This window comes from Camponotus vicinus, unplaced genomic scaffold, assembly GCF_025532165.1.
Source record: "Camponotus vicinus isolate PSW18456_S1 unplaced genomic scaffold, iyCamVici1.0 SCAF_1, whole genome shotgun sequence".
NCBI classification, from domain to species: Eukaryota; Metazoa; Arthropoda; class Insecta; order Hymenoptera; family Formicidae; genus Camponotus; species Camponotus vicinus.
In genome coordinates this window covers 28157105-28285933 of record NW_028141945.1, presented here as the reverse complement: position 1 = coordinate 28285933, position 128829 = coordinate 28157105, and the positions used below count along the sequence as shown (strand labels likewise).

At 34.9% G+C, this 128829-nt stretch overlaps 7 protein-coding genes, 1 long non-coding RNA gene and 3 pseudogenes across 9 annotated transcripts; 7 read left to right on the top strand and 4 right to left on the bottom strand.

Moving 5' to 3' along the window:
* The first annotated feature begins 997 nt into the window (after nucleotides 1-997).
* On the top strand, nucleotides 998-5683 carry LOC145974025 (uncharacterized). Its single transcript, XM_083103765.1, has 7 exons — nucleotides 998-1238; nucleotides 2118-2252; nucleotides 3231-3380; nucleotides 3499-3667; nucleotides 4203-4398; nucleotides 4606-4801; nucleotides 5546-5683. Exons 3-6 carry the CDS (start codon nucleotides 3277-3279, stop codon nucleotides 4773-4775), a joined length of 639 nt encoding a protein of 212 aa, XP_082959891.1. The 5' UTR covers nucleotides 998-1238; nucleotides 2118-2252; nucleotides 3231-3276; the 3' UTR covers nucleotides 4776-4801; nucleotides 5546-5683.
* Nucleotides 5684-34049: 28366 nt separating this feature from the next.
* Nucleotides 34050-37542, top strand: LOC145970698 (uncharacterized). The gene is made up of 3 exons (XR_014438576.1): nucleotides 34050-34237; nucleotides 36490-36608; nucleotides 36720-37542. It is a non-coding gene; the product is annotated as an uncharacterized LOC145970698 (long non-coding RNA).
* Nucleotides 37543-38359: 817 nt separating this feature from the next.
* On the bottom strand, nucleotides 38360-40687 carry LOC145970475 (uncharacterized). Its single transcript, XM_083097321.1, has 3 exons — nucleotides 40555-40687; nucleotides 39461-40137; nucleotides 38360-39016 (listed from the first exon to the last, which is right to left on the bottom strand). The coding sequence occupies exons 1-3, from the start codon at nucleotides 40583-40585 to the stop codon at nucleotides 38777-38779; spliced, it is 948 nt and encodes a 315-aa protein (XP_082953447.1). The 5' UTR covers nucleotides 40586-40687; the 3' UTR covers nucleotides 38360-38776.
* Nucleotides 40688-59835: 19148 nt separating this feature from the next.
* On the top strand, nucleotides 59836-61217 carry LOC145970548 (uncharacterized; annotated as a pseudogene).
* Nucleotides 61218-61339: 122 nt separating this feature from the next.
* On the top strand, nucleotides 61340-64464 carry LOC145967478 (uncharacterized). Its single transcript, XM_083092453.1, has 2 exons — nucleotides 61340-61343; nucleotides 62263-64464. Exons 1-2 carry the CDS (start codon nucleotides 61340-61342, stop codon nucleotides 62925-62927), a joined length of 669 nt encoding a protein of 222 aa, XP_082948579.1. The 3' UTR covers nucleotides 62928-64464.
* A 252-nt stretch (nucleotides 64465-64716) lies between these two features.
* LOC145970621 (uncharacterized) lies at nucleotides 64717-72569 on the top strand (annotated as a pseudogene). The gene is made up of 6 exons (XR_014438558.1): nucleotides 64717-65164; nucleotides 65819-66438; nucleotides 66540-66581; nucleotides 66656-66809; nucleotides 66879-67039; nucleotides 71875-72569. The product of XR_014438558.1 is annotated as an uncharacterized LOC145970621 (transcript).
* Nucleotides 72570-75768: 3199 nt separating this feature from the next.
* On the bottom strand, nucleotides 75769-77639 carry LOC145974005 (uncharacterized; annotated as a pseudogene).
* Nucleotides 77640-92049: 14410 nt separating this feature from the next.
* LOC145973998 (uncharacterized) lies at nucleotides 92050-99833 on the top strand. Its single transcript, XM_083103717.1, has 8 exons — nucleotides 92050-92274; nucleotides 92455-92592; nucleotides 92974-93032; nucleotides 93677-93742; nucleotides 93894-93947; nucleotides 94014-94253; nucleotides 98151-98242; nucleotides 99244-99833. Exons 1-5 carry the CDS (start codon nucleotides 92067-92069, stop codon nucleotides 93924-93926), a joined length of 504 nt encoding a protein of 167 aa, XP_082959843.1. The 5' UTR covers nucleotides 92050-92066; the 3' UTR covers nucleotides 93927-93947; nucleotides 94014-94253; nucleotides 98151-98242; nucleotides 99244-99833.
* Nucleotides 99834-107768: 7935 nt separating this feature from the next.
* On the bottom strand, nucleotides 107769-108218 carry LOC145959384 (uncharacterized). The gene is made up of 2 exons (XM_083078190.1): nucleotides 108126-108218; nucleotides 107769-108049 (listed from the first exon to the last, which is right to left on the bottom strand). The coding sequence occupies exons 1-2, from the start codon at nucleotides 108216-108218 to the stop codon at nucleotides 107813-107815; spliced, it is 330 nt and encodes a 109-aa protein (XP_082934316.1). The 3' UTR covers nucleotides 107769-107812.
* Nucleotides 108219-123144: 14926 nt separating this feature from the next.
* Nucleotides 123145-123594, top strand: LOC145959353 (uncharacterized). Its single transcript, XM_083078127.1, has 2 exons — nucleotides 123145-123237; nucleotides 123314-123594. Exons 1-2 carry the CDS (start codon nucleotides 123145-123147, stop codon nucleotides 123548-123550), a joined length of 330 nt encoding a protein of 109 aa, XP_082934253.1. The 3' UTR covers nucleotides 123551-123594.
* A 1880-nt stretch (nucleotides 123595-125474) lies between these two features.
* Nucleotides 125475-128292, bottom strand: LOC145967422 (uncharacterized). Its single transcript, XM_083092322.1, has 4 exons — nucleotides 126377-128292; nucleotides 126136-126292; nucleotides 126035-126104; nucleotides 125475-125863 (listed from the first exon to the last, which is right to left on the bottom strand). The coding sequence occupies exons 1-4, from the start codon at nucleotides 126474-126476 to the stop codon at nucleotides 125651-125653; spliced, it is 540 nt and encodes a 179-aa protein (XP_082948448.1). The 5' UTR covers nucleotides 126477-128292; the 3' UTR covers nucleotides 125475-125650.
* Between the last annotated feature and the right edge of the window lie 537 nt (nucleotides 128293-128829).

Sequence of the window (128829 nt, the reverse complement as noted above, 5' to 3'; positions counted from 1 at the left end):
ACTTATCTTATAATATAAAAATTATCTATATAACAGAACAAAGAGATATATATTTTTGTATAATAATATGGGTAATTAAGACAATAGAAGTTGTAGAGTTGTTTTATAAAGGGGTATAATGAATGTGTGATACAAACAAATTAGCTATTTGGTGGGCAATTGCTACCATTTCATTTTCAGTCCTGTGATGTGATCACTAGCGGATCCTGACGTCGATAATGGGGGGGGGGGGTTTGCAAAATTATTTGATTTAATATTTTTGGTTTCATGCTTAGCTTTTTTTTATTCCAAGATCAACGACGAAGACGTGATGAAACTTCTGATCCCATTTTTATTTAAAAAAATTTTTATTGTTTATTTTTTAATTTTTTTCTGTTTCTTTTAATTTGCAAAGGGGCGGAGTTTACCCCCCCCCCCCCCCCCACCAGGATCCGCCAATGGATGTGACCAAATTCCAAGTATTCTAACTTCTACATTAACGGCACACGTATGTATGTACATACATACATAAATATAATGAAAAGTATTTTGCTCACTGTATACAGGATATACCAAAACTCATAATCAATCTTTCAAAGACAGATTCCTGGGATCATTTGGAGACGATTTTTCCTCAGCGAAAATGTCGATGAAGGCCATCATTTTTGCATGTTCCTGATTTTTATCATCATATATCTTTGCAATTAAGCCTTAAATTAAAACTCAACTAAAGTAAACTCTATTTAAAATTAATCGAAGAATGTGGTTTTGTTAATATTTTATTTCTACAAAGCTTAGTTTACGAAAACCCCCTTATTTCCAATCACTTATAATTCGAAAATTATTAGTGCCTCGACATTTTCGTTGAGGAAAAATCGTCTTCAGATGATCCCAAGAATCTGTCTCTGAAAGATTATGAGTTTTGAGACACCCTGTATATATAACTTTTCATTTTTTCACATTTCTTTTATTTTTACACAGTCATTTTATCTTTATATATGAATTGAATTCAAATTCATTGCGTACATACGTGCAGTTACTAGAAGTAAAGAAAATTAAGACAAATTAAAGAAATAAAGAAATTAAGGAAGAAAGGAAGGAAGGAAAGGAAGAAGGAAAACTAGAAAGAAAGAATTTGTAGAAAGAAGAAAGAAAAGAAAAGAAGAAAGATAGAAAAAAGGAATACAGGAAAGGAAGGAAGAATAAGAAAGAAAGAATTTACACAAACACAAAGATTTGTTCGCAGTTATTAATTTCAGGTAAATTATATAATATAAAAAATATATAAATATATTTATTATTATATTATTTTACAAAAATGATTTTTCTTATTTGAAATATGTGAATATTCTTCAAATTACATTTGTTTTGATATAATTAATATAAAATGATATTTGATATCATATATTTCTTACAAATATTTCTTCTCTTCAATTAGAAAAAAAACATTAATATCAAAAAACATTAATATTAAAGGTTCAAAAAATATGCAATGTTACTTTTACCTTCTTTCTATGATTAAATTTTGTGAAAATTTATTTTATTAGCTAATTAGTTAATAACTTAATTATAACAATAATAACATATGTTCCTTTATATATGTATATTTATGATGTATTCATTTTGTCATTAAGCTTAATATTTATGGACATTGTATATTTAATGCAAAAATTTATAATTATTTATCGAGGTTTTTATAACTATTACTTTACTCGGATATGAAGAATTATTTAACTGCATTATTAATTAAAGATTCTTTGATTTTATATGTATAAATACATTTCTTTTATTATATTCTATAAAAATGATTTTACTTAAATGAGTTGTTTGATATAATTAACATGGTTTAAATGATATTATTTGATATAATTTTTTATAAATATTCTTCTTTTTAATTAAAAAAATATGTTAACATCAAAGATTCAAAAAATGAAACTTATCCAATATTACACTTATCTTTTTTCTGCGATTAAATTTTAAAAGTTTATTTTGTTAGATTTATTAGTTAACAATTTCCATTTCTAAAAAAGATAAAATGTGTGTGTGTGTGTGTGTGTGTGTGTGTGTGTGTGTGTGTGTATATATATATATACATATAATGTCATCTTTGCCATTAACTTTAATATTGAAATATAAAGAAAAAAAAGAAGAAAGAAGGAAAACTAAGAAAGAGTTTATAGAGAGAAGAAAGATAGAAAGAAGGAATAGAGGAAAGGAAGGAAGAATAAGAAAGAGAAAATTTAAACGAACACAGATTCTGTTTGCTTATTAAGGTATATAATTTTAAAAATATATTTTTTTATTATTGTATTAATCTATAAAAATTATTTTTCTTATTTGACATATGCGCATATTCTTCAAAATATATTTATTTTGATACAATTAAATTTTTGATACAATTTTTTACATATTATCCTTCTCTTCAGTTAGAAAAAGTATGTTAACAACAAAAGTCCAAAATATATCCGATATTCTTATCTTCTTTCCAAAATCAAATTTTATAAAGTTTAATTTTATTAAATTATTAGTTGACTTAATTAAAATAATAATTACTATGTTCCTTTGTGATATATTTATGTCATTAATTTTATATATACATTCCGCGTAATTAAAATGTTTCAATATTGCTACATTATGCGCTACATATTTAGTCTCATTACTTTTGTGACAAACCATGTATATATTTTAAAAGAATATTAATTTGAAACCCGATTTCATGTAATAATATTTGTTTTGATATAATTAAAATTAACACGTTTAAAGAAAATTAATTTAATTAATTAATTAAAGCACTATTAATATTTGATTTTTATTATATTATTAAATTTTATCGTTGTCATTATCTAAATTTGAACACAAAATTTTTAAACAATTGAATAATTTATTTGATAATATAATTCTATTCTATATTTTCTTCTCCCATAATACTTTTTTTATTTAAATTCCTCTTATTTTATTTTCTATTTGTTTAAATGTTTTTTATTCTGCAAACATAAAAAATTTCTTCTTGTATTTAAAACATGTATTAAAAAGTTAAGTAAATATCTTTTATGTAAGTATATATTTATTATTTAATATAACACTATTTCCAAAAATAATTTTAATTTTCCTAATCTTATTAAATATGATTTTTATAGTAAATACTTATAGATAATAAATATTAAAAATAGGAATAAATAGTAATAATGATATTATTATAATTAATATTTATAAAAATCATTGTTAAAAGAAAATAACTTTGTATTGAAAAGAAATTTATTTTTGTAAGAAGAGAAATTTTGAAAAAATTAAATAAAAATGTTTACCGATGAACAAATACACGAAATTAAAGATGTAAATCCGAATGAATTGTTTACCAAAAATGAAGAAATTGACGCAATTCGATTATATGATTCGACAGTGTGAGTAGTAAAAATAAAATAAAAATATTACAGTTATAATTATTTTATAAAAAATATTTGTTTCAAATATATGATATGTTTTAAATATATTTTAATAAGCATGTTATACTTCACATAGAGAAATTATTGGCTTCGTGGATGGCATTGAAGCTCCACGATTAATAGGAAATAATAAACAGTATAATTTTTTTAAATTTTATCTTAACAATGGTAATGGAAAACGAATACAAATAGTAGCATGGAATAAAAATGTAGATATTGTGGAAAAGTACATACAATCAAATTATGTAAGTTAGCTTATATCTTTTATAATTTTATATTTTATATTTTAATTTATGTTTTTATTTTAATTTATATTATAATATTATAATTCATACAGAATAGATTATTTTAGTACAAATTTTATTTTATTTTTATTTATTTTTTTATTTTTATAATCTTTTTTATTTCATTTTTTTTTATTTTTTAGTATAAAAATATTGTAATATTATACCGCGTAATACAAAATTAAAAAATAATGTTTAATATTTATTTTTATATATTTACCTCCATTATTCCTTATTTCAATAGACAAGCTAACTCTGTGGATTTTATTTTTACAAGAGATTATATTATAATATAGTATAGTAATATATAGTTGTAATAATGTATGTGTTTATTCTTTTAATAAACTAAAAAAAATCTTTAATTCTATTATAATTATGTATTCAATTATAAATACTGATTCTGAAATATTTTTATTACTATATATTACTTCGAAGTAGTTTACAGCAATTAATAAATGCGTATGGAATAAAATAATTGTAAATTGTATGTCGATAGATTATATACTTAGATGGTTTACAAGCAAGACCACCAAAATTTTCACATTACAATAACGGTAGTGTACCTTTTGAATTACAAGTTCAAAGCAGTACAGTTGTTTCCACTTTGGGAAAATATGAATCTGTATCATCTTTAGATACAAAACCCGATGAAGTAAAATTGAGCGAAGTGTTTACTACATCGAATCGCATTAGTAAGTTTTATGCATTTTTCTTATATTTTTCTATATTATATTTTATATTATATACTATATTATATATTTCTTATATTTTTAATTTTTTATATTTTTAGTACAAATTTTATTAAAAAATTTTATGTTTAGTATTATAATCTTATTTATACATTTTTAAATATAATAAATAAATAATAATATATATAATAAATGATAATAAATTTGCAGTATTACAAGGATATATAAAAACGAATTTTAGTAGCGTTTATAATAATAAATTAAACAAAAAAATTGGTTGTGGATCAATCACAGATGGTACATTAAAATTGGAGATTTACATTATAAATTTTGTAGATGACAATTATTTTGAAAATGATACGGAAAGGAGACAAAATTGAAGTTATAGGAATAATGAACAATGCAGGTACATATAAATGTTTAATTATCGCTTTAATAAAGGGTGTCCCAGAATTCGCGGATACAGAATGCATAGCGTGATTTTCCGTGCTAAAAGAAAACTTTTTCTTCTGACAAAATTGCGTCTGAACACTATTTTTTAATTCATGCATAATCTGGAGCGCTCATTCGTTTCCTTTAAATTGTTCTCATTTAGAAAATAATGCTCAGACGCAATTTTGTTAGAGGAAAATATTGTTTCTTTTGGCACGGTCAATTACTCTGTGCATTCCGTATTCACGAATTCTAGGACACCCTGTATAAAATTATGTTCTATGGTTAAAATTAAACAACGTTAGATGTATAGTTACTATTACGATAAGTATTGAAAAGTTAAATATACATGCACAAGTACAAATATTATAAACATCTGTGTATATACGTGCGTGTGCATGCATGCGTGAGTGCGTGCGTGCGTGCGTGCGTGCGTGCGTGGGTGCGTGCGTGCGTGAGCGTGTGCGCGTGTGCGTGCGTGCGTGCGTGCATGCGTGTGTGTGTGTGTGTGTGTGTGTGTGTGTGTGTGTGTGCGTGCGTGCGTGCGTGCGTGCGTGCGTGCGTGCGTGCGTGCGTGCGTGCGTGCGTGCATGCATGCGTGCATTGTATACATATACTAATAAATATAAAATAAGTCTTTATATATATATTAACACAAATGTTTGTAATGTAATGGAAACAAACTCATAATTTTATATATTTTTTTACTTCATTATAGAACCTCCATATTTAATAGTCAATTCAATAAAAGATATACGTAAGCTTGATGGGCATATGTCGATGCTACAATTATTGAAAGGAGTACATACTCCAAAAAAAAAGAAAAATTAATGAAGATGAATCAATAAATAAAATTTCACAAGTAAATAAAATTTATATTTGTTTTCTATTTTATAATTCAACTATAATAAAAATTTAAATAAAATAAAAATATTATATATAATACATATATTAATATTATATAATAGATATTTACGAAATACATATTTTAAATATAAAAAAAAATATATATCTTTGTGTTTGCAGAATAAAAAACATATGTAATAATGGAACAACTAAATGAACAAAAAAAGACAGAAGTTATTATTATTTTAATCAAATTGTTTATTGTTGCATATTATTAAAAAAAGTTAATTAATGTTATTAGATTTGTTGTTTATTGTTTAATTTGAAATAATATTAAATATATATTTTATTTAATTTAAATGTAGAATTTTAATAATCTAATAAATTTGACATAATTACAAGTTACTATAATTATTCTTTGTATACGTATATATGTATATGTTGTATATTACTGTTAGGGTCATTCCACAATAGGTTGCAAGTGCCCCGGCTGTCAGTTGACAGTTGCGGATTGACCAAAAGCAAAGCAACTTGTCAGCTGATTGGACCTATTGTGGAATGGCCTTTATGTTGTGTGTATGTGTGTGTATCTTTCAAAATAACATTTAAGAAATTAGTTAATTATATTAATATTGTGTATTGATGCATATATATTTATTTAAATTATTGATAGAAAGCTAAATGGCGCGCGCATAGCGCGCGCCTGTGTTGTTCTAGTCAAGGTTAAATTACACACGCTATTCCGGGGAATTTTTTAAGATGAAATCATTCTAGAATGTTCGATGATATGCACGAGACAGTATATAAATCATGATAAAGAGGTACACCCCGCTAGTAGCTAAAGTGCATCAGAACAGTCATTGGGAAGCGCATTTCGCAAGTCTGATACAATATGGAGGAACAAAATTTGCGAGAGCAATCCACATTGATTGATTCGCTGGAAGACTACATTGTGTGGGAGCAACGATGTGATACGTATATCGAGTCGTTGGAAGAGCAAAGTCGCATCAAGCGACCGCGATTATCGATCGAAAATCGACAATCGCTGATTGCTCGGATGGCGCGCCTCGAAGGGTTGAAAAATTCGGTACGTGGACGTTTCGTACACGCGGGTGCCGGATGTAGCGCGCGTCAAAATGGACTTGTGTGGCGCGAGATTGATACAGCGTTCGAGAGTCGCATATCGACTGGTGCGGTGATAAACTATAATCACATTGAACCTCGCCAATTTCTCGATGATGCCAAAGACATTGTGATAGAACATGTGCAGGACGTTATGAAAAAACATTATAATGTGAAAGTGAACACAATATTTAATGGTGAATTTGTGGCTAGAGATAAACGTGCCAACAAAAGTATCAATACGAGAAACTATGAACTCTTTCGCACGTCTGATTTACGCGAGTGGTACGAACGGCGCGTCATCGAACCCACCCTAGCATCGCTGGAAGAGTTTCAGGAACGCGATAGCGGGTGGGCACTGTCGCGAATACTAAATTTAACTGTAAATATAAATAAATATAATCCTATGCGCGCGGGATGTCATATCAAATTGCCGCGGGAGATTATGATGAAAAGAGCGGTGATTAACGTGCAATCTAAAGACAATGAATGTTTCGCGTGGGCAGTGGTCGCCGCTCTATACCCCGCCGAAAGAAAGGTGGAACGGGAATCCTCGTATCCGCATTACACGACAGTGCTGAATCTCCGGAACATTGAGTTTCCAGTGACTGTGAACCAAATAAAAAATTTTGAACTTGCCAATGACATTTCTATAAATGTGTACAGCATCGAAGACAAGAACAACATTGTCCCGATACGTCTTTCGCAGCAGAAGCGGGACAAGCATATCAACTTGCTGTACATTGAAGACGACAACAGCGTCAGACATTTCGCTTGGATTAAGAATTTATCCCGGCTAGTGAGCTTGCAACTGAGCAAAAAGGATCACAAGAAATATATCTGCGACCGGTAAGTTTAATTTATATTATTTGAATAATTATAGATTATACACTTTGTTATATAAATCTTAATTAAAATTTTTCTTTTACAGATGCCTGCATTATTTTAATTCGGACGCCAAGTTACAGTCGCATACGGTCGACTGCGGAAAGATGAACGATTGCGCTGTCCGATTGCCGAGCGATAAGGACAAGTGGCTCGAGTTCAACAACTTTAATCGGAAGGAGCGGCTTCTATTTGTGGTCTACGCCGACCTGGAAAGCGTTCTGGCCAAGATGGATGAAGAACAGCGAAATTTGCGTCAACATCACCAAGTATTTAGTATAGCTTATTATGTACATTGTTCGTACGACGAATCTTTATCGGTGTACCATTCGCGTCGTAGCACCGATTGTATAACATGGTTCGCCGCAGACCTAAAAAATTTAGCGTTACGTGTAAAAAATATTTTAAAAACAAATGTCCCCATGGTAAATTTGACGTCCGAAGAGTGGAAGAAATTCCATAGCGTCACTCAATGTCATATATGCGAAAAACCGTTCGTGCAAGACGATACACGCGTTCGTGATCATTGCCATCTGACTGGGCGGTACAGAGGTCCAGCACACTCAAATTGCAATTTAAATTATAAAGAATCTTTTTGTATTCCCATAGTTTTTCGCAATTTATCCGGTTATGATTCGCACTTTATTATCGAGGAAATAGCTACAGCGTTCGAAGGGAAAATCGATTTATTACCAATAACTAAAGAGAAATATATTTCGTATATTTATATTTACCAAAAATGTTTGTATGGATGAAGAATCAAAAACTCATGTAAAATTACGTTTCATCGATTCATACAAATTTCTCGCATCGAATCTCGATAAATTGGCATTTTTGGACAAAGACAAACTCAAAATTTTAAAATCAGAATTTCAAAATTTATCAACAGAAAATTTCAATTTGTTAAAGCGAAAAGGTGTATTTCCGTATGAATACATCGACTCTGTAGATAGGTTGCAAGATACGTGTTTACCACCGCGCGAATCGTTTTACAGTTCCTTGATCGGCGAAACTGTATCCGAGAGCGATTACGTGCACGCCGAGAACATCTGGACGCGATTCTCCATTTGGACGCTAGGCGAATATAGCGATTTATATCTTAAAATTGATGTCTTGTTATTAGCCGATATTTTCGAAAACTTTCGAGATAAATGTATCGAAAGTTACGGACTCGACCCCGCGTATTACTATATTCTCCCCGGATGCCATGTTGAAGCATACGAAAATTACGTTCGAGCTGCTTACCGACATCGACATGGTTATGTTCATTGAACGTGGTATACGCGGCGGTCTGAGTCAATGTTCGGGTAGATACGCTCGCGCTAATAACAAGTACATGGAGTCGTACGATCCATCGAAACCATCATCGTACCTGATGTACTTTGATGTAAATAATTTGTACGAATGGGCAATGTGTCAACCGTTGTCTTACGCCGATTTTCGATAGGTTGACGATGTGTCGAATTTTAACTTATCATCCATCGCGCTAGATTCGCCTACAGGCTATATTCTCGAAGTGGACCTCGAGTACCCACAACATTTTTACGATGCGCACACTGACCTACCGTTTTGCCCGACACGCGACAAACCACCTGGCAAGCGAGAATTCAAACTGCTTGCAACGCTATACGATAAGAAGCGTTACGTGATACACTATCGCAATCTGCAGCAGTGTACGCGTCACGGTCTTTGCGTTACAAAAATACATCGAATTTTACAGTTTTCTCAATCTCCCTGGCTTCGAAATTACATATAACTAAATACACATTTTAGAACATTGGCTAAAAATGATTTCGAAAAAAATTTATATAAATTAATGAACAATGCGGTGTTTGGTAAAACGATGGAAAATGTGCGGAATCGTGTCGATGTTAAATTATTAACAAAGTGGGATGGTCGGTACGGCGCAGAGGCAATGATCGCGAAACCAAATTTCCACAGCAGAAGCATTTTTTCAGAAAATTTAATCGCTGTGGAATTGCACAAACTCGAGGTGAAATTCTACAAACCAATTTACGTGGGTATGTGCATACTCGACATATCCAAGACATGTTTGTACGAATTTCATCACGAGTATATGACGCCAATGTATCGCGACAAATGCCGGGTAATGTACACCGATACGGATAGTATCATATATCACATTGAGTGCGCGGATGTGTATGAGAATATGAAGTGTGATATCGTCAGATTCGACACGAGCGATTATGCGGTGGATAATGCGTACGGTATACCGCTTGTAAATAAAAAGGTACCGGGTCTAATGAAGGACGAAAACAACGGTGCCATAATGACCGAATTCGTCGGGCTCAGAGCAAAGATGTACGCGTTACGAGTGAATGGAAAAAAGGACACGAAGAAAGTTAAAGGTATCAAGAGTAACATTGTCGCGAGAACGATAACGTTTGAGGATTACACGCGGTGTTTAAACGAAGAAATTGAAATGACGCGTCAGCAGTCGTGTATACGATCGAAATTATACCAAGTATACACGATCTGCGAGACGAAAATTGCTCTGAGTCCGTACGACGATAAGCGGTATATCGTACCCGAAACCACCGATACGTTACCGTGGGGACATTATAGGATACCTTTGTAAATAAATGTATATTTTATTTATTAATTGTATATTTTGCACATAACCATGTATATATTTTATATATTTTATATTTTTATATTTTAATAAATTTTATATTTTTTTTATACACATATTTTATATATTTTAATAAATATTTATAATACATTATTTTTATGTATCCAAGAGTTGTATGATTTATCCATTCCCAACCATTTTACGTATACGTCATCACCCTTTTCCCGCAAAATTTTTTCCACGAGATATACGTCGGGATTAGCGACGCGTTGTAGTTCGTATTCGTAGAATCCTCCAGCGACGGGATTTCCACGTGAATCTTCGAGTATGAATGTCGCGGGATTAGTTTTCTGCACCTCGACAATCTTAAAAACTTCGGTCGTCCAATTAGAAGTGAAACCTTTTTCAAAGATGGTCTTGTATTTACTCACGCGTACCGAATCGCCTACTTTAAATTTTGTTGGAGCCGCAATTTTTACGTTGCTATACACCGTATTTAAAAGTTTTTCGGCGATCGCTGGAGTGACGTCGGCAGGTCTCATACCGATGGTGCGATGTTTTCGCGTATTGTACTCTGCAACGAGTCGAGATAGCTCGTCAATCCATTTGTAATTTCCGTTGAGCGTAAACATTTTCAACATATTGTTTTTCAAAGTACGGTTGAATCGTTCTACGACTGAGGATTTCATAACGGAATATGTCGAGTAATGATTAATGTTGTGTTTCTTCATGAGTTTCTGCACACTCGCGTTGTAAAATTCTTTTCCTCTGTCGGTTTGAAAATTTTTCGGACACCTTTTATCGTCTCCAATAATTTTTGCGATCGTTTCGGACATTTCGTTTCCGCTCTTACTCTTGAGCGGTACGGCCCACGCATACTTGCTCAACACATCGATAACTGTGAGTATGTATTTATGACCCTTGTTGAGTCGAGAGTACGAACGCATGTTGACCACGTCCGCCTGCCACAGATCGTCGTATCCGCGTACAATGACACGTCTTCGTGGAAAATTTCTTCTCGCCGGAGCATGTAATTCCTCGACTAGTTGTCGCTTTTCGGAGGTGTTTTTCTTCTTTCGCACGTTTGATCGAGGCATAATTACTATTGCGATATTAGTATGTCTCGTTTACTGTGTCGAGTCAGATGTTGCATATCTCAGCACATTCTTTATCTCGTCTATCATTATTCGTAGCGCCTGCACGTTTGTTTCGAGCGCGATAATTTTTTGCTCAATTTCTCCCTGTCGATCTCTCAAAAGTTTATCCACGTATCGTTTGTTGACGGTGTCAGTATCAGCTTCTGGTTGCGCTACACGTTGAATCTTGCGCGACCTTGCGTCAAAGCCGGTAGTAGTCTGGCAGAGAGCGTTATCGCGAACGTAATTTCTCAATAATCCATTCCACTGATAGTACAAATTATTCGACGTTCCGAGCGATAATCCAAATTTATTAATCGACATTTCGGTACCGAGAACATTGACCGAATGACACGTATCGTCGACGCATAGTTTAATTTATAATAATGCCGGCCTCGCGAAGTTCTTCGATAATTGACAAGATTTCATTGTCGTGAGCATTGTTGCCGGCTCGACGCGAGGCGTCCAGCAATCGCAAACAATCTACCAATTCGTTGGGATCGTTCCAATGCACGTAATCGATCATGTTGTCGCTTAGCGTCATGGTGCGCGGCGCGTCTATACCTCTTCCCACCTTTCTATCGGGGAATAATGGCGCGATTATACAGGGTGACCCATTTTAACTTAGGCAGCCAAATAACTCGAAAAATAAGCACACTACGAAAAAATGTTTAGAATCAAAATTTTGTCATTTCGAGGGGGACGTACAATGACGTTAAAATGAGCCCCCCCACCCCTCCCCCTGGGCGGTGAGGGGGGGCAAGTTTGAAATCTTAAATGGGAACCCCTATTTTTTATTGCATATTCGGAATCTTTGGCTAAAAACACATACAATTTGTCTGAAACATTTTTCTCGATTCATGATAGATGGCGCTGTAATCGACGAAATTCAATTTCTTCGATTTCTCTTACTGAGAACCCATGCTTACGATTCTGCAATAAATTAACAATAAAAATACCACGTTTTCATTGTTAATACTCGAAATTAGTCTTAAAACAAACTTCTCATTATTTTTTATTACTCATTAATTACTTCTCAAGAAACTGCTTTTAGCGTAACCTGCCCTTTAGGCAACTTGAATGGTCCAAAGTACCGAGACATTTTGGACTTTCCATCTGATGGAGTTCCTCTAAGTATCCCTCCAAAATTTTGTCCATTTAGTGCCAAAGTCACAAGTGTTTATGTATTTTTTTAACATTTGTACTCTGATAAAATTCTGGTAAAATGGCAAATTATACGCCTACAGAAGTAGTCGATATTCTTATAACCTTTGGCGAATGTGGTAGAAATTACAGACTTACTGCCCGTACTTATGCGGAGCGATTCCCAAATCGCCGCCATCCTACTGATCAACAAATTATAAACATTGAAAGGAGATCTCGTAATAATCCACTTCATCGCGAAAGGCGAAGGAATAGACTTCATAATAATAATGACCCTAGATTGCTCGCAGTTTTGGCTATGGTTCATCAAAATCCCCATATTAGTACCCGTCAAATAGAACGAGAACTGGGAATCCCTCAAACTACGGCACATAGATTGTTACGATCAGTCAATTACCATCCGTATCATATTACTCTGGTACAGGAATTAAGTGAGGCCGACTACGTACTCAGAGTACAATTTTGTAGATGGGCTCTTGAGATGTTAGATCAGAATCCAGATTTTTTTAGTAATGTTTGTTTCAGTGATGAAGCAACATTCATCAGCAATGGTAGTCTCAATAGGCATAATTGCCACTATTGGTCACCAGAAAATCCACATTGGTATCGTGAGGTGCTTAATCAACATCGTTGGAGTTTATATGTATGGGTAGGCATTTGCAATGGCCAAGTCATTGGACCTCATTTTTTTGAACGTCCAATTAATAGTCCAATGTATTTAGAATTCCTCGAAAATGATTTGCCAGCATACCTAGAGAATGTTCCCCTTGCAGTTAGACTAAATTTATGGTATCAACAAGATGGTGCTCCTGCTCATTATGCTCGTATTGTACAGATGTTTTTGAATCAAAGGTTCCCAAATCGGTGGATAGGGCGGGGTGGACCAGTTCTGTGGCCTCCGAGATCACCGGATTTGAACCCCCTTGATTTCTTTTTATGGGGATACGTTAAAGATGCAGTGTATAGTAAAGCTCCAACGACAAGATTGAATATGATGGAAAGAATAAGAAGAGCTTGTGAAGCTATAACTCCTTTAATGCTAGAAAATGTACAAATGTAACCTAACTTTCGCTGTCGATTACTGTTATCCTTAGAAAATAATGGTGCACACTTTGAGCATCTCCTCCATGCGGAGAGAGCTGATAACAATGCAATCTTGCCTTAACTGGTTGGGTCACCACACGACCTTGCCTTCACTGGCTGGGTCACTACTTGACCTTGCCTTAACTGGTTGGGTCACCACACGACCTTGCCTTCACTGGCTGGGTCACTACTTGACCTTGCCTTAACTGGTTGGGTCACCACACGACCTTGCCTTCACTGGCTGGGTCACTACTTGACCTTGCCTTAACTGGTTGGGTCACCACACGACCTTGCCTTCACTGGCTGGGTCACTACTTGACCTTGCCTTAACTGGTTGGGTCACCACACGACCTTGCCTTCACTGGCTGGGTCACCACACGACCTTGCCTTCACTGGCTGGGTTACCACACGTTCAAGCACCCCGAATTGTGAGAGGCGAGGGGACTCACGTTAATCAAGCACCCCGAAGGGAACAGAAAACTGCTACGTCCACGACGTTGTTCCTGGGTTACGCTAAAAGCAGTTTCTTGAGAAGTAATTAATGAGTAATAAAAAATAATGAGAAGTTTGTTTTAAGACTAATTTCGAGTATTAACAATGAAAACGTGGTATTTTTATTGTTAATTTATTGCAGAATCGTAAGCATGGGTTCTCAGTAAGAGAAATCGAAGAAATTGAATTTCGTCGATTACAGCGCCATCTATCATGAATCGAGAAAAATGTTTCAGACAAATTGTATGTGTTTTTAGCCAAAGATTCCGAATATGCAATAAAAAATAGGGGTTCCCATTTAAGATTTCAAACTTGCCCCCCCTCACCGCCCAGGGGGAGGGGTGGGGGGGCTCATTTTAACGTCATTGTACGTCCCCCTCGAAATGACAAAATTTTGATTCTAAACATTTTTTCGTAGTGTGCTTATTTTTCGAGTTATTTGGCTGCCTAAGTTAAAATGGGTCACCCTGTATATTTGTACTTGTATCCTTTATTACTTTTAATAGGATTATTAACTTTGTTGTCACGTTTATGCGCATTTGTTGCTTTTAATATACTTTGATATTTATACAAATCTTGAGTGTATTTTTTATGATTGGGAATATTTCTAAAAATCAAATCGTAGATACCTTCGGTTCCCGTATATTTTATTCCATCGATAATTATATTATCTTCCATGTCCACATCGAAACGTTTATCACCGAGCATCATTCCTTCGCTGGTAAATTTAACACCGTAATCCATACTCTTATTTTTATCAACACTCATGATAGCTCCTATACAGGGTGTATCAGACCACCCGTGCCAGCCAAATATCTCGAAAACCAAGAACGACAGACAAAAATATTTCAGACAAAAGTTATAGGGTTTCAAATAACGTATTATATAGTAATATTGGTACGACCTTGAATAGTGTTGTCAAGGTCACGTGAAGGTCATCTTAAATTTCTTAAACGGAACCCCCTATTTTTCATTACATATTCTTGTAGCTTATCTCGAAGGCTTTTCAAAACACTATAATAAAGTATTTTTTCATCGAGTACTTTTCGAGTTATGAGGCTTGAAATAATATCTTAATTTTACATAAACCGTAAAATATCTTGTAAAATATTCATTTTTCGATTATCTTACTTAAATACTTTTATGTACAAAATAATGAGAGGAATCAATTGGTGTAAAGAAAACACAAAATTGTTTCGAAAAAAAAATGTAATTGTTAATTGCAAATTACATTTTTTTTTTCGAAACAATTTTGTGTTTTCTTTACACCAATTGATTCCTCTCATTATTTTGTACATAAAAGTATTAAGGTAAGATAATCGAAAAATGAATATTTTACAAGATATTTTGTGGTTTATGTAAAATTAAGATATTATTTCAAGCCTCATAACTCGAAAAGTACTCAATGAAAAAATACTTTATTATAGTGTTTTGAAAAGCCCTCGAGATAAGCTACAAGAATATGTAATGAAAAATAGGGGGTTCCATTTAAGAAATTTAAGATGACCTTCACGTGACCTTGATAACACTATTCAAGGTCGTACCAATATTACTATATAATACGTTACTTGAAACCCTACAACTTTTGTCTGAAATATTTTTGTCTGTCGTTCTTGGTTTTCGAGATATTTGGCTGGCACGAGTGGTCTGATACACCCTGTATATTTTTGCGCTAGTGGACCAAAATGATCTCGGAACGTTTTCTGACCTTCGGACGTTTCTAATTCGTGTCGGACCGATGTTACAAACGAATCGGGCGTGGTCTCGTAAATTTCTTCGACGGACGGGGATAACATTGTTTGTCGCGGTTGTACTTTTATCGGAGTAGAAACAGTAGCCATATTAGAAAATTGTTTCCTTCGTTTTGATCGATTCGGTGTCGAATATATCGGCGAATCGTTTATCGGCATATTTATCCGTGCTCGCTTTATTCCTTGCTTTGACTCTTTTATTTTTTCCTCGTGCTTCTCTCCGAACGTCAAACTCAATGGCTCGATTTTCGGCGCATCAGATTCCACAGTATTTTCGACAAGCTGTTTTAAAGGTTCGGTAATTGGCTTAAATTGTCTTTTCAATGCAACGTCTTTCTCCATTTTACCAGTTTTCAAAGCGCGATATTTTTTGCGAATTGATTCGCTCGTTTTTGCAATCTCTCTCGCAATCTTTTTACGATCGCCGTTCATGATGATCGATCGATGTGTCGATGACGACTGATCGCTTTACGGCATCGCGAAATCATTAAATCCTCTTCTATATCGTCCATTGATCAACGTGCTGTCTTTATCAATGACTACGAAGCCATATTTGCGTTGCCAACATTTCTGACACAATGCGCGGAAATCGTCGTAAGACATGTCGGTATTTACATGATCGTTGTACACATGTTTCAAGTTTGTGCTGTCTTGTTTAAATAAAATCAAAAGATTCGCATTGTCGCGTATAAGATGCTTAGGTATCTTGGCGTACATTTGACAAAGATAGAAACAGTCGACGCTCGAGTGTCGACCCATTGCAAAGTACTCTCTTATCGTATCTTGCTTATCGCATGCCACGTCATTAAAGATAAAGATGGAATTCGGAAGCGCCTCGCTCGGTGGAATGACATCGCTGTTATTAGAGAATGTAAAATAACCAATTTCGTCTATAGATGCTAGTAAATTTTCCAAGTATCTATATTTCGGTTGTTGAAGCGATTTCGAGTATATGTACACGTTCTCGAAACGTACACCGTACGGACTTTCTATCAACATGTCAACTAATCAACACGTTTGTCTTACCGCAGTTTGAAGGGCCGCAAACGATACCGCGTGTAGTAGTCGGTAGCATGTTTCCATGCTTGCGTACTTTTTTCTCCGATATTAGTCTATCGTCGAAATTTGATACTTTGATTATCCGCGCTTGTCGCACGAACCGCATGTTTTATCTTTCGAATCAATTTTGCGAATGATCACGAGAGGAGGGGAGACCTATTTATAGAGGTGTCTCAACTCGAAACCGCTCAGTATCAAAAATGTTTCTCCTTCTGTCGGATAAAAGAGACATTCTCTGGCTTACCGCCGAACAACTGCAGTATATCCCAAAGATTGTTTTACTGCAAAATTTTGGTGATTACGTGGAACGATTGTGGGACAAGCTTCCAGAATATATAAAGGCTGATTCGGAGGTTCAACAATATCGTTCGTGCATGCGACATTACAATCAGCCGTGGCAGGGAACGCACATCGATGGTCCACCACCGTTAATAAAAGATTGCTACGAATGTCAGCGAGAATCGTAAGAGGTAGCGGTCTCTTAAATCGTGCGATAAACGCGCTTCCCATCGAATTACATATTCCCGGTTATCAGTTTTGCTACCCGGGAACTCGATTAGAGAAACGATTGGCTAGAGGCGATCTAGGCATCAATCCATTGGACGCCGCTTGTCGCGAGCACGACATTGCTTACTCGCGAAGCAACGACCTCGGTCAACGACACATCACGAATCGCATACTAGCTGCAAGAACGCATTACCGCAAGGGATTCGACTCTTGGCGAAAGAGCAGCCGCTACGACTGTTTGGGCGGCAATGAAGGCAAAGACAAAACTCGGCATGGGGATGAAAAAGCCGTCGACGACAAAGAGGAGGAAAAAACGAATACTTCCAGTAGCGAAACGAGGTGGTATTTTACCACTTTTACTGTTGTTGGGAGTTGTCGATTCTTTGGCCGGCGGTGCGGCGGGAATCGCAAAGGCGGTAAACGATAGCAAGGCGGCGCAACGTCAGTTGGAAGAGTTGCAGCGTCACAATCGCGCTATGGAAGGTCGCGGACTTTATCTCGCTCCGTACAAGCGTGGACAGGGATTCTCAACAAAGTCTAAGAGAAAAAAAAAACGTCGAAAAAACATTAAAAATGCCTACGGATGCGACAACTAACGTGCAATTGAAACAATTGGCGAAACGTATGCGCATACCTTTCTTTAGAGGTGTTTTCATGCGCAATAATTTACCGATAAGCGGTGTACGACGAAACGAGAGCAGTATCGTCAATTTGGATGACGTTGATGATTCCGATACTCATTGGGTAGCGTACGCAAAGAGGGGAGATCGTGTCGTATATTTCGACAGTTTTGGAAATCTTCGACCACCCAAGGAACTTGCGCGATATTTCGGACGAGTGAAAATTGAATACAATTACACATCTTATCACAGTTACAATCAGAGCATCTGTGGACAGTTGTGTTTAAAATTTCTTCAAACAGTCGACGATCAATTTAAAGCCTGACAATCCATCGTCACGACTCAGTACTCGTTCGACATGTCACTGACGTTGACTGGCAGAAGCAGCGTTCTCGCTGTAAGCTATTTTCCCGCTATAGATTTGACCGATGCCGATTACGAGCTCGGATTAACGGATTTTGAAACTTATCATACGATTCCGAACGTAAATTTTTCGAATAATAAATTTTACTTTGGCAACGACGACAAAGAAATTACGATTTCCGAAGGATCGTACGAATTGCACGCTATAAATGACTATCTCAAACGCGCAATTTTGCGAGATGAACACCTTTCCAGAGATGTTGAAAACGATTATGATGAGGAATATCCAATAGCGCTCCGCGCCAATCATAGCACATTAAAGAGCGAAATCAAATGCGCCTACAGAATAAACTTTACCAAACCCGACAATGTAGGATCCTTGCTTGGATTCTCGTCGAATCGTATATTGCAGCCTCGCAAGTGGTACGAATCGGACGAACCGGTTAATATTATAAACGTAAATATTATTCGTATAGAATGTAACGTGACTACTGGTGCGTACAGCAATGGCATGCGCGTACACACGATACATGAGTTTTCACCTAGCGTAGCGCTAGGATATAAGATATCGGAAACGCCAGCACAGATCATTTATCTGCCGATCATCGTACGGAGCATTACGGATTTAACGATACGTATTGTGGATCAAAGAGGTCGATTGCTCGATTTTCGAGGAGAGGAAATTACCGTAAGATTGCATATACGGCGGCGACAAACATAGTATGCTCGTGCTGAACGAAACGAAGCACGCGAGAGACAATACTTTTACGAGGAACAATACTATTGCAGTAAGGCGAGCGGTATCGGGTGACAATAATAAGATAGCTGTTAAGGGGATCCTAAAATGACGACCGAACTCCGACGGGATAGCGCCCTCATCTAAGCGTAATTAAAATTGTCGATAATACCGACAATTTTAATTTCGCCATTACCGACAATAGTATATATACATAAACCATATATAATACAAAGAATAATTTTTAATTGTGTTTAACATGTTAAAATCAGACAACATCTTTCTGCTTCTTTATCGCACGCATATCGAAGTAGATAACAGAAAAATATAGATGTGTCTAGCATGTCATATGTATAATTTAAACACAATTTCATGATTATTCATGATTATACATATATTATATTGATTATGTATCTTTTCATGTATCTTACAAGAGCAATAACACATTTGACCATTTGTGTACATATGTACATAAATATATACATTTCTATATGTTATATTCTATATATTCTATATTTCTATATATTTTTTACAATATGAAATATAAAAATTTATTATTCTGTTACGAGTAAGACCATGTATTGTAAATGTTTGTAAATTTCTATTACAATTATATAAATAATTATACATATATATAATAAAAGAAACATTTACATGAAAAAAAATTTAATTTCATAAAATGTATTTTTGTTAATTCCATTATACTGATTATGTGTTAAAAAAAACAATCTGTACTGCATACTAGATTGTAACTTATATAAAGTTACATTATATATATATGTATATACATATATATATATATATATATATTTGTGTGTGTGTGTGTGTGTGTGTGTGTGTATATATATATAGTAGGTATTATCACACATATAACTTTTTATAAAATACAATCTATGCAGCACAGCTTGTTTCTTTCACATATAATCGAATTAGAAAAAAATATTATATGAAGTCACATATTTTAATCATGTGTACATATTTGGTTTGTTACATGTGTGTACAAATGTTTATATTTATAATAAAAATTTACAAATATTTACAACATATTATCTCGATTGAAACAGAAATACATTTGTAAAAAATATGGAAATATAGAATATATAAAATATAATAAAAATGCAAAAATATAGAAAAATATAGAATGGGCACCTCCATCGCCCATTCCCGTGAGAACGCTACCAAAATATTTTATGTATTTAATTCGTCTCTCCGACAGTAATTTATAAGCGAAATTGAGGCGCGTTTTTTATTTGTCTCACTCTTACGAGTCAGAATATAGATCTTTTTGTTAAATTATAACATTTCATTTTGAAAAAGGCAGCAGTTTATTGCTTTTTATAATTTTATAAAAATGTTTATATTTTTTTAATAACCAGCACACGAATAGATTGCCTTTGGATTACATTTTTTTAATAACCAGCACACGAATAGATCGCCTCTGGATTACATTTCTTTAATAACCAGCACATGAATAGATCGCCTCTGGATTACATTTTTCTAAAATAACCAGCATACAAGTAGTTCGCCTCTGGATATTTTGTTTAATAACCAGCACACGAATAGATCGTCTCTGGATATTTTTTTTAATAACCAGCACATGAATAAATCGTCTCTGGATATTTTTTTTAATAATCAGCACACGAATAGATCGTCTCTGGATATTTTTTTTTTAATAACCAGCTCACGAATAGATCGCCTCTGAATTACATTTTTTTAATAACCAGCACACGAATAGATCGCCTCTGGATTACATTTCTTTAATAACCAGCACACGAATAAAGCGCCTTTGGATTACATTTTTCTAAAATAACCAGCACACAAGTAGTTCGCCTCTGGATATTTTGTTTAATAACCAGCACACGAATAGATCGCCTCTGGATATTTTTTTTTAATAACCAGCTCACGAATAGATCGCCTCTGGGATAAACTATTTTTTTTCATAATCAGAGCGCACATGCAAACCGCTTCTGACAAGAAATATTTTCTGAAACAACCAACTCACGAATAGATCGCCTCTGGGATAAACTATTTTTTTCATAATCAGAGCGCACATGCAAACCGCTTCTGACAAGAAATATTTTCTGAAACAACCAGCTCACGAATAGATCGCCTCTGGGATAAACTATTTTTTTCATAATCAGAGCGCACATGCAAACCGCTTCTGACAAGAAATATTTTCTGAAACAATCAGCTCACGAATAGATCGCCTCTGGGATAAATTATTTTTTTCATAATCAGAGCGTGTTGTTTTTATAATCTGTGCATATTGTACATAACCCTAATTATGACAACAAAGTTCTACCTTTTAAACCATCCTCTTTTTGTTGTAGAAAGTCGGCGAGCATACAAAGGTAAACATTTAGCGCTATACGTCACTACCATTGTATAAAAATAAATAAATATACAAAAAATAATAAATATATGTAACTTTCGTAACTTTCGATTGAAAACGTCACTAGTCACGATCGACTCTTTTTCCGCGCTGCCTTGTTCTTACGCGTAAGTACGGCGCGACAACGAGTCAAGTACTGTCGGCGAAGTAAATATATCACAGCATGATTCCGAGTTATACTATAGAAAATACAAATTTTTTATTTTTTATTTTTTCAATTTGAAAATAATTGCAATAGATTAATGAGATTTTTTCAATTAAAATGACACCAAACACGACATAAATCGGATCATTTTTAATTAAATATATAATTAAAATTTAATAATTAATTTGATTAAAAATAATCCGATTTATGCCGTGTTTGGTATCATTTTAATTGTAAAAATCTCATTAATCCATTGCAATTATTTTCAAATCGAAAAAATGTTAAATAAAAATTTTAATTTATACGATATTTAAATCCATAACAGTTGTTATAGATAAAGAAAGGTCTCCGATTTGAAGCGAGAGCGAGAACGAGTAAAGAGCAAACGAGATAACGAGTCATAAAAGAGTTCCGAAGTCCCGCTCGCCAGGCTCGCTGTTTCTTATCTTCATAGGTATACATGTCATCTTATTCTGGAAAATGAAATTTTTATATTTCGCATTTTTTCGATTTGAAAATAATTTCAATGGATTAATGAGATTTTTGCGATTAAAATACACCAAACACGACATAAATCGGATTATTTTTAATTAATTAAATAATTAAAATTTAATAATTACTTTAAAATATCTTGTAAAATATTCATTTTTCCATTATCTTACCTTAATACTTTTATGTACAAAATAATGAGAGGAATCAATTGGTGTAAAGAAAACACATAGTTGTTTTGAAGAAAAAATATGTAATTTGCAATTAACAATTCCATATTTTCTCTTAAAAACAACTATGTTTTTTCTTTACACCAATTGATTCCTCTCATTATTTTGTACATAAAAGTATTAAGGTAAGATATTCGAAAAATGAATATTTTATTAGATATTTTACGGTTTATGTAAAATTAAGAAATTATTTCAAGCCTCATAACTTAAAAAGTACTTAACGAAAAGGTACTTAATTATAGTGTTTTGAAAAGCTCTCGAAATAAGCTACAAGAATGTGCAAAAATATATAGGGTGTTCCGTTAAAAAAAATTGAAGTGACCTTCACGTGACCTTCAAATGACTCTTCAAGGTCAAACCAATGGTACCATCTTATGGCCCCCTCGAAACCAAACAACTTTTGTCTGAAACATTTTTCTCTCCCGGGCTTGGTTTTCGAGATATTCGACTGGATGTATTAAAATAGGCCACCCTGTATATGCATTTTTATTTTATAATACTAACGAAATATAAAATATTAAATTTGTCTCTCTTTTTTTCTGTTTTGTTATAATAAATACACCTATGTAATACAATTAATGTATTTTTTACATTTCCTGTAAGAAAAACGTTTAGGACAATTGATCATAATTTGCAGCTATTTACGAACAATAAAGTTGAATGTATATAGAACCAATTTACACAAAATAAAATTTGATAGATTTTATCAATTCATATTATTAAACATGTATAAGCGTATTCAATTTTATTTTAATTATTTAATTCATACAATACAATAATAATAATCACATGATTTTTATAGCTGATAAGTATGTATTTATAATTTATAAGAACTATATATTCTATATTTGTCAACAAAACAAAATTTTCTTAAAATAAAACTTGTAAATTTCATTATTATATCATATGTTGAGGTAATTCGTAGTAGTGATTTTATTAATATATATATTTGTGATGCAAATTGATTCTACTAAACTTTATTCTTGGTAAATAGTTGTGAATTGTTATCAATTATCATAAAGATTATTCTTACTGCAAATGTAAAAAGTATATATAAATTGTATTACATAGGTGTATTTATTATAACAAAACAGAGAGAAAGAGAGACAAATTTAATATTTTATATTTTGTTAATATTATAAAATAAAAATGCATACATATAAAAAGCTTTTTTTGATATAGAGAATAAGGACCAAAAAACAGTAAAAATAACATGAACAAATGTAAGAATATAATACCGAGCAAAAAAATAGAGAGAGAGAGAGAGAGAGAGAGAGAGTGAGCAAGCGATAGAGAAAGAGCGAACGAGCGAGCGAGCGCGAGAGGGAGAACGAGCGAGACAGAGAGAGAGAGAGAGAGATAGAGAGAAACGCAACATGTAATGTGAAGCATGAAGCTGAGCTATATATAGTGAGTGAGAGATTAAAAAGAGAGAGAATGAGCATATGATCGAGAAAACGAAAGAAAAAATACGAGGGAGTGCAATAATAATAATGCGTATATGTATAAACTATTATCACAGGCATGAAAGAGGGAAAGAGAAAAAACGATTTTGTCTGTCCTTGTCGATAAAAGTTTAGATGGCAGTGCCCTCTATTATGCTATCTATTAACTAATTTTGTTTGGTTTTACTCTTTTGATATCGATACTGTACACGCACGCACGTACACTAAACAGTTCGATCATATATCTTTTTATACAAGCTTCTAAGATCATTTCTTTTACTTCTGTATTATTCTTTCATGTTATCCCAAGTGAGGACGCTGTGTCTTTTACATAGACAAACTGCAAAACATATATTAAAGCAATATTGTTACGACGTAATGCAAAAAGTCGGTAACACGACTGTAATTAACACAATTATAAGTAACTTTTCTTGGTTTTTTGCATGAAGTTATAGCGTCCTCACTTCGTTATTCTTAGTACTTTAATTGTGGAAAAGGATTTATCGATCTGTGTAGCCAATAAAAAGATATATGATCGAACTGATTCTTCGCATTTTGTCGGTAAAAAAGTCGACTTTAGGATCCCCTTAAGAAGAAGCTGAGCGCGTTGAATCGTGAATTTTTAAAATCATTGGGATTCATGAAAAGAATGATTGATATTTTGAATATCGGAGGTGAGCCAGTCTTTGACGATCGCATCGTCAAGATTGAGACTCATACGTACAATCCGTATGCCAATACGACGCTTGGATACAGCGACGAAATACGAATACCTATACAACATCAGGATTTGTACACGTTACCGTGCGAAAGCTTTCTTTACATCGAGGGAAGGTTTAATGTGCGTAAAGCGAATGACGAAATGAAGGTTGTATTGGGAAACAATTGCGCCGCATTCATGTTTGATGAGCTTCGATACGAACTCGACGGAGTAGAGATTGATCGCAACAGAAATGTTGGAATAACTTCGACGCTCAAAAATTATGTTTCTCTAACGCACCAGAAAAGTATAAACTTGAAGAACGCTGCGTGGGATTTGACGTACAACGGTGACAAAAATTATTTCAACTATTGCGTACCGCTCAACATGTTGCTGGGATTTTGTGAAGATTATAAACGCGTTGTGATTAACGCTCGTCACGAATTGATTCTGATACGTTCGCGCAACGATAATAATTGTCTATTCGGACACCCATCGTCGGAAGCTGAGATTTAATTACTCAAGATACAGTGGCGTATGCCTCATGTAATATCGAATGAGATTAATAAATTGTCGATGTTGCGAATGTTGGAAAGCGGACGATACTTGAACATGAGTTTCCGATCTTGGGATCTATACGAATTTCCTCTGCTACATAGCACGACTAAGCATTCGTAGACCGTGAAAGCTGCCTCCCAGCTAGAGAAACCACGATACGTGATCTTTGCACTGCAAACTGGTAAAAAGAATTCAGTGCCACAAGATGTTACATTGTTCGACGACTGCAAATTGACCAATGTTAAACTCTATTTAAACTCGGAATTTTATCCCTACGATGATTTAAATTTAGATTTTGAAAAAAATAGATTCGCCGTCCTATTCGACATGTACTCTCGTTTCCGCAAATCTTATTACGGATGCGATGATGACGCAACGCTATTAACCATTTCAAAGTTTCTACATTGCGGTCCTCTCGCGGTCATTGATTGCTCGCGACAAAACGAGTCTATCAAAACTGCTACCGTGGACGTGAGAATAGAGTTTGAATGCAGGGAAAATATACCGGCGAATACTATCGCCTATTGTCTCATCTTGCATGATCGGGTTGTCGAATATAATCCATTGACCAATGTAGTCCGCAAAATTACATAAGTCAACAAATATCCCCTTCATTGCATATGAAAAAATATAAAAGATTGAGATGTTTGACGATCGACATCAGTCTGCGATCAGATCTTGTCATCATGGCTCCGCCAACGTTTGTGGATCTACAAGGATTTATCGTTGGGAAAAATTTTGTCGTGAAGGAAGCTGCGGTTCTGAGAAAAGGATCCGTACTTTCTCATTACATTTTTACATGTCCCGAACCATGGCACATGCTCACAAAATCTGAGAGATGCCAGGCTGATGAAAAATCACCATGGATTATCGTGGAATGATGGACACGTTTCATATTGGAAGTCGAAACGTTTAATTACGACGGCGGTGATGGGTGCAACGGAGGAGGATGATGCGTCACCTCTCGTGTACGTTAAAGGACACGAAAAACGGCAATGGTTAGCCGATATACTGGACATTGATGCGAGAAACGATGTGATTATCGAAACTTTGGATGCAGACTATGAGGATGTAGCTTCTTTAAATAAGTTAGATGTTAAGAATACTATGCGTTGTGAAAATCATGTAAAAAATTGCGCTTTAAAAAATGTATTAAGATTTATAATTCGTGGTTGAAACATCATGATAATGATTCATCGAATCCATATTTATAACAAATTGATGATGCAATATATATTTTTATCGTCTTTCTTATTCTCTCCATTCTTTCCTTTTCCATATCTATGTACGTGCGCAGTATCATGTTTCCGTACATCACACAGCTGCCACAGATATTGTATTTCGATACTACATTGTGGTACATGATAAAACATTTAAATATTTATTTAATAACTGAATATAGTTTTACGTTTGATAGACGTTGATTTCCGTTCGACGGGCGTTCGACAGTCGTTCGATGACCGTTCGTTTCCGTTCGACGGGCGTTCGACAGTCGTTCGATGACCGTTCATTTCCGTTCGACGAGCGTTTGATAGCCGTTCGACGGGCGTTCGATGACCGTTCATTTCCGTTCAACGGGCGTTTGTTTCCGTTCGATAGCCGTTCAATTGCCGTTCGATGACCGTTCGTTTCCGTTCGACGAGCGTTCGTTTCCGTTCGATGGCCGTTCAATTTCCGTTTGACAGCCGTTCGACGGACGTTCATTTCCGTTCGACGGGCGTTTGATAGTCGTTCGATGACCGTTCGACGGTCGTTCATTTCCGTTCGACGGGTGTTCATTTCCGTTCGATGACCGTTCGACGGGCGTTCATTTCCGTTCGTTTCCTTTCGATGACCGTTCAATTGCCGTTCGACGGGCGTTCAATTACCGTTCGATGGCCGTTAATTTCCGTTCGACGGGTGTTCATTTCCGTTCGACGGGCGTTTGATAGCCGTTCGATGACCGTTCAACGGTCGTTCATTTCCGTTCGATGACCGTTCGACGGTCGTTCATTTCCGTTCGATGAGCGTTCGTTTCCGTTCGATGGCCGTTCAATTTCCGTTCGACAGCCATTCGACGGTTGTTCATTTCCGTTCGATGACCGTTCGACGGTCATTCATTTCCGTTCGACGAGCGTTCGTTTCCGTTCGATGACCGTTCGACGGGCGTTCATTTCCGTTCGATGACCGTTCAATTGCCGTTCAATTGCCGTTCGACGGGCGTTCAATTACCGTTCGATGGCCGTTCATTTCCGTTCGATGACCGTTCATTTCCGTTCGACGGGTGTTCATTTCCGTTCGATGATCGTTCATTTCCATTCGACGGGCGTTTGATCAGGGTTGACGCATTATAACGTTATATCATGCTAAGTTGCATGAGACCGCGCATACTTTTGTCTTACGACGCGTTTTTGGTAAAGCGATAATGATACGTCCCTATTCTAAAGTTTCGTACCGAGACCTCGTTGTCTCCTCACAAAGTTATAATATGATAATATTAATATTATATACCACGCTGAGTTGCATGGGAACGTGCATACTTTTGTCTTACGACACGTTTTTAACATGGTGATAATGCTACATCTCTACTATAAAACCCCGTACCGAGACCTCGTTGCCTCGTCATAAGTTCTGAACCGTGTACGAGAAGAGCCGAAAAAAAATAAATAAAAATGGATATGGATCAAACGAACATCTATCCGGATTGGAAGAAAAAATTATTTGACATTCTGTGCATCGTGTTTCTGAAGCTGACCTTCCTGTGGAATGTAAGTATCGTTTTATGATTATTTTATAAAAATTGTGAAAAAAAATTGTGTTTATAATAATTTTTTGATTTTCTAGTTCCAGGACGAAGTGGTGATTCCGGGCTTCATAAATATTCAACGTCGTCAATGGGTGCGGGCGGTGCGCCGGGAAGCACGGGAATATTTTGTAGACGTGTGGGGCGACACCCTGGAGGGCCTAGATGGAGATATTTTTGATCTGCGGCGGCTCTTTGGGGAAGAGCCCTACATAGTTATAGAAGAGGAACAATGGATCCCGCAAAATTGGAACATTGAAGAAGAGGGAGAGGAGCAGGAGGAGGAACAGGAGTGGAGGAACAGAAATGGGTTCATAGACGTAAGTACTATTTTTATAATAAATAAATAAATTATTGTAATATTTTCATTAACACATCATTTTTTTTCTGTTGCAGGAGCGGCCTCCCCCTTAGCCCCTCCCATTAAATTTTAATTTTATATTATTATTATATTATTATTCTTAATTTTAAACACACACACACACACACACAAAATTGTATTACACACTATAATAAATTTTATATATTTTAATTAAAAAAGAAAAAAAATCTAATTATTTACGCGCCTTTCCCTTGCGCTCCCATCCCTTGCGCTATCTCTCTCGCGCTAGTTATAAGAATTTATCGTTGTCTCTCGCACGCATTGTTCTCGCGATATCGTTCTCTCTTTCGTACGCGTTGTTCTCGCGATATTATCGTTCTTTCTCGCACGCGTTGTTCTCGCGCTATTATCGTTCTCTCTCGCACGCGTTATTCTCGCGATATTATAGTTCTCTCTCTCGCACGCGTTATTCTCGCGATATTATAGTTCTCTCTCTCGAACGCGTTATTCTCGTTCTCTCTCGCACGCGTTGTTTTCGCGATATTATCGTTCTCTCTCTTTCATATGCTCGTCGCTCACTTATCTTTGCATCGTCCTTCTCCCACCTATGCAGCATCTTACAATGCGTCGTCCTTGTCACACGTTGATGTTATCCTTGTCGCATTGTCCTCTTCACACACTTAGCGCTATCCTTTTCCCACACGTAGCGCTATCCTTTTCACACCTTCGCATCGTCTTCTTTCCGCGGATCCCCCTTCCCCGCGCGGACCCCCTCGTCCATCGCTCGAGCCGCGGATCCCCCCTACTCGCGCGGACCCCCTCGTCCATCGTTCGCGCCGCGGATCCCCCTTCCCCGCGCGTGACGTCACTCTCCGAGCGCTGCAGTTCCTCCTTCCCCGCGCGTGACGTCACTCAGCCCCGCGCCGCGGTTCCCCTCGCGCCTCACCCCCCTTGAGAGGACCTGGGTTAGAACCGGCCCTGTCTTACTACTAGCGACTTAAAAATTCCTCAAGTTTAAATAAACACAATTGAAAATTATTGGTAGATATAAATGAAGGAGAGTAAGGCTAACCGAACACTTGTGCTAGATATAAACAGATAGATCACCCGAGCACTTGTGCTAGATGTAAACAGATAGATCACCCGAGCGTTTCAGCCCGCGATATCAATAGAATATACAGGGGTTCTATTTTAACTTTGCCATCGAAATATCTCGTAAAGTCTAAAAGATACGAAAAAATGTTTCAAACAAAAGTTGTAGGAATTCGAGGGGGACATTTGATGGTGACTTTGACTTTGACCTAGAGGTCGAAAGAAAACATATAGTTGTTTCGAAGAAAAAATATGTAATTTACAATTAACAATTACATATTTTTTCTTAAAAATAATTGTGTTTTCTTTACACCAATTGATTCCTCTCATTATTTTATACGTAAAAGTATTAAGGTAAGATAATCGAAAAATGAATATTTTACAAGATATTTTACGGTTTATGTAAAATTCAGAAATAATTTCAAGCCTTATAACTTGGAAAGTACTTAATGAAAACAAACTTAATTATAATGTTTTGGAAAGCTCCCGAGATGAGCTACAAGAATATGTAATAAAAATAGGGGGTTCCATTTAAAAAAATTAAGTTGACCTTCAAATGACCACTAAATTCGACCTCTAGGTCAAAGTCAAAGTCACCATCAGAAATGTCCCCCTCGAAATCTACAACTTTTGTTTAAAACATTTTTTCGTATCTTTTAGACTTTACGAGATATTTCGATGGCAACATTAAAATGGAACACCCTGTATATATGTATCGTTGCGAGAACGTGGAAACGTGCGTTAGACGAGCATACGCGAGAACGCGCATTTCAAGGACTTTCTTTCTTTCTTTGTTCCTATATTAATTTTGTAATCTGATTAATAAATTTCTCAGTCAATTTGAATCACTCTTTGCCTTAAAAGTTTTCTACAACTCCCCATTTTTATACATCCTTATAACAAAATATCCTACATAAATATATGTTGTTCGCGACTTTTCTGCAATAAATCCTATATTTAATTACGAATATTTTATTAACACAGTTAACACAACAATTTGTGGTAAATATTACATTAATTTATAAATCATAAATTACTGTTTTGTATATTATGTTTATATATTACAAGATACAATCATAATCTGTGTATAAATGTATATATAATATTTTATATTTAACATATGGCATTTGTACAGAGTGAAAAAAGTTATTAATTAAAAACACAAAAATAAAATAAATTACATATAGGAATTGTAATATAAATAATCTTGTAAATAATTATAAGATACATAAATATATAAAGAATTAATATACGCTCATATTCCGTTGCAATTACACACACACACACACACACACACACACACACACACACACACACACACACACACACACACACACACACACACACACACACACACACACACACACACACACACACACACACACACACACACACACACACACACACACACACACATATATATACAGGGTCTTCAAAAAGTTCCGGAACGCTAAAATATCTCGAAAACGATTAACTATAATGAAACATATGTAAGGTAAAGTTGTAGGACTAAATAAAATGTACTTAATGATGATAAGAATTTGACCTTGGATGAAGTATTCAAGGTCATATGAAGGTCAAGTTGATTTTTTAAAATGGAACTCCCCATTTTTTATTGCATATTCTTATAGCTTATTTCAAGAGCTTTCCAAAATACTATAATTAAGTACTTTTTCGTTAAGTACTTTTTAAGTTATGTACTATTAAGTTATGGAATTGTTAATTGCAAATTACATATTTTTTCTTCAAAACAACTATGTGTTTTCTTTAGACCAATTGATTCCTCTCATTATTTTGTACGTAAAAGTATTAAGGTAAGATAATCGAAAAATGAATATTTTACAAGATATTTTACGGTTTATGTAAAATTAAGAAATTATTTCAAGCCTCATAACTCAAGAAGTACTTAACGAAAAGGTACTTAATTATAGTGTTTTGGAAAGCTCTCGAGATAAGCTACAAGAGTGTGCAAAAATATATAGGGTGTTCCATTTAAAAAAATTGAAGTGACCTTCACGTGACCTTCAAATGACTCTTCAGTGTCAAACCAATGATACCATCTTATGGCCCCCTCGAAACCATAAAACTTTTGTCTGAAACATTTTTCTCTAAAATGCTTTGTTTCCGAAATAATTGCGTGCGTTAATTAAAATGGCTCACCCTGTATATATATATATATATATATACACATATATACATATATATATAATAGTGTTTTACGTAAGTTGTCTCACCGAAAATATAAAAATAGTTTATATTTTCGGTGAGACAACTTATGTGAAACACTATTATATATACAGGGTGTCCGATTCCTGAGTGACCAAACGAAAAGTAGTGGTAGATTGGATCAAATTGAGAAGAAAATTTCTCTACTATTTTGCAAAATTCGCAATAATTATTAAGAAATAAGCAAAAATGTTTCGGCGCATGTGAGAAGCGGTAGATCGCTCGCAGTGTCCGATTAATGAGTGATCAAACGAAAAGTGGTGGTAAATTGCAAAATTCGCAATAATTATTAAGTTATAGGCAAAAATGTCTCAGCGCATGAGAAGCGATCTGTCTACCGCTTCTTATACTCTGAGACATTTTTGCCTATAACTTAATAATTATTGCGAATTTTGCAATATGGTAGAGGAATTTTCTTTTCAGTTTGACCCAATCTATCACCACTTTTCGTTTGATCACTTAATAATCACATACTACAGCGGTTTACCGCTTCTCATGTACCGAGACATTTTTGTTTATTTTTTAATAATTATTGCGAATTTTGCAAAATGGTAGAGCACTTTTCTTCTCAGTTTGACCCAATCTACTACTACTTTTCGTTTGGTCACTCAGGAATCGGACACCCTGTATATGTTACGGGCGAAGTCCGCAAGGTGTGCAGAGCCGACATTGCCCGGGCGATATCAATATTGCATACCGTTCTTAGAGAAAGCCCGTTGGAATGGTTTATTAACTGACATGGCCCGGTTTGATGTAGGCAAAGTCGACACTGCCTACTCAGCGATAGCAATGTCAATAACTACTATTATATTGCGAACTATAATATTAAAAAAACATAATATTATATTGCGAATTATAATATTATATTGCGAACTTCGCCCGATTCCAAGTGGGCAAAGTCGACATTGCTAATTCTTCTTCATGGGCGAAGCTGCGTTAGTCCGTATTGTGTAGTCCTGGTTTCTCAATTGTTAAGTGATGATTTAATAGATTAACTAGGTACAAATCTCAAAATATTTATTTAAATATAAATGAGAAAGCACAAATATTCCTAATTATTACAATGACCTTAATTCTTAATCAGTCGCAGACCGGGCTATGTCAGTTAATAAATTATTTCAGCGGGCTTTGCCTAAGAACGTTATGCAATACTGACATCGCCCGAGCAATGTCGGCTCTATACACCTTGCGGACTTCGCCCGTAACATATATATATATATATATATATATATATATATATATATATATATAATTGCAATGGAATATGAGCGTATATTAATTCTAAAATATAAAATAGAAAATATAAAATATTTTTATATTTTTATAACGAGATCTATATCTTGTTAAACATAACTAGAAAGTCCTATACTTTGCAAACGAGGATGTAAAATTTCGAGATATTAATTTTAAAAAATCGATCAATGATCAGTGTGGTCCGCGTGGCTATACATAAGATGTACTCTAGGCGTGCCAGCACTGTCAGCGGCGAACGTCATATGGCAATATGACGAAAAGTTGGGTTGTACCTGCTCTGACTCTTGTCTTTTTATTGCAATATATTATATACAGGGTGTTTTTTAATAAATGCGAACAATTTTAGGAAATGATTCTTTGTCGAAAATTAAGAGGGGTTTCTCATATAAACATATACTCCTACATCCCTTCCTGTGGAGTTACATTCCTCCAAAAATGGGGTAAAAATTAGGTTTTTATTTTTTTCTCAAATTTGGAACAAGTTAAAGAAATGAAATTAGGTGGATATTTTCTACTAGTAAAAAGGTTATTTATTAATATTTTTTCAGCCTCCTGTATTGTTATAAGGGGATGAAGCTAGCGCTCCCTATTCAATTTTTTATTAAAACTTTATTTTAATGTTTATATGAAAAACCCTCCTTAATTTTCAACAATCATCTCTTAAAATTTTTCGCATTTATTAAGAAACACTATATATACAGGGTGTACAAAATGTGTCGAAATCTCTTAATATTTCAGGAAATACACATTTTTGTAAAAAATGTTCCATACAAAAGTTATAAGCTTTCAAATGCATTACATAATAATATTAATATGAGTTTTAATAGCGTAGTCAAAATCGCGTAAAATGTAATCACCTAAAAAGTTGTAAATAAAAACCATCATTTTTACTCCCGACTGCTGCCAACCTACGGTTGGCAAAAAGACGGAGGGAGTATGCGTTTCACCGAGCTCGGATCGGTTTTGATCGCTATTCTCGATAACAATAATATAATTCGGTCTCATCTTTTGCACATCAGTTTTTTTATTAACCAAGGATGGTTTAGAACATATAATTATCATTCTTTATTCTATTAATAAAAATCGGAAAAACAATATTATTTCGTCTATACGTTCTCTCATTGGCTGCGAGCGGAACTAAGAAGCAAAAATGATTCACCAATAAGATTCGTTCTAAGCATGTGTATAGGGAAATATAGTAACTTGAGTTGGAGACATGTCGAAGTAGCAGGAATAATAATTGACATAACCCTATATGTCAAATTATTATTATTGTTGACAATTATCAATAAATTGTTGTCAATAATAATAATAATAATAATTGTGTTATAATTGTGAAGTGTTATAATTGTGAAGTAGTGATTTGACAGAAAAACATGGATAATATGGATATATCGGAAGAAAATATTCCTAAACAGGTAAGCTTTTCTCTCTTTCTATCATTAATAATAATTATTTTTATATTTGCAGCATAGTCATAATAATAAATAATATAACATAATATGAGAGAAAATCTTTTGCGTAGCCATATAATTATGATTATATGATATTTCTACAATCATTCTTGGCTACACAGCAAATATATAAACTTCTATGATTGCAGAAATACTATATAATCATAATTATGTGGCTACGCAGAAGATTCTTTCTCTCATTATGTTATATTATTGTTTTATTTATTATTATGACTATGCTGCAAATAAATAAATTTTTTTTTACATAAATAATATAACATAATGTGAGAGTAAATAATCTTTTGCGTAGCCGCATAATTATGATTATATAGTATTTCTGCAATCATAGAAGTTTATATATTTGCTGCGTAGCCAAGAATGATTGTAATAAAAATATCATATAGCCATATAATTATGATTATATGATATTTCTACAATCATTCTTGGCTACGCAGCAAATATGTAAACTTCTATGATTGCAGAAATACTATATAATCATAATTATGTGGCTACGCAGAAGATTCTTTCTCTCATTATGTTATATTATTGTTGTGTTATTTATTATTATGACTACGCTGCAAATAAATAAATTTTTTTACATAAATAATATAACATAATGTGAGAGTAAATAATCTTCCATGTAATCACATAATTATGATTATATGATATTTCTACAATCATTCTTGGCTATGCAACAAATATATAAACTTCTATGATTGCAGAATATTATTGTTGTATTATTTATTATTATGACTACACATATATATAAATTACAAATATATACTACTATTTAAATAATATACTTATATAAGATATTTGTATACAATTGATATGTATTATATTTATAAATATGGATAATTTTCTACATAACTATATTTATTACACATACATTTATATATTTGTCTATATAATTATAATTATACACTGAGAAAAAAATTTTGTAAAAACATTGAAAATTTTGTTGAATAAACTAAATCCGGCGGTCACGGGCTGCCAACAGCATATACAGGCCGAATAATAAGATTACATAATTGTTTGAAATAATGAAAAGTAGTTAATTGAACTAAATATTATTTTAGATCAACTGAAATAGATATAGTGAGAACTAGAAATCTGTTTGGGCGAAGTAAATGAGTTGTTCTTCTGTGTATATGTTTCAATGTTTTGAGCGAATATATAATCCTTATGACAATATATCCATTAAAAACAGAATAATTTTTCGTTAAGTTAGCTAACTACTAAATTTTTATTTTAATGTCATTTCTCAAAAACTTCATCGATTTAATGTTCTCTGTATATAGATACATATATGATGGAATTAAAAAAGAATTAACCGTTTGCTGTTAATTACATGGAGCTCTGGAGCTCCTTGCAAAAGCTATAGGAGATGCGGCTATAATATCGCTCTTTAATCGATAAGCCGTGATTCGTGGGACCTGTGTCGCGGCCTTATATTACTGTCTTAGATGAATGTCACTTTCGGGTTAGGCGTTTTCCTTTTCGCCACCTAGAGGCGAGGCGTGAAGCTCGTGGAAGTATATGAATATTATCGTATTTAATTCAACTAATTTTGGTGTCTAATCTTGAAATGATACAACAATGTCGAGAAAATTCAATACAATAATTGATTCAATTAACTAAATGTATAAATTGTATTTAATTGTTTTATGATTTCTCTCAAATCATTATTTCGTTACATCAAGTTCAGACTATTAGTTGTAATATATCTTGTATCTAACTGAAGATTTAGTTCATCGTAACATGCGAACAAGATTAATAAAATGGAATATTTGATTGTTTCAAACCATCAAAATTGTTTTTCCAAATTTTTTAGTTTAACAATATGTGCAGTTACTCAGATTTTGATTCAGTTCATTCAACATATCTTTTTAGTTCCAGTAACACATAATAGTGTTCATGCAACTATACCCATTCAACTAATTGATTCAAATGTCTCAATCACTTATTTTGTTAATTAAAACACATTTTTTGTTATTTAGACAATTTTAGCATTGAATTAACAAAATAGAAGTCAACTAAAGTTATTTATTTAATTCAACAATTCCTTTTTCTCAGTGTAGCTATACAGAAGTTTATATATTTGCTGCATAACCATAATTATTATATATTTAAATGTAAATATTATTATTATGACCTCTCTCTGTTTCTTTCTTTCTCTTTTTCTTTCTTTTGTGATACATTTATTAATTAAAAAGATTACAGAATACCTGGAAGAGAGAGAGAGAGAGAGAGAGAGAGAGAGAGAGAGAGAGAGAGAGAGAGAGAGAGATTACAGAAATACTTGGAAAAATGCAAAGCATATTGAAGTCGCGTGGTAAGTAATGTAATTATTATTGTTTATAATGTAATTTTTATTGTTTATTATTATTATATTTTATGCTACATGTTAGATGATAATAATAATTAAAACTGTACATATGTATAGGATGAAAACAAAAGAAGAATAGCAGCGCATGATGATATATATTGGCTGCATAATTGCGCCGCACTCATAATGTGCATACTGGCAGCAATATTGCGCCTTACTATCTGCAGGAAGAGGAATTAAGTAGAAAAGATCATCGATGAACTATATATCCAAATTATAGTCACAATGAAAAATAAAAGAGAGAAGAATTTGAAGAAGAAAGAAGATAAATATTTGTAATAATAAACAGCATGGTTGCACTACGTATACTGGCTGCATGATTGCGCCGCACTCATAATGTGCATACTGGCAGCAATATTGCGCCTTACTATCTGCGAAGAGGACTCAAGTAAAAGAGGTCATCGATAGACTATATATCCAAATTATAATGACAATCCAGAATGAAGGAGAGAAGAAAAATTTTAAGAAAACAGAAGATAATTATCCTTAATTAATTATTCATTATGCTTATGCGTCTATACAAATTTAGTTGAATAGGATTTTATTGGGTTTTGAGCGGCAATATGTTTAGCTGCACGCACACACACATATACACAAAACTTTTAAAAGAATGAAATAATTAAAACTTTTTTGAAAAAAAAATACTCCCGACTGCTACCAACAAAAGTACAACATTTAAATCATTATAAAAAAAGTTTAATAAATAAAAAGAATAAATAAAAAAAAGTCTAATGATAAATAATAAATTAAAAAGTAGATATAAAATAGTAAAAAAGAACATAATAAGTAATAAAATAAAAAGTAAAAAGAAAAAAGTTTAATAAAAAACAACAAATACAAATCTAAAATAAAAAATAATTAAATGATTAAAAAAAAATAAAAAAACGAAAAGTAAATAAAATGAAACTATTATAATAATAAAAATATTAAGTAATAAAAAAAATATTTCACAAATATTTAATATTTAATAATAAAAATATAAGCTTAGAAAAGTTTGAAATAATATCTATTTGTAAATATTAATACAATTAACTTCAAACTATTATTAAATACTACATTTAAAAAATTATATACATATATATATATGAGAAGTAATTATTATTATTTTAATTTATTCTTATTTGAATTGACTCTTTTCACATATTCAGCGTAATATGATTTACAAAGGCTTAAGATTTTAGAATTAAATAATACTAACAAATTACTTTGTTACATTGTAATTATTATTAATTCTATATTTTACAAGAGCAGTCGGGAGACGCCGCGCTAGGTGTGTTCGGCGTGTATACATGAATGTGTGTATGTGTGCGCGTATGTTTTTAAATTTACGCGGCGTCTCCCGACTGCTCTTGTAAAATATAGAATTAATATATATATATATATATATATATATATATATATATATATATACAGGGAGACAAAATAATATAAACATCTAAAAAGTACACTATGTTTGTTTATTAATAAAATATTAGGCCACCATTTGTCTTTTATATAGTTTCAATTCCGCTTGAAATAGAATCATACAATTTTTGAATAGCCTTTAGTGGAATATTGTCCCATTCTTTTATTAAATAATGCAATTTTTCAAGATTTGGAAGTATTTTTTTAGGTGTTCATATTATTTTGTCTACCTCCTGTATATATATATATATATATAAAATAGTATTTAAAATATAAAATAGCATTTAAGATATATAAATGTGTAATTTATTATATATAATCTTTATTTCTCATAAAATCAATCGTATTATAATATTATACAAATAAGAAGGTTATGTTATCACTGTACACTCTAGTATATTAAAATACACTTTCGTAACAACACTTTTTTCTTATTATTTATAATTAAGATTATAACAATTTTATAATTTAATTTAATTTATAATTATTCACGGATATTATTCACACGCGCAAGATAATTTTTGCAATTTGTTAAACACGAAAATGCATTGCTGCAACCTCAATATAACTCTAATTTACACGTTAAATAGAGATAGATGAATCAAATTAAGGTAAGTCACACTTCGAATGAAAGAATTTCTTATCTTCTTGTTTCACACGCGTCATCCATGTATATCGCATTTGTAGATAATGCAATTGTTTTTGATATGTTAATTATCTTCCTCGGACGAGTTGTCTATTAACCATCTGCCTATGAAGATACTAACAGATTCCGCTTCCTTCACAGCTGGCGGCTCGCTTTCCGCGGGTTGGATCGATTCGAGCCTGAGCCGTACATTCTCGTAAAGAGTTGTTACCACCTCCTCGGTTATTTTGCTCGTTGTTATTACATTTGACGTACCGGATATGAATTCTGTCGATGTTATGATGATATGTCCATCCGACAAGCTCTATGACAGAAAAAGAGGAAAGTACATTTTTTATTGTCGTAGAGAGAATTATAACATTATAATTAATTATTATTGTCTTTTGTATGTTAATTAAATTTCAAATATTCAAATTTATAGTATGTATATTTATATCTTTTGTATGTTAATTAAATTTAAAATATTATAATTATAGTGAAACTAATAATAATTAAATATTGAAAAATAAAAGCTATTTTGCACTATATTTTATTTCTTCGTTTGTAAAGTTTTAATATCTTATAAACAAATTAATTTGTAAATATTAAAAATTGTTAATGTATGTACATAATTTGCTATGTCGATCATCTTAGAATAGATTATTGTATAGTTTTGTATATTTTTATGTATGTATATATACTATAATTATGTATAAGCAAGGAAAGAAAAATATCAAAAAAATTGTAAAAGTACGAAGTCGATCCTTACTGCGTCAGATATAATATCGCTCTCTTCTCGGAAACTGTCGGCGCTGCCAAAAAAATACGGCACCTTATGCGCGCACATGTATAGATTCCTGATCTTTCGTATCTGCACCAGCTTTCCATCCTTCAATCCAAAGGTCGGTCTAAGCGCGTAAGCTGGTTTCGCATACAACGAACGATCCACAAGCTTTTTGTCGATCTTGAAAGTCGTATAACATTCGCCCTGAGTAAAGTTCTCCATCGCATCGAAAGACACGTCATTGCCGATACCATCTAGAGTGGCACCCACGCTTAACTGACCCACGATCATCCTGACCATGTCGAGTTCGCGCGGCTGAATGTTCTCGTTCACTATGAGATCGTCTAGTCCTCGCTTGTTGAACTTGATCTCAAATTGATCCTCGTTGATCTCATAAGCCGGTTGTCGGTTCACTTGTCCAGTTGGTGTCGCCGGTTCCGATGGATCTAGACTATCAGCAGCGAAACTGTTCGCCTTCGAGTCCTCAAAATGACAGCTTAACGAATGGCCATTTTTCAATGGTTGGCAGATCAATTTCGACTCCAAATTTAGCCGTACACTACCATAAACGCCTTCTTCTGGGATCGCGGTGCAGTTCACCTGAACCTGAAACGTGTACTCCGGTCCATGCGACCACGTCTCATCGACAGTGAGATGCGCGGCTGAGGGAAAAAAAAGAAGCATCATCGTATCATTGCACGCGTGGGGCGATGAGTTTACTTATGACCGAGTCGCCCGCCCGCGAGAATGACCAGTCTGAATGGCCGGCCATTTAGCAGCTTGAATGGAGCTTGATTAAGGCGACGAGTATGACGTCAATGCGCACGATTAAATATTTCTATTATCTCTCTCAGCTTAAGGGCGGTTCTCTCACGGTTTCCGATAAGTGTTTGCATTACGTAATCGAGTTCGATTTCGCAAATCCGATTTGTCGTTATCCGGTATTGATCCTAATACTTACGGAAGATATGTTAATTCAAAACAAACTGAGAATCGATCGCAAGAATATCGGGAAGCGGCGAATGATTCCGATTTGAGTCGTCTACGCGATCTTGGCGACGACAATTCGAAATTCTCACCTAAGAAGAACGGTATCACTACCACGTTCATCGTGACACCGTGCAACGTTGATCCACTTTAATGGAGTTACTGATGTTCGAGCTGCTCTTATACGAATGACTAAACTGCACTACTGACCTCTTCTTACGATTAACGAGCTCCAATTTATTCGAAGCTGTTCTCCGTTTGTCACGGGAAAATAAAACATTTATTAAATAAAGAGTATAATATGTTTAAAAATTTGACATAAAAATAAGTAACTATTAAATAATAAGAAAGACGAAACCCAAATTCGATTTTTAATATGCATAACTTAATATACACATTGTATTGAAATAAACTTTATTGTATTGAAATAAATTTTATTCTCAAGCGTACATATATATACACGGTTTTTCGGTAAAGTACAATCTCTTGTGAACATGTAGAAAGGAAAAAAATAACTCCATAAGTTTTTATAAAATTTTTTCTACAATACATTTTTTTATCACCTCTCATTATTTTATTATCATAATCATTTAATTTCTATCGATTAAATGTGTTTTTCTCGAAAATAGTTTTGACGAAATGGAACAGATACCCTTTTTTCTTAAAAAAATGTAGGGAGAAAAATCTAAAAACATATTTAAAATAACCTATAAAAGAAACCTATCGACTCCAAAATTATATAAGTTAAAAAGATATAAGTAATTCGCTTCTGGTTTTCCGACATTGTATTAAGAATCACGCTTATTTTGAAGATCTTTACTTAACATAAAAATAATTATCATAAATTATTAAAATCTATAGAGTGATATAAAAGTTATTTAAAAAAAATGTTTCTCAAATTTTAATTTTAACAAATTTCTTAGTAGATATATGTTGTTAAAAGACATTTAAAGACAGGAATTTATAAAGTTATTTTTATTCCATATGTTCATAAGAGATTGCTCATTATTTACCGAAACACTTTGTGTATATATAATATATAGGGTGATCCAGACCATTCGTACACCCCTTTTAAAATGAAAATAAATGGCATTTATCAAGAATCGCGAACAATTTTTAAGTAAATCGGGTACGCTCTATCAAATGGTGATATTTTCAACTTTTGATTCCGACCGGAAATACGCCATCCGGATCGGAAGTTGAATTTTTTTAGGGAAACACGGTACTTTTTATTACAGATTCGAATTGTACGTGAAAAAATAAGAAACTTTTGTATCAAACGTTTTTTCTGAAAGTGCCTCTATCAATCTTAACATTTGAAGTCATTATTTTCATTATTTCATCACAGTTACTTTCAAGGTCACTTTTAAGATTGACAGAGGCACTTTCAGGAAAAACGTTTGATACAAAAGTCTTATTTTTTCACGTACAATTGGAATTGCAAATTACATATTTTTTCTTAAAAACAACTATGTTTTTTCTTTACACCAATTGATTCCTCTCATTATTTTGTACATAAAAGTATTAAGGTAAGATAATCGAAAAATGGATATTTTACTAGATATTTTATGGTTTATGTAAAATTAAGAAATTATTTCAAGCCTCATAACACGAAAAGTACTCAATGAAGAAATACTTTATTATAGTGTTTTGGAAAGCTCTCGAGATAAGCTACAAGAATAAGTAATAAAAAATAGGGGTTCCCATTTAAAAAATTGAAGGTGACCTTTACGTGACCTTCAAACAACTTTTCAAGATAAAACCAATGACATCATCTTATGGCCCCCTTAAAACCATACAACTTTTGTTTAAAACATTTTCACCGAAACCGCCATGGTTTCGAGATATTCGAGTGTGAAAGTTGAAAAAAATTAAAATGGGACACCCTGTATATACTTTATTTGTACTACATGAAATATTATATAAAATATTATAGGGTTATTGTACGGTTACCAGGCACCCTATAATATTATTAATAACATAGGTAATAATCGTATCACCTATAGTGTGTAGGTAGAACGAGTTAAACTGAGTAAAAAATACTTTATTATTATGCGATTTTCGTAATAATTAATAAGAAATTAATTGAGAAAAATCGATTAATTTGTGATAACATTAGCATGCGAAAAGAGCCCGCTATCATAGTTGCTGCTAAGACTCGAGAATCCAGCATAATTGTATGTAATTGTTATCATAGGAAAAACGCTCCACCCAACGCTTCATTATGTGTCTAGTAACTAATAAGTTATCTCTTTTCACTATAATATTCGCATGAATTGATTAATCTTTATTAATCAATTTCTTATTAATTATTGCGAAAAGCGCAAAACGATACAGAATTTTTCTATTCAGTTTAATTTGTCCTATTTGCATACAAGAGGTGATACGTTTATTACTGGATAGCCTATATATCACTGCCGATCTCGATGGCGACATTGTTCAATTAATACAAACAAAAGAATACATAAATTGCAAAATATCAATTTTAATTATAATGTATAATCTGCATCACGTGTCTCAATTTTTAGAAAAATATTTTAAGTTAAGATAGTACTTATAATGTGATTCCGAATCGTCATTTATTATTTTTAGTGGAAACAATATATTATTAATTCAAGTCTTCTATATTTCAGATCAGCATTATTTAGTCTAGTACTAAATTTTGCAAGAATTAAATGTGTTAAAAAGATTATACATTTATTTGTAATATATATTTTCTCTATTTTATAAACCGTATTATTATTTTAATCAATTTTCTTATATGTATCAATGTTATTGAACATTAATATATAGATCTTATCTATATATATTACCTTTTCAATATAAAATAATTATGTACCAGACTATTTAAATTGTTAATATACTGCAATAGTCTTTTAACAATCTTACAAACGTATTGGTACAATCATTTTTTCTTTCTCATCCAATATTTTATTTAAAAAATCTATAACTGGTATTTATAAAAGATTATATAATTATGTAGACGCTAAACTTATAAGATATAAGGATTATTTTCGTATACGATTTCAACAAGAACATTTAAAATATCACAAGGGGGCATATAGAGAAGAAAGATCGCGTATGTATTATGATTTCCGCGTATTAGATTTTAATCTGCTATCTACGAATTTTTTCTTTGGCGATCGATAATAAACAATGATGAATCTTAATCGAATGGACCTAACTAACCTAAGACAAGCAGCCGACGATCCCTGTCATTACTGCCAATGGAATTCTGATTTTAAAACCGGAGCCTTACTTTTACATCGCGCGTGGCATTAAATACGCAGCGTTGTTTAAATATATATCGTATCATTTGTATACTTCTAACGACTGACAGGACAACGAAAAAAACGAATGGAATAATAACATCCTGTTAGCCATTTCTTCTATTGTCCTATTAAATAGTTCAGTATTATTATGTATCAGAGTGTTAAATTGAAATATTATTTGCGGTATATTAACAAAAAAATAATATAATTGTTTATGTTAATAATATATATAATGTAAGATAATAATAATAATAATAATAATAACATAAATTCTCTTATTGTTTCTATTTAAAAAAATTACCAAAAAGAAAACAAGAAATTGTTTTCAAAAATCTCTTTCCCTTTCTTCACTAATTTAAGATAAAAATATGTTTATACAGAGAGAAATTCTAATTGTAAAATATATAAAATATTAATACTTTTGATTGCAATTCTAAAATTTTTTATTGGTCAATCATCGGCCAGTCGCATCAAGTTTTAAAACAAAAATAAAATGTAGATATATAAAACAAGACAAAAGACAACAAAATAAAAAAAATTTGTAACACTTATATACGAGTGTATCACATATTTTTTTTGAAATTTAACATTCTACAAAAAATAGTTTAGACAAAATTTATAAGATTTTAAGAGAGAAAAAAAATAATCTTAAATTTTAACTTTTGTGTTATTTTCCAAGATTATATGAAAGTCAACCTAGCTTTTTTAAATGAAACACTAATTTTTTTTATATAAATCAATTCCTCGCAATATTAGGCGCAAAGTTATAAGAATAAGATGGCTAAAAATTGAATAATTTATGAGATATTTTATGCCTTAACTCGATTTAATTTTAAACGAACTTACGAAATATCTCATAAAATATTCATTTCCCAATTATTTTCCATCAATATTTTATGTACAAAACATTAATTATGTAAAATAATAAAAAGAATCAATTGCGGAGTTTTGCATGTAAAACTTAACCATTTTTTATAGCTTAAGAGGAAAAATGCATGTAGAGGAAAAAGAATATAGAGGAAAAAGGAATTTATTTTTACGAGTTAAATTAATGATGTAATATCGGTACTAATTTTTTTAGTAATTTTTGAAACTTCTGCAGTTTTGTGCATGACATAGATCAGAAAAATATGAACAAATCATATTACACTCCAAAGTCATGGCTTGCTCATTTTCGATTCTTTTAAATGATTCTTTTATGTTGAGTTTTGCACGGAATGTATTCTTCAATTGATGTAAAGAAAATACATAGTTGTTTTTTTTAAATATGTAGTTGCTTGTTACAAATTTATATTTCTTTTTTCAAATAAATGTATATATGCACACACACACACGCGCGCGCGCGCGCGCACATGCCGTACACGCACGTACGCACGCACACGTACATGCATGCACGCACATGCGCATACACGCGTGCGTGCGTGCATGTGGATGTATAAATCAATAAAAATTACCACCTCTAATAAATTATGAGATATATATTTTATAAAAAATGATAAAAAATATTTAGTTTCAAGAAGAATATATCTGTGACCAGCATTATTCCAGGTGAAAGCACTTCTAAAATTTTATAAGAGATCCATATATATTCTTATTTATATAAATTGAATTTTCTTATCATTAAAAATCAATAATTTACATATAATTTGTTTATATTGTGATGAAAGAATGTAATGTTTGTAATACTATATCGAAATAAATATAATATCTATAATATTTTGTATATAAAATGTAATATAATGTGAATATAAAATGTGTGTGTTATATCTGTAATATTTTACAAAAATTATTTATTTTCTGATAGTTTAATATTTTTATACATTAACTAATAAATTAAATTAATTTATATAAAAAAAATAAGGCTTGAAATATATATATATAAATCAAATTTATTTATATTCTATTTTAATATTCTATTCTATTTTTATATAAATTAATTTAATTCTTCAAGCCTTATATATATATATATATATATATATACAGGGTGGGGCATTTTAATCGCCCCAGGCGGATATAGAAGACACATAGTTATTTTTAAGAAAAAATATGTAATTGTTAATTGCAAATTACATATTTTTTCTTAAAAATAACTATGTGTTTTCTTTACACCAATTGATTCCTCTCATTATTTTGTACATAAAAGTATTAAGGTAAGATAATCGAAAAATGAATATTTTACTAGATATTTTACGGTTTGTGTAAAATTAAGAAATGATTTCAAGCCTTATAACTCAAAAAGTACTTAAGGGAAAAATATTTTATTATAGTGTTTTGGAAAGCCCTCGAGATAAGCTACAAGAATATGCAATAAAAAATTAGGGTTCCTATTTAAGAAAATTAAGGTCACCTTGATCTGACCTTAATGGCGCCACCCAAGGTCAAATCAGTAATATCATCTTATGTCCCCCTTCAAACGATACAACTTTTGTATGAAACATTTTTCTGTATCTCTCTTAGTTTTCCAGATATCCGCCTGGGGCGATTAAAATGCCCCACCCTGTATACAGGGTGAGCCATTTTAATTAACGCACGCAATTATTTCGGAAACAAAGCATTTTAGAGAAAAATGTTTCAGACAAAAGTTTTATGGTTTCGAGGGGGCCATAAGATGGTATCATTGGTTTGACACTGAAGAGTCATTTGAAGGTCACTTCAATTTTTTTAAATGGAACACCCTATATATTTTTGCACACTCTTGTAGCTTATCTCGAGAGCTTTCCAAAACACTATAATTAAGTACCTTTTCGTTAAGTACTTTTTGAGTTATGAGACTTGAAATAATTTCTTAATTTTACATAAATCGTAAAATATCTTGTAAAATATTCATTTTTCGATTATCTTACCTTAATACTTTTACGTACAAAATAATGAGAGGAATCAATTGGTGTAAAGAAAACACATAGTTGTTTTTAAGAAAAAATATGGAATTGTTAATTGCAAATTACATATTTTTTCTTCAAAACAACTATGTGTTTTCTTTAGACCAATTGATTCCTCTCATTATTTTGTACGTAAAAGTATTAAGGTAAGATAATCGAAAAATGAATATTTTACAAGATATTTTACGGTTTATGTAAAATTAAGAAATTATTTCAAGTCTCATAACTCAAAAAGTACTTAACGAAAAGGTACTTAATTATAGTGTTTTGGAAAGCTCTCGAGATAAGCTACAAGAGTGTGCAAAAATATATAGGGTGTTCCATTTAAAAAAATTGAAGTGACCTTCACGTGACCTTCAAATGACTCTTCAGTGTCAAACCAATGATACCATCTTATGGCCCCCTCGAAACCATAAAACTTTTGTCTGAAACATTTTTCTCTAAAATGCTTTGTTTCCGAAATAATTGCGTGCGTTAATTAAAATGGCTCACCCTGTATATAACTAGTTATACAAATTTAGCATTACACTTATATAATTACAATACACACACACACACACACACAATATTTATAAAAAATAAGACATGTTATAAAAATGTGTGTAAATATAATATATTAGAGATTTTTCTCTAAAATAGATTATACATGACAATATATGACATCGTAAGACTCCACGTAGATCGTATCACAATTGAATATAAAATACCTGAATGAGACCGATACAAAGGAGTGCGTTTATTGACCCAAGGTCATTGTAATGATTTTATAAGCGGCAAAGTGCGCTTGACACACACGATAGTTTAGAAAGGAAAACGATCATAATATAACACAATTCTGCTCGTATACATTTTTTTGAAAGTTATTAGATTACGAGTATATCTGATAAATTAACGAGTAGAGAAATAACCCATACGGAAAAATGTATCTAATAGATATCTAGTAAATGTCTAAATGTCTATATGAGGTCCATATCCTCTATAGATAACTAGTAGATGTATATATAACATCCACATATCTATATCCACTAAATAGCTACCAGAAATATCCACTAGATGTACATATGTTATCCACATATCTACATTCACACACAAAAAATACGGGCCACTAAATTTTAGCACAATTTTTTAACATCTTTCAATAACAATAAATCATTGAAAAATCATCGTATTAAAATGAAATAAACTCAAATAAAAGTCTGAACATTTCTTTTAAAAAGCAAATTTGAGTTATAGAAAATATTTTATAAAAAATATTTTAAAATTGAGTTACAAAAAATGTTTTACAAAAAATATTTTAAAATGACGGACGTTGAAGATAGACTTTGAGAAACAAATTTTTTTTAACTGGTACAAAAATTTTACAAAAATTTTTATTTTCTGGTATAAAAATGTATGGGTTTTTAAAAAGGCTCATTTATTTCCTAATAAATTCATATTTTAATCAATTTTCTACGATCTTTTTTGATAAAGTTATATCTCTCGTTTTGAGGAAAAATTTAAATCTGACCGTCTATCTCTATGTGGAGCATCTTGGATTGAGATACATTTTAATTTCTTAATTGAAAAAGTTTTCCATGATAATTTGTTTCTGAATTGCAGATTTTACAAGGAAAGTTTCATTTTATAACACTTTCTTCGAAACGGTATAACTTTATCAAAAAAGATTGTAGAAAATTTATTAAAATATGGATTTGTTAAGAAATAAATAAGCTTAAAAACAGTTTTGCACTAGGGAGTCGATTTTCCTGAGCAATGCAGCAGTTTAAAAAAAAATTTGTTTTCTATTTCTTAAAGTCTATCTTCAGCATTTGTCATTTTGTAAAATATTTTTTGTAACTCAAATTTGGTTTTTTTAATTTTTAAGAGGACTGTTTAATTTGAGCTTTATTTCATATCAATACGGTGATTTTTTGTTGATTTGTTGCCATTAAAAGATGTTAAAATATTTTGCTAAAATTTAGTAGTCCATTTTTTTTAGTGTGAGTGTATATCTACCAAGTAGCTACCAAAGATATCTAATGGATATTCATATATTTCCACGAGTTTCAGGCTTTGCCGCTAAGTAGCGAAAAGGAAAACGCCTAACCCGAAAGTGGGATCCATCTAAGACAGTATATAAGGCCGCGGCACTGGTCCCGTGAGTCATGGCTTATTGGTCAAAGAGCGCATTAGCTCGAAGACTGTTATAGCCGTAACTCTTCTTTTGTGAGAGGAGCCCCAGAGCTCCAAAAATTAACCGCAGGCGGTTAATTTTTTTTATGGCGAATTCCGCCATATATGTATCATAGAAGATAAAATAAATATCCATGCAAAAATAAATATTAATATACAAGGTGTCCTAGACCACCCGTACACCCCTTTTCTTTCAAAAACTAAGCATTTTAGAGAAAAATGTTTTCGACAAAAATTGTATGGTTTTGAGGGGAACATAAGATGGTGTCATTGGTTTGACCTTGGATGGCATCGTTAAGGTGAGGTCAAGGACACCTTTAATTTCTTAAACGGAACCACCTATTTTTTATTGCATATTCTTATAGCTTATGTCGAGAGCTTTCCAAAACACTATAATAAAGTATTTTTTCATCAAGTACTTTTCGAGTTATAAGGCTTGAAATAATTTCTTAATTTTACATAAACCATAAAATATCTAGTAAAATATTCATTTTTCGATTATCTTACCTTAATACTTTTATGTACAAAATAATGAGAGGAATCAATTGGTGTAAAGAAAACACAAAATTGTTTCGAAAAAAAAAAATGTAATTTGCAATTAACAATTACATTTTTTTTTTCGAAACAATTATGTATTTTCCTTATACCAATCGATTCCTCTTATTATTTTGTACATAAAAGTATTAAGGTAAGATAATCGAAAAATGAATATTTTACTAGATATTTTATGGTTTATGTAAAATTAAGAAATTATTTCAAGCCTTATAACTCGAAAAGTACTTGATGAAAAAATACTTTATTATAGTGTTTTGGAAAGCTCTCGACATAAGCTATAAGAATATGCAATAAAAATATGTAGTTCCATTTAAGAAATTAAAGGTGTCCTTGACCTCATCTTAACGATGCCATCCAAGGTCAAACCAATGACACCATCTTATGTTCCCCTCAAAACCATACAATTTTTGTCCAAAACGTTTTTCTCTAAAATGCTTAATTTTTGAAAGAAAAGGGGTGTACGGGTGGTCTAGGACACCCTGTATAATAGTAAATGTATCTATATTAATAATAAATGTATCTATATAAATATCCACTGAATGTTGTACGGATATCTATGTTGTACAGGATATTAGTTTACATATCCTGTAGATATCTATGAAACTTCGAATTGTGGACATTTGGATATCTACAGCATCTCTAATGACTGTTTTTCGTATATTCATGGATATCCTTAGTGCTCATGAAGGATATCTAATATCAATTATTTTCCGTATAGGAAGTGGCAGTTATATGTATATATATATATATATATACATATATACAGGGTGGCTCATTTTAATACATCCAGTCGAATATCTCGAAAACCAAGCCCGGGAGAGAAAAATGTTTCAGACAAAAGTTGTTTGGTTTCAAGGGGGCCATAAGATGGTACCATTGGTTTGACCTTGAAGAGTCATTTGAAGGTCACGTGAAGGTCACCTCAATTTTTTTAAATGGAATACCCTATATATTTTTGCACATTCTTGTAGCTCATCTCGAGAGCATTCCAAAACACTATGATTAAGTACCTTTTTGTTAAGTACTTTTTGAGTTATGAGGCTTGAAATAATTTCTTAATTTTACATAAACCGTAAAATATCTTGTAAAATATTCATTTTTCGATTATCTTACCTTAATACTTTTACGTACAAAATAATGAGAGGAATCAACTGGTGTAAAGGAAACACCCTGTATATAAGTAATACATACAACATAGTTGTTTTGAAGAAAAAATATGTAATTAGTAATTGCAAATTACATATTTTTTCTTCGAAACAATTATGTTTTTTCTTTACACCAAATGATTTCTCTCATCATTTTGTACATAAAAGTATTAAGGTGAGGTAATCGAAAAATGAATATTTTACAAGATATTTTACGGTTTATGTAAAATTAAGAAACGATTTCAAGCCTCATAACTCGGAAAGTACTTAATGAAAACTAACTTAATTATAGTGTTTTGGAAAGCTCTCGAAATGAACTGCAAGAATATGCAATAAAAAGTAGGCAGTTCTATTTAAGAAATTTAAGATGACCTTCACGTGACCTTAACAACGCTATTCAAGGTCGTACCAATATTACTATTTAATGCGTTACTTGAAACCCTACAACTTTTGTTTGAAATATTTTTATCTACCGTTCTTGGTTTTCGAGATATTTGGCTGGCACGGGTGGTCTGATACACCCTGTATATATACATATATACATATAACTGCTATGATCAACCTTCTATCTCCACAATTTATATACAGGGTGTCAGTAAAAAGGATATAAGTGGCAGTTAATCAAAAGGTTGATCATAGCAGTTATATGTATATATATATATATATATATATATATATATATATATATATATATATATATATATAACTGCTATGATCAACCTTTTGATTAACTGCCACTTATATCCTTTTTACTGACACCCTGTATATAAATTGTGGAGATAGAAGGTTGATCATAGCAGTTATATGTATGTATATATGTATATATACAGGGTGTATCAGACCACCCGTGCCAGCCAAATATCTCGAAAACCAAGAACGGTAGATAAAAATATTTCAAACAAAAGTTGTAGGGTTTCAAGTAACGCATTAAATAGTAATATTGGTACGACCTTGAATAGCGTTGTTAAGGTCACGTGAAGGTCATCTTAAATTTCTTAAATAGAACTGCCTACTTTTTATTGCATATTCTTGCAGTTCATTTCGAGAGTTTTCCAAAACACTATAATTAAGTTAGTTTTTATTGGTGAAGGTCATCTTAAATTTCTTAAATAGAACTGCCTACTTTTTATTGCATATTCTTGCAGTTCATTTCGAGAGCTTTCCAAAACACTATAATTAAGTTAGTTTTCATTAAGTACTTTCCGAGTTATGAGGCTTGAAATCGTTTCTTAATTTTACATAAACCGTAAAATATCTTGTAAAATATTCATTTTTCGATTACCTCACCTTAATACTTTTATGTACAAAATGATGAGAGAAATCATTTGGTGTAAAGAAAAAACATAATTGTTTCGAAGAAAAAATATGTAATTTGCAATTACTAATTACATATTTTTTCTTCAAAACAACTATGTGTTTCCTTTACACCAGTTGATTCCTCTCATTATTTTGTCAGTAAAAAGGATATCTAATATCAATTATTTTCCGTATAGGAAGTGGCAGTTATATGTATATATATACATATATATATATATATATATATATATGGGGCGTTCTCTGTCAAAAAGGCCACCCCCCTGCCCACTTCAATTTTTGAGATAAAATGCTCTAAAAGGGCTTAAAATTTTCGTTGAAGTGTCTATTTTTCAATGCCGTATGGCGTTTTCGAAAATTCAAAATGGCGGACTCAGAATCACGATTAGAATGGAAAAAGCCATTAAAAGCACGATAATATTAGGCAACAAATTTTAAATTTTGTCGGTTATATGAGTACGAATAGTCATTTTCGATGTATTTTTGCCTGCTGAACATGAATCCGTTGTCCACATTCGGCTAGCATGTCACAATTTTGAGAAAAATGGCATCAAAGTTGTAGAAACGCCTTTTTTTATGGTTTTCGTGATCTGAGATATAGCTAGAATTAGAAACACCGGTTGCGCGCTGAACTGATTCTGTTTGATGGTCAATCAGCTCCAGACCGACTGACGCATTTTCCCGTGCTTAGCAGTACCCAGGATGAACGACGTGGACGTGGCGGGGCTTTCATCCCTTTGGGGTGCTTGATTTATGTGAGTCCTCTTGCCTCTCACGCTTGGGGTGCTTCATTTACGTGAGTCCCCTTGCCTCTCACGCTTGGGGTGCTTTATTTACGTGAGTCCCCTTGCCTCTCACGTGCATGCGTGTGTGTGTCTGTGGGTGGGTGGATGTGTCATGAAATATTTTTTTTTAATTCTGTATCCCTTTCTCCCGCATAACTACCATAGCGTCCCATTTGTATCATTGGAATACCTTTTGATTAATACATTGTTCTCGCCATCAACTATAAATCCATGATTCTTAAGAATTTGCGGTACAGGCTGAGCAATTTCAAATCTCTTATTAAGTTTTCTTCTTATCCTCTCATGATCAGTTTTCTTAAAGTAAAAAACCCTTATGTTCTTGAAATGTTTTTTAGCCCAATTAAAAAGAACGTGAGGTGTTAGTATTGCATTCTGTGGCTTAGCAACAAGACTTGCTTTATATGCCTCTCTTTTAAATGTAGCACCGATGCCGTCATAACCGCTTTTACCGTGAGCAGTCGCACTATAATGCCACTCTGCTTGAACATTGAAATCCTCTTTATGATGAACTAAGTTAGCAATTTGAAATTTATTTTTAAAATGCTGTTTTGCCCCATCAGTCATGTATATAATTCTTTTAAGATTTTTGACATCTTTTTTTATCTGCGGTATTAATAATGTTTGTATAGTATAAACGGCAGCAGTGTCGTGTTTCAAACTTTCTGATAAAAATACGTTACTCTTGTGCTTTAATTCCGAATTTTCTTTATAATAGTAAATAACAGGAAACACAGTGCACTGATCATTGTTGAAGTGGAATGCTTGTGAGGCATCTTGACAAACATACGAATAGTTTTCAGAGAAGTCAAACATCACAATTACTTCTTCACCTTCACGAAGATTCTTTTTCTTTTCTGAAATGAAAAGCGTTTGTTGTTTAGCGATAAATGAATGAGGTTTCAGAATTTGCAACCTGTTGCATAGCTCGTTTATGAACTCATCAACTTTTAGTTGTTGCGTTAATAGAGTTGATCGATCGGTTCCGGTCCATAAAGAACATTGCACATGAGAAATGCATGAATTGTCCAATAGTTTAGATAGTTTTGTAGAAAGCTCAGTAGTACCTGGGCATTGGTCACATTCATCAAGGTAGCAATCAGGACTCGGTTCCTTACACATAATTTCATTCAAACAATCTTTATAATTGGAAAGTGGCTTGTCTGTATTTTCTGTTAGTTTTCGTACATCAATTGCATCGATCATTAACTTGATATTTTCGTGGATTGTGCAAACACAAACGGAGTGTGTTCCAGAAGCCCCAGCGAGTATGCAATTTCTAGGTCTAAGTTTAGCAAATGTACTAAAGCTAACATCATATTTTGGGTTAGATTCTTTAAATGAGACATACAGTTCTTTTAAATTTAACAACAAAAGACGTTTCTGCACCATTGTCCGTTTACCGTCAATTATTAAGGAAATGGCATCCTTCATTCCAGGCATTTTCCTGCTGTTTATGTCACTATTGTAAAACTCGATTATTTTGGTTACAGTAGTTTGCGGTAAAACTTTCCCAACTCTTGTAGTAGTATCAGCTAACACGCCGTGGTTAGACTTCAGTTCCTTCGATTTTTTTGCTAAAAATCGTGATGCACCAAACTCTTGTGCTATCTTTCTTACACTCCAAGACGACGGAGCTATGGTGAGAATTCGCACCCTTAAAGGATCACTGTGTTTCAAGCTGAAAAATTTTTGTTTAAGACCATCAAGCATTTCTTCCAGTTCAATTTCTCTAGGTGATCGGAGGTTATCTTCACCATCGTGAGCAATCTTTGAATTATCAATATCCATTGCTAATGAACTTCCATCAAATTCCATGTTTGTGATACAATCATTAGATTCATCTAAAGACATATCAGCATTTTCTAATTTAGTCCTACCTTTTTTCCTACATCCAGAACAAATTTTAGAATTGGTCGGTATATCAGGAAATTTGTCTAATATGAACTTTGGTATCACTCGTAAATCTTTACCAAGATGTCCCTTTTCACCAGGTTTCCTGAACGGATTCACACATCTATCTGTATGAAATGTAGCCGACATTTTTTTATTTTTGATATGAGATAAGGAATAATTGGGATAATTGTAGAAGGAATACAATTCGGTCATAAAAAAAAGACAAAAATGTGAGTTAAATATTTTTGTAATTAAACATAAAGAAACTTATCAATTATTAGCTAAGTTGCAAACTATAGTTAATTAACTCGATGAATTCTGTGACTAATAAATGTATTGTGAGATTCTAATCCAAGACAAGACTGAGAAATATTTATTATATACACTGGATCCTCGAGATACTGTCCCTCGCGCGTGTGAATTTTTCCTAAGTGTCGACTCAGGCGCTAAGCCACGCCCGCGGAGCGTGCGCAGAAACAATAACTTACTTCCGTAGTAATACGTCACCTCGCGGCCTCACTGCACGTAAACTTGGCCCGAAATATGTCTTTCAATGACAATTAGGCGAAGCGATACGTGTTGACGGTTCTGAGCTGAGCGGGAGAAGGGGTTCCCTCGTCTGAGTGCCTAGAGTGCCCGAACGATACATTTTCTCGAGGGTCCAGTGTAATATTTAACTTTAGTTCTGTAATTCTAGCTATATCTCAGAAACGAATAATCATACCAAAACGAAGCATAAGGCATTTTGAAGCTAAAAGTTGGCACTTTCGCAAGGCATTAATGAAATTAAGGAAAAAAATTTGCTGCCGTGCTACAACGTCACGAAAACCATAAAAAAAGGCGTTTCTACAACTTTGATGCCATTTTTCTCAAAATTGTGACATGCTAGCCGAATGTGGACAATGGATTCATGTTCAGCAGGCAAAAATACATCGAAAATGACTATTCGTACTCATATAACCGACAAAATTTAAAATTTGTTGCCTAATATTATCGTGCTTTTAATGGCTTTTTCCATTCTAATCGTGATTCTGAGTCCGCCATTTTGAATTTTCAAAAACGCCATACGGCATTGAAAAATAGACACTTCAACGAAAATTTTAAGCCCTTTTAGAGCATTTTATCTCAAAAATTGAAGTGGGCAGGGAGGGTGGCCTTTTTGACAGAGAACGCCCCATATATATATATATATATACATATATACATATAACTGCTATGATCAACCTTTTATCTCCACAATTTATATACAGGATGGCAGTAAAAAGCTGCCATCCCTATACAGTGTGCGTATTTTGTGTGTGTTGTTCCTATCCATTATCTGGACTGATTCTGTTTGATTGCCCACCAGCTCCAGACCGATTGACACGCATTTCCCCGTGCTTAGCATTACCCAGGATGAACGACGTGGACGTATCGGGGTTTCATCTCTTTGAGGTGCTTGATTTACGTGAGTCCCCTTGCCTCTCACGATTCGGGGTGCTTGATTAACGTGAGTCCCCTTGTCTCTCACTATGAATGTTTGTAACATTAGCGCAAATGCTCAAACAAGTTTCCATTAACAGCGGCACACTTCATTAAACGTAATCGAAAGCTTTCTTGGACTTTTTGCAATACATCAGGAGTAATTTCTGAGAATGTGTTTATGATACGAATTTTCATGTTGTCAATAGTTGTTGGTTTTGTCGCGAAAACTTTTTCTTTTACGTATCTCCATAAAAAGAAATCTAGTGGCGTATGATCAAGAGATCTTGGTGGCCACTCTTGTGTTTGACTTCTGATGCCGAACCATCTATTTTGAAACAAATTATTTAAGTAGTTAACTACGTGGCGACTTCTGTGGGGGGGTGCTCCGTTCTGTTGGAACCACATATCACGACGAACTTCCAAGTAACATTTTCCAAAAGACATGGGAAATGATTTTGAAGAAGCGTTAGATAAGTTTCACCATTTAAATTTTTCTCGAAAAAATAAGGTCCGATCACACAATTGCCTATAATTCCTACCCAAACATTTAGAGACCACTAATGCTGAAATTCTTCACTTCTCTGCGAATGAGGATTATTTTCGGATCAATAATGGCAATTGTGGCGGTTTACTCCTCCTCTGTTATTAGACGTTGATTCATCTGTAAAAAGAACCCTCGAGAAGAAAAATGGATTTCTAGCAAGTTGGTTCTGAGCCCAATTGCAAAATTGTAATCTTCTGTCGAAATCTCTGTTTTCTAATTTATGTGTTAGAACAATGTGATATGAATGAAACTTTTGTTCTCTTAGAATTCTTAAACACGTTTTTCGTGAGACCCCATGTCTACGTTCCATTTGTCTGCTAGACGTATGCGGACTCTGTAAAACTTCTGCTAATGTTACTACAGTGACAACATTATCTGCACCAGTCTTTTTTCTTTCGCGTTTTAATGAGCCCGTTTCAGCTCTTTGAAGCAATCTCTTTATCGTTTTTCTACATGGATGATATCTATTGGGATATATTCGAGCATATTTCCTTTCAGTAGCTTGGAAATTACCTCCACACAACCCTACCACTTTGATCATATCTACTATCTCTTGCGGTAGGTAATCCATCCCGAATCGTGAGAGGCAAGGGGACTCACGTAAATCAAGCACCTCAAAGGGATGAAACCCCGATATGTTCACGTCGTTCATCCTGGGTAATGCTAAGCACGGGAAAATGCGTGTCAATCGGTCTGGAGCTGGTGGACCATCAAACAGAATCAGTCCAGATAATGGATAGAAACAACACACACAAAATACGCATACTATATAGGGATGGCAGCTTTTTACTTAAATTACATGTAAACTTTTGAACACTGTAACTCAGTGAAAAATGACCCAATTTCAGAAAACAAAAAACTGTTGTATTCGTCTCATTGTCAGCTACAACTTTTATTTCGAGAACAAAATCGACTGCCATTTAAAAAATGGCCGCCATGATAAAATCTCTAAAATGGCGCCATATGCAAACAAATTTATATCGCTATCTTGTGTCCCCCTTGAGGTCTAACAACTTTTGTACAAAACATCATTGTACGAAACATTTTTTTGTAAAAGGCGTAGGAAAAGAGATATTTGGGGAGGGACATTAAAATGGCCCACCCTGTATATCCCCAGATATTTGGCAAAATCTGTTTGAGCAGATTTTGCCAAACATCTGCAACAAATTTTTGTCAGCAGAAAGACTACAGATTGTATACAAAACCTGTTACATTAGATAATGAAAGAGAATGTCAGCAAAAATACTGCAAAACCTGCTGACATAATTTGACAGCAGGTCAGTAGCAGAAATCTAACAGGATTTGTACAGAATTATTATAGCAGATTGGCAGCAGAAATCAAGCAGAACCTGCGCAACGCTGTTTGATGTCTGATTGGCGGCAGAAATTGAACAGGGTCTACGCAATGCAAATTGATGTCAGTTTGTCGACAGAATTTAACCCTTTCGTACCTCCGGGACATATGTTCCACCTACGAAAAAAATCATAACTTTTAAATAAATAATCCTATCAACTTTTACCTTGGCTTGTTTTAAAGAAGAAGATTCAAGTTACATGTAAAAAATTGCGCACTCTGAAATATAATGTTTACAATAAAATATAATTATTTAAACTTTGCAAAATATTAAACTTTTAGAGACTGAAGAATAACCGTATATTATGTTGAAAAATCATAGGATATATGCGCTAATAATAAACTTAAAGTTTTATTTAAATGTGATTACACCTTTATTATGATAAATATAACAGTTTATATGTGTAATCAAAGTGTATGCGAAGTAAGACGACGCGTGCATCCGAATCTCGCGACAGATGCGCGGCTTGCAAAAAAAGTGTATAACAACGTCATGAGTCGAACGTGTATGTGTGTGTACATTCAGAAAAACCATAATATATATTTGAAACAAAAATCCAAGCATATTTTAAATATATTGATATTTAAGCTTTTCATGGTCGCCATCTTAAATTTGCCATTTTGAATTTAAATTTTGATGGTAAATTTGGAGTCAGCACCCCCAAAAACCTATAAAACCGTCTTTATATGAAACGCATCTCTTCTGGGAATGCCGAACGTACGAAAGGGTTAAGCAGAATCTGTCGTCTTTAATTTATCGTTCGTTGTTAATTTGTAGTTGTTTATTTGCTCTTTTCGCTTGCAAAATGTATATGGTGTATGTATAAAATAATATATGTGTTTGCTTTATTGGAATAAAAAATGTCAATTTTTTTCACAAATTTTAAAAAATTTTGAGACTTATTTTTATAATAATAGTTAATAATAATTTGACAAAATTTACAAATTACATAATTATGCTTTATAATAAAAAATAAGGTAAATGTTTACTTTAGGTTACACAGCTCGAAAAATTTTTATTCTCACATATGTTGTAGAGGATACATTCCTAAGTAATACACCGTTTGAATTTTGCGGCGGTCTCTTTTCGTTGCTGAGATATGCACTTTTGAAGTTTCATACTTTTATGTCATCTTTTTGTTATATCCTCTTTATATATTTACATTTTTTGTTTACATTTGTTCATCACGGTTTCCTATTATATTTTACTTGTATGTTTATATTTTTTTGTTTACGTTTGCTATCTCTAATTAATATTCTAATATAAATATTCTGATAAAAAGAAGGTAAACAATTTAAATTTATATAGAATTTAATACAATTTAATACAATTAAAAAATATCACAAATGTATGTGTACACACACACACACACACACGCACGCGGAGGGTGCAAGGGGGGCCTTCGGCCCCCCCTCCCGCAACCACCCCGCCGGTAGGCAAGGTGGACTTCGCTTTACAACTTACAGCATATATCCATTGTGATTGAACTCTTCGCAATGTGTCCCCTACCGGCGGGGTGGTTGCGGGAGGGGGGGCCGAAGAACCCCCTTGCACCACCCGCGCGCGTATGTGTGTGCACACATACATTTGTGATATTTTTTAATTGTATTAAATTCTATATAAATTTAAATTGTTGGGCCCTTTTTATGCTTAATTACCTATATTTCTTCTTAAACATACATGATGTGGTAAAATTATAATCTATTCATGAAACTTTTTTTGTTAATAACTATTTAATAAATAACAAACGGCTAAAACCTTTTGAAAGTTATTCAGAAAGATGACCTCGGTAAATGTAAACAGAAAAATATAAACATATTTAGAATGTAACGAAAAGATGATACAAGTAAGTATAAAATTTCAAAATCGCATATCTCAGGAACGAAGAAAGACCGCCGCAAAATTCAAACGGTGTATTACTTAGGAATGTATCCTCTACAACATATGTGAAAATAAAAAATTTTCGAGCTGTGTAACCTAAAGTAAACATTTACCAAAAATAATATTTATAAATATTATATCGCAGATATTGAAGTATCACATAGTCCGATAAAGCCGTAATCACATTAGAGCAAAGCAATTTGCCGTTTGGCTACTCTGATTGATCAATTCCAATCACAACCGAACCCGCAATCCGTAGTATTATTACGGCTTAATACAGTACAATTTTCCGCCATAGAAGGAATCCATATTGAATTGGTTGAATCTTGTGATTGGCCACAGCGATCGCAGTTTTACCGCTATTTTTCACAGGCTGCTTTCTCGATCATTTTGAGTTCATTCAACCGTTGCGGCAGTCACTAGTGAACAAAGAATATTATATTATAATAGCAGATAAGTGATTGTGTCCTACATCGCTTGCAGCAGATGTCACCGAGGAAAATTATGTATATAAATATGGAAAAAATTGAATTAAAATCATCTATCTCGCGAAAATCGTTATATAAGTTATCTATAAGGCAACGAAATAAGGTTAAGTTCGAAATAAAGAATCGTTCACGATATTGTTTAAAATACAATATTGCAGATGAAAATAATCGTGATATTCAAAATATTTCTATTCCTTTAGTTACCGAATGTAGTTCTTTTATAAATAATAATGATAATTGTAATTATAAGTGCGATGCCAAAGAATATATTTTCTTTGATGATGCAACTTTCGAACATAATACATCAGTTGTACTACCTTTTAATAACAGTATTTTGATTGAGTCATCTTTTCGCGAACGTTTAGCTCTTGCTTCGTGGATAATAATTTAACACATGTTCAAGGTAATAGCATATTATCTCTTCTTCGAACACATCCTTGCTTTTTTACTTTGCCTAAAGATGTAAGAACACCACATACACGTGTTGTCGTTTCTAATGTAGAACCAGGGGAGTATGTTCATTTTGATATCGAAGCAGGAATAATTCAACATCTTTCAGATATTCCAATCGTTAATTATTTAAAACTTGATTTTAATGTAGATGGATGTAGTTTAAATAAATCAGGTAATATTCAAATTTGGTCCATTCAATGCAGAATTATAAATGTACAGCGGGCAAGACAATAGTAGTGGGAATTTATAAAGGTGCACAGAAACCATGTGATCCTAATATTTTCTTGAAAAAAATTTATTGCAGATATTACAAGGGTAATTATTATGCATAAAAAGGACCCACCCTCGCACAAATGTGACCTTGACAACATATGTCATTGACATATGTTGTCAAGGTCATATCTCTAATTAATATTCTGAAGGTTTTAGCTGGCGGTCGTTCTTTATTCAAAAGTTATTAAAGTATTTATGCATAAAAGGGGCCCCTCTCCGATTTGCTTTATTTTTAAATATGTTATAGGGGAGATCTTCCCGAGTAATTTCGTATATATATAAGGGTCGGACTCAAATAGCTTTGAAGATATAGGCTGAAAAAGGATAAAAATAATAAATACAAAAATAAGGTAAACCTTCGGAAAACCCACCTATATGAAGTAATGGGTAAGAATACCCAATTCCTACGTATTTTTACCTTCTGAACACGAATATGAAACTTAAAAATGGCGGTCAAACTCGCGAGTAGAAGAAAAACGCAAAGGAAGGTAAATTAAAGGTAAATAAAAAAAAGGTAAACAATTTAAATTTATATAGAATTTAATACAATTTAATACAATTAAGAAATATCACAAATGTATGTGTACACACACGCGCGCGCGGGGGGTACAAGGGGGGCCTTCGGCCCCCCTCCCGCAACCACCCCGCCGGTAGGAAAGGTGGACCTCGCTTTACAACTTACAACATATATCCATTGTGATTGAACTCTTCGCAATGTGTCCCCTACTGGCGGGATGGTTGCGGGAGGGGGGCCGAAGGCCCCCCCTTGCACCCCCCGCGCGCGTGTGTGTGTGTGTGTGTGTGTGTGTGTGTGTGTGTACACATACATTTGTGATATTTTTTAATTGTATTAAATTGTATTAAATTCTATATCAATTTAAATTGTTTACCTTTTTTTATTTACCTTTAATTTACCTTTTTTTGCGTTTTTCTTCGACTTGCGAATTCGACCGCCATTTTTAAGTTTCATATTCGTGTTCAGGAGGTAAAAATACGTAGGAATTGGGTATTCTTACCCATTATTTCATATAGGTGGGTTTTCCGAAGGTTTAGCTTATTTTGTATTTATTATTTTTATCCTTTTTCAGCCTATATCTCCAAAACTATTTGAGTCCGACCTTTATATATATATATATATATATATACGAAATTACTCGGGAAGATCTCCCCTATAACATATTTAAAAATAAAGCAAATCGGTGAACAAATAAAGTAGAATCTTTATGTCAATATTTCTTACATTTATTCATTATTAACTTTTGTATAAAGAACGACCGACGGCTAAAACCTTCAGAATGTTAATCAGGGATAACATCTTCACAACATACGTCAATAACACATTTGTGCGAAGGTGGGCCCTTTTTATGCATAATTACCGTTACAAGAATCTTGTCTAACGCAGGAATTAATTTTCATGGCAATAAAATACCAATGCGACTGAAATGTTTTATAGCTGATGCACCAGCTCGAAATTTCATTCCTAACCATCGTAGTCATGTGTCTTTACATCCTTGTTCCAAGTGTAAAGCCTCTGGTGTACACTGTGAAAGTCGGTATGTCAATGGTATAAATCATTCTCTTCGAACCGATGAAGAATATGTGAGATGCATAGATGAAGATCATCATAAAGAGGGTAAGAGTCCATTATCAATGCTTCCTATAGGAATAATTTCACAAACATTTTTTGACTATATGCATCTGGTGTGTTTGGGCGTCATGAAAAAAATTTTGTTTGCATGGATACACGGAAAATATTCACGTCTATCAAAATTATCAGAGAGATCCATATCTATTATGTGTACAAGATTGAATAATCTTAAAGAATACTGTTCATCAAATTTTGCAAGACGTCCTAGATCTCTCGATATGTTTTTCAAATACAAGGCGACAGACTTTCGTCAATTTCTGCTTTATACAGGGCCAGTTGTAATGTTTGGTTTATTGTATAACGATGCACCCCGGCATCGTTAAGTTTTCTCGGCATCACCATCCGCCGGAAGCTGCCGCCCGGCAGAACACCCGCTGGGTATAGGCAGGGGCGCGGTACGCCCACCTTTTTTTTAATCATTCACATATACGGCCCTAAGCCGTTAGGCTCGAATCGGTCGAACACCGCCGACCGGAGCCGACGTGGCCCGAACCGCCGACCGGCGAAAGCCCGCGTTCGGCACACCACCCGAACCCCTCCGAGCGGGCCCGACCGCACCGTTTCCGAAAAAATCGTTCGGAAGGGGTGATACCGCCGCGCGCCGACGCGGGCAATTAGCCAGTATAAGAAGGCCACATTTCGGCACCTAATCATCATTCTCTCGATCCACTCGGAGCCGTACGTTTCTAAGCAAATCCTGAGAATCCTAACAAAGCATTACCGCCCCGGACGAAAGGTGGGGAGAACTCCGGCTTAGACGAGCGATCTCGATACCGCGCAGGGTAGTGCACCCACATTACCGCCAAATTCCCCAGCTGATCATTCTCGGAAGGTGGAGGTAGAGCCGCCCCGAGTTGAGAGATCTCGACCCAGCTGCGAGTCACGCATATTCCTTCGCGATACGATCCTCTCCCGCGATATGTAAAGCATCGCGGCATTCGCCGTCGTCCGTTCGAGATCTCGCTAGCGCGCCGCGACAGCCTCAGCGGCACGGAATATTACACCGCGTTTTATTTTGTATCGCGACCGTTGCATTTAACACGCGTGTTGCACTAAATTATAACGCGGCATCCGCAGCCGCATTTGCGAGAACACCGGCGAGACGCGCTTCTACGAAAGCGACCGGCTATTCTACGTACACCGGAATTCTCGGAACGCCAGGATTCCCCGGCGGGAAAAAGCGCGGCAAAAACACCGTCGACGCATACGCGCGGTCATTGACCGATTTCGAGCGCGTCAAAACACACACACACACGCACACACACACGCGCGCGCGCGCGCGCGCACGCACACTCACGCCACGATACATTGCGTACACTGACATCCTTGTACATTTTTGAATGCAACAATAAATTTACTTAGCGATGTATAGATATATCTCTCGCGTTTTCTTTTTCTTTCTTTCTTTCTTTCCCCGGCATCCGACGAACTATCCGCACTCTTTCGCCGAAAATCGGATCGTTACAATTGGATGAGAAATTGTACAAGCACTTTTTTTTATTCTTACATGTGGCAATTTTTGAATTTTGCAGAACTTGCGCTACAAAAATTTGTTCTTCGAAGTGATACTCTTTAGGTCCAACCTTTAATACTTATAATATCCATGGTCTTCTTCATCTTACCAATGATGTGAGACAGTTTGGCAGTTTGGATTCGTTTTCTGCATTTTCTTATGAAAATAACATGTCGATTTTCAGAAAATATTGTAGGAAACCAGATCTACCCTCTTCAACAATTCTTTCAAAAGAATGAAAGAAATTGAAACTCACAAAACAATCGACGCTCATGTTATTGATTCGCCTATTCGTGTATCCACATTGTATAATAAAGATCGTAACTGTCATCAGTATCGTAAAATTAAATTTAACAGAATATTATTGAGTACAGATGTACGTGATAATTGTTGCATCTTGCGTAGTGGATCAATTTGCATCGTCTGCAATATTGTTCTGGAAAATAATTTGTATCGTTTGGTAGTAAAAAAATTTTCACAGGTTGAAGACTTTTATAACATTGGTATATTATCTTCCGCTCTTCAAATATATATATGTATATATATATATATATATATATATATATATATATATGTTCCACGTTGAAATTTTTATATAGTAGTGAAATTTTTTATATTAATTTGGAAGCCCATGCTAAATGTTATAGAATGCCTTTTTGGAATTCTACATCGATGGATGATTAATATATATCTTGCGACAATCTTTGATAATCTTTGTCTTTAAAGGATTGATTAACTTGGAAGTCCATGCTAAATGTTATAGAATGCCTTTTTGGAATTCTACATCGATGGATGATAGTGACAGTCACGAAGAAGATCATTCGTTTCATTATGTTGTCGCTGCTATTGTACATAACGAGAAAGTGTAAGATATATCTTGTGACAATTTTTGATAATCTTTGTCTTTAAAGGATTGATTAACTTGGAAGTCCATGCTAAATGTTATAGAATGCCTTTTTGGAATTCTACATCGATGGATGATAGTGACAGTCACGAAGATCATTCGTTTTAATATGTTTTCGCTGCTATTGTACATAACGAGAAAGTGTAAGATATATCTTGCGACAATTTTTGATAATCTTTGTCTTTAAAGGATTGATTTTCTTTTCTGCATGAACTTTTTCAGCATTTTTGATATTTTATTCTCTTGTTTGCTTTCTCATTGTTAGTCTATTTTTTCTTCTTTTTTTCCAACACAAATGTTTGTTAGTTTGAAGAGTACGATATCATAATCTTTTTTGCATCACTTTTCTCTCTTTGTCATTGTTTTCTTTTGGTACTTCTATACACATAATGTATATTTCCATCACACACATAATATGCATGTTTGCAACAGGACAATTTTCTTAATAGTCTATTTTGAGTTATGTGCTGTTTAAATATTTTTAACAATTTGAGTACACACAGTTTGATTTTAATATATATTATTAATATGTTAACATTTAAATAATACTTTTTTATTTTTATTATTTTTTTTCTTAATTTACATTTGATGTTTGTGAGAAAAAGTTAAAATATGATGCAATGCATGTTTTTTTTATTTTTAAAGATGATACATATTATCGAATTTTATTTGTGTTTAAATAGATTTAATAACTATTTAATTAAATATTATATTTATTGTGTATATCATATTATAATCGACATATCTATTTTTTTACAATATATGTGATCTATTTATTTTCTTTTTTTTACAAGCAGATGAAGGAACGTCCAAAGCGCACCGTTGCGAAACCTTCCCGCTATCGAGCCACTTCTTCGGATGAATCACCGAAACACAAGAAGTGACCACCAAAAATTCCCACTAAAAATCGTCACATCTGAAGACATTGACGAGGACATCAGTCATCTAAGAAAAATTTTTGAGAATTCAGATAATTCTACCGATATAGATGAGAATAATTTTAATACTAATGTTTATACACAATCACACAAACACACAGACACACATTCTTACTCATACGCAATCACAAACAAACATTCAAGCTTATATATGGACTATAACACCTTTAACATCACATCCACACACAGCTACCAACATTCAACCTTATACATCCATTATAATACCTTTAACATTACATCTACATACATTTAGAAATATTCAATCTTATACATCTACTGTAGCATCTTCATCACGTTCACACACATCTATTCACGCCGTCGATACATACATTATCCGCACAGTCTTCTATAGCCAGTCATACAGATAATACATATCAGTTTCAGAGTTCAGAAACGTGGCCGGTACAGAAAAATTCCCAAATAAATGAGTATCAGGTGGCTGAAATCCCACGGCCTATACAAGAAACGAACTACAATCGGTAAATTTATAGAACAAATTTATAAAAATAATGATTCTTAAATAAATATATTCGTTCGCGTTATATTTACAAGTATATAAACGTTACTCGTATGTTCGCAGAATAACGCAAGAAAAATTGAGCAGCATTGATGCAGAGCTTAAGTAAGTAAATCAAATGTATCGTATCTATTAACATGTGATCTCTATAATATGCTTTTGTTATACTTTATTTACAGAAGAATGATGGGTTTGCTGCAAAATCTTTTCAGATGCGTGCAAAGTAATAATGACCGCAATCGCATGCCACCTAAACCAGCCTGTTTGCCCATATCATCCGTAGCCGAGATGGATGCGTTTCAAACTATCGATGATAACAATTATTGTGAAGTTGTAAGTAAAATATAAAGTAGATATAAAAATTTTCTGTCATGAAATATTCATTAACATAATTTTGCTTAGGTGGATTATTTCAAATACACCGGCGGGTTTCATTTGAAGGAAGCGATAAATTTGTGTCTAAAAGAAGGATTACAAGACTCGGTAACGCCGTCATTCACTTGGTGAGGTCGCAAAGAAAATCAACGGCCATTGTATAATACCCGCTTTAATTGCAATTTATGGTACAATCTCTATTTTTCAGCATATATTTAACATTAATATTGGGTGCATTCAGAAGCACGACTCCTCATTGAGCACTCAATGAGCAACGAACAGTTGTTCGTGATTGATCTACAAACAAAATCTGAAAGAATATGCTAATCACGAACCGCTACTCACTAAGCGGTCGTGCTTCTAAGGGTCATTCCAGAATACGTTGAAAATGTCCCGTTGCCAGTTGCCAACCTAAACAGCACCAAGTCGACTGTTAATTGACTGTCAGTCGGCAGAAAAAGTCTAAAGTCGACTTCAAAGTCAGACTGAATGTCAACTTAAAGTCGACTAATAGCCGACAAATGACTCGAATGTAGTCGACTGTCAGTCAGCTAATAAGTCGACTTAGAAGTCAACTTTATGGCGATTATAAGTCAATTTTCAATCAATTTAATATCATGTCCATTAATTACTAAATTTTTATTTTAATGTCATTTCTCAAAAACTCGATTTAATTCCCATACAGAAAATAATTGGTATTAGATATCCACTAGATATTCTTCATAGGCTTAAAGATTTCCACGAATATATGAAAAATAGTTATTGCTGTTAAATGCTGTAGATATCCAAATGTCCACAATTCGAGGTTTCATAAATATCTACAAAATATGTAAACCAATATCCTGTAAATATCTGTACAACATTCAGTGGATATTTATCATATAAAGATACATTCTTTATTACGTATATATTGATATTTATTTTTGGATATTCATTTAATGTTCTGTATATAGATACATATATGATGGAATTAAAAAATAATTAACCGTCTGCGGTTAATTATATGGAGCTCTGAAGTTCCTTGCAAAAGGAGCTAGCCTTTGTTAGAGGAGATGCGCCTATAATAGTCCGCGCTCTTTGACCGATAAGCCGTTATTCGTGGGACCTGTGCCGCGGCCTTATATTACTATCTTACAAGTAACACTACTCAAGTGCCATTCGCCGATATTCTTGAAATTTTGCACACACGTAGTACATCGAAAAACATTAAATACGTGTTTTTTTTATTTTGGCTAACAAGGCGTTTTAAGGTTAGAAAACGCATTCGAAAGTTTAACACCATTTAGCACAATGCTAACTAACGCTACTCATGAGTGTCATTCTCTTACAGCTTTTACGACATTTCTCTATCATAATTTCATTGTCTGCGTGTTTTTGAGATCGCTAATGACGATTTTGACATCAGTTATATCAATGTAGAGGCTGATGAAAAATGGCAAATTTAATAGTAGTCTTACGAAGGATGTCAAAATGTGACTGGGCAAATATCGGTGGGCAAACTTCTTAACACCCTTCTTTCAAATGACGGAAACAATAAGCAAATCACGAAATTTTAAGAAATTGAACCTTATGAGGACAGGATTATTAGGTCTTTTTAATGTTTCCAATTATACAATCTGACATATAGTAATCAGAACGGCCGATGGTAACTTATATGTTCAAGTTTCGTCTAACATGCTTACGATACCACAATTTGCACATATATTGTCAAAATGAATTATATTTTTACCGCATTTCATTATCATTATTGCAACTTTTGCTAATACCATTCATAACGAATAAGGTGTCATCAATCGTTTTTAAAGATGGAAATCAGGGAGCAATACGACAGGCTTCTGATTACAATAAGTTATATTCACGAAGTATTATCCTTTTTCATTGCGTATTTTCGAACTACAATTGATAACAATTAGTTTTTCATCGGCCGTTTTCACAGCACGGCTTTAATATTTTCTACATTGTGTATCTCTTTGAATACAATTTACAATAAATAGGTTTTCATCAGCTGTTTCCACGTCTACTATTTGTTATTAATTGTAATAACGTTAAGTACTATTCTTTCTCTGCGTTTTTCTCGAAAAAATTCATCAAAACATGTCTATGAATCCAAAAAATATTCTTCGTTTACTAACACATAGTTTCAGTGATTCGCAGTATGATGTTGAATCGATTGTGACAGAAGAGGAAAGATTATTTGGAAGATCTCATTAAATCTTCTGTTGGTTCCAACGTGTTCACTGAAACTTACGAAACATTGTGTTAATGATGACAGCGTAATACCTGATGCTGTTGAAGTCGATGACGATTTTGAAGATGACTTTGAATGTGTTGTTCAAGATGATAAAAAACTGAAAGTTGAGATAGACGTTGATTATAAAAACAGAGCGGTCAAGTTTTGGCGATCTGCTAAAAATGGTAACATGAGCTTTAGTACGGTAAAAAGTAGATTTAAGAGGGTTCCAGATAAAAAAACGTTGTACAGGTGGGAAGCACAAGTAGCGGAGGGAGACACAAGGAATGAGAAATTGTTTCGTATCAGTACATATGTTTTAGATCAATTCAAAAATGCTATGGAAAAATCACTACCTGTTAATGATTTAGAGTTGAAAAGATGGACTTTGAAAGCAAGGGATGATGTTAAACTATCAAATAAACTCTTCTCTGCTTCTTCCAAATGGATCCATACTTTCAAAGTGAGACATGGAATAGTATCTAGAAAGATTAACAAGTTTGTTACGAAAACCCAGATAACGAGTAAAGAAACTCTCGTACAGAAGAGTAATGAATTCGTTGCAACAGTGAGATCAGAAATATTATCTATAGGAGAAGATAATGTATTCAATTCTGATCAATCAGGCTTTAATTTAGAATCACATGCAGGGCGTACATTGTCATTTAAAGGTACTTTGAAAGTTGAATGCTTGGCTCAATCTATAAATTCACTGACTCACAGCTACACTATACAGCCTTTTATAGCTGCAAATGGGGTCTTAAAATCACCTTTGCTAGTAGTGTTACAAGAGACACAAGGTAAATTTGGTCCGATCGTCAGAAACAATATTTATAAAGCTGAAAATATTCTTGTTCTTGCTTCGAAATCTGGCAAACTTTCATCAGATCTTGCTGTAAAATGGTTTGTCGATGCTTTTTTGCCTAATGTTAATGAAGCATCGGCTCTATGTTTAGACTCTTGGACTGGACAAACGGAAAAGTTCGATGTTACAGATAAGCGTGGTAAAAGAGTCAAAATTTTAACTATTCCCGCAGGGACAACTGGTATGATCCAGCCATTAGATGTTTATACATTCAGACCATGGAAGAACTTTCTTAAACATTTCTCGGACTTAATCATATAACTACGACATCATCTATATAACTACGACATCAATTTACATTTGAGGAATAACATCTTAAAGATTCAGTCATTGATTCATAACCAGTTCTCATCACCAAGATTTGTAAATTTATTCAAATATGCTTGGTGGAAAAGCGGGTATACTTCAGAAAAACCAGAAAAATGTGCAACACCTGTGGAATACTGCTTCGAGAATTGTGGTACACACTGTAGGTTTTGCACAAACATTTCCATCATAAAATGCGCTTGGTGCAATGAATCTTTATGTATACAACACTTTTTTGCTCCAGACTATAATGCTTCTCCTCACTACTGCAAAAGATACGTGAAATGAAGGCAATATTTTTAATTCCATTCTTTTCTTTTCAGCAAAATATGGGGAATTAAAATTCAAGTATATGGAGAAGGCCGCACCTTGTCTTCAGTGGCCGGGTCAAATCTCTATCTTGCCTTCACTGGTCGGGTAGTACCACTATCTTGCCTTCACTGGTCGGGTATAGTACCACTATCTTGCCTTCACTGGTCGGGTATAGTACCACTATCTTGCCTTCACTGGTCGGGTAGTACCACTATCTTGCCTTCACTGGTCGGGTATAGTACCACTATCTTGCCTTCACTGGCTGGGTAGACCTTCCCATTGCCTTCAGTTTCCGCCATTTGGATGCGTCATATTGAATTTTTCATCCGCCACCTCTAAATTGATATAACTGTTGCCAAAATCGTAATCATGTATCTAATAAACTTCGCAAGTGGCGTTAAATAAAGTTTTTGAAACTTCTGCGATTTTGTCCACCATTTTGTATTTGCCATTCTGAATCTCGTTAAACTAATGTCAAAATCGTCATTAGCGATCTCAAAAACACGCAGACAATGAAATTATGATAGAGAAATGTCGTAAGAGCTGTAAGAGAATGACACTCATGAGTAGCGTTAGTTAGCATTGTGCTAAATGGTGTTAAACTTTCGAATGCGTTTTCTAACCTTAAAACGCCTTGTTAGCCAAAATAAAAAAACACGTGTTTCATGTTTTTCGATGTACTACGTGTGTGCAAAGTTTCAAGAATATCGGCGAATGACACTTGAGTAGTGTTATTTGTTAGATGAATTCCACTTTCGAGTTAGATGTTTTTCTTTTCGCCACCTAGCGGCGAGGCGTGAAGCTCGTGGAAGTATATGGATATTTCTATTGTTACATATAATACAATAAAGAATAATGAAATTAAATCAATCAAGTCTTTGAAAATGCTTAACTTAATTGAAAATGTCTAATTTAATCGTCTTTTCGTTTTGCCGAAAGGCGACTTTTAATGTTCTGAAAATGGTCGACCTTAAGTCGACTTATAGTCGATAGTTAAAGTCGACAATAAATTGTACTAGAAATAGTTGACTAAACGTCGACTTAAAAAGACGACTAAAATAGCTGACTAAAAAATGTCAACTATCAGTCGACAAATAGCCCTTCGTGCTGTGTGAGAAATCATTGCGATTCAGTTAGCATCAAACTAGTTCAACGCTGATTAGATCGCAATGGTTTAGCAACTGGCAACGGAACATTCGCAACATATTCTGGAATGGCCGTAAATGCAATCACATTGTATCATATATAATATTAATATTACGTACCTCGCGTTAATAATATAATGTAACTATTGTATGTTTCTTTTTCAGAAGCGGTGAGCAGCAATCATTATTTCGATAAGCCAACTCGATCAGAATTCCAACGTCAAATACGAGAAGCCCTTAGAACAGCCAAAGAGAGATGCAGGAGTAAGACGCGTATGCGACGAATACGACATGCTGGCAATCACAGGCGTGATTTTTGGAACGACGATGTTCTGGAAGAAGAAAGAGTGGATGAGTAAGAATGCGTAGACGTGTAGACGGTCTTTATGGAAAGATAAGTAAAAATCTTCTGCTTATTTTTCAATCTTTTCATAATTTAATATATTAACAGTTTCATTTCTTGTATATTTTTATATGTAGCTTTTCTCTCAGCAGACTTTGCTGTGATCGCGAAGAAAGGTACTTTTCAGTACCAATTTCAATATGGAACGTTAAAACATTTTCGTTCGCATTTTAATCGGCATTTTTCAGTGCCACTTAATGTTTATTACGTAATATATATCGTTCACTTATTAATTGGCACTTTTCAGTGCCACTTAAATTTTTATTACGGCATATTGATCTTTAACGTTAAAATATATTCTCCATAGGTACGTCTTTATTTTCATTTTGTATGTTGCCAGGTTGCTTCGATAATTAAGGAGATCTTTGGAATCCGATTGCATATTGTGTCTTTCTAGAAGAAATTGCTGTAATAATTATATATGAATAATTATATATTATATATTATATATGTTGTAATAATTATGTAACTTATAAATCGTATTTATAATTGTATTTTTATAAATTGTAATAATTTTTTTTATAATTTGTTATTAATATGTTATATAATTTACGATATATAATTATGTTATACAATTTATGTATTTTTTATAATGTATGTGTAATTTTTGGAAATTTATAAAAAGAAATTTTATATATTTTTTGTTCTCTCCAATAAAGCATTACATATACATTGTATACCTTATTTACTATCTTTTATTAATTAGTAAAAGCGAAATGAGCAATATCAAGAGACACGGTAGTGTCTCGCGTCAAGTTCATGCGAAGCATTAGCGAGGCACTCCGTGTATCTATACGCGAGTCGGACAGTTGAGAGCAACTCAGATTATCGGATTTCAATAACGGCTGAACGGATCGAATTCTTACTAGCCTTAATCGATAGAGCGAGTTTGAATTGTATAAAGAAAGTATCTTTATTTTTGTGCTGCGTGATCTATAAACGGAGATATCATAACGCAAAGTCAAAATATGAAAATTTTCAACTAAGAAACGTCTTTATGATTTACGTAAAATTAAGAAATTATTTCAAGCCTCATAACTCGGAAAGTACTTAATGAAAACTAACTTAATTATAGTGCTTTGGAAAGCTCTCGAGATGAGCTACACGAATGTGCAAAAATATATAGGGTATTCCATTTAAAAAAATTGAAGTGACCTTCACGTGACCTTCAAATGACTCTTCAAGGTCAAACCAATGGTACCATCTTATGGCCCCCTCGAAACCAAACAACTTTTGTCTGAAACATTTTTCTCTAAAATGCTTAGTTTTTGAAAGAAAAGGGGTGTACGGGTGGTCTAGGACACCCTGTATAATATAGTAATATATATATATATATATATATATATATATATATACAGGGTGTCCCGAAACTAACGCTTGATATTTTAAAGGCAGATTCTCTGGCCAATTTAAAAACGATTTTTCCTCAGCGAAAATGTCGAGGGAGATCATTATTTTTTGCATATTCCCAATTTTTGTTATCATGTATCTTTCTAAGCCTTAAATTAAAATTCTATTAAAGTAAACTCTACCTAAAATTAACTAAAGAATGTGACTATTAATATTTTATTCCCATAAGCCTTAGTTTGCGAAAAACCCTTTATTTTCAATCGTTTATAACTCGAAAACTATTAGTGCCGCGACATTTTCGCTAAGGAAAAATCGTTTTTAAATTGGCCAGAGAATCTGGCTTTAAAATATCAAGCGTTAGTTTCGGGACACCCTGTATATATATATATTGTTGCGCCCGCGGGCGACGACTTCGCGATATATATCGAACGCGCGCGTACTAAAGAACAGCCGTCGCGGATCGCGTTAAATGACGAGACACTTTTGAAGGGGAACAAAGAACTTTAATCAGGAACACAGAACACACTCGAACAACAGATTAACACAATGGGTTTTATAACACAATTATCGCACGTAAGCGAGAACGCGTCCGTATAGCTTGACAGCTATTTTCCGACTCGACTGTCATTCGTCTTGTCAACATTCTTCTTGGCAACGCGCTCGAAGACGATCTTCTGCCGAACGTCACGGGTGACCAAATGATCCGCAGGGAAGGAACACGGGGTCGCAACAATATATATGTATATATTATATATACTTATTCTATATATATTTTTATATAATTTGCTTATATATTTTTAAATATAATATCTCGTAGCAAATTATACTAAAAAAAGAAGTGATATAATCCCCAAAAACTTACCTTTTTAAAAAAAGGTAAAAAAGGGCGCCAACTAAGAATAAAAATTTGTACAAGATAAATAGAAGTACAAGGAAGAAAACTTATATAAGTTAAATAGAAATATTTTAATTGAAAACATTGTTATACAAAATAGTTGTTTTAATTTTCAAAAATAATAATATGAAAAAATTAAAAATTTATTTAAAAATTGAAAACTGAAAATTAATATACAACAAAAAAGTAAAAAAAAGTTTAATTAAAAAAACGGCGCTACATTGTATTAAAGAAAATGTATTTTATTACATAAGCATATTTATCAGATAAATTCTGTTGATTTTTGCAAATTTCTAGGCGTCTATCTCGATTACAGACTCTCAGGCAAAGAACACGTTACTTACTTGCATAAACATTGTTCGTATAAACATCTCAATATTATTAATATGTTGAGAGAGGCATGATAAGGAGATAATCACTCTTTTACAAATTAATTAGAGCCACTATAAAATACGGTTGCCTAATCCTTTCTTACGATAATTATGCTATTTACAATCAACTTAAAAAAATCCAATTCCAGACACTAAAATTCTGCCTTAGCCTGAGGAGAATCACCACTACTAATGTCATTTTGGCGAAAGCCGCGGAAAGCCTCGTCAGGAGTAGATTTTTCTATTTAGTTTCTAAATATATTTTTAAAGTCTTTTCATTAGATATTTATCCCTTAATTAAAAAGCTCTTTGAATTGCATATTTTATACTACTCTAAGATCTTGCGTGTCATTTTTTCCTATTTAAAGCTTTTTGAGAGAAGAGAGAGAGATAAATGTTTACTTTAGGTTACACAACTGGAAAAATTTTTATTTTCACGTATGTTGTAGAGCAGTGCTGGGATTTACTTGCAACTTTCGGACAGATTTCTTAGCTTACGCCTATTGTTCCCCTCTTACCGCTCGCGCCTTAGCAACCGCGCCGCCAGACGCTCGTAATTAAGGAGTGCTCAGGAACGTGCGCGTCACAAATATAATGTGGCAATCTATCTAACAAGGGAAGTGTCACAACTGTCCGGAACCGATTTGATTCTCCTTCAAATATGTTGTTAAATACACAAATCTAAAAGACACGTATTTTTTTATATGTGCGGATTTTGAGTTTTAAGGGGTGAAACACCCCTTTGAAGAAAAACGGTATTTTTCTTTAGGATCGAATATCTGCTAAACTATAAGAGGTAAAGAAAAAAAGCGTGCAACAAATTTTAATGGCTTGAAGAGTACTTTAAAGTTATATGAACAAAAATTTTTTATTTTTATTTTTATTTTTTTAAACCCCCCCACCACTTAATTTTTTTTTTCAAAATTAAAATTTTTTTACCTAATTTAAAGCTTATTTTTTTCCAAATTCAACCATGTGTAATAAAGTTATGTTACGAAATATCATTTTCGAAAATTAGTTATAAACGCTCCCGTATATACGCTCATCCGTGCTATGTGCGTAAGTAATTACCGTCGAACAATAAGATATATAAAAAATGTTGATGTATAATTTTTATTTATGTTTTCTATGTATTTATAACTGCGTATTGTACATATTTAGATTAACAAAAATATATTTGCATTTTATATTATTCACTCATTATACACATTACAATAATGATATTCGACAAAAAAATGTTTCAAGCATAATGACTTCTTGCACCAAGAACATCTTACTACTGCTATATTATTGCAACCTTCGATATGACATTTTGTTGAAGTTTCGTCAAAACTAAAGTGTACTGGATTTTCAAATTCGTCTGGTCTTTCATTCGTATAACCACTTTTAAACCACGAATATTTAAATAAGTTTTGATATCGTGGGGATGACAATTGATTTATGTATCAAAGATTGTAATTTTATTATATTATTTCGTTCATGTAAATTTATATTACTTTCCAACAGTAAAACCGTATCTGAAAATCTTTTAGCAAAATTTTTCCAAATTCTGAATCCATAAACATCTAATGGTTGTATTTTTCCTGTAGTTCCTTTCGGTATTATCATAGTAGTAATATGTGTTCCTGGAGGTGTTAAATCCGAAATAGTATTGGGGCAATGTCCAGTCCATGAATCGATAAGAAGAACGCTATTAGGACCAATGTTTGCAAAATAAGCTTCTTCTAACCACATTCTAAAATGATCTGTAAAAAATATAAATGTTAATTTAATAGTTTTTTATGACTCTTATTAAATTGTTAAATGAAATAAGTTTGTTAAAGAAAGTAATTATAAAAGGGAAATACCTGATGTCATTTTACCAGATTTCGATGCTTTTACAATAACATTTTCTGGTTTAAATAAATTTTCTTCTACTCTTGGTCCAAATTTACCATTAGCTTCTTTTAATACAATAAATAAAGGTGACAACAAATTGCCATTACAAGATATTATTGGTTGTATCGTATATGAATGGGTTGTTGATGATATGGATTGCACGACACGTTCTATTTTCTTTTCTCCCTGGTTAGACAATGATCTTCCAGAATGAATTTCCAATTGGAAACCACTTTGATCTGAATTGTAAATATTTTCAGATCCAAACTGTTCAATAAGAGGTTTTACTGTTTCCAGAAAATTATCAGCTGATTGTTGCAAATCAACAGAATCTTCTAATGTTCTTCTAGTGGCAAACTTCGTAACTTTTCTTGAAACAATTCGGTGAGACTTCTTGAATTTTGCTATCCAACTGTGAGATGCCTTAAATATAGGATTTAAATTTCCTATTTCTTCTTGAGCTTGTAAAGCCCATCTTTTTAGATCAATATCATGAACCATGAATCCTGATTCAACAGCTGCAGTAAATTTATCATGTGTAAATTTGGAGATGTAAGATAATTTTTCTATACGACTTCCACCTGATTGTATTTGTTCTTCCCATCGCCTTAACTGACGTTCAGATGAAACTCTTCTAAATTTACTTTGTACTACTTTTAGAGGACGATTCCTTTTTTTGTCATTTTCATCAGTCCCGATGTCGCCAATATTCAACAGCTCGTCTTTTATAAGAACTATCAAAATTTGTATCATTATTTGAACAATGAGGATGAGAATTTAAATTATCTTCATTCCATGCTTCTTCGTCATCTTCAATTATTTCAAAACTATGTAATTTATAAGGTTCTTCATAATCGAGATATATTTCTTCCGTTACTTCCAACCCATTATAATGAAAAACACCATCCAGCAATATTTTTTTTATGTTTTCCTTTAATTCCACTTCTGCTTCAGGTACTGGCGTTTCTGTTAGATATATTGAATTTATTGATACCAATAAAAGTCTAACAACGTTAAGCGGATTGATAATCATATTCAAAGATGTTAAATTGTGCTTTCTATTGCAATAGAAAAACAGTTTACACAGATATTATTACAACGAAAAGACTACACTGACTGTGAGAATTATGCTGCTACATGAACAATTTATATTAACTTATCAGAAACACGTAAACACATAATCTTATGATTCATTTTAACGTAAGATATAAATTTGTTTATGCCAAATATTGCGACATGTATTTATTCGCAAAGATTCAATTGTAAAAATTATAACTTATCTGGAACACGTATATATAATCTTATCTGGAACACGTACATATAATCTTATCTTATTCATTTAACGTAAGATATAAAATTTGTTTATTGCAACATGTATTCGCAAGATTCAATTGTAAAATAATTTTATTATAGGTAGATAAATTTAGAAAAAAATTGTTTTTAATTTTCATAGAAGAAATTAAATATTAAAGAAATAATAAGAGAGCTGGGGGTATATTTAAAAAAATTCTTATTAATAATATTTAAAAATCTTTTTAAAAATCTAAATATACACAATACGCACTTATAAATACATAGAAAACATAAATAAAAATTATACATCAACATTTTTTATATATCTTATTGTTCGACGGTAATTACTTACGCACATAGCACGGATGAGCGTATATACGGGAGCGTTTATAACTAATTTTCGAAAATGATATTTCGTAACATAACTTTATTACACATGGTTGAATTTGGAAAAAAATAAGCTTTAAATTAGGTAAAAAAATTTTAATTTTGAAAAAAAAAATTAAGTGGTGGGGGGGTTTAAAAAAATAAAAATAAAAATAAAAAATTTTTGTTCATATAACTTTAAAGTACTCTTCAAGCCATTAAAATTTGTTGCACGTTTTTTTTCTTTACCTCTTATAGTTTAGCAGATATTCGATCCTAAAGAAAAATACCGTTTTTCTTCAAAGGTGTTTCACCCCTTAAAACTCAAAATCCGTACATATAAAAAAATACGTGTCTTTTAGATTTGTGTATTTAACAACATATTTGAAGGAGAATCGGTTCCGGACAGTTGTGACACTTCCCTTGTAAGTTCTCTTTACCTACACGGAACATGACATTCATTGGAGGTCCATATAACCTCCATATCTCCACGGTGGATGTTCAATGGATCTCTAATAGAAATCCATATTATCTCCACGTAGATGTCGTTTGTAAATTCATCATGGATGTCCATTAGATGTCGGTTGTGAATGTATGATAGATGTGTACACATTTCTCTTAACATAAATAATTTTTATTAATTATTTTTCCTAGTATTGGTAAATATTATTTTTTGTTACTTTATCTTATATCTCACTAATAATTATAGTCAGTGGAACTAAAATTTCACTGTAAAATCAGTAATCGCGCTAGTTCGTTCGTTTACCGCTATGGTGCGCTCTTTTTCTCGTACTTGAGTTTTAGTCATGAGAATTAAAACTTGCAAAAGGCGACAGATAAAATTAAAAGTATTACTTCGATCTAATTTCTAATACAGTTTCAATAGAGGAACTTCAGATATTAAATCGATTTTATAAGTCGGATAAGTAAATGTCCGGCCAATAAACGAAAATGATCCGTTCATTATCTATTTGTTACTCCATATAACGTACATATGACATCCATGAAAGCTCGACAAAATATCTATAATTACTCCATATAACGTATATCTGACATCCATAACAGCTCCACAAAATGTCTATAATTACTCCATATAACGTACATATGACATCCATGAACGCTTCATTCAATATCTATAATTACTCCATATGACGTACATATGACATCTATGAATACGTCTAATGGATGTCGAATGGAGGTATGAAATGCGGAACTGTGGATGTCTAGTAGATGTTTACGGGACGTTTCACGGACATCTAATGGAGATTTCGAATCTCCATGATAGACGTCTAGTGGACATCCATTAGAGGTTTTTGTTCCGTGTGGGTATTGTTTATTAATAATAAAAATAATTATTCTATTATTAATTACGTATATGTTCTGTAACAATTTAAAATATTTGTGTTTTGAAACGTAATTACAATAAAGAGAACTTAGATAGATAGATTGTCACATTACATTTGTGACGCGCACGTTCCTGAGCGCTCCTTAGTTACAAGCGACGCGAGCGGTAAGAGGGGAACAGTAGGCGTAAGCTAAGAAATCTGGCCAAAAGTTGCAAGTAAATCCCAGCACTGGTCAAGGTGATGACCCTGAGTAACATTCAAAAGGTTTCAGTCGGCGTTCATTGTTTATTTAAAAGTTATAAACAAAAGAAATTTTATAAATAAAACATATTTTTCGGATACCATGTACATATATTATACCCAATTGATACGTATTTTTACCTCCTGAACACGAATATGAAACTTAAAAATGGCGGTCGAACTCGCAAGTCGAAGAAAAACGCAAAAAAAGGTAAATTAAAGGAAAATGAAAAAAAGGTAAACAATATAAATTTATATAAAATTTAATACAATTTAATACAATTAAAAAATATCACAAATGTATGTGTACACACACACACACACACACGCGCGCGGAGGGTGCAAGGGGGGCCTTTGGCCCCCCCTCCCGCAACCACCCCGCCGGTAGGCAAGGTGGACCTCGCTTTACAACTTACAGCATATATCCATTGTGCTTGAACTCTTCGCAATGCGTCCCCTATCGACGGAGTAGTTGCGGGAAAGGAGGCCGAAGGCCCCCCTTGCATCCCCGCGCGCGCGTGTGTGTGTGTGTGTGTGTGTGTGTACACATACATTTGTGATATTTTTTAATTTTATTAAATTGTATATTTTTACGTTTTTTTGCGTTCTTTGCTGCTACTTTTTATGTTTCTTGTTTCGAGAGCTATTTTTTAGTTTCAAATTTGTGTTTAGATGGTAAAAATACGTAAGAATTGGATATTCTTACCCACTATTTCATATAGGTACGTTTTCCAAAGCTTTATTGATTTTTTGCATTTTTTTTTCGACTTGCGAGTCCGACCGCCATTTTTAAGTTTCATATTCGTGTTCAGGAGGTAAAAATACGTAGGAATTGGGTATTCTTACCCATTATTTCATATAGGTGAGTTTTCCGAAGGTTTACCCATATATTGTATGCAAAGTGTTATATAATTGTAGTATTAAAGCTATATATTTTTTCTTTTTCAAGATGAAGCGGAGTTCACTTATATTTAACCTTAACTTATATTTAACTCTCGTTAAGAGTGAATTTTGCTTTTCTCTCGATAAATGTATTAATGAACTTATGAAACTTCTTTTGTTTATAACTTTTAAATAAACAATGAGCGCCGACTAAAACCTTTTGAATGTTACTCAGGGTCATCACCTAGACAATATATGTCAAGGTTAAGATTATCCGAGGTGGCTCCCCTAAGCTAAATAATTACCTGTTTTTTTTTATACAGAATTGGCTGCCCTCTCTTTTAGTTCAAAACTTATTTTTTTTATTCCACATTAGAAGAAAAATGACAAACTTTGATTTTATTTAACAGTACAGGTTTTATATTTTTGTGATGCACTGTTTCTGAAATATTAGATTATACTGAATTGGCTGCCCTCTCTTTTAGTTCAAAACTTATTTTTTTTACTCCAAATTAGAAGAAAAATGACAAACTTTGATTTTTTATTTAACGTCACAGGTTTTATATTTTTGTGGTGCACTGTTTCTGAAATATTAGATTTCACCCCCAAGGGGTGGTTTTTAAAAATTGTTATTATACGCTTAATTAGTCTTTCTACAAGTCTTATCTTACAGCAGAGGTTTCATGTTTTTATGGTGCATCGTTTCTGAAATATTAGATTTCACCTCAAGGAATGGTTTATAAAAATTATTATAAGCTTAATTAGTCCTTCTACAAGTCTTATCTAACGGCATAGGTTTTATATTTTTATGGTGCACCGTTTCTGAAATATTAGATTTCACCCCCAAGGGGTGGTTTTTAAAAATTATTATAATACGTTCAATTAGTCCTCCTAGAAGCCTTATCTAAAGGCACAGGTTTATATTTTTGTGGTGCTCCGTTTCTGAAATATTAGTTTTCACCCCCAAGGGGTGATTTTCAAAAATTGTTATAAGCTTAATTAGTCCTTCTACAAGTCTTATCTAACGGCACAGGTTTTATATTTTTATGGTGCACCGTTTCTGAAATATTAGATTTTACCCCCAAGGGATGATTTTTAAAAATTGTTATAATACGTTTAATTAGTTCTTCTAGAAGCATTATCTAAACCCACACAGAAGCAAATATCTAACGGATATCTACTGGATATCTACATATCCATTTAATGTCCATATCCACTATGGATAACCAATAGATATCTAAAAGATGTCTAAAATGTTTATATCTCCTGAATAACCAATGATGATATCCATTGAATATCCATATAAAATCCCTATATCCATATCTACTGAAAATCTATCAAAGATATCCACTGGACATCTATATAAAATCCACATATCCATATCTACTGAAAATCTACCAAAGATATCCACTGAACATCCATGTATTGTCCACATATCCATATGTCCACTGAACATCTATCAAGGATATCCATTGGACGTCCATATAATGTCCACATATCCATGTCCACTGAAAATCTACCAAGGATATCCATTAGACATCCTTGCGTGCTCGCGCGAAATTTTGACGTCCAAGACCGAACATCTTGTGGACGTCCAAACATTGGCCATTAACGGATGTCTCAAATCGGATGTACGATGGATGTTCATTTCATGTCCATGAACGTATGGACGTAAAATAGATATAAAATGAATATCCATAGGATGTCCTGTGCTGTCTGGGTATATATATACAGGGTGTCCCATTTTAAAAGTTCCACCCTCATAACTTTTCAGGATCAACGTTTGAAGGAAAACGACTCGGATAAAAGTTGTAGGGAACAAAGGGGGCTATCTAATAGTGACCTTGGATTCGACATTAAAGGTCATTTTCAAGGTCATTTGAAGGTCATCTTCCGTTTTTTAAATGGGAACCCCTATTTTTTATTACTTATTCTTGTAGCTTATCTCGAGAGCTTTCCAAAACACTATAACAAAGTATTTCTTGATTCAGTACTTTTCGAGTTATAAGGCTTGAAATAATTTCTTAATTTTATATAAACCATAAAATATCTAGTAAAATATTCATTTTTCGATTATCTTATCTTAATACTTTTATGTACAAAATAATGAGAGGAATCAATTGGTGTAAAGAAAAAACAGTTGTTTTTAAGAAAAAATATGTAATTTGCAATTAACAATTCCATATTTTCTCTTAAAAACAACTATGTTTTCTTTACACCAATTGATTCCTCTCATTATTATATATATATATATATATATATATATATATATATAAAATTTTTTTCCTACTGGCATATGACTCGACTTCCTTTTTTTACCTTTTTTTAAAAGAATAATTTTTTTATGATATCACTAATTTTTGTAGGTAATTAAGACAATTATTTTGTGTAGCAGTTCTGCCAACTCGTTTTTTAGTCAAAATTATATTACTTGCAACTTGGCCATTCGCGTAAAGATACACGGTGCGTCTTACTGAAGTGAAAATGAGACTCGACTTCAAGACACTACCGTGTCTCTTGATCAAGATATGGTAGATTAAAATATAAAATATCTCATAAATTATTTAATTTTTGGCTATTTTACCCTTATAATTTTTTTATGCAAAATGTTACAAGGAATCTATTTACATAGAATACTTATGATAATTCCATTGTAAAAAATGAAGATGACCTTAATATCTTCGAAGCGCCTCCACTTGGACAAAGATTATTATTGCCATATGATAGCCCCTTTCGCACCGTGAAATTTTGATTACACAAATCTTCCTCATCTACATCTTATAGATTCGAAAATATTTAAAGTGCTAATAGTTATTGCTCCTGTATATTTTCTATACTTTCTATATTTTAATTGAAAAAGTATATAGTATCTTCATTATTTTATTTCAAAATTATTTTAATATTAATATCTCTAAAGTCATGTAAAGTTAAAGTCCCATATTCTTCAAGTTATAGAATTTGTCTAAGTGTATTGTAAATAAGATTTTATTCATTATTTATTATTATTTATTCATCTTGTTATGTGCAATTAAAATATATTTGTTCTTTATTAATATTTTTATAGTTTAAGATTCATTTTTATTGTTTTACATTAAAGATGTTATAAGTACATATTTTAATTTTGTTATATTTAGAAAATAGTTTATTATTTCCCGGTAAAAAATTTTTCATGTATATTCATGCAGAATTGAATATAATTGTACAAAACTATATATAATTGTGCAAAAATATGAATAATTATAAATGATAGAGTACAGGACATTATATATATTTATATATAAGTATTCTTCTCTAATATTATGCTTTCTACAACCGTTTCGCTGTTGCTTTCAGGTATATATATATATATTGCGACGTTTCTTATTTTTATATAAGTTTCCTCCTCGAGGTATTAGAGAGGAGGATGCTAAAGGGGGAGCGAAAACGCCGTCAAAAACACAAGGCGGATAGAGAATACTCGCGCTCATAGGAACTAAGATGGAGGGTGTTCTTGCGCGAGCCGCGGCGAAGCGAAGGCCGTCTCGAGATCTCGAAGTTGGGCTCCAGATACGGTCTTTCACGTATCAGTTCGCGAAAACGCCAGAATAACGTGAAAAACGTTAGCATATTTCGCCACGGGCCGACTAGCTCACCTAACGGTAGAGGGGCAGGGTCCGTTGAAAAGGATATTGAATTATTTTATGCGAGGTTGTCGGTAATTACAAAAATTGATAAACACAACGGAATTTAACACTCACGAAAAACGAACACGCAAATAAATTACGCGAATTTAATAGAAAAGAAAATATAACAAATTTATTCAAGAAAAGAAATATAAAAAAAGAATATAAAGTAAAAGAAATAATGAATTCAAGAAAGAAATAATAATGACAATAATTAGCTAATTTGAAATGGTGAAATATAACAGATGTTAACAGAACTTAAACAATTTGAAATAACGGAACGTATAACAAATAATACTTCGATAGCGGTGATAACAATAACAATACGAAATCGAGACTATAAGAAAGCTTTGATATTTGTAGTTTTTCTGGCCCGTTTTTATGGCCGGACTTTGCGAGGCCGAACGGTGTTTCGAAAACGTAACGGAAATTTCGACAATCTCATCGATGACTCATTTTACAGATCCATTCCCTTTGTTCTTTCACTCGCTCTTTTAATCGACAGCACTATGTTCGAAAAGAGGCTTAATAATTGAGCGAGAGTAATCAAGCAATTTGCAAAGACGGAAAATCTCGCTTGCGACGAACACGTTCGATGCGATCGAAAATCGACAGCCGTCGGACGCCGTTTACTTTCTTTTCGGCGGAACGCTTTTTACTTACGCGAAGCCCTCGAATTTCGGCGATTTCTTAGTTCGCTGTAATCTCTTATGCACCGCGACACACTCACACGCACGACAAATATCCCGCAATAAGCGCAAATCCTACAAGTAACAAGCGCGACAAAGATAGCACGACATTCGCAACCTCACGATACGCACACGGTCACACTCTCACATACACGCTAATTACTAACGAAAATTGCCCGAAGATCGATTGCGGGGATGTCTTACGCGGCTTCGACAACTCTTTTCGACAGCACGGCTAGCGAACGCATTCCCCGCGATTTACCGCGCACGTGGTCGATATACGAGAGCCGGTCTCTACGCGTTTTACGACACCCCGAATCCCGGAGAGAGACGAACGGTTCCTTATCAACTACGGCCGACGTTACGATCGTCCTTGATGCCTCGGTCGCTTGTCTCCGGTCGCCCGAAATACACGAAAATCGCGAGCTCGGTACAAAACCCGAGCAACAACGAGACACGAAAATGGCGACGGCGACAGAACGGCCGGTCCACGGACGGAATCGCGTACGTGGCTTACAATTTAGCGATGGGCAACCTCACCGATACTTTCTCCCGTGGCCAGGGGATGATCCTCGGCTCGTCCTCTCGCCTTGACCTAGGCTGCGACACACGAAACGACAACGACGATACTTTACAAAAGCGGCTATACTTTGAGAGCGCCCGCACCAGAATGAATCCCTGGATCTCGCGATCCAGGGTCGATAGCGGCGTCAATCCTGCGCGCAGGGGTGCGCGGATTCGCGGCCAATAGCGCCGTCACACGCGAGGTATTACTGCGCCCCGCGACAACGCCGTGTCGGGGCCGAAACGGCCCCGATAATTTGAAATTCTGAATTTCGACGACCCTGCTATCTGTGGTCTTCTGGAGGCAGATCTTTCGTTCTCCGTCCTCGGAGGGTGGCGCCGATCCGGCCCGGTTATCTCGGTCCAAGACAGCTGTTTCTTTGTCGCTTTTCCTCCTTCAATTGCAGGGGCGAAATCCACCTGCGACTCTGCGCTGTCCTGATCCTCAGGCGCTACCTCCGCTCTCGGCTCGAAATCCGTGAGCGCCGTGTCGGTTGTCGCAAAAAGAATCCTTCGTTGGCCTCTTCCGGTTTCCTTCCGGCGGGTTGCCCAACGTAAAAATAATACAATAAAATAAATTATATTAATAGCGCGAAATATGATAATGGCTCGTCTCTCCGGAGATTTCGATATGGCTCTCGCAATCTTTTTCTGGCGCGGCCGCTCGGCTCGCGCCCTGTTAAGATTTTCGGGGTGGATGGACGCGCGTCGGGATGGCAACGTCACAATATATACCGACTGTCATTATTCAATCGCGGCGCGACGTCGGCCCAAGCGAGGTTAGCCGACTCTTGCCAGATGCCGACTCACGGGTCAACGTTGGCAATACCGCGACAACTGGTGTCCGACATTGACCTGACATTAAAAAAAAAATTAATTCGTATATTTATTTCGAAATTTTATTACTTTCTTAAAACTGAATTTGTTTCTTAATGATAAATTTGGTTCTTAAAATAATTTATGGAAAATTATATATTTGCGCTAGTTATGACATATGTAGATAATATATAACACTTAAATTAAATGAAGAAGTAGTCTACCACGTAAGGCAGTTGGCTCACGATCCAGAGGTCCCGAGTTCGAGTCCCACCAAGGTAAGTGTGTTTTTCAAATACGAGAAAACATTTAATCCGTTATAAAAAACGCTAATTTTCAGATAGAATCATCATATAGGCTGCATCTTAAAAAACAAACTTAGTTTAAAAAAGTAATAAAATTTCAAAATAAATATACGAATATAATTTTTTTTTATGTCGGGTGAATGTCGGAAATCAATGTCGGAAATCAATATATATATATACACGTGATTACAAAGGATATTGTACTGTATCTAGTTAAATGTAAGACAATAAAAATGCGATGTAACACTTAGTAAATAATTTGTAACAAGCACTCAACAATAAAAAACAAAAAAACCTATATTTGTTACTTTCATTATAAAAATATACCTTTATATAATAATATACAAATATATATATATATTCATATCCATTTATGCATAAGCATATCTGTTTTTATATGGACAAAATTGATATATAAGTTTGTATAACTAGATATAATCAATTTTGTCTAATTATATATGAAAAATTTTTTACCGGGTTATTATGAAAGTAATATAATTTACTTTAAAAAATGAAGATTAAGTATCTTAATTGTTTTATATCTGTTGATATAAAACAGAAAAATAGTATATTATATTTTATAGGATACATCAAAACAATCATGCCAAAACGAAAATTGTTGTTAGAGATGTCAAAAAGACATTACCGACGATTAAAACGCAATAAAATTACAATTGTCGAAAATATGAATAACCTATCAACGGATTTTGCTAAGATACACGAGGAACAAAATTCAAGCGATGTTATTGCACACATAATTAGCAATGTTAATCGCGAGCTTGATCAGGCAACAAATATGGAACTAAGAAATGAATTGCCACAACAATATTGTAATGTTCCTGACAATGAAAATGTGGCATATAATCTTGATTACAATAGTAATTTAAATATGAAGGATTTATGTCCCATTTTTAATTACGAGGAAAATGCTGACCATACAGTTTCGCCTACTACTGCATCGATTAGGGACGATTTAATAAACTGGGCAGTACAATTTCAAATACCACATACAGCAATTACTGCATTATTGTTAATTTTAAAAAACCATGGCTTTAGCTATTTGCCAAAAAGCTGTAAAACATTGATGAAAACACCAAAATGTACAAATGTACGGAGAGTTGCACCAGGTGAATACTTTCATAATGGCTTAAGATCAGGAATAATGACGTTCCTACAAAAAAGTCAAGATGACATTGATTTACAATTAATTTCAGTGCAAATCAGCATAGATGGACTGCCAATTTCAAAGTCCTCTAATAGTCAATTGTGACCTATTTTAGGCTCTGTGAGACCCAATCTTTGTGACATTTTTGTCATAGGTTGTTATTTTGGTCCCAAGAAACCGTATGATTGTAATGAATTTTTGCGTGATTTTGTGGATGAAGCAAAAATTCTTGTAACTGAAGGACTTGAATATAGAGGAAAACATATACGTGTAACCATAGATTCATTAATTGCTGATGCACCCGCAAAATCTTTTGTAATTGCCACAAAAGGACATATCGGTTACTTTAGTTGTCCAAAATGTACAACTGAAGGTGAATATATTGATGGAAGAATGTGCTTCCCAGATATAAATTGTCCTAGACGGCCAAATGAAAGTTTTCTTGTACAAAGACAAATAGAACATCACACTAGATTGAGTATTTTATCAGATATACCGAATTTTGGAATGATAACTCCCGTTGGATTATATGCATCTGGTTTGCATTGGCGTGGTCAAGAAAATTTTGAATTTTTGGCTATCCGGACCGTTAAATGCTCGATTGCCGACACGATCAGTAAGCAGTATTTCCAGATTGTTAATTGAAATAAGATCATCGATACCTATAGAATTTGTTCGTAAACCACGGGAATTACATTTCATGAACTTATGGAAAGCCACAGAATTCAGACTTTTTCTCTTATATACTGGTCCCATTATTTTGAAGAATTATATCAAGAAAAATATCTACAAGAATTTTTTAACATTACACGTAGCCATTCGGTTATTGTGTTCTCCAGATCTTGTACATATTACTTATGCAGATTCTTTAATAAAGCACTTTGTGCAGTCATTCAAAATTTTATATGGACCACAGCATATATCTTTTAATATACATGCACTGATTCATTTGGCAGATGATGTTAGAAAATTTGGACCTCTGGATACATTCAGCGCTTTTTGATATGAAAATTATTTAAAAAACATGAAACAGTATCTTAGAAAAGTTGAAGGTCCCTTACAACAAATTCATAATCGTTTAACAGAATTGGAATATTGTATACCGTTTGAAAAAAAACACAGAAAAATGGGTGCACATGGAACACACAATGCGGGTCCAATCTTACCTGGAATAAATGGTTGTCAGTATTCAAGATTTTCAAGAACAGATTTTACCCTATCTATTTATAATCCAAATAACTGCTGTGGGTTAAACAATGGTTCGATTGTTACCATAGAGAATATTGTTACTAATGCTGCTAATGAACTTTTTATTATTGGTCGAAAATTCATCAATTTGACTGATCTATACAGGGTGACCCATTTTAACTTAGGCAGCCAAATAACTCGAAAAATAAGCACACTACGAAAAAATGTTTAGAATCAAAATTTTGTCATTTCGAGGGGGACGTACAATGACGTTAAAATGAGCCCCACCACCCCTCCCCCTGGGCGGTGAGGGGGGGCAAGTTTGAAATCTTAAATGGGAACCCCTATTTTTTATTGCATATTCGGAATCTTTGGCTAAAAACACATACAATTTGTCTGAAACATTTTTCTCGATTCATGATAGATGGCGCTGTAATCGACGAAATTCAATTTCTTCGATTTCTCTTACTGAGAACCCATGCTTACGATTCTGCAATAAATTAACAATAAAAATACCACGTTTTCATTGTTAATACTCGAAATTAGTCTTAAAACAAACTTCTCATTATTTTTTATTACTCATTAATTACTTCTCAAGAAACTGCTTTTAGCGTAACCTGCCCTTTAGGCAACTTGAATGGTCCAAAGTACCGAGACATTTTGGACTTTCCATCTGATGGAGTTCCTCTAAGTATCCCTCCAAAATTTTGTCCATTTAGTGCCAAAGTCACAAGTGTTTATGTATTTTTTTAACATTTGTACTCTGATAAAATTCTGGTAAAATGGCAAATTATACGCCTACAGAAGTAGTCGATATTCTTATAACCTTTGGCGAATGTGGTAGAAATTACAGACTTACTGCCCGTACTTATGCGGAGCGATTCCCAAATCGCCGCCATCCTACTGATCAACAAATTATAAACATTGAAAGGAGATCTCGTAATAATCCACTTCATCGCGAAAGGCGAAGGAATAGACTTCATAATAATAATGACCCTAGATTGCTCGCAGTTTTGGCTATGGTTCATCAAAATCCCCATATTAGTACCCGTCAAATAGAACGAGAACTGGGAATCCCTCAAACTACGGCACATAGATTGTTACGATCAGTCAATTACCATCCGTATCATATTACTCTGGTACAGGAATTAAGTGAGGCCGACTACGTACTCAGAGTACAATTTTGTAGATGGGCTCTTGAGATGTTAGATCAGAATCCAGATTTTTTTAGTAATGTTTGTTTCAGTGATGAAGCAACATTCATCAGCAATGGTAGTCTCAATAGGCATAATTGCCACTATTGGTCACCAGAAAATCCACATTGGTATCGTGAGGTGCTTAATCAACATCGTTGGAGTTTATATGTATGGGTAGGCATTTGCAATGGCCAAGTCATTGGACCTCATTTTTTTGAACGTCCAATTAATAGTCCAATGTATTTAGAATTCCTCGAAAATGATTTGCCAGCATACCTAGAGAATGTTCCCCTTGCAGTTAGACTAAATTTATGGTATCAACAAGATGGTGCTCCTGCTCATTATGCTCGTATTGTACGGATGTTTTTGAATCAAAGGTTCCCAAATCGGTGGATAGGGCGGGGTGGACCAGTTCTGTGGCCTCCGAGATCACCGGATTTGAACCCCCTTGATTTCTTTTTATGGGGATACGTTAAAGATGCAGTGTATAGTAAAGCTCCAACGACAAGATTGAATATGATGGAAAGAATAAGAAGAGCTTGTGAAGCTATAACTCCTTTAATGCTAGAAAATGTACAACTTTCGCTGTCGATTACTGTTATCCTTAGAAAATAATGGTGCACACTTTGAGCATCTCCTCCATGCGGAGAGAGCTGATAACAATGCAATCTTGCCTTAACTGGTTGGGTCACCACACGACCTTGCCTTCACTGGCTGGGTCACTACTTGACCTTGCCTTAACTGGTTGGGTCACCACACAACCTTGCCTTCACTGGCTGGGTCACTACTTGACCTTGCCTTAACTGGTTGGGTCACCACACGACCTTGCCTTCACTGGCTGGGTCACTACTTGACCTTGCCTTAACTGGTTGGGTCACCACACGACCTTGCCTTCACTGGCTGGGTCACCACACGACCTTGCCTTCACTGGCTGGGTTACCACACGTTCAAGCACCCCGAATTGTGAGAGGCGAGGGGACTCACGTTAATCAAGCACCCCGAAGGGAACAGAAAACTGCTACGTCCACGACGTTGTTCCTGGGTTACGCTAAAAGCAGTTTCTTGAGAAGTAATTAATGAGTAATAAAAAATAATGAGAAGTTTGTTTTAAGACTAATTTTGAGTATTAACAATGAAAACGTGGTATTTTTATTGTTAATTTATTGCAGAATCGTAAGCATGGGTTCTCATTAAGAGAAATCGAAGAAATTGAATTTCGTCGATTACAGCGCCATCTATCATGAATCGAGAAAAATGTTTCAGACAAATTGTATGTGTTTTTAGCCAAAGATTCCGAATATGCAATAAAAAATAGGGGTTCCCATTTAAGATTTCAAACTTGCCCCCCCTCACCGCCCAGGGGGAGGGGTGGTGGGGCTCATTTTAACGTCATTGTACGTCCCCCTCGAAATGACAAAATTTTGATTGTAAACATTTTTTCGTAGTGTGCTTATTTTTCGAGTTATTTGGCTGCCTAAGTTAAAATGGGTCACCCTGTATACTGAACCGTGTAATTCCTCCTTGTTAGGAATATATAAGTCGACAGAATGTGAAAATTTATTGGCCTGGCCTCTAACTTCTGTTAGAACAAAATATGTCAAATTCAATATTTTTGATACATTCATACTTCTACCATTATTGCATAACGTATGTATATAAGTTATTTATATGTTTCGTTGATACATTCTACACATGTACGTTGTACACATTGCATGTATTTTTCAGATTTAATATATTTGATTTGCAACATGGCTCCCTTGAACAGTCTATTCCATTTAATAGAATTTGAGGATGGAATACAAGTAATACCTGATAACTGGATACAAAAAGATACCAACAAATGTTGGTATCCTACTTATAAAACAGATCAAAATATTATTAAAGCAATAAAAAAACGTCAAACTCCTCAAGATAATTGGTTGATGTATCCAATTAAACGAGTATTTGGAATATATGGTAAGTAAACATATCACAAGACTTCTTAATTTGCTATCTATATGTAATTTGCAAACTGTTATGAAAAACATATTGTTTATAAAAATCATTAGACATGTCATATTTTTATACAATCCTATAATGAAGCACGCAATAAACTAAAAAAGGCCGAAATAAATTCCGATATTAATTCTGATATAGACGACAAAGCACAAAGAAAAATCAGAGCCAGAAAACAGAATGAAACTGATGAAAGCGATGATGACAGTGATGATAGCAATGCGTCGTGCTTACCAGCATATCCAAAAGTGCCTACAGTTCATACAAATAATATTAAAAGTATTTTTATTATGCATGTTTTTTGAGATGTTTGAATATTCATTTGAAAAGTATATGAAAAAATAAACGTTTAAATTTTTATAGTCGAGCAGTGACATATTTAAAGAATATTTTAAAATTTGATAAATTGTAAATAATACCACGATATTAGTATCATCTATTTTTAAATAATAACAATACAGAAGATTATTTACAAGAGATGATATTAATATCGGATATTATTTACGATTTAATAGGATTTAAAATTTTCTTTAAATACATCATTGCTTGACTATAAAGATTCAAACGTTTCCTTTTTACATATATACATATATGTAAAAAGGAAATATATATATACACACATATATATATATATATATATACAATTATATATTTTTTTAGATATGTACAAAGAAGACTCACGCAACATACACAAAAAGGAGCTAAAGAATGTATTAGAAGTAAATAAGAATATAATTCTGTATCGTATATTTTTAGACAAAATTAGCAATTCTTTAGCTGGTTATTTAATATTTTAAATAATCTTCTATATTATAAGATCGTATAAATACAGGGTGTAACTGAAAAAACACCCACGGAGCAAATAGCGTTATTCCTGATTAAAAATCGAGTCGAAAAGTCCTGAACCATTTTTTTCTATAATGCTTAATAAAGCGGTAATTATTGAGTGAAGTTGCGCCAATAAGCACCGACCTTTAGACGGGCGCACGTCAGTGAGCCGCGCGCCTGGTAGTGTGCGTGAGCGCTCCGCCGTTTCGGCGCTATGTTATGTCGCTATCATGCAATATTCTTATGCGTTGTAATAATGTGAAAAACTTTAATTTGCATTAAAAATCATATTTCTTCCGTCAAAAGCGTTTCCTTAAAAAAAATTTCGACAAGAAGGCTAAAGGTCGGTGCTTATTGGCGCAACTTTACTCAATAATTACCGCTTTATTAAGCATTATAGGGAAAAATGGTTCAGAACTTTTCGATTCGATTTTTAATTAGGAATAACGCTATTTGCTCCGTGGGCGCTTTTTCAGTTACACCCTGTATATGTATATATACTCATAATATAATACAATTTTATATACTCTTTTAGATATATACAAAGGAGATACACAAAATCAAACACAAAAAGGAAATGAAGAATAGATTACAAATAAAAGTAAGTAGCACAATTTAATATCGTACATTTTTATAGATATAAATTAGCAATTATTTATATTGATTATTTTTTATTTTAAAAATCTGTTTTGTGTAAGATCTTATAAATATTTGTATATATACTGTTAATGCAAGTTTATGTATTCTTTCAGATACATACAGCCATACACAAAAAGGTGATGTAGAAGAATATATTCTAATAAAAAGTAAGTAGAATAATTTCATATCTCAATGTAGCCTTATTTATATATGTATATTTGTGTTATTCTTAGATTATCTTCAACGTATTGAGAGAGCATTATCCGACATAAAATTTGACATAAGTAATCTTATTGAGCAATATCAACTTTTATCAACTACAATTTCAAAGGGTTCCAATCTGACACGAGAATGTCACAGCCCTTTATCACATGATGATGAACTAAGCAAATTGTCTTTTCCTCTGAAAACTATAGAAGAACTAGAATCTTTACAACGTATCCTTTCTTCAAACGAAGAAAATTTAAAAGAGCGTATGGTCAGTTAAATAATGTAACATATATACATATATATTAATATATATATATATATATATATATATATATATATTTGTATTATATATATATATATATATATATATATATATATATATATATATATATATATAATACAAATATATATATATATATATATATATATATTTGTATTATATATATATATATATATATATATATATACAGGGTGAGCCATTTTAATTAACGCACGCAATTATTTCGGAAACAAAGCATTTTAGAGAAAAATGTTTCAGACAAAAGTTTTATGGTTTCGAGGGGGCCATAAGATGGTACCATTGGTTTGACCTTGAAGAGTCATTTGAAGGTCACGTGAAGGTCACTTCAATTTTTTTAAACGGAACACCCTATATATTTTTGCACATTCTTGTAGGTTATCTCGAGGGCTTTCCAAAACACTATAATTAAGTACCTTTTCGTTAAGTACTTTTTATGTTATGAGGCTTGAAATAATTTCTTAATTTTACATAAACCGTAAAATATCTTGTAAAATATTCATTTTTCGATTATCTTACCTTAATACTTTTACGTACAAAATAATGAGAGGAATCAATTGGTCTAAAGAAAACACATAGTTGTTTTGAAGAAAAAATATGTAATTTGCAATTAACAATTCCATATTTTTTCTTAAAAACAACTATGTGTTTTCTTTACACCAATTGATTCCTCTCATTATTTTGTACGTAAAAGTATTAAAGTAAGATAATCGAAAAATGAATATTTTACAAGATATTTTACGGTTTATGTAAAATTAAGAAATTATTTCAAGCATCATAACTCAAAAAGTACTTAACAAAAAGGTACTTAATTATAGTGTTTTGGAAAGCTCTCGCGATAAGCTACAAGAGTGTGCAAAAATATATAGGGTGTTCCATTTAAAAAAATTGAAGTGACCTTCACGTGACCTTAAAATGACTCTTCAGTGTCAAACCAATGATACCATCTTATGGCCCCCTCGAAACCATAAAACTTTTGTCTGAAACATTTTTCTCTAAAATGCTTTGTTTCCGAAATAATTGCATGCGTTAATTAAAATGGCTCACCCTGTATATATATATATATATATATATATACAGGGCGATCCTGAAAAACGTTATGTCTTTAAAATGACGTATTCCTGACACCATTCTAAGACAATTTTTCCTTTACCAAAATTTGATTTGAAGCGTAGTTTTTGAATTATGAGCAAAAATAGTTAGTAAATCACGCGTCGGGTACAGAAGGCAGGCAGGAGCGGCGCGGCGTGCCGCGAGCGCGGGCGCAGCTGACTGCCCGACGGGTGATTATCACCGCATGAGTCGCTAACTATTTTATCTTATAACATAAAATTATGCTTTAAATAAAATTTTGGTAAAGAAGAAAATGTCTTAGAATTACGTCAGAAATACGTGTTCCTTAAAATAACGTTATTTTAATAATGAAAAGTTGTTCCGGATCGCCGGCCGTCCGACGTTGCAATCAACTGATTGCTACACGCGATGTGTGTATGGTAGAGTGTGTGCGTAAGAGAGAGAGAGAGAGAGAGAGAGAGAGAGAGAGAGAGAAAGAGAGAGAGAGGGAGGGTAGGAGGGACAGACATTCATACACACGCACGCACTTTTTTTCTCGCTCTCTTTCTCTCTTTTACGCAACACTCATACACTCTCTCATTCAGTCTCTCACTCACACTCTCTCGGTCACTCACTCACTCACTCACCTGCTTACTCACTTGCTCACTCACCTTGTAGCAGCGTAGCGAATCTTCATGCTATGTATTGTTGTTATCTGCTGCACGGTTATGATTGCGCGACACATCGAAATTTTTTCGATTATTAATCTCACACTCGATTGACACAATACAGATTACACGATAACGAGTTTACTGTTTATTCACTCACTATTGATTTATCGATACCAAAAATTACTTTCAAAGAAACGCGAATGCAAACAGCACATGACTCGACGCGAAGCGACGGACCGCGGAGACTGCGCGACCACAAGAGTTATGTTGCCAGAAACGCGACACGCGACATTTAACAAACGACTTGCGCGTGGCGCGTGATTGACGCGAGATAAGACGAACGATCGGCTAAAACCTTCGCATTGCGAATGCGGTAGAAAACATGAAACGTATAATGACATACTTAAAAAATTAATTATTTATTATAAATAATAACTATTTCTAATTATAATAAATAATTATTATTTTAAAAAGCATGTGTTGTACGTTATTACGTTTTCGAAATTATTGCATTCACGATGCGAAGATTTAAGTCAATCGCAAGAATAATGTAATTTTAATTACATGCTAACAACACATGCTTTTTAAAATAATAATTATTTATTATAATTAGAAATAGTTATTATTTATAATAAATAATTAATTTTTTAAGTATGTCATTATATGTTTCATGTTTTCTACCGCATTCGCAATGCGAAGGTTTTAGCCGATCGTTCGTCTTATCTCGCGTCAATCACGCGCCACGCGCAAGTCGTTTGTTAGATGTCGCGTGTCGCGTTTCTGGCAACATAACTCTTGTGGTCGCGCAGTCTCCGCGGTCCGTCGCTTCGCGTCGAGTCATGTGCTGTTTGCATTCGCGTTTCTTTGAAAGTAATTTTTGGTATCGATAAATCAATAGTGAGTGAATAAACAGTAAACTCGTATCGTGTAATCTGTATTGTGTCAATCGAGTGTGAGACTAATAATCGAAAAAATTTCGATGTGTCGCGCATCTCTAGCAATCATAACCGTGCAGCAGATAACAACAATACATAGCATGAAGATTCGCTACGCTGCTACAAGGTGAGTGAGCAAGTGAGTAAGCAGGTGAGTGAGTGAGTGAGTGACCGAGAGAGTGTGAGTGAGAGACTGAATGAGAGAGTGTATGAGTGTTGCGTAAAAGAGAGAAAGAGAGCGAGAAAAAAGTGCGTGCGTGTGTATGAATGTCTGTCCCTCCTACCCTCCCTCTCTCTCTCTTTCTCTCTCTCTCTCTCTCTCTTACGCACACACTCCGCCATACACACATCGCGTGTAGCAATCAGCTGATTGCAACGTCGGACGGCCGGCGATCCGGAACAACTTTTCATTATTAAAATAACGTTATTTTAAGGAACACGTATTTCTGACGTAATTCTAAGACATTTTCTTCTTTATCAAAATTTTATTTAAAGCATAATTTTATGTTATAAGATAAAATAGTTAGCGATTCATGCGGTGATAATCACCCGTCGGGCGGTCAGCTGCGCCCGCGCTCGCGGCACGCCGCGCCGCTCCTGCCTGCCTTCTGTACCCGACACGTGATTTACTAACTATTTTTGCTCATAATTCAAAAACTACGCTTCAAATCAAATTTTGGTAAAGGAAAAATTGTCTTAGAATGGTGTCAGGAATACGTCATTTTAAAGACATAACGTTTTTCAGGATCGCCCTGTATATATATTTGTTATAAAAATTATCAGTTCTACATATTGGCAGCTATTGGTGGAAGTACCTACGAAGAAATGTCTAAAAGAATGCTTATATATATTTTCACCAATGAAGTAGCTAGCCTCTACAGTTGGGTAGGAAAAAAGGGAAAACAAAAACTTAATAATTTGGAAATAATAAAATTAAGGTTTAGTAAATAACAATGATTTTTATGAAACATTTTGTATATTAAAATATCAATGCATATTGAAATTTTCACATGAACAAATCAGTTTATTTATTCGACATTTTGGCAATTATAAAAATTAAATTTTTTTGAAAAAATTTTTTTTATAAATATGATATCGTGAAGACGCATTTTTAAATAAAAATAGTAAAAGTATAAAAAATAAAACATTAATAAAAACTGTTTGTTGTAGAAGTTGTCAGGAAGACGTTTCCTTATGTTACAGAAAAAGATTTTGAAATGAAATGTAAGGATTGGTTTCGCCACGCAAAACATAGATTTGAGAATGAAAAACGACGTCAAGATAATGCGACACAGGTTAGGATTTATGTTAAATATATTATATACAGGGTGACCCATTTTAACTTAGGCAGCCAAATAACTCGAAAAATAAGCAAGATAGAGAAAAATGTTTTATACAAAAGTTGTATGGTTTCGAGGGGGCCATAAGATGGTATCATTGGTTTGACCTTGAAGAGTCATTTGAAGGTCACGTGAAGGTCACTTCAATTTTTTTAAATGGAACATCCTATATATTTTTGTACATTCTTGTAGCTCATCTCGAGAGCTTTCCAAAACACTATAATTAAGTACATTTTCGTTAAGTACTTTTTGAGTTATGAGGCTTGAAATAATTTCTTAATTTTACATAAACCGTAAAATATCTTGTAAAATATTCATTTTTCGATTACCTTACCTTAATAGTTTTATGTACAAAATAATGAGAGGAATCAATTGGTGTAAAGAAAACACATAGTTGTTTCGAAGAAAAAATATGTAATTTGCAATTAACAATTCCATATTTTTTCTTAAAAACAACTATGTGTTTTCTTTACACCAATTGATTCCTCTCATTATTTTGTACATAAAAGTATTAAGGTAAGATAATCGAAAAATGAATATTTTACAAGATATTTTACGGTTTATGTAAAATTAAGAAATTATTTCAAGCATCATAACTCAAAAAGTACTTAACGGAAAGGTACTTAATTATAGTGTTTTGGAAAGCTCTCGAAATAAGCTACAAGAATGTACAAAAATATATAGGGTATTCCATTTAAAAAAATTGAAGTGACCTTCACGTGACCTTCAAATGACTCTTCAAGGTCAAACCAATGATACCATCTTATGGCCCCCTCGAAACCATACAACTTTTGTCTAAAACATTTTTCTCTATCTTGCTTATTTTTCGAGTTATTTGGCTGCCTAAGTTAAAATGGGTCATCCTGTATAGAGTAAAATATAGAGTAGTTCAAAGATTGCACACTCTTGAGACATTAAACTTCAAACTAAAAATGTGGTTTGTTTTATTGTTTCAGCAATAACCAGATGCCAGAAGCATTTTGATTTTTTGCATCAAAGCAAACTTTGCTATAATCAAGGGCTCGATTTGGTTCTATTCTATCTATTCTCCAGTTTTCATTTTTCATCGAATTATATGCAATTACCTAGTTATGCATTAACTAATATTTCCACTGCAAATATTGCCTCGCCTATTAATTTGCTGTTCGCTGCTTGACACTTGACGAGTCCTATCTGAATTTACCTTAAGATAACTAACCCTGAGAGGTGATCTCTCTTGGCTCGCGATAGACTATTCAGTGCACAATTCAGTATTATTAGAGTTCAGTGGCTGCAGTTGCCAAATGTAGAGAAAATAGAAAAAAATTTTATTTGGCCCAATTCTGCTATCTGATATGTGCTATCTAATATGACTTCTAAAAAGTAGACAAATTGTAGAGTAGACATTGCCCCAGAAGTGCATGTATATCATTTACTCATTAAGTTTAATTCGAATTTTAGAATTTTTATATGTAGGATACGTTTTTATTTTCTAAGTTTTGATATTTTTTTTTGGGTATTTTTTTACTGATTTATTACAAATGATAATCCATCAATATTTGACGGTGAATCCATCCAATGATGATTCCATCAATATTTTCGAAATATAGACTTTTTTCATTTTTTAAAGCGTTATTTACACGCGTAAAAATATGATTGTTAAGTTGAAGCGTAATTGTTAAATTGATAACATTGAAGTATGTGTAAGTATGTACGCTGTATATATATATACGTGCATTTTTGGGGCAATATATATATAAACTTTTATATATATATTAAACATATATATATATATATATATATATATATATAACTTTTTGCGTTAACTACATGCATTTAAATGTAAGTTTATAAATTCTATAATCTTAGGATATTAGTGTGCGCGTATTGTGTTTCAAATAACGGATTCGGCATTAATCTTAAGCCCTCTGCGTTTAACTTTATATTCTAAATTCTTTTTGTATTTCTATTTCTAGTAATTCTAAATTTTTTTGTATTTCTATTTCTTTTTGTATTAATTCTGCTTATTAATGAAGCAGGAAATTGAGAACGTATACATTACATTGAGAAAAATAAAAACTAGTTTTTCAAAAGATATTTAAAACTTTAATTTTAATAAACCTTATTACCAATACCTATCCTTAAAAAAAAATATATACATATAGAACATTGTATGGATATCCATGCAGAAATCTAATAAATATCAATTATACATGCAGTAGATATCTATATAAATATTGTCTGAACATTATGTAGATGTCCAATGGATATTGGCTTACATATTCTATGAATATTTATGGAACATTGAATGGATATCCACGCAGAAATCTAATGAATATCCAATATACATGCAATGGATACTTACAGAAATATTTACTAGATATTGTATGAACATCTACTGGATATTTATATAGATATCCTATGGATATTTATGAGAACTCTAATGAATATCTAATATAAATATAATAGATATTGAATAAATGTCTACTGGATATTGGTCTACATATTCTGTGAATATTTATGGAATATTGAATAAATATCCATGCAAAAATCTAATGAATATCCAGTATACATGCAATGGATATCTACAGAAATATCCACTAAATATTGTTTGAATATCTAGTGGATATCTATGTAGATATCCTATGAATATTTATGAGATCTCGAATGGCAGACATCTGGATATCTAAAGCACGTCTAATAAATGTTTCCTATATATTCGTGGATATCCCTAATGCCCATTGAGAATATCTAATAGATATCTAATAGATATTATTTTCTGTGTGGGAAGGCACAGGTTTTATATTTTTGTGGTGCTCCGTTTCTGAAATATTGGATTTCACCCCCAAGGGATGGTTTTTAAAAATTGTTATAATCTTATTTAGTCTTTCTACAAGTCTTATCTAACGGCACAGGTTTTACATTTTTGTGGCACACCGTTTCTGAAATATTAGATTTCACCTACAAGAAGTGGTTTTAAAAATTGTTATAATACGCTTAATTAGTCTTTCTACAAGTCTTATCGGGAGCGTCCGAAATGGCCACGTTCGAAATGGCCACGGATAAATTTGACCACGTTCGAAATGGCCACGTTCGAAACGGCCACGTTCGAAACGGCCACGTTCATAATGGCCACTCGTTCGTAATGGCCACGTTCGAAACAGCCACGTACGGAACGGCCACTCATTCGTAATGGCCACTCGTTCGTAATGGCCATTCGTTCGTAATGGCCACGTTCGAAACGGCCACGTTCGGAATGGCCACGGGAAATATTGAATAAAATTCGATTTGACCACGTTCGTAACGGCCACGTTCGGAACGGCCACGTTCGAAACGGCCACACGTTTGTAATGGCTACGTTCGAAACGGCCACGCTCGGAATAGCCACGGGAAATATTGAATAAAGTTCCATTTGACCACGTTCGGAACGGCCACGTTCGTAATGGCCACACGTTCGTAACGGTCACGTTCGTAATGACCACACGTTCGTAATGGCCACACGTTCGTAACGGCCACGTTCGTAATGGCCACACGTTCGTAACGGCCACGTTCGTAATGGCCACACGTTCGTAACGGCCACGTTCGTAATGGCCACACGTTCGTAACGGCCACGTTCGAAACGGCCACACATTTGTAATGACCACTAAATTCAATTGGTTAATTTCTCAAGGCTTAAAGGCTTTCGCACATGAAATTCCATAAGCACGTAAGACATAAGCGTAAGGAAATCGACCAATCACGGTCGAGTTTTGACCCTTGGAGGGGCTAATACTTGACTGTGATTGGTCGATTTCCTTACGTTTACGTCTTACGTGCTTATGGAATTTCATGTGTGATGGCCATAAAGCTTACTACAAGAATTATTAAAATAAAAGTTTGGTAATAGTTCAGAATCATTACTCATTCTCAAAAGTTGATAAAATTATACTCATTCGACGCGTTTTTGCATAATACAAAAGAATCTGGCAGAAAAAATTGTCACTCTGCCTCGTGAAGCGAGATATTAATTGTTAAAGTTATCAAATTTTGAGGCTAGGATACCTGATATCTTATTTTATATGGTTAGGAAGTCTGTAATATTGACATAAAAGAATGATGTGCAGAAATTATATTTTTATTATAAATGTGATGTAAGAGTTTGGACATGGGTTGAAAAAGGTCTTATATTGAAACTTCCACACAGTACTGTCAGCCTTGGTTAGTTTCCACGTTCTCAAGTTGTGTTATTTTTTTTATGTGGGAGGGCATGGGGACAGGGCTTCGCCTCGTCCCTATAAACTCCCACCTAGACGTTCTTTCTCAGCATGTATTTTACACATGGGTTTGTGACTTTGTGAAAAGTACATGCTGAGAAAGAATGTCTAGGTGGGAGTTTACAGGGACGAGGCGAAGCCCTGTCCCCGTGCCCTCCCACATAAAAAAAATAACACAACTTGAGAACGTGGAAACTAACCAAGGCTGACAGTACTGTGTGGAAGTTTCAATATAAGACCTTTTTCAACCCATGTCCAAGCTCTTACATCACATTTATAATAAAAATATAATTTCTGCACATCACTCTTATGTAAATATTATAGACTTCCTAACCATATAAAATAAGATATCAGGTATCCTAGCCTCAAAATTTGATAACTTTAACAATTAATATCTCGCTTCACGGGGCAGAGTGACGATTTTTTCTGCCAGATTCTTTCGTATTATGCAAAAACGCGTTGAATGAGTATAATTTTATCAACTTTTGAGAATGAGTAATGATTCTGAACAATTACCAAAGTTTTATTTTAATAATTTTTGTAGTAAGCTTTAAGCCTTGAGAAATTAACCAATTGAATTTAGTGGTCATTACAAATGTGTGGCCGTTTCGAACGTGGCCGTTACGAACGCGTGGCCATTACGAACGTGGCCGTTACGAACGTGTGGCCATTACGAACGTGGCCGTTACGAACGTGTGGCCATTACGAACGTGGCCGTTACGAACGTGTGGCCGTTACGAACGTGGCCGTTACGAACGTGTGGCCGTTACGAACGTGGCCGTTACGAACGTGTGGCCGTTACGAACGTGTGGCCATTACGAACGTGGCCGTTACGAACGTGTGGCCATTACGAACGTGGCCGTTACGAACGTGTGGCCATTACGAACGTGGCCGTTACGAACGTGTGGCCATTACGAACGTGGCCGTTACGAATGTGTGGCCGTTACGAACGTGTGGCTATTCCGAGCGTGGCCGTTTCGAACGTGGCCATTACAAACGTGTGGCCGTTTCGAACGTGGTCAAATCGAACTTTATTCAATATTTCCCGTGGCCATTCCGAACGTGGCCGTTTCGAACGTGGCCGTTCCGAACGTGGCCGTTTCGAACGTGGCCATTACGAAAGAGTGGCCATTACGAACGTGGCCGTTTCGAACGTGGCCGTTTCGAACGTGGCCATTTCGAACGTGGTCAAATTTATCCGTGGCCATTTCGAACGTGGTCAAATTATATCCACTCGTCTTATCTAACGGCACAGGTTTTATATTTTTGTGGTACACCGGTTCTTAAATATTAAATTTTACCCTCAACGGGTTATTTTTGAAAATTTCTTTTATAAGGATAGTTTTTGAAAATTATTAGTCTCTCACGTATGCACGCACATACATATGTATTACACGTATGCATGCACATATTTACATATAATCTTATTTCTTAAGACGTATTTGCACATTCGAAAAAGTAATCGTACATGAGCGCTGCAAACGCGCTTTGAGGGACAAACTCGCTTTGCGTGTGTGCGTGTGAGCATATGAACGTAAATCTGAACCTGAATCTGGAGGAAGAGAAGAAAGAAAATAACGAAAAATGTCACAATTCTGATCAGAGTCATCATTTCTCAGGATTCACCGCACTGATTTTATTCAAACTGGTCGCACTCGAAAGCTTATATTCACATTATATAATAAAAGTGCCGTAGATTTTTGATTACAGCTTTAGTTTATTAAATATCTTAATCGAAAGTTCATTAGACCCAAAATTCCGGATAAGCTACTTGGTAGCCAGGGTTGAGATTTTATTTTTTTATGTACTTGGCGTCGCGACGCTACCGCGTCGCTTGATTTATAAACTTCGCTTTGTCTTGCAAAGTACATGCGTGGATACCGTGTGTGTGTTCCGTCCCTCTCCCTACGGGGGAGCTCCACTTTCGGAAGATATAACCTAACCCAACCCGTGTCTGAAGTGTGGAATATACCTGGCTTCGCATAAAAAGTTGCAAACTTATATAAACTCCTGAACCATATGAATCATGTGAAGCGAAATGTCATATGTCAAGGTATTTCCTACACTTCAGACACAGGTTAGGTTAGGTTCCCTAGTAGCACAATTTTATTGCAGCAATATTGGCTAACAATATATATCCAACATTTCCCATGTTGGTCCAATATTGCAAAGTAGACGCGATTTCATTTTACTTTAAAAAAAAGAGATTTAGCCAAGCAGGCATCCGATTTAGTACGAAATTATAATAAAATTTATAGAGATACACGTAGTATAAAACCGACATTATATAATGAAGGCGAGTATGTGTTGGTACAAGATACTCGTTCTAAGCCAGGGGTTAATTAGAAGCTTAAACCAAATTATAAAGGTCCGTAGTAGTCAAAAAAGTTCTTGATAACAATCGTTATGTAATTACAGATATACCTGGTTTTAACTTAACCTCTCGACCAATGGATACGATTCTGTCCTCAGATCGCCTCAAATATTGGATAAACCTGTCAAATAACACATGCAATTAAAATAAAACTAGTCTTAATGTGTTAAAAAAAACGATAAATCTTTACATACCCACACGGAACTTGACATCCATTGGACGTCTATACAACCTTCAGAACTCCATATGACATCTATGTCCATGGTGGATATTGAATAGATTTCTAATGGAAGTCCATATTACCTCTCATGGTAGATATCTTCTACAAATCCATCATGGATGTCTACTGGATATCTGTTATGGCTATATGATCGATTTTTACATACATATATCTCTAATAGAAATCCATATTACCTCCATGGTAGATGTCATCTACAAATCCATCATGGATGTCTACTGGATATCTGTTATGGATATATGATCGATTTTTACATACATATATCTCTAATAGAAATCCATATTACCTCCATGGTAGATGTCATCTACAAATCCATCATGGATGTCTATTGGACATCTGTTATAGATATATGACAGGTTTCTACATACAACTATATCTCTAATAGAACTCCATATTACCTCCATGGTAGATGTCATCTACAAATCCATCATGGATGTCTACTGGACATCTGTTATGGATATATGACAGGTTTCTACTGTCGTAACCCGACGAAATAATAATTTAATTAAACTAAAAGAAAGAGATTAGGAAATAAGATATTAAGATATTAAGAAATAAAAATAAAACGTGACGAAAAGAAAAGCAAGTCACGGCCAAAGCTGAATAAGCATAACAAAACGGAGTACGAACCGCGCTCCGGCCCAGGGACACCTCATCCTTCCTGTACCCAACGATATATAAACCGATCACCACGACGGGGTGGCAGAAAGAAATCTGAAGTCATCAACAATATAAGCCGCCGCATTGACTAAAGTAGGCTCGCTACGCTTAACCCTAGCGTATAAGACAAACACAAGAGTAGCGTAAGGCCAGTGTAAGAAGAACGACCGAAATATATTTCTTTACTATCAAGTACGAAGTGTCTACATTTGTTGCCTGGGTCCTAATCCTTTGGGCGAAAAACCCTGAAGTCCCGTCCCCCACGGCGCGGGCACAACATAAATTGGTGGCAGCGGTGGGATTCGCCTGCATCAAGTGAGACAAAGGAAATAAAAAACGTCGTGATTGCACACACCCGCTACTACAACGAAAAGCAGAAAAGTCAACTAGGAACTTCCCGGACAACCGATTTAACGAGGTAACGACCGGACTGCAACCCAAGGAGGAGACGACCTACCTCAACCGCGGAGGACAACGCGAGAACTGCGACCAAAGGAGAATGCTGCTCATCGCACTAATGTAAGTCGAACGAAGCAATTATTATAACGCGTGGATGTCGGAAGGACAAAACAAACGATCAAACAATAGAACGAACGCATCGTGGCTACATAGCGATTCTGCGGAAAGAGCGATAACACGTAGTAGTAGTAATACTATGAGGTTTCTAACCCAGGGGCTCCGAGGGGGGGGTGAGGGGCGAGGGGGAACCGGCGGGGGGGGGTGACGTCACGCGGGAGGGGGGTGTGACGTCACGGGGGATGACGTCACGCGGGGGGGGGGTGACATCATGCGGGGGATGATGACGTCACGCGGGGGGGGGGGTGACGTCACGTGCAGGGGATGATGACGTCACGTGCGGGGATGATGACGTCACGTGCGGGAATGATGACGTCACGTGCGGGGATGATGACGTCACGCGGGGATGATGACGTCACGTGCGGGGATGATGACGTCACGCGGGGGATGATGACGTCACGTGCGGGGAAGGGGGGATCGCGGCGCGAGCGATGGACGAGGGGATCCGCGCGGGTAGGGGGATCCGCGGCGCGAGCGATGGACGAGGGGGTCCGCGCGGGTGGGGGGATCCGCGGCGCGAGCGATGGACGAGGGGGTCCGCGCGGGTAGGGGGGATCCGCGGTGCGACCGATGGACGAGGGGGTCCGCGAGGAGGAGGGGGGATCCGCGGCGGGCCCGCGATGTGTCCACGTGTGAGAAGGACGGTGCACTGGTTTGAAAAGGTTAGCATAAAGTGTGTGAAGAGGACAGTGCGACAAGGATGACACGTGACATCATCAACGTGTGACAAGGATGGCGTCAACGTGGGACAAGGACGATGCATTGTAAGATGCTGCATAGGTGGGAGAAGGACGACGCAAAGGTAAGTGAGTGATAGCGATGAGCATATGAATGAGAGAGAACGATAATATCGCGAAGAGAACGCATACGAAAGAGAACTATAATATCGCGAGAACAACGTATGCGAGAGAGAACGATAATAGCTAAGATAACGCGTGCGAGCGAGAACGAAGACATCGCGAGACTTACAACTAACGCGAGACTTATTGTTAAAACGATAGCGCGTACGAAAGAGAGAGAGAGAGAACGATAAATTCTTACAACTAGCACAAGAGAGACGCAAAGGATGGGAGCGCAAGGAGAGGCGCGTAAATAAATACATTTCTTTTTTTTAAATTAAAATATAAAATTTATTTAAATGTGTGCGTGTACTATACAATTTTGTGTGTGTGTGTGTGTGTGTGTGTGTGTGTGTGTGTGTGTGTGTGTGTGTGCTTAATATATAATAATATATGATATAAAATTTAAAAAAAAAAAAATAATAATAATATAAGAAATAATGATATAAAATAAAAAAATATATATATATATAAGGGGGAGGGGGCGATGCGCCGGACTAAGGGGAGGCCGCACCTGGAACAGAAAAAGAGGAAAGATGTATTAATAAAAAACCTAGTCACAATAAAACTTATAGAAGGAAAAATATGTACTTACATCTGTATCCATTATATGTATATGCCATTGGGCGCCCGAATCTCCCCAGGCACCCAAATCTCCTCTTCCGCGTAGGACTCCTCCCCAAAGAGCCGCCGCAAGTCAAAGATATCCTCCTCGTCCTGGGGACTCTCCGGGGTGTCACCCCACATATAGGAGAGTTCATGTCTCCTTGCCCGACGCTCCGCCCGCACCCACTGCCGGCGCCGGATATTCATAAACCCGGGGATTTCTATATCAACCTGGGACTACATTAAAAAATATAATTAGTATAAATACACGCACATTGTTTTTTTTTTAAATATTCGCAAATGTAATACTTACCTCCCAATGGAAGGCCAGCTTAACAAGTAAGACACAGAGCAGGTCGAAGAAGTACTGCTTCCACCCTGGGCAATTTTCCAAAATACTATCCATTTTTTAACTCTTCTCGACTCAACTTCTCGACTCAACTGCTCTCGGAAACTTTATGATGAGGCAACGAGGTCCCGGCACGGGATTTTATAGTAGAGATGTGGCATTATCACCATATCATAAACGCGTCGTAAGACAAAAGTACACGTGGTCCCATACAACTCAGCATGGTATAATATAATATAATATTATCATATTGCGACTTTGCGAGGAGACAACGAGGTCTCGGTACGAAACTTTAGAATAAGGACGTATCATTATCGCTTTACCAAAAATGCGTCGTAAGACAAAAGTATGCATGTTCCCACGCAAATTAGCATGATATAACGCTATAATGCATCAACCCTGCTCGAACGGTCATCGAACGGAAACGAACGATTGTCGAACGCAAACGAACACCCGTCGAACGCAAACGAACGCTCATCGAACGGCTATCGAACGGTAATTGAACGGTCATCGAACGGAAACGAACGCCCGTCGAACGGTAATTGAACGGTCATCGAACGCCCGTTGAACGGAAATGAACGGTCATCGAACGGAAACGAACGCTCGTCGAACGGAAATGAACGGCTGTCGAACGGAAATGAACGCTCATCGAACGGAAACGAACGCCCGTCGAACGACAATTGAACGGCTATCGAACGGTCATCGAACGGAAATGAACGCTCATCGAACGGAAACGAACGGCTATCAAACGCCCGTCGAACGGAAACGAACGATCATCGAACGGAAACGAACGCTCGTCGAACAAAAATCAACGGCTATCAAACGGTCATCGAACGGAAACGGACGCTTGTCAAATGTAAAAACTATATTATCAAATATTTAAATGTTTTATCATATACCACAATGTAGTATCGAAATACAATATCTGCGGCAGCTGTGTCACGTACGGAAACACGATACTGCACACGTACATAGATAGAGATGAGGAAAGAAAGGAGAGAATAAGAAAGACGATAAAAATATATTGCATCATCAATTTATTATAAATATGGATTCGATGAATCATTATCATGATGTTTCAACCACCAATTATAAATCTTAAATACATTTTGTAAAGCGCAATTTTTTACATGATTTTCACAACGTACAGTATTCTTAATATCTAACTTATTTAAAGAAGCTACATCCTCATAGTCTGCATCCAAAGTTTCGATAATCACATCGTTTCTCGCATCATTGTCCAGTACATCAGCTAACCATTGTCGTTTTTCGTGCTCTTTAACGTACACGAGAGGTGACGCATCATCATCCTCCCCCGTTGCACCCATCACCGCCGTCGTAATTAAACGTTTCGATTTCCAATATGAAACGTGTCCATCATTCCACGATAATCCATGATGATTTTTCATCAACCATAAAATCTGACATCTCTCAGATTTTGTGAGCGTGTGCCATGGTTCGGGACATGTAAAAATGTAATGAGAAAGTACGGATCCCTTTCTCAGAACAGCAGCTTCCTTCACGACAAAATTTTTGTCAACGATAAATCCTTGTAGATCCACAAACGTTGGCACAGCCATGATGACAAGATCTGATCGCAGACTGATGTCGATCGTCAAACATCTCAATCTTTTATATTTTTCATATGCAATGGAGGGGGTATTTGCTGACTTATGTAATTTTGCGGACTACATTGGTCAATGGATTATATTCGACAACCCGATCGTGCAAGATCAGACAGTAGGCGGTAGTATTCGCCGGTATATTTTCCCTGCATTCAAACTCTATTCTCACGTCCACGGTAGCAGTTTTGACAGACTCGTTTTGTCGTGAGCAATCAATGACCGCGAGAGGACCGCAATGTAGAAACTTTGAAATGGTTAATAGCGTGGTGCTGTTATCGCATCCGTAATAAGATTTGCGAAAACGAGAGTACATGTTGAATAGAACGGCGAATCTATTTTTTTCAAAATCTAAATTTAAATCATCATAGGGATAAAATTCCGAGTTTAAATAGAGTTTAACGTTGGTCAATTTGCAGTCATCGAACAATGTAACATCTTGTGGCACTGAATTCTTTTTACCAGTTTGCAATGCAAAGATCACGTACCGTGGTTTCTCTAGCTGGGAGGCGGCTTTCACGGTCCATGAATGCTTAGTCGTGCTATGCAGCAGAGGAAATTCGTATAGATCCCAAGATCTGAAACTCATGTTCAAGTATCGTCCGCTTTCCAACATTCGCAACATCGACAATTTATTAATCTCGTTCAATATTACATGAGGCATACGCCACTGTATCTTGAGTAATTCAATCTCTGCTTCCGACGATGGGTGTCCGAATAGACAATTATTATCGTTGCGCGAACGTATCAAAATCAATTCGTGACGAGCGTTAATCACAACGCGTTTATAATCTTCGCAAAATCCCAGCAGCATGTTGAGCGGTACGCAATAGTTGAAATAATTTTTGTCACCATTGTACGTCAAATCCCACGCAGCGTTCTTCAAGTTTATACTTTTCTGGTGCGTTAGAGAGACATAATTTTTGAGCGTCGAAGTTATTCCAACATTTCTGTTGCGATCAATCTCTACTCCGTCGAGTTCGTATCGAAGCTCATCAAACATGAATGCGACGCAATTGTTTCCCAATACAACCTTCATTTCGTCATTCGCTTTACGCACATTAAACCTTCCCTCGATGTAAAGAAAGCTTTCGCACGGTAACGTGTACAAATCCTGATGTTGTATAGGTATTCGTATCTCGTCGCTGTATCCAAGCGTCGTATTGGCGTACGGATTGTATGTATGAGTCTCAATCTTGACGATGCGATCGTCAAAGACTGGCTCACCTCCGATATTCAAAATATCAATCATTCTTTTCGTACGATGAATCCCAATGATTTTAAAAATTCACGATTCAACGCGCTCAGCTTCTTCTTAATGGCTATCTTATTATTGTCACCCGATACCGCAATAGTATTGTCCCTCGTAAAAGTATTGTCTCTCGCGTGCTCCGTTTCGTTCAGCACGAGCATACTATGTTTGTCGCCGCCGTATATGCAATCTTACGGTAATTTCCTCTCCTCGAAAATCGAGCAATCGACCTCTTTGATCCACAATACGTATCGTTAAATCCGTAATGCTCCGTACGATGATCGGCAGGTAAATGATCTGTGCCGGCGTTTCCGATATCTTATATCCTGGTGGTACGCTCGGTGAAAATTCATGTATTGTGTGTACGCGCATGCCATTGCTGTACGCACCAGTAGTCACGTTACATTCTATACGAATAATATTTACGTTTATAATATTAACTGGTTCGTCCGATTCGTACCACTCGCGAGGTTGCAATATACGATTCGATGAGAATCCAAGCAAGGATCCTACATTGTCGGGTTTGGTAAAGTTTATTCTGTAGGCACATTTGATTTCGCTCTTTAGCGTGCTATGATTGGCGCGAAGCGCTATTGGATATTCCTCATCATAATCGTTTTCAACATCTCTGGAAAGGTGTTCATCTTGCAAAATTGCACGTTTGAGATAGTCATTTATAGCGTGCAATTCGTACGATCCTTCGGGAATCGTAATTTCTTTGTCGTCGTTGCCAAAGTAAAATTTATTATTCAAAAAATTTACGTTTGGAATCGTATGATAAGTTTCAAAATCCGTTAATCCAAGCTCGTAATCGGCATCAGTCAAATCTATAGCGGGAAAATAGCTTACAGCGAGAACGCTGCTTCTGCCAGTCAACGTAAGTGTCAGTGACATGTCGAACGAATACTGAGTCGTGACGATGGATTGTCAGGCTTTAAATTGATCGTCGACTGTTTGAAGAAATTTTAAACACAACTGTCCACAGATGCTCTGATTGTAACTTTGATAAGATGCATAATTGTATTCAATTTTCACTCGTCCGAAATATCGCACAAGTTCCTTGGGTGGTCGAAGGTTTCCAAAACTGTCGAAATATACGACACGATCTCCCCTCTTTGCGTATGCTACCCAATGAGTACCGGGACCATCAACGTCATCCAAATTGACGATACCGCTCTCGTTTCGTCGTACACCGCTTATTGGTAAATTATTGCGCATGAAAACACCTCTAAAGAACGGTATGTGCATACGTTTCGCCAATTGTTCCAATTGCACGTTAGTTGTCGCACCCGTAGGCATTTTTAATGTTTTTTCGACGTTTTTTTTTTTCTCTTAGACTTTGTTGAGAATCCCTGTCCACGCTTGTACGGAGCGAGATAAAGTCCGCGACCTTCCATAGCGTGATTGTGACGCTGCAACTCTTCCAGCTGACGTTGCGCCGCCTTGCTATCGTTTACCGCCTTTGCGATTCCCGCCGCACCGCCGGCCAAAGAACCGACAACTCCCAACAACGGTAAAAGTGGTAAAATACCACCGCGTTTCGCTACTGGAAGTATTCGTTTTTTCCTCCTCTTTGTCGTCGATGGCTTTTTCATCCCCATGCCGAGTTTTGTCTTTGCCTTCATTGCCGCCCAAACAGTCGTAGCGGCTGCTCTTTCACCAAGAGTCGAATCCCTCGCGGTAATGCGTTCTCGCGCTCTTGCAGCTAGTATGCGATCCGCGACGTGTCGTTGACCGAGGTCGTTGCTTCGCGAGTAAGCAATGTCGTGCTCGCGACAAGCGGTGTCCAATGGATTGATGCCTCGATCGCCTCTAGCCAATCGTTTCTCTAATCGAGTTCCCGGGCCGCAAAACTGATAACCGGGAATATGTAATTCGATGGGAAAAGCGTTTATCGCACGATTTAAGAGACCGCTACCTCTTACGATTCTCGCTGACATTCGTAGCAATTTTTTATTAACGGTGGTGGACCGTCGATGTGTGTTCGCATCCACGGCTGATTGTAATGTCGCATGCACGAACGATATTGTCGAACCTCCGAATCAGCCTTTATATATTCTGGAAGCTTGTCTCACAATCGTTCCACGTAATCACCAAAATTTTGTAGTAAAACAATCTTTGGGATATACTGCAGTTGTTCGGCGGTAAGCCGGAAAATGTCTCTTTCATCCGACAGAAGGAGAAACATTTTGATACTGAACGGTTTCGAGTTGAGACACCTCTATAAATAGGTCTCCCCCCTCGTGATCATTCGCAAAATTGATTCGAAAGAGAAAACATGCGGTTCGTGCGACAAGCGCGGATAATCAAAGTATCAAATTTCGACGATAGACTAATATCGGAGAAAAAAGTACGCAAGCATGGAAACATGCTACCGACTACTATGCGCGGTATCGTTTGCGGCCCTTCAAACTGCGGTAAGACAAACGTGTTGATTAGTTTGATAGAAAGTCCGTACGGTGTACGTTTCGAGAACGCGTACGTATACTCGAAATCGCTTCAACAACCGAAATATAGATACTTGGAAAATTTATTAGCACCTATAGACGAAATTGGTTATTTCACATTCTCTAATAACAGCGATGTCATTCCACCGAGCGAGGCGCTTCCGAATTCCATCTTTATCTTTGATGACGTGGCATGTGACAAGCAAGATACGATAAGAGAATACTTTGCAATGGGTCGACACTCGAGCGTCGACTGTTTCTATCTTTGTCAAACGTATGCCAAGATACCTAAGCATCTTATACGCGACAATGCGAATCTTTTGATTTTATTTAAACAAGACGGCACAAACTTGAAACATGTATACAACGATCATGTAAATACCGACATGTCTTACGACGATTTCCGCGCATTGTGTCAGAAATGTTGGCAACGCAAATATGGCTTCGTAGTCATTGATAAAGACAGCACGTTGATCAATGGACGATATAGAAGAGGATTTAATGATTTCGCGATACCGTAAAGCGATCAGTCGTCATCGACACATCGATCAAGCATCATGAACGACGATCGTGAAAAGATTGCGATAGAGATTGCAAAAATGAGCGAATCAATTCGCAAAAAATATCGCGCTTTGAAAACTGGTAAAATGGAGGAAGACGTTGCATTGGAAAGACAATTTAAGCCAATTACCGAACCTTTAAAACAGCTTATCGAAAATACTGTGGAATCTGATGCGCCGAAAATTGAACCATTGAGTTTAACGTTTGGAGAGAAGCACGAGGAAAAAATAAAAGAGTCGAAGCAAGGAATAAAGCGAGCACGGATAAATATGCCGATAAACGATTCGCCGATATATTCGACACCGAATCGATCGAAACGAAGGAAACAATTTTCTAATATGGCTACTGTTTCTACTCCGATAAAAGTACAACCGCGTCAAACAATACCATCCCCGTCCGTCGAAGAAATTTATGAGACCACGCCCGATTCATTTGTAACATCGGTCCGACATGAATTAGAAACGTCCGAAGGTCAGAAAACGTTCCGAGATCATTTTGGTCCACTAGCGCAAAAATATATAGGAGCTATCATGAGTGTTGATAAAAATAAGAGTATGGATTACGTCTACGGTGTTAAATTTACCAGCGAAGGAATGATGCTCGGTGATAAACGTTTCGATGTGGACATGGAAGATAATATAATTATCGATGGAATAAAATATACGGGATCCGAAGGTATCTACGATTTGATTTTTAGAAAATTTCCCAATCATAAAAAATACACTCAAGACGATTTGTATAAATATCAAAGTATATTAAAAGCAACAAATGCGCATAAACGTGACAACAAAGTTAATAATCCTATTAAAAGTAACAAAGGATACAAGTACAAATATATAATTGCACCATTATTCCCCGATAGAAAGGTGGGAAGAGGTATAGACGCGCCGCACACCATGACGCTAAGCGACAACATGATCGATTACGTGCATTGGAACGATCCCAACGAATTGGTAGATCGTTTGCGATTGCTGGACGCCTCGCGTCGAGCCGGCAACAATGCTCACGACAATGAAATCTTGTCAATTATCGAAGAACTTCGCGAGGCTGGCATTATTATAAATTAAACTATGCGTCAACGATACATGTCATTCCGTCAAAGTTCTCGGTACCGAAATGTCGATTAATAAATTTGGATTATCGCTCGGAACGTCGAATAATTTGTACTATCAATGGAATGGATTATTGAAAAATTACGTTCGCGATAACGCTCTCTGCCAGACTACTACCGGCTTTGACGCAAGGTCGCGCAAGATTCAACGTGTAGCGCAACCGGAAACTGATACTGACGCCGTCAACAAACGATACGTGGATAAACTTTTGAGAGATCGACAGGGAGAAATTGAGCAAAAAATTATCACGCTTGAAACACACGTGCAGGCGCTACGAATAATGATGGACGAGATAAAGAATGTGCTGAGATATGCAACATCTGACTCGACACAGTAAACGAGACATACTAATATCGCAATATTAATTATGCCTCGATCAAACGTGCGAAAGAAGATATACACCTCCGAAAAGCGACAACTTGTCGAGGAACTACATGCTCCGGCGAGAAGAAATTTTCCACGAAGACGCGTCATTGTACGCGGATACGACGATCTGTGGCAGGCGGACGTGGTCGACATGCGTTCGTATTCTCGACTCAACAAGGGTCATAAATACATACTCACAGTTACCGATGTGTTGAGCAAGTATGCGTGGGCCGTACCGCTCAAGAGCAAGAGCGGAAACGAAATGTCCGAAACGATTGCAAAGATTATTGGAGACGACAAAAGGTGTCCGAAAAATTTTCAAACCGACAGAGGAAAAGAATTTTACAACGCGAGTGTGCAGAAACTCATGAAGAAACACAACATTAATCATTACTCGACGTATTCCATTATGAAAGCCTCGGTCGTGGAACGATTCAACCGTACTTTGAAAAACAATATGTGGAAAATGTTTTCGCGTATTGTACTCTGCAACGAGTCGAGATAGCTCGTCGATCCATTTGTAATTTCCGTTGAGCGAACGTAATTTTTCAATAATCCATTCCATTGATAGTACAAATTATTCGACGTTCCGAGCGATAATCCAAATTTATTAATCGACATTTCGGTACCGAGAACTTTGACGGAATGACATGTATCGTTGACGCATAGTTTAATTTATAATAATGCCAGCCTCGCGAAGTTCTTCGATAATTGACAAGATTTCATTGTCGTGAGCATTGTTGCCGGCTCGACGCGAGGCGTCCAGCAATCGCAAACGATCTACCAATTCGTTGGGATCGTTCCAATGCACGTAATCGATCATGTTGTCGCTTAGCGTCATGGTGTGCGGCGCGTCTATACCTCTTCCCACCTTTCTATCGGGGAATAATGGTGCAATTATATATTTGTACTTGTATCCTTTGTTACTTTTAATAGGATTATTAACTTTGTTGTCACGTTTATGCGCATTTGTTGCTTTTAATATACTTTGATATTTATACAAATCGTCTTGAGTGTATTTTTTATGATTGGGAAATTTTCTAAAAATCAAATCGTAGATACCTTCGGATCCCGTATATTTTATTCCATCGATAATTATATTATCTTCCATGTCCACATCGAAACGTTTATCACCGAGCATCATTCCTTCGCTGGTAAATTTAACACCGTAGACGTAATCCATACTCTTATTTTTATCAACACTCATGATAGCTCCTATATATTTTTGCGCTAGTGGACCAAAATGATCTCGGAACGTTTTCTGACCTTCGGACGTTTCTAATTCATGTCGGACCGATGTTACAAATGAATCGGGCGTGGTCTCATAAATTTCTTCGACGGACGGGGATGGTATTGTTTGACGCGGTTGTACTTTTATCGGAGTAGAAACAGTAGCCATATTAGAAAATTGTTTCCTTCGTTTCGATCGATTCGGTGTCGAATATATCGGCGAATCGTTTATCGGCATATTTATCCGTGCTCGCTTTATTCCTTGCTTCGACTCTTTTATTTTTTCCTCGTGCTTCTCTCCAAACGTTAAACTCAATGGTTCAATTTTCGGCGCATCAGATTCCACAGTATTTTCGATAAGCTGTTTTAAAGGTTCGGTAATTGGCTTAAATTGTCTTTCCAATGCAACGTCTTCCTCCATTTTACCAGTTTTCAAAGCGCGATATTTTTTGCGAATTGATTCGCTCATTTTTGCAATCTCTATCGCAATCTTTTCACGATCGTCGTTCATGATGCTTGATCGATGTGTCGATGACGACTGATCGCTTTACGGTATCGCGAAATCATTAAATCCTCTTCTATATCGTCCATTGATCAACGTGCTGTCTTTATCAATGACTACGAAGCCATATTTGCGTTGCCAACATTTCTGACACAATGCGCGGAAATCGTCGTAAGACATGTCGGTATTTACATGATCGTTGTATACATGTTTCAAGTTTGTGCCGTCTTGTTTAAATAAAATCAAAAGATTCGCATTGTCGCGTATAAGATGCTTAGGTATCTTGGCATACGTTTGACAAAGATAGAAACAGTCGACGCTCGAGTGTCGACCCATTGCAAAGTATTCTCTTATCGTATCTTGCTTGTCACATGCCACGTCATCAAAGATAAAGATGGAATTCGGAAGCGCCTCGCTCGGTGGAATGACATCGCTGTTATTAGAGAATGTGAAATAACCAATTTCGTCTATAGGTGCTAATAAATTTTCCAAGTATCTATATTTCGGTTGTTGAAGCGATTTCGAGTATACGTACGCGTTCTCGAAACGTACACCGTACGGACTTTCTATCAAACTAATCAACACGTTTGTCTTACCGCAGTTTGAAGGGCCGCAAACGATACCGCGCATAGTAGTCGGTAGCATGTTTCCATGCTTGCGTACTTTTTTCTCCGATATTAGTCTATCGTCGAAATTTGATACTTTGATTATCCGCGCTTGTCGCACGAACCGCATGTTTTCTCTTTCGAATCAATTTTGCGAATGATCACGAGGGGGGAGACCTATTTATAGAGGTGTCTCAACTCGAAACCGTTCAGTATCAAAATGTTTCTCCTTCTGTCGGATGAAAGAGACATTTTCCGGCTTACCGCCGAACAACTGCAGTATATCCCAAAGATTGTTTTACTACAAAATTTTGGTGATTACGTGGAACGATTGTGAGACAAGCTTCCAGAATATATAAAGGCTGATTCGGAGGTTCGACAATATCGTTCGTGCATGCGACATTACAATCAGCCGTGGATGCGAACACACATCGACGGTCCACCACCGTTAATAAAAAATTGCTACGAATGTCAGCGAGAATCGTAAGAGGTAGCGGTCTCTTAAATCGTGCGATAAACGCTTTTCCCATCGAATTACATATTCCCGGTTATCAGTTTTGCGGCCCGGGAACTCGATTAGAGAAACGATTGGCTAGAGGCGATCGAGGCATCAATCCATTGGACACCGCTTGTCGCGAGCACGACATTGCTTACTCGCGAAGCAACGACCTCGGTCAACGACACGTCGCGGATCGCATACTAGCTGCAAGAGCGCGAGAACGCATTACCGCGAGGGATTCGACTCTTGGTGAAAGAGCAGCCGCTACGACTGTTTGGGCGGCAATGAAGGCAAAGACAAAACTCGGCATGGGGATGAAAAAGCCATCGACGACAAAGAGGAGGAAAAAACGAATACTTCCAGTAGCGAAACGCGGTGGTATTTTACCACTTTTACCGTTGTTGGGAGTTGTCGGTTCTTTGGCCGGCGGTGCGGCGGGAATCGCAAAGGCGGTAAACGATAGCAAGGCGGCGCAACGTCAGCTGGAAGAGTTGCAGCGTCACAATCACGCTATGGAAGGTCGCGGACTTTATCTCGCTCCGTACAAGCGTGGACAGGGATTCTCAACAAAGTCTAAGAGAAAAAAAAAACGTCGAAAAAACATTAAAAATGCCTACGGGTGCGACAACTAACGTGCAATTGGAACAATTGGCGAAACGTATGCACATACCGTTCTTTAGAGGTGTTTTCATGCGCAATAATTTACCAATAAGCGGTGTACGACGAAACGAGAGCGGTATCGTCAATTTGGATGACGTTGATGGTCCCGGTACTCATTGGGTAGCATACGCAAAGAGGGGAGATCGTGTCGTATATTTCGACAGTTTTGGAAACCTTCGACCACCCAAGGAACTTGTGCGATATTTCGGACGAGTGAAAATTGAATACAATTATGCATCTTATCAAAGTTACAATCAGAGCATCTGTGGACAGTTGTGTTTAAAATTTCTTCAAACAGTCGACGATCAATTTAAAGCCTGACAATCCATCGTCACGACTCAGTATTCGTTCGACATGTCACTGACACTTACGTTGACTGGCAGAAGCAGCGTTCTCGCTGTAAGCTATTTTCCCGCTATAGATTTGACTGATGCCGATTACGAGCTTGGATTAACGGATTTTGAAACTTATCATACGATTCCAAACGTAAATTTTTTGAATAATAAATTTTACTTTGGCAACGACGACAAAGAAATTACGATTCCCGAAGGATCGTACGAATTGCACGCTATAAATGACTATCTCAAACGTGCAATTTTGCAAGATGAACACCTTTCCAGAGATGTTGAAAACGATTATGATGAGGAATATCCAATAGCGCTTCGCGCCAATCATAGCACGCTAAAGAGCGAAATCAAATGTGCCTACAGAATAAACTTTACCAAACCCGACAATGTAGGATCCTTGCTTGGATTCTCATCGAATCGTATATTGCAACCTCGCGAGTGGTACGAATCGGACGAACCAGTTAATATTATAAACGTAAATATTATTCGTATAGAATGTAACGTGACTACTGGTGCGTACAGCAATGGCATGCGCGTACACACAATACATGAATTTTCACCGAGCGTACCACCAGGATATAAGATATCGGAAACGCCGGCACAGATCATTTACCTGCCGATCATCGTACGGAGCATTACGGATTTAACGATACGTATTGTGGATCAAAGAGGTCGATTGCTCGATTTTCGAGGAGAGGAAATTACCGTAAGATTGCATATACGGCGGCGACAAACATAGTATGCTCGTGCTGAACGAAACGGAGCACGCGAGAGACAATACTTTTACGAGGGACAATACTATTGCGGTATCGGGTGACAATAATAAGATAGCCATTAAGAAGAAGCTGAGCGCGTTGAATCGTGAATTTTTAAAATCATTGGGATTCATCGTACGAAAAGAATGATTGATATTTTGAATATCGGAGGTGAGCCAGTCTTTGACGATCGCATCGTCAAGATTGAGACTCATACATACAATCCGTACGCCAATACGACGCTTGGATACAGCGACGAGATACGAATACCTATACAACATCAGGATTTGTACACGTTACCGTGCGAAAGCTTTCTTTACATCGAGGGAAGGTTTAATGTGCGTAAAGCGAATGACGAAATGAAGGTTGTATTGGGAAACAATTGCGTCGCATTCATGTTTGATGAGCTTCGATACGAACTCGACGGAGTAGAGATTGATCGCAACAGAAATGTTGGAATAACTTCGACGCTCAAAAATTATGTCTCTCTAACGCACCAGAAAAGTATAAACTTGAAGAACGCTGCGTGGGATTTGACGTACAATGGTGACAAAAATTATTTCAACTATTGCGTACCGCTCAACATGCTGCTGGGATTTTGCGAAGATTATAAACGCGTTGTGATTAACGCTCGTCACGAATTGATTTTGATACGTTCGCGCAACGATAATAATTGTCTATTCGGACACCCATCGTCGGAAGCAGAGATTGAATTACTCAAGATACAGTGGCGTATGCCTCATGTAATATTGAACGAGATTAATAAATTGTCGATGTTGCGAATGTTGGAAAGCGGACGATACTTGAACATGAGTTTCAGATCTTGGGATCTATACGAATTTCCTCTGCTGCATAGCACGACTAAGCATTCATGGACCGTGAAAGCCGCCTCCCAGCTAGAGAAACCACGGTACGTGATCTTTGCATTGCAAACTGGTAAAAAGAATTCAGTGCCACAAGATGTTACATTGTTCGATGACTGCAAATTGACCAACGTTAAACTCTATTTAAACTCGGAATTTTATCCCTATGATGATTTAAATTTAGATTTTGAAAAAAATAGATTCGCCGTTCTATTCAACATGTACTCTCGTTTTCGCAAATCTTATTACGGATGCGATAACAGCACCACGCTATTAACCATTTCAAAGTTTCTACATTGCGGTCCTCTCGCGGTCATTGATTGCTCACGACAAAACGAGTCTGTCAAAACTGCTACCGTGGACGTGAGAATAGAGTTTGAATGCAGGGAAAATATACCGGCGAATACTACCGCCTACTGTCTGATCTTGCACGATCGGGTTGTCGAATATAATCCATTGACCAATGTAGTCCGCAAAATTACATAAGTCAGCAAATACCCCCTCCATTGCATATGAAAAATATAAAAGATTGAGATGTTTGACGATCGACATCAGTCTGCGATCAGATCTTGTCATCATGGCTGTGCCAACGTTTGTGGATCTACAAGGATTTATCGTTGACAAAAATTTTGTCGTGAAGGAAGCTGCTGTTCTGAGAAAGGGATCCGTACTTTCTCATTACATTTTTACATGTCCCGAACCATGGCACACGCTCACAAAATCTGAGAGATGTCAGATTTTATGGTTGATGAAAAATCATCATGGATTATCGTGGAATGATGGACACGTTTCATATTGGAAATCGAAACGTTTAATTACGACGGCGGTGATGGGTGCAGCGGGGGAGGATGATGATGCGTCACCTCTCGTGTACGTTAAAGAGCACGAAAAACGACAATGGTTAGCTGATGTACTGGACAATGATGCGAGAAACGATGTGATTATCGAAACTTTGGATGCAGACTATGAGGATGTAGCTTCTTTAAATAAGTTAGATATTAAGAATACTGTACGTTGTGAAAATCATGTAAAAAATTGCGCTTTACAAAATGTATTTAAGATTTATAATTGGTGGTTGAAACATCATGATAATGATTCATCGAATCCATATTTATAATAAATTGATGATGCAATATATTTTTATCGTCTTTCTTATTCTCTCCTTTCTTTCCTCATCTCTATCTATGTACGTGTGCAGTATCGTGTTTCCGTACGTGACACAGCTGCCGCAGATATTGTATTTCGATACTACATTGTGGTATATGATAAAACATTTAAATATTTGATAATATAGTTTTTACATTTGACAAGCGTCCGTTTCCGTTCGATGACCGTTTGATAGCCGTTGATTTCTGTTCGACGAGCGTTCGTTTCCGTTCGATGATCGTTCGTTTCCGTTCGACGGGCGTTTGATAGCCGTTCGTTTCCGTTCGATGAGCGTTCATTTCCGTTCGATGACCGTTCGATAGCCGTTCGACGGGCGTTTGATAGCCGTTCGTTTCCGTTCGATGAGCGTTCATTTCCGTTCGATGACCGTTCGATAGCCGTTCAATTGTCGTTCGACGGGCGTTCGTTTCCGTTCGATGAGCGTTCATTTCCGTTCGACAGCCGTTCATTTCCGTTCGACGAGCGTTCGTTTCCGTTCGATGACCGTTCATTTCCGTTCAACGGGCGTTCGATGACCGTTCAATTACCGTTCGACGGGCGTTCGTTTCCGTTCGATGACCGTTCAATTACCGTTCGATAGCCGTTCGATGAGCGTTCGTTTGCGTTCGACGGGTGTTCGTTTGCGTTCGACAATCGTTCGTTTCCGTTCGATGACCGTTCGAGCAGGGTTGATGCATTATAGCGTTATATCATGCTAATTTGCGTGGGAACATGCATACTTTTGTCTTACGACGCATTTTTGGTAAAGCGATAATGATACGTCCTTATTCTAAAGTTTCGTACCGAGACCTCGTTGTCTCCTCGCAAAGTCGCAATATGATAATATTATATTATATTATACCATGCTGAGTTGTATGGGACCACGTGTACTTTTGTCTTACGACGCGTTTATGATATGGTGATAATGCCACATCTCTACTATAAAATCCCGTGCCGGGACCTCGTTGCCTCATCATAAAGTTTCCGAGAGAAGTTGAGTCGAGAAGAGTTAAAAAATGGATAGCATTTTGGAAAATTGCCCAGGGTGGAAGCAGTACTTCTTCGACCTGCTCTGTGTCTTACTTGTTAAGCTGGCCTTCCATTGGGAGGTAAGTATTACATTTGCGAATATTTAAAAAAAAAACAATGTGCGTGTATTTATACTAATTATATTTTTTAATGTAGTCCCAGGTTGATATAGAAATCCCCGGGTTTATGAATATCCGGCGCCGGCAGTGGGTGCGGGCGGAGCGTCGGGCAAGGAGACATGAACTCTCCTATATGTGGGGTGACACCCCGGAGAGTCCCCAGGACGAGGAGGATATCTTTGACTTGCGGCGGCTCTTTGGGGAGGAGTCCTACGCGGAAGAGGAGATTTGGGTGCCTGGGGAGATTCGGGCGCCCAATGGCATATACATATAATGGATACAGATGTAAGTACATATTTTTCCTTCTATAAGTTTTATTGTGACTAGGTTTTTTATTAATACATCTTTCCTCTTTTTCTGTTCCAGGTGCGGCCTCCCCTTAGTCCGGCGCATCGCCCCCTCCCCCTTATATATACAGGGTGATTCTGAACAGACGTTTGTCTTTAAAAAGATAAATTGTCGAGTCTATTCTAAGACGATTTTCCCTTTACCAAAATTGTCTACGAGGCTTAGTTTTTAAATTATTAAATAAAATAGTTCGCGAATTACGGAACGAGTACAAGAGGTAGACAGGGACGGCGCAACTCACCATCCGATACAGGCGATCATGTGGGGCGCGCGACGCGATCAGCTGATTGCTGCACACGATGAGTGTAACAATCAGTGTGTGTGTGTGTGTGTGTGGGGTGTATTTATGCACGCGTATCCACACATGCACCGTACTCTCTCTCTCTCTCTCTCTCTCTTTCTCCCTCTTTCTCTCACTCTCTCACTCACTCACTCACTCACTTATTCTTACCTTAATAATGAGATTCTTCATACTGCTGATAAATAGCAGTGCCCAGTGTGTTGCACGATAATAATCGTCGTCGACGAGACGTCGTTTCTTCAACACGCAGTCTGACACAAATAAGCGAAGTTTTTTCTTTCATCACTTTCGACACTTTTACAAATTTACTCGCGCACTTAATCACTCACGATTGATAAAAGGAGGAATTTACTAACGGTTACGGTACGAATTTAATAAACGGTTAACGCATTTAATTATTAATTACACACTCGATTAAAGAAACGCGTTAACAGAACGCGATACTTGATGCAAAGCGCGCGACGCGACGACCGACGACCAGAGCTGCCAAGTCCGAGACGCAAGCAACGGGCAACACGTAGTGGAGGGGGTAACGGGCATGTACGCGTAAGCGTACGTGTGAGCTCGGCGCTTCGGCTAGCTTCGGATAATAGAAGAGGACAGAATACAGTTTTCTGTCTCCTTCCAACCAAGCTGGCAACGAAAGACGGGCGACGCTGCTCGCGTCTCGATATCTCAATACGTACGATAGCGTTAAACGTTTTTCTCGTTCAACTTGTTATATTAGATATTTTTTATAACTGATAAATATATTATATATTTGCTAATTGTAAGAAAATATATATTTTTCATATTAAAAAATCAAATCGTATAATTCTTAAAAATGAATATATGTATATATATATATATATATATATATATATATATATATATATATTCGTTTATAAGAATTATGACATTTAATTTTTCATATGAAAAAATATATCAATATTTTCATACAACTGATAAATGTATAATATATTTATCAGTTAAAAATATATTAAATATATTAAATATATTTAATAGATTAATATTTATCAGATAAAAAATACATTTATCGGTTAAAAAATGTGTATAATATAAAAAGCTGTAAGGAAAAAACATTTAATGCTGTCGCACGCATTGAGATATCGAGAAGCGAGCAGCGTCGCCTGTTTCCGGCTTGGTAGGAAGGAGACAGAAAACTGTATTCTGTCTTCGTCCTATCAAGCAGACAACGAAAGCGACGGGCGATGCGCGACGCGCGACGCTGCTCGCTCCTCGATATCTCGATATGCGCTCGATCGTTTTTCTCTTACAGCTTTCCTTTATGTTATAAATTTTTTACAATTAGTAAATATACATATATATACATATGTATATATAAATATATATATACATATACATATGTATATATAAATGTATATATGAAACGTAAAAATATATTATAAAGCTATAATATTTAATATAAATATTTTTAATATAAATATTTGACTTTTTTTTTACATATATATACGTATATATTTAAAATAATAAAAATGAGTGGCGATTTTCCACACCACCCACGAGGTATCACCAATGGCGCGTTAGGTTTCTTTTACGTGGACCTTCGCCTGGAGCCCTATTGTACCACATTGTATTGTATTATATTATCTAGAAGGAAAAAAGGATAAAGAAAATATTTGGAAAGGAAAAAATAAATATTCCCTGAATTATTTTTTAATATTTATTTTTACAAAAAAGATAATTAATAATAATAATAATTATTTATGATATTGCCTCCCCTGCCTCGGCCGCCTCCCCTGCCTCGGTCGCCTCCCCTGCCTCGGCCGCCTCCCCTGCTTCGGCCGTCTCTCCTGCCTCGGCCGCCTCCTCGGCCTCCTCTATTTGGGGCGCTTGCGCCGCCCCTGATGCCCGTGTTCCGCCGGGCGTACCACAGGACACGGGATTTCCCGCCTCCTCTTTTTTTTGGTTTGTTTTCTGAAAAACAAAAAATAATAAATTATAACAAATAATAAACATAATAAACATAATAAACATAAATAATAAATAAATTATAATAATGCATATATATATACATATATATATATATATATATATATACATATATATAATTTAATAAAATAGAATTTAATATAAAAAATAACATACCATTTCGCTGCTGCGCCTGCACTTCCTGCTGCTGCTGCTGCTGCTGCTGCTGCTGCTGCTGCTGCTGCTGCTGCTCCTGGTGCTGCCCCTGGTGCTGCTGCTGCTGCTGCTGCTGCTGCTGCTGCTGCTGCTGCTGCTGCTGCTGCTGCTGCTGCTGTAGCTGCATATACCCTTGCAGTTGATGCAACAATTGTTGCATCAACTGCATATCGGGAACATCCTGGAGAACGAGTGCCCCCATTTCAGCATTTATGTCTCCTGTAAAATTGAAAAAAATTATAACATAAAAATTAAAAAGATTAAAGTTTCTTAATATTTTTCTATAAATAATGATTTACTTACGAGACATGTTGACGTTTAGCGCGGGACGTATGTTGCGTTTGTCGCCGTGCTTTGATGGACTGAGAATAAGGCACACTCGGCACTTGTTTATTTGTTTCATGTCGTTTCATTTGTTTTATGCCGATCATTTTTTTCGTAGCATCTCCATCAAATTATCTTGTCGCCTTGTACTCTCGAGTAAACGTATTTTTTTATACGTGCGTCGTGAAATCTTGGTGTTCAGAAAACTGTCACAATCCCGCTTGTGAGTTCTGATTATTTAAAATTGCTATATATCTTTATCTTGTTTAATCTTTATTTTCTTTTATTCACTCTTCTTTGATTCTTTATTTCTGCCTATTTTTTGTTTCATAAACATGTGTGATGAATCAAAAAAAAAACCTAAGCGAAGCTTTTCAGATGCTTGGCTCAATGATGATCGAATTAAATGTTGGATACGTAGAGTATCTTTTGATGAGAGCTTGTATCATTGTATTATATGCAATAAAAATATTTCGTGCAATACACATGTTTTGAGACATGCGGATTCTGCGTGTCATAAAAATAATCTTAAAGAAAATACTTCATCTTCATTAAATATTGAAAATACAATTTCAAATAAAAAAATATCCGAAAAAATTAACATAAATTTAAAGACTAAATTTAAAGAAAAATGGTTGGAAATCGAATTATTTAAACCATGGCTACGCAAAGTATCACACGATGAAAATTCATTTTTTTGTTCATTCTGTGATAAATCCATGGTTGGTGGTTTATCGCAAATTTATCGTCACACAGAATCCAAAACACATATGGAAATATCTAAAAAACATGAAACAGAAATAAAGAATACGAATGAAAATATAAATATAATAAATGATTCACTTTTGTCGTTTGATGAGCGAAAAAAAACAGCAGAAATTCGGTATGCGGCATTAATTGCTGATAAAAATATTTCGCATCAAACTGCAAAAGAAATCCTTAGTTTCTTTCAACATATAGGAAAAGATCCTAATGTATTACAAAACATGAGAATGGGCCGAACGAAATGTAAAAACATTATTACAAATGTTTTATGCCCAGTTGAAACAGATCGTGTCGTCAATAAGCTTCAAAATACAAAATTTACAATTTTTATTGACGAAACATCTGATATAACAAATAATAAATGGATGACTTTTCTTGTTCGATACGTTGATCCAGAGACATTAGATATTCGCTCACAATTAGTTAAATTAATCGATATTGATGCCAAAGATTCAAGCGCAGAAAAGTTGTTTCAGGCATTTAAATGTGAAATGTGGAAATTACAGATACCGTTTTTAAATATCATAGCCTTATCATGCGATAATGCATCTGTTATGACAGGAAAACACTTATCGTTTAAAAAAAAATTAGAAGAAATATGTCCACATTTATTAACATTTTCATGCCCATGTCATTCCTCCGCATTAGCAGCGCATGCTGCTTGTTCTAAAATGCCTACATATTGCGACGAATTTCTAAAAAAAATTGCTACTTATCTCAATAGTAGTCCAAAACGTTCGGCTATTTTTCGTGAATTTTGTGAATGTTTCCAAGAAACAAATCGCAAAATATTGAAATTATGTGATACGCGCTGGCTTTCGCACTATTTATGTATCGAAAGGCTTCTTGAATCTTGGGATACAATTAAATACTTTCTTACTGAAATGGTTGTGAGCGAGAAAACAAATTCTGGAGAATATCTGCTATCTATGATGGACAACGTAGAGATGAAAGCTTATTTTCTGTTTTTAAAATACGTTTTGAATTTTTTTAATGCATTTAATGCATTCTTTCAAGCATTAGAAACAAGGATTCATTTGTTACATCCAAAATCTATAAACTTTCTTTTCCAAATCTGTCGGAATTTTTTAAAAGAAGAATATTTAAAACCATTTTCTACAAATATAATATTCTCACTAAAAGAAAATCAAAAAGCTATAAATGAAATTATTTTAGGATCAGAATGTGAGGAATATCTCAAGGAATTAACGCTCAAAGGTCACATAAACATAGTTAGAATTATTCGAGAGAATTGTTTAATATTTTATGTGACTGCTGCAGAAGAAATACGTAAAAGATTACCTATAAATAATATATTTTTATCAAAGTTACAAGTTTTTCAATCATATATAAGTTTATTTGATAATAATAGAGAAACATCATTCAATGATGTTTCTTTTATAGCTAAAACTATCGGCGGTTTTGATGAAGATGGTTTAAAGAAAGAATGGATTGCCTTACCATTAGATTTTACAATGGAAGAAAAACAAAGCTTTTCTAAATTAAATTTCGACAGCATGTGGAAAGAAATTTTACAAAGTCGTTGTAATAATCTTGTTAAATATCCCAATTTAACAAATGTTATAAATACTATAAGATCGCTTCCAAATTCAAATGCCGATCCGGAGAGAATGTTTTCTCTTTTAAATAATTTAAAAACGAAAAAA

Bases quoted from the DNA above. Each gene is read 5' to 3' on its own strand.
- LOC145959353 (XM_083078127.1), top strand. From the start codon at position 123,145: ATGGATAGCATTTTGGAAAATTGCCCAGGGTGGAAGCAGTACTTCTTC. The intron at 123,238-123,313 runs GTAAGTATTACA...TTTTTAATGTAG, and splicing joins AGCTGGCCTTCCATTGGGAG to TCCCAGGTTGATATAGAAAT.
- LOC145973998 (XM_083103717.1), top strand. From the start codon at position 92,067: ATGGCTCCCTTGAACAGTCTATTCCATTTAATAGAATTTGAGGATGGA. The intron at 92,275-92,454 runs GTAAGTAAACAT...ATTCTGATATAG, and splicing joins ACGAGTATTTGGAATATATG to ACGACAAAGCACAAAGAAAA. The intron at 93,033-93,676 runs GTAAATAAGAAT...ATACTCTTTTAG, and splicing joins AGCTAAAGAATGTATTAGAA to ATATATACAAAGGAGATACA.
- LOC145970475 (XM_083097321.1), bottom strand. From the start codon at position 40,585: ATGAACGTGGTAGTGATACCGTTCTTCTTAG. The intron at 40,138-40,554 runs GTGAGAATTTCG...TTTTTCCCTCAG, and splicing joins AGTGATACCGTTCTTCTTAG to CCGCGCATCTCACTGTCGAT. The intron at 39,017-39,460 runs GTAAGGATCGAC...TTTCTGTCATAG, and splicing joins GCGATATTATATCTGACGCA to AGCTTGTCGGATGGACATAT.
- LOC145974025 (XM_083103765.1), top strand. From the start codon at position 3,277: ATGTTTACCGATGAACAAATACACGAAATTAAAGATGTAAATCCGAAT. The intron at 3,668-4,202 runs GTAAGTTAGCTT...GTATGTCGATAG, and splicing joins AGTACATACAATCAAATTAT to ATTATATACTTAGATGGTTT. The intron at 4,399-4,605 runs GTAAGTTTTATG...ATAAATTTGCAG, and splicing joins TACTACATCGAATCGCATTA to TATTACAAGGATATATAAAA.
- LOC145959384 (XM_083078190.1), bottom strand. From the start codon at position 108,218: ATGGATAGTATTTTGGAAAATTGCCCAGGGTGGAAGCAGTACTTCTTC. The intron at 108,050-108,125 runs GTAAGTATTACA...TTTTTAATGTAG, and splicing joins AGCTGGCCTTCCATTGGGAG to TCCCAGGTTGATATAGAAAT.
- LOC145967422 (XM_083092322.1), bottom strand. From the start codon at position 126,476: ATGAAACAAATAAACAAGTGCCGAGTGTGCCTTATTCTCAGTCCATCA. The intron at 126,293-126,376 runs GTAAGTAAATCA...TCAATTTTACAG, and splicing joins GCTAAACGTCAACATGTCTC to GAGACATAAATGCTGAAATG. The intron at 126,105-126,135 runs GCAGCAGCACCA...CACCAGGAGCAG, and splicing joins CAGCAGCAGCAGCAGCAGCA to CAGCAGCAGCAGCAGCAGCA.